The sequence below is a fragment of the Truncatella angustata genome, assembly GCF_020726525.1.
Source record: "Truncatella angustata strain MPI-SDFR-AT-0073 chromosome Unknown BKA67scaffold_6, whole genome shotgun sequence".
NCBI lineage: Eukaryota > Fungi > Ascomycota > Sordariomycetes > Amphisphaeriales > Sporocadaceae > Truncatella > Truncatella angustata.
Window position 1 is genome coordinate 439,611 of NW_025763386.1, and position 102,289 is coordinate 541,899.

General features: G+C 49.9%; 30 protein-coding genes across 30 annotated transcripts; 13 read left to right on the forward strand and 17 right to left on the reverse strand.

Moving 5' to 3' along the window:
* Positions 1–207: 207 nt before the first annotated feature.
* BKA67DRAFT_593448 (gamma-glutamyltranspeptidase) lies at positions 208–1,858 on the forward strand (the record flags this gene model as incomplete). Its single annotated transcript, XM_046104946.1, has 2 exons — positions 208–216; positions 263–1,858. The coding sequence occupies 2 exons, from the start codon at positions 208–210 to the stop codon at positions 1,856–1,858; spliced, it is 1,605 nt and encodes a 534-aa protein (XP_045955847.1).
* A 7,929-nt stretch (positions 1,859–9,787) lies between these two features.
* Positions 9,788–11,506, reverse strand: BKA67DRAFT_625990 (FAD dependent oxidoreductase). Its single transcript, XM_046105544.1, has 2 exons — positions 11,093–11,506; positions 9,788–11,030 (listed from the first exon to the last, which is right to left on the reverse strand). The coding sequence occupies exons 1-2, from the start codon at positions 11,288–11,290 to the stop codon at positions 9,795–9,797; spliced, it is 1,434 nt and encodes a 477-aa protein (XP_045955848.1). The 5' UTR covers positions 11,291–11,506; the 3' UTR covers positions 9,788–9,794.
* Positions 11,507–13,745: 2,239 nt separating this feature from the next.
* On the reverse strand, positions 13,746–14,336 carry BKA67DRAFT_537437 (uncharacterized protein; the record flags this gene model as incomplete). The annotated part of the gene is made up of 2 exons (XM_046100316.1): positions 13,746–14,131; positions 14,204–14,336. 2 exons carry the CDS (start codon positions 14,334–14,336, stop codon positions 13,746–13,748), a joined length of 519 nt encoding a protein of 172 aa, XP_045955849.1.
* A 1,221-nt stretch (positions 14,337–15,557) lies between these two features.
* On the reverse strand, positions 15,558–20,221 carry BKA67DRAFT_521258 (P-type ATPase-like protein; the record flags this gene model as incomplete). The annotated part of the gene is made up of 3 exons (XM_046098259.1): positions 15,558–16,470; positions 16,528–19,697; positions 19,763–20,221. The coding sequence occupies 3 exons, from the start codon at positions 20,219–20,221 to the stop codon at positions 15,558–15,560; spliced, it is 4,542 nt and encodes a 1,513-aa protein (XP_045955850.1).
* Positions 20,222–20,579: 358 nt separating this feature from the next.
* On the forward strand, positions 20,580–21,077 carry BKA67DRAFT_537439 (uncharacterized protein; the record flags this gene model as incomplete). Its single annotated transcript, XM_046100317.1, has 1 exon — positions 20,580–21,077. One exon carries the CDS (start codon positions 20,580–20,582, stop codon positions 21,075–21,077), a length of 498 nt encoding a protein of 165 aa, XP_045955851.1.
* An 11,043-nt stretch (positions 21,078–32,120) lies between these two features.
* Positions 32,121–33,411, reverse strand: BKA67DRAFT_593451 (uncharacterized protein; the record flags this gene model as incomplete). Its single annotated transcript, XM_046104947.1, has 3 exons — positions 32,121–32,538; positions 32,593–33,176; positions 33,238–33,411. 3 exons carry the CDS (start codon positions 33,409–33,411, stop codon positions 32,121–32,123), a joined length of 1,176 nt encoding a protein of 391 aa, XP_045955852.1.
* Positions 33,412–34,016: 605 nt separating this feature from the next.
* Positions 34,017–35,636, forward strand: BKA67DRAFT_571256 (uncharacterized protein). Its single transcript, XM_046103212.1, has 4 exons — positions 34,017–34,207; positions 34,263–35,280; positions 35,349–35,417; positions 35,473–35,636. Exons 1-4 carry the CDS (start codon positions 34,127–34,129, stop codon positions 35,580–35,582), a joined length of 1,278 nt encoding a protein of 425 aa, XP_045955853.1. The 5' UTR covers positions 34,017–34,126; the 3' UTR covers positions 35,583–35,636.
* BKA67DRAFT_571269 (uncharacterized protein) lies at positions 35,625–38,281 on the forward strand. Its single transcript, XM_046103213.1, has 5 exons — positions 35,625–36,143; positions 36,219–36,754; positions 36,812–36,953; positions 37,012–37,301; positions 37,376–38,281. The coding sequence occupies exons 1-5, from the start codon at positions 35,988–35,990 to the stop codon at positions 38,064–38,066; spliced, it is 1,815 nt and encodes a 604-aa protein (XP_045955854.1). The 5' UTR covers positions 35,625–35,987; the 3' UTR covers positions 38,067–38,281.
* A 2,784-nt stretch (positions 38,282–41,065) lies between these two features.
* BKA67DRAFT_521115 (AflN/verA/monooxygenase) lies at positions 41,066–42,829 on the forward strand (the record flags this gene model as incomplete). Its single annotated transcript, XM_046098247.1, has 3 exons — positions 41,066–41,179; positions 41,250–41,743; positions 41,797–42,829. 3 exons carry the CDS (start codon positions 41,066–41,068, stop codon positions 42,827–42,829), a joined length of 1,641 nt encoding a protein of 546 aa, XP_045955855.1.
* Positions 42,830–43,739: 910 nt separating this feature from the next.
* BKA67DRAFT_537444 (uncharacterized protein) lies at positions 43,740–44,229 on the reverse strand (the record flags this gene model as incomplete). Its single annotated transcript, XM_046100318.1, has 2 exons — positions 43,740–43,936; positions 44,019–44,229. 2 exons carry the CDS (start codon positions 44,227–44,229, stop codon positions 43,740–43,742), a joined length of 408 nt encoding a protein of 135 aa, XP_045955856.1.
* A 466-nt stretch (positions 44,230–44,695) lies between these two features.
* On the reverse strand, positions 44,696–45,632 carry BKA67DRAFT_537445 (uncharacterized protein; the record flags this gene model as incomplete). Its single annotated transcript, XM_046100319.1, has 2 exons — positions 44,696–45,454; positions 45,513–45,632. 2 exons carry the CDS (start codon positions 45,630–45,632, stop codon positions 44,696–44,698), a joined length of 879 nt encoding a protein of 292 aa, XP_045955857.1.
* Positions 45,633–47,132: 1,500 nt separating this feature from the next.
* Positions 47,133–48,550, reverse strand: BKA67DRAFT_332053 (putative extracellular exo-polygalacturonase). The gene has a single exon (XM_046096248.1). It carries the CDS (start codon positions 48,432–48,434, stop codon positions 47,217–47,219), a length of 1,218 nt encoding a protein of 405 aa, XP_045955858.1. The 5' UTR covers positions 48,435–48,550; the 3' UTR covers positions 47,133–47,216.
* Positions 48,551–49,491: 941 nt separating this feature from the next.
* Positions 49,492–50,799, forward strand: BKA67DRAFT_660380 (pectin lyase fold/virulence factor; the record flags this gene model as incomplete). Its single annotated transcript, XM_046107613.1, has 6 exons — positions 49,492–49,753; positions 49,809–49,827; positions 49,886–50,113; positions 50,173–50,362; positions 50,445–50,593; positions 50,664–50,799. The coding sequence occupies 6 exons, from the start codon at positions 49,492–49,494 to the stop codon at positions 50,797–50,799; spliced, it is 984 nt and encodes a 327-aa protein (XP_045955859.1).
* A 2,237-nt stretch (positions 50,800–53,036) lies between these two features.
* Positions 53,037–53,607, reverse strand: BKA67DRAFT_660381 (uncharacterized protein; the record flags this gene model as incomplete). Its single annotated transcript, XM_046107614.1, has 2 exons — positions 53,037–53,484; positions 53,537–53,607. The coding sequence occupies 2 exons, from the start codon at positions 53,605–53,607 to the stop codon at positions 53,037–53,039; spliced, it is 519 nt and encodes a 172-aa protein (XP_045955860.1).
* A 1,526-nt stretch (positions 53,608–55,133) lies between these two features.
* On the reverse strand, positions 55,134–56,445 carry BKA67DRAFT_692860 (kinase-like domain-containing protein). The gene has a single exon (XM_046109232.1). The coding sequence runs from the start codon at positions 56,151–56,153 to the stop codon at positions 55,272–55,274; it is 882 nt and encodes a 293-aa protein (XP_045955861.1). The 5' UTR covers positions 56,154–56,445; the 3' UTR covers positions 55,134–55,271.
* On the forward strand, positions 56,411–57,170 carry BKA67DRAFT_537450 (uncharacterized protein; the record flags this gene model as incomplete). Its single annotated transcript, XM_046100320.1, has 2 exons — positions 56,411–56,420; positions 56,758–57,170. The coding sequence occupies 2 exons, from the start codon at positions 56,411–56,413 to the stop codon at positions 57,168–57,170; spliced, it is 423 nt and encodes a 140-aa protein (XP_045955862.1).
* Positions 57,171–58,494: 1,324 nt separating this feature from the next.
* Positions 58,495–59,250, reverse strand: BKA67DRAFT_679818 (uncharacterized protein). Its single transcript, XM_046108885.1, has one exon. The coding sequence runs from the start codon at positions 59,200–59,202 to the stop codon at positions 58,579–58,581; it is 624 nt and encodes a 207-aa protein (XP_045955863.1). The 5' UTR covers positions 59,203–59,250; the 3' UTR covers positions 58,495–58,578.
* Positions 59,251–59,468: 218 nt separating this feature from the next.
* BKA67DRAFT_571282 (uncharacterized protein) lies at positions 59,469–61,129 on the reverse strand. The gene has a single exon (XM_046103214.1). It carries the CDS (start codon positions 61,069–61,071, stop codon positions 59,806–59,808), a length of 1,266 nt encoding a protein of 421 aa, XP_045955864.1. The 5' UTR covers positions 61,072–61,129; the 3' UTR covers positions 59,469–59,805.
* Positions 61,130–62,305: 1,176 nt separating this feature from the next.
* BKA67DRAFT_626008 (uncharacterized protein) lies at positions 62,306–63,751 on the reverse strand (the record flags this gene model as incomplete). Its single annotated transcript, XM_046105545.1, has 3 exons — positions 62,306–62,368; positions 62,432–62,596; positions 62,679–63,751. Coding segments are annotated over 3 exons (1,266 nt in total), but the record flags the coding sequence as incomplete, so codon positions are not given.
* Positions 63,752–65,985: 2,234 nt separating this feature from the next.
* On the forward strand, positions 65,986–67,400 carry BKA67DRAFT_626009 (glycoside hydrolase superfamily; the record flags this gene model as incomplete). The annotated part of the gene is made up of 4 exons (XM_046105546.1): positions 65,986–66,063; positions 66,129–66,526; positions 66,577–66,878; positions 66,934–67,400. The coding sequence occupies 4 exons, from the start codon at positions 65,986–65,988 to the stop codon at positions 67,398–67,400; spliced, it is 1,245 nt and encodes a 414-aa protein (XP_045955866.1).
* Positions 67,401–73,597: 6,197 nt separating this feature from the next.
* Positions 73,598–74,386, forward strand: BKA67DRAFT_537455 (uncharacterized protein; the record flags this gene model as incomplete). The annotated part of the gene is made up of 1 exon (XM_046100321.1): positions 73,598–74,386. One exon carries the CDS (start codon positions 73,598–73,600, stop codon positions 74,384–74,386), a length of 789 nt encoding a protein of 262 aa, XP_045955867.1.
* A 1,121-nt stretch (positions 74,387–75,507) lies between these two features.
* BKA67DRAFT_537456 (RNA polymerase Rpc34) lies at positions 75,508–76,677 on the reverse strand (the record flags this gene model as incomplete). The annotated part of the gene is made up of 1 exon (XM_046100322.1): positions 75,508–76,677. The coding sequence occupies one exon, from the start codon at positions 76,675–76,677 to the stop codon at positions 75,508–75,510; it is 1,170 nt and encodes a 389-aa protein (XP_045955868.1).
* Positions 76,678–77,642: 965 nt separating this feature from the next.
* BKA67DRAFT_571292 (uncharacterized protein) lies at positions 77,643–80,099 on the forward strand. Its single transcript, XM_046103215.1, has 3 exons — positions 77,643–78,048; positions 78,131–79,673; positions 79,732–80,099. The coding sequence occupies exons 1-3, from the start codon at positions 77,978–77,980 to the stop codon at positions 79,882–79,884; spliced, it is 1,767 nt and encodes a 588-aa protein (XP_045955869.1). The 5' UTR covers positions 77,643–77,977; the 3' UTR covers positions 79,885–80,099.
* A 773-nt stretch (positions 80,100–80,872) lies between these two features.
* On the forward strand, positions 80,873–81,491 carry BKA67DRAFT_332182 (uncharacterized protein). The gene has a single exon (XM_046096249.1). It carries the CDS (start codon positions 80,985–80,987, stop codon positions 81,450–81,452), a length of 468 nt encoding a protein of 155 aa, XP_045955870.1. The 5' UTR covers positions 80,873–80,984; the 3' UTR covers positions 81,453–81,491.
* Positions 81,492–82,226: 735 nt separating this feature from the next.
* Positions 82,227–83,509, reverse strand: BKA67DRAFT_537459 (cyclophilin-like domain-containing protein; the record flags this gene model as incomplete). The annotated part of the gene is made up of 5 exons (XM_046100323.1): positions 82,227–82,413; positions 82,483–82,589; positions 82,645–82,814; positions 82,946–83,010; positions 83,343–83,509. The coding sequence occupies 5 exons, from the start codon at positions 83,507–83,509 to the stop codon at positions 82,227–82,229; spliced, it is 696 nt and encodes a 231-aa protein (XP_045955871.1).
* A 2,054-nt stretch (positions 83,510–85,563) lies between these two features.
* On the forward strand, positions 85,564–87,761 carry BKA67DRAFT_332362 (uncharacterized protein). The gene is made up of 3 exons (XM_046096250.1): positions 85,564–86,017; positions 86,089–86,168; positions 86,226–87,761. The coding sequence occupies exons 1-3, from the start codon at positions 85,967–85,969 to the stop codon at positions 87,649–87,651; spliced, it is 1,557 nt and encodes a 518-aa protein (XP_045955872.1). The 5' UTR covers positions 85,564–85,966; the 3' UTR covers positions 87,652–87,761.
* A 1,593-nt stretch (positions 87,762–89,354) lies between these two features.
* On the forward strand, positions 89,355–91,184 carry BKA67DRAFT_679842 (uncharacterized protein; the record flags this gene model as incomplete). Its single annotated transcript, XM_046108886.1, has 3 exons — positions 89,355–89,525; positions 89,580–90,009; positions 90,043–91,184. The coding sequence occupies 3 exons, from the start codon at positions 89,355–89,357 to the stop codon at positions 90,939–90,941; spliced, it is 1,500 nt and encodes a 499-aa protein (XP_045955873.1). The 3' UTR covers positions 90,942–91,184.
* Positions 91,185–91,531: 347 nt separating this feature from the next.
* On the reverse strand, positions 91,532–92,996 carry BKA67DRAFT_332647 (concanavalin A-like lectin/glucanase domain-containing protein). Its single transcript, XM_046096252.1, has one exon. It carries the CDS (start codon positions 92,736–92,738, stop codon positions 91,638–91,640), a length of 1,101 nt encoding a protein of 366 aa, XP_045955874.1. The 5' UTR covers positions 92,739–92,996; the 3' UTR covers positions 91,532–91,637.
* Positions 92,997–93,874: 878 nt separating this feature from the next.
* On the reverse strand, positions 93,875–95,549 carry BKA67DRAFT_637548 (aldehyde reductase). The gene is made up of 3 exons (XM_046105695.1): positions 94,813–95,549; positions 94,275–94,754; positions 93,875–94,200 (listed from the first exon to the last, which is right to left on the reverse strand). The coding sequence occupies exons 1-3, from the start codon at positions 95,063–95,065 to the stop codon at positions 93,881–93,883; spliced, it is 1,053 nt and encodes a 350-aa protein (XP_045955875.1). The 5' UTR covers positions 95,066–95,549; the 3' UTR covers positions 93,875–93,880.
* A 662-nt stretch (positions 95,550–96,211) lies between these two features.
* On the reverse strand, positions 96,212–102,076 carry BKA67DRAFT_692872 (6-methyl salicylic acid synthase; the record flags this gene model as incomplete). Its single annotated transcript, XM_046109233.1, has 3 exons — positions 96,212–100,668; positions 100,823–101,916; positions 101,972–102,076. 3 exons carry the CDS (start codon positions 102,074–102,076, stop codon positions 96,450–96,452), a joined length of 5,418 nt encoding a protein of 1,805 aa, XP_045955876.1. The 3' UTR covers positions 96,212–96,449.
* Positions 102,077–102,289: the final 213 nt, after the last annotated feature.

Consider the following 102,289-nt stretch of genomic DNA (forward strand, 5'->3'; position numbering starts at 1 on the left):
TTCGTTTCAGGATTCTGCTTATATCACCAGCCTGGGCACGTGCATGACATGTATTGGCTTACAAATCAAATCAATATGGGTGAGTAGGAAACCCAAAATATTCGCAGACAACTTCATTATTCACAAATCCTTAGCCCTGCTAAAGTCACTGCCACAAAGTCTTGTGCTGCTTGTGTTGGCCGCATCGGGGCTGCACGCGAACCCGACATGGCATTCGTTAGACAACCAGAATCCCGTGCAGCATTCGCTTACAGACACCAAGGGGGGAGTTGCATGTGAAAGTAAAGCGTGTAGCCAAATCGGCATCAACTTGCTCGCTCACGGAGGAAATGCTGTAGACGCATGGGTTGGTACACAACTATGTGTGGGTGTCATTGGAATGCAGCATTCTGGTCTTGGGGGTGGCGGCTTCAGTCTCATCCGAGACCAATCCGGCAACTATACTGTCATCGACTATCGAGAAGCAGCTCCAGCTGCGGCATTTCAGGACATGTACCTTGGAAATGAAAGAGGAAGCGTTTTTTCCGGTCTCGCAGCTGCTGTGCCTGGTGAACTGCGCGGGCTAGAAATCGCTCATCAGAAGTTCGGTCGCCTACCATGGCGGTCCGTCGTTCATCCAGCAGCCAATGTCGCAAGGCATGGCTTTGAGGTCACGGAAGATCTCGTTCGTTACATGGATTACGCGATCAACTTTGCGAAGTGGAACTTCCTGGTCGAGGACCCGAGTTGGGCTATTGATTTCGCACCGTCTGGCAAGCTGGTCAAGTTTGGGGACGTCATGACTCGGAAACGTTATGCCGATGTTCTTGACGCTGTTGCGGATGGTGGTGCTGAAGTGTTCTACACTGGTCCCATCGCCAATTATACAATTGCAGCCCTTCAAGCAGATAACGGCACCATGACGCTGGAGGACATGGAAAATTACGAGGCAATTGTCCGACAGCCTATCAACATCACGTACCGCGGCTACAAGCTCTTCTCTTCTGGTGCGCCTTCAAGTGGAGCCGTCTGTCTCAGTACACTCAAAACCATGGAGACCTTTCCCACGGATGACACACCCAAATCGAACCTTACTCTTCACCGCTTCGTGGAGTCTATGCGATTTGCTTATGGTGCCCATCAACAGCTTGCTGATCCTAGGTTTGTCCAAGATGTTGATTTGTTGGAGACTGTCATGCTATCTGATTCTGGAGCTGCAGCAACCAGAGCGCACATCTTCGACAATACCACTCAACCAGTTGGACATTATCTGGCACAACCGTACTACACACAGCCGTCCCATGGCACCTCACACATCGTTGCTGTCGATGCCAGCGGGATGGCTGTCTCATCAACTACAACCGTCAACACTCTCTTCGGCAACATCGTCATGGTTCCTGAGACGGGCATCATCCTAAACAATCAGATGAACGATTTCTCAATTCCTGGAAAGTCAAACGAGTTTGGGTATGCACCGGCACCTGTAAACTTCATTCGACCTGGCAAACGGCCTCTCAGCTCTATTACGCCCGTCATTGTTGAACACCCAAACGGCACCCTTTACGTCAGCGTAGGCGCAGCAGGCGGAAGCAGGATTATCAGTTCAACCACGCAGGTCGTCTGGCATATACTTGAACAAGGAATGAACATGACCACCGCCATCAGGGAGCCTCGATTCCACGATCAACTCATGCCAAACCTTCTTGCTGTTGAGTACAGCTTTGACAATGCCTCGACCGCAAGTATGCTTGAGAGGAATCACAATGTCACTTGGGTACGGGAAGGTGTCAGCGCCGTTCAAGGTGTTCTGATCACGAGTGACACTTTCGAAGCTGTCGGTGAGCCGCGTCAGAAGAACAGTGGAGGTTTGGCTCTGTAGATTTTTGAGCACATATAGGATAGTGATTATTTGAGAAAAAGACGGAAAAGTCAACTAGTATCCTGGCCGGCCAGCTTCAATGAAACGTCCCAAGGAGCCGCCCCTCTTCTGTCATCCACAGTCCAGATTCAGGGTCTCAAGGCCCTGCCATTTGGCAGTCGTCGGGATACTTACCCCCTTAAAACTGCCAGTCTCGTCAGCGGCAGCCAAAACACTCGCCGTGACACACTGGTCATAATTTATGAAGATTATTTTGAGATGATGATCCCCTACTCTGGTGTTCTATTGATTCCCCAAGAGGTAATGAGCCAATTTGGTAAGAACCGCCCTGTGTTGGATGGATCTTTGCCTCAGGTCGGAGGGCCGGAATCTGCGCTTTCAGGATTCGGACAGCGTATTTGTGGCCCCAATTGCGGAAGACTATGCGAAACAGATAGGTATCTGGCTGTACCGTCTACGGATCAAAAAGCTCATATTTCAGGAACTGGATGCATCCTTTCAGCTGGTCGGGAACATCTGATTCCGCGCCTTCCATGACCATCGCCATGTTTTGGACAAGTAGCTTGACATTCCCAAAGTTACCCGCCAGTTCTATGGCGACTTGCTCTCTGGATCCACCGACGTTGGCGATGAACGCGCATCTCAGGGAAGCACAATCGTAGACATTGGGAACAGCTCCGATGGCGTATTCCGGAAGATGGTCTATGGCTCTCATCGTGGCTGGAAAGCGCATCGCCCGCGTAAGGTCCGTGCCGGGAACCTCGTAAACCGATATTTCGATTTTGTTGGCAAGACAGAAACCCTTTGGATATCAGCATGGGTTATAGTTTGATCATCAAGCTTCGGATCGTCCGGGTAGACAGAAAATATTATCAACTCTAGGACATGAAACATATTCACAGTCTCGTTGGGCTCATGCTAGAGCTGCGAAGTCGAAGTACTTCTACACTGAATACAAAAGTACATCGACATGAAGTACATCGAAATTAGAAATTCGGCATCGGGAATGCTACTATACAGAACCCTCGGGACATTTTGTACTACTCGGATTGATCAACAAGCAAGGACTGAGTAGGTCTCTACTAAGCCGCAGTAGTTTAAGACTGATCTACGGCAATGTCTGTGCTTCAAATGATACATCTGACTTGATACACGTATCTTACCCTACTCCGTAGCAAGGAGGCATCTAGTTATCCCTACACCTATGCAATCGACCGCATATAGTCTCTTTGCACCTGAGATTTGATTTCTATAGCCTCTAGTGGAGAAATCAACAAGTGAATATTGATCAAAGCAGCCGATCTGCTTGACTAGCACGGTACAACCTAACAACACAATCACGGAGTATGGGGTGGTAGATACAAAGACAGGGCTTATTTTACTTTTTCAACGTCAGTTACTTAAATTATGACCAAATCAAGTAGCGAAATACTCGAGTGAGTTTGCAAATACATAAAAAGTATAAATATATGTATGCCATCAAGTTGGGAAATGATTACCTAAGCTAAACAGATGCTAATAAGCCAAGCCGCCCCGAAATTCAAGGTCCAATTGTATTACAAGTCTATAATCTTTATATGTGAGGAGGCCCACTCACACCCACGACTTTTAGCTCTGTACGGGCGATTAGACTTTCTTCCACACCAATGATAACCCGAAGGAGGTTTATATTTAGCCCTGATTTGCCGTTCGTCCCTCTCTGTCGGAGCAATTGATGAGCTAAGAATTGTCCTCATTATGCTGCGAAGCAACCCGTTCAAGTAAAGCAGTAAGAATGCACATTATTACCGTTTTGGTGGTGGAGCCTCACTCTTTGAACAACTCTGGTAGAGGGATATTAGTAGCCCTCAGAGAAACTATTACGGTATCGCCGGGCTACTGATATACCATCTTAATTCGACGACGACACCTACCAGCCGAGTAATTTGACTCAATGTCTAAGTAACGACGATGATGCTAATGCCCTTCGATGAGCGTTTGGACATCCAACCAATAATCTCTTGTGCCACGTTAATGCGGTGAACAGACGGAAAATCACTGGGCAAGGAACAACAACCGTTCTGGATTGATTTTGATCAAACTAGCATAGAGACTGTGTCAGCCTCATCCCGACAGCTTTTTAGCAGCGCCACTGCCCCGCACGACAAGGGTCCGCTTCCTGATCCCGACGCCCGGACGCGGCCTCCATCTTTGCGGCTGTGTATAAGCCCTCAGCCCTGTCGTGAGTGTCGGTGGCTTGGCAAATCGTCTGCCTGCCTTAGCGCCGGACCAGGCCGGCACACAGCTAACGTATTTAGTGAATACCAACTCACTATCGTTCGTTCTGTCAAATTACTTACTCGCACCTATTTTAACCATACAGTTAAGTCAAATTTGGATATCAACCAGGTGTGGACATTGTTAGTTTGAAGCGTGCCAAACATGCGTTTTCCCTGGACCAGCAAAGTAAGGTGTTTCTTTTCCCAGTCAACCGCAGCACATAGTTACTAGCAGCTGAATTCGAGTTGCTCACAGAAGCCAAAGAGACCGGAACCTCAATCTCCACCTCCAGGTATGGCGAGGGGCCCAAACGGGTTATACGTGAAGCCACCGAATGGCCATATGAAGACTTGGAATAAGGCACGACGTCAGAGGAACGGAGCGCGATTTGGGATATTTGCCTTCGGGGCACGTGAAAGGAGCATAGTCAAGTGATGACAGTTGAAGTACATACAGAGAGAATTTAGAGCGCACCTCAATCTACGGTAGCCTGCCCCGGGCATATCAGATCCCGCCCACAAGCGTTGCGAACATGTCAGAAACCAGTCTGGATTATAAATACAGGGAAATAACTTGGGTAGCACAGATGCCTGTTTGTCCCCGCTACAAGGCATTTACGGATCAGCTTTTGGCTGGTTATCAATATACCCGTCACGTTAGGCTATGATCACTCTGATCAAATCATAATTCATTAAAGGCGAGAATCTAGTGCGAGGAAATGGTGCCGCAGCTAGGTGAGCGATGCCAAAGATGTTACTGAGCATTATGAACATGGGATGCACAAGGTCGATTTGATGCTTAGATCATCAGAAAACGTCCATGTTACATCGCAAAAGTTGCGGAAGAAGCTCATATTTCTTCTAAGGAAATTGGGAGAATTGCCCCTGTAGGTTCTCGCCGGCCCGCTGCACTTGACGAAATGGCTGACAAACTTCCAAGGCAATCAATCATGCTGTACACACCTGGGATGTTGACATCGTTGCAATTCCATTGGCTTCAGGGAGCGTAATTCAGAGGTCTACTCAGCAATCAAATAAATAGCCTGTCGTTGGAAACTGCTGTTCGCTGATGCCGCAAATCATGGAGGCAATGGTCCTAGAACATTCGCAGCGAAAAGAATAAGTTCTATTTACATCAGTGCCTCCGACAGGAGCAAGATAGAGGGACTAGCCCAGCGGCTGCAGGTAATAATGACTGCTTCATGGCTCTCGACATAGTTGCTGCAGAAAGGCAAAGAGGCTCTGAAATCAGGTAAGGATCATCTAGTGCCACCGGTCAGGTAGATGCCTGAGGTGCACGGTCCACGCTTAGGAGAGAGCCTTCGGGGATCCTTCAAAAAAGTTGAGGAACCACGCCACTGAACAACACTCTACTAAGGATCAATGTACACACATTTGATTAGTATCACGATCCTATAGAGTAGTGACGTCCATCATCAGGAACCTTATTTACAACGCTTATTCCTATAGCTTTCGCGATTAGTGTGGTTGATATATGCAGCTCAGCGATCGGTCCAGAAGTTACGCGGAGGCTTGATAGCGGTAACTATATGAGACTCATTGATCGCCTATTTTCAACAAATGATCACGGTTATCATTATATACCAGTCTGGATCCTCTGTGATAGGCGTAAAACACAGTGTCATATCAGAGATCTCATTTGGAACACTCAGCTACTAGAAGAGCGGATATAGGATGAACAGTAAACTCTTGGACATGAACCTCGCAGAAACATAGTTCGAGCAGATTACACTAAGCTTTTGCTGAACATAGAATATAATAAATCTAAACTAATCAGGTGCGTGCGGATGAATATAGGAGCATGTGAGGTTGCAGCACCACCATTTTGAGTGTCTCCCAACTCAAGGTCCGACAAGCAACCCGCGAATACGTATTGCTCAACTAGAATTAGACTTGGCGTTTATTGTTTCCGACTTACAGTAGTCACAAGTATGACCATATATCGTTATATTGGATGTTTCAAAACATCAGCCCGGGCCAAACTTCTCGATATTGCAAGACGGGCACACGCAACTTGGACAATCGGCTCGGGTCTGAAGCAGCTCAAAGGCATAAACCACGCCATACCACAAATTCACCAGAGGCTCTATACAGGAATGTGTCAAAAAGTATTTAGCCCCATCAGATGACAACGGACCATTACCTTGAAGGAGCGACGATGGCAGGGAACAAGGGACTGTAAAAGGTCAACAAATTGGAGGATGTGGAGTTCGTCCATGCCGTAGCGGAAAACGACATCACTGCTGAGGTACTTTAGACCACGGTGGATGAGGAACTGCCTGGCGTTGAATACTCAAAATGGATTCTGCATGACTCTGAGTTGAGAGTATGGTCAATTTCATCTGATCGGAGTAGCCAGCGGATGAGAATTGGGTGCTTCGTTTCCTAGAAGAACGGAGCCTTTGTAATGTATAGTTGACCGAAATGCCAATGGCAACGAATCACGATCATCTTCCGTTTCATGTACTCCTTCCTTATATGGATTAACTTAAAGAGGGATGGATGTGTCATGCCATGGCTGCGGACTTCGGTCATGACAATCAATTCCTCTTGCAATCCATGCCATTTTACAGAACACCAGTGATCTGGTTGAGTTAAACATGACCTTCAATCTCACCACTAAAAGCAGTTACGTTGGTGAGAGTGGTGGTGGTTTGACTAGTCCCTCTTCCTATGTTGGTACTAAAACCAACTACAGAAGTCTGATTTCGGAACGGTCTTGATACCGGGTAAGTAGTCAAATTCTTCAGAACAGAGTTGTCATTTCAGAATGACAGCCGAAATAATCCACGGCAACATCACCTTGACAGTGAAGTGAGAAACGATGATCCACAAATATACAGAAAGAGTCGACTATGACAACTCCTTTGCTTTCTTCGAACACCAACATGGTAGTTTCCTCATCCTAAGAGGACCTCTACCCTGCTTCTCTAGCAGCATTATGACTCACGCGTGGACTTGGGAGCCGAATCGCCGGAGCGGAACTGAACGAGCGCGTGTAAATTACGTATTGGTAAGCCGGGGAACTGAACGAAGCCGGTGAGATTGGGAATTTCTCTAGGGTCTTGGAGCAGTGGGTGAGTTCTTCAACTGGACTTACCTACTTCCGCAAACTGCTCGTCGATATATTGGTACATAATGCAAGTTCTAATTTACAGCAATATCTAGTCAATAAAGAGGTCACTGTAGCAGGGGCATACCCTGAGCATATAGTTCAGGAACTGGAACGCAAATTGAAGCGAATGATATTTTCTTAGTCCATATGGAGTAGCTGATCTTCCTCATGACATGTTGCTGAGTACGCAATTGGTACACTCATATTTCGTAGGCGGAAATAATGACCTCTCATATATCTCTCATGAACTTGTTGCGGACGATCATGCACAATAGTTGCGGACTAGATATTTGCTAGGTGTGTACCACGATGGCGGTCAACATCAAGATTTGGACGCTTTAAGATATTTGTTGATATTCGTATAGAAAAGAATGTTCTAAGTCTGTAAGAGAAAAAATGCGACACCAAATGTAAGCAAGCCAACGAAGAACACTAGGATTTGGTCCAGTTGGGCATCCAGTAGCGGATTATTTGATTGAGCATGATTTGATTCATCCGGTCACTAATTGTCAGACGGTGTTATTGCAAGGGAGTGCTAGGGTGCTAGTATTGACGCGCTGAGCCCTCTCTCTATCACATATGGAGGAATACAGCCCTTATATACCCAGTTGCAGTCCGATACCGGATAAGCTCTGACACTAATCGAAGCACTCTGCATGTTCCTGTGCAACGTTTCTTGGTTTCAATAGTCTCTGATCAAACGATAGACCCTTCTTATATCAACGCCTGACTCTCGGATTTCTAAACACCCGCGATTCATGGTGGTCATTTTCAACCATTATTCGTTGGTATACTCACCTCTATTCTCAACGTTCCTCCAATGCTTCACTCACCGGCAGGGTAATCCGCTAGCAAAACTCCCTCCTACCGGCTATAAATCTGAAGCTAATCTTTTCATCCCATTCCTTTGAGAGGAGTTCCGTTTTCTTGGACTCTAGTGCTTCAGCATGTGCTTGGGCGGCGTTACCGATACTCGTTATGACCATAAGAGAATGGTTGGCGTCGTGTCCGCTGGTGAGATTGATGGAGTAAGATTGAACCTTGTTTTTATCTAAGATCTTTTCCGTCGCTGGCAGTAGCTGCCCCTCATACAGGGTGATGGCTTCAGTCATCGTGAATCGCTCTCCAGTAGGATACGTGCCCGAAAGAAACCTTTCTGAGGTTTCTGAACTGCTATTGACTGTGCGATTTCGCTGAAGTCTTTGAAGTATCTCGGCAACCGTTTGCTTGTCAGGCAAATCGTTCTCAGCGACGCTCAATGCGTATGCTTTCTGGGTTCTCGACCGCCGTTAGGTAAGTGGCAACACCAGGTTTATCCAGTATGGGGCAAGATTTGACCTTATCTGCTCGTGAAATTCTGAGAATGTTGCGAGTAAAGCGGTTTATTGTGATGGCTAGCTGAATGTTAAGGTGATGAAATGCCCAGTCTGATTGCTGTGCTGTAAAGCTCAGAAGTCCTGAAGATTGTTTGTTGTGAAAGGAGTGAGGGAAGTCAACCTCTGGTTCTCGGGTAGATACTTATACTTTTGTGGTTGTTACAAAAGCTTTAATGGATTCTCATTGTTAAGAAATCTTGCTTATTCAACGTCAAGTGTTGTCACATTGATGCCTCAATCGTGCTCGGGCCATGAGTGATTTGGAACATGGATGCACACCAGTCGTTGCTCTACATTTAACGGTTGTGCACACAATTTCATCACTCGTTCAATTAAATCTTCCGACAGCCCAAGAACGACCGAACACCTCATCAGAAGGACAAGACTAGTGTACCGGCCCAACGTTAGTCACGGTCTGGAACCAACATTAGCATGTGGAAAATTGCACTTAACAACCAAGTAGGTATGAAAAAAATTTGCACCCAGCGACGAACGGATTATATGAAAAATGCGACCGAACCCAACAGGCCTGGGTCGTTGGTTGAAAGTGGCCATGGCCGCAACGAGCTACAGGCCGTCCCAGGGATGTTCAGGCATGCTTGGCTATGGCGCCAAATCCCACATATATAGATAGACAAACCCATCCAACAATTCTGGTCCAACAGCTTCAATTATTTCTTTGAATAAACTGTGTCTCTATCTTTATTCTAGGCAGCACCCAGAAAGGGTCAGCAGTGTAAGGGTTCGTGGCTATAGCACGATAGGCATCTAATAACTAGTGACTGTGCGAAAAACTTGCCTGGTTTCTCCTCATTGTCTATCAAATCGAATAGGGCATCAATTGTTGGGGGTTTCCCTCCTACGGCAAAATCGCAAAGTAGCTGCTCACTGAATTCGATTATTCGACGCACGTCTTTCTGCTCTAGTGTTTGTATTCACCGAACCTGCGTAGTAGTCAAGGTAGAATGTCGGATTTTCCTCGTCAGGTAACATTATGATCATAGAAGAAAGGAAGCATCTTTGATTCGTGTTCAAAGATTTAGTTAAATATTCTGTTTTACAATGTCAAAGAGATTTTGATTTCATTGAGGCATTATAGGTCTATAGAAGGAAACAATATTCACTATGTTTTTATCTACATATATTCATATACGAAGACGGCGATACTAGATTTCTTGGATAATTTTGGGAAGGAGCTCCTCGTTAAAGGCCCATAGGATTGTTGAGAAACCCGCACTGAATGCAGCCCCTGTGTAATACGTTGAGCGGTGGCCCTGCAGAGCGTACTGCTGCTGGATAAAGCCAGCACGGAGCTCGTCGGCCGAAACGCGCGAGTGCATCATGCCGTGGTTGGCGAACGCCGGGAAGCTGACGGATCCATTGGACGCGGGAAGAGTACCTGCCGCGATCATAGTATCGATAGTCTCGCCGATGAGAACCTGCATGGATTCTGCCGTGTCCTGTTCTGTGCCGACTGCAGTAAACTGGAAGAGGTCCGCGGTTTCACCCAGATAGTCGATGCGCCCAACCTGCGACGCGGTTGGGTAGACAGTCCAGTTGTCGGGCGCGGCGGCGGGGAGCGTGTTGGAGTAGGACGTACTGAGCTCTAAGGAAGGGTGTTTGAGGATACCGGCAAATACCGTGGCGAAGCCGAACTTGTCTAAGACCTCAGCCTCAGTATCGTCTAGAGCAAAAGGTGCCATGTTTTCCACCGTGGGCTCGATAGCAATGAGGAGGCGCTTGGCATTAATCACAGTCACTATCTGATTGACATTGGCTATATGGACTGATACACCATTCTCGTGTCTCATTGACTTGACAACCGTGCTTGAATAGAGCACGTCGTCACCAAGAAAGGTTGCAATCGCCTCGTAAAGCTCGTGAAGACTGCCGGAAGGTGGGACAACGGCAGCTCCAATACCAAGTAGGGCACGAACCATTGGCACACCGGAGGCTTGCATCACGTACAATGTAGGCACATCCATTGTGTTGCCGAGTCCCATTGCAGTGGCTTCCCAGATACCTGGGACGCCGGCTGAGATGTTGTGCTTGTTTACAAACTGGCTGAAGGGCATGAGCAGGTCCTCTGGAATGGAGTTGGCATCTGGGAAGTTGAAGAAGCCTGGGAGGACCATTTCCTGGTATTTCTCACAAATGTCGAGGAATTTCTGGAACGCGGCATATTTGTCAGTGTCAGCGGGCAAGACATAGCCGTCGACGGGAAGGCCAGTCTTGAAGTCAATGAATTTGCTAGTGAGCGTGGTGAACTGCATGGAGCCGTTGGTGGACACGCCCATGCGTTTCACGAAGTCCATGGTATTCTCATACTCAATCCAGCTCTGCACACCGACGTTGATTGGTTTGCCCGTATCCGGATCATTGTAGACAGCAGTGTGACCACCCTATTTGTGAGTTAGCAATCATCACTCATATACAAGTCCAAGAAACTTAGCGATGAACTTGCAAGCACGCCTTGTTTTTCCACTAACGCGACACTCTTGCCTTGGTCACGCAGCCATACAGCGGCATGCGAGCCCGAGGCGCCGCCGCCAATGATGACCACATCTCGGGAGATGTTTCTGCTGGGCGTGCATGCACACGTGGCTATTGAAACGAGGAGTGAAGCCAAAGTGGCGCTGGAGGAAACTGCGTTGTTAAGCATGGTGACCGTGCGCCGCGATACCACACAAGCCTGTCGAGTGCGGAATGTATGATGGCTAGGCAGGTCGCTGTCACATCATGCAGGTCTCAAGTTGAAGGGAACGAAGAGCGCTTTATAGCGAAGCTCGAGTCGGGCCACGAAGGATATTTGGGGTCAGACGGGGATGCTACCGCAGCATTGCACTGTACGATCGACATATATGTAAGTAATAAACAGATAAACATAGGTGACTGATATTGGCGGGGTACTACGGAATGTCGGCGACGAGTGCCTTTACCGAATATTCATGCAAGGATGCGGAGCAGAGATATGACGAAGCCCTTCGTTGATAGGGTGGTACGATTTGCCTAATCAAAATGTTGCCAATACATAATAAAGCAGTGCCTTTCACTTGGGCGTCACGTGAAATCACCATGTATCATACCATCTGTGAAGATTCATCCAGTCTGAGCCAAGGGCTCCCGGTTGGGAAGCTGACGTCCTATTTAGCAAGGAATACCCACTCACCTGCATTTCCAATTGAGTAAGATCAGGAAGATGATCGCTACCAAAAGTACAGTCAAAGAGTTCATTCCCGCGCTGGCAAGCGGGTCAGGGATTCCAATCAACAGAACATCTAGGAAGTCTTAAGGCAAAGCACGAAACATCTTAAGTCCATAGGTTGAATCCGACGGACCCATATGATCACTGATGAAAGAATTCACAAAGCCGACAATTTAACTTAAGTTAATAATTTGGTACACATAGGGGACTCTTGCAGCCTGTCCAGGTGCGGCCATTTCGTCAATCAAATCCAGCTTGAAGACCTTTGCCCCTCTCCTTCTGCTGGTCTATTTAGCCTTTACGAATAGGAGTGATGCACTTTACGCCGTCCGCTTACTCAGTCAGCTTTCCGAATGCAAGCCCCGTAACAAACTCATACATGGTTATGCAGGCTTCGCATCCGATGGAGATCACTTGGAAAACAGCACGTGCGTTGCGCACGAGATACAGTCGGCAGTTGCTCTGTAGTCCGGAATGGGCCGATCTAGGTTCTGTCGCGCTGGCGAAGCTGATAGTATGATCCGTATGATGTTTGTTGCACTCTGATAGGCCTGGCACTAGCTCAATCTTATTCGACTGTGCGGAGGGATTAGTTACTGGTTTCATGTAAATCTAGTATTCCTATACCTCAAGGGTCCAACCATATTACTCACGCAGGGACAAAACTCCAGACATCATGTATCTCTAGATAACTATGTACACATATTTTTATAAATAGATGTATCGCTTTCTTGGCAAGATCTTGTTAGTAAAATTATTGATTGAACATGCATCATTTTCTTTTAAAAAGAAACACAGTATATTTTCAACTCTCTTGCTCATTCTTACCTTTACTTTAGTCTTTTGCTTGTTCCTATTCGACTTAATGCAACCACTTCCGGCGTGGCGGGTTTCCAGCCGCATTATCCCTTGTTGCCTAGTATTTGTCTCTTTATCAGGGTGGCCAGCAATCTCCCTAAACATCCTCCGACGCTTCGATGAAATCTTATCAGAAATTGCCCCGATCAATTTCACTCCAACAACTTCTCTGTTGTATCAAATACCTTCGCTCGATGAGGAAGAAGAAGATAATCGGGACGGAAAAAAACACGAGAGACGTCCCCGTTATTACGCTTTAAAGGGGGGCACCTAAGTCTTCCGAGCGTAGTGTACTCCGGGGTCTAATAGGGGCGGTGAGGTTGCCTCTAGATTCCGCAAAGACGGCTACATTTAGGTGTTGCCCTAGGGTTCGGGCGAGGTCCCTTGCTACCTTTTTGTGGTCCCCTTTGTTAGGGGCACTAAAGGAGTCGATAAAGCTATCGAGCGATCTAGCGAGTATTTCGATAACTTCTCGCCGGATCTTGGCTTCTCGCTCGGCTTTGGCGAGGTTGTCGTGGATCATGCCCTAGACCGTGGGCTCGGTGTCGGCAGCGCCCTTTCCTGTCATTTTCGGGGGGAGTGGGATACTTTGGATATTAACCATCTTGCGCTAGGTGAGATTAAATATATACAGAGTGTTTATCTCCGTCTGCGCTATGTAGTAGGGGTCGGGGGCCACACTTTACGTTGGTTAGTCAATACCTGGTAGTTGCTCGGCGTTCTTCAGGTAATATTTCGAGCCATACAAATTTTGCCTGACAATCATACGAAATTCTTGCCAAACTTCGAGGAACCCCAGAGTTTGCGTCCTAACACCCGTAACTACATTCTTAAATCACCCCAGAAACATCGGCAGCACAAAATCATGACCCTGGGCTACCAACCTCTAGACTCTAACCGCGCAGAAGTCCGTCTCTTAGCGCTATTGCCAGTGGATGGATGGACAGCCTTGGCCAATATGCCATTGCCGGAAAAGATGGCCGAGATGATTGGGGCCAAGAGATTATGGAAAGGATAGTTCCAGCTAACCAAGGCGGCGACGACGCCCAGAGGCTCATAGATGACTGACTATATTCCGCTTATGCGACAAGAGCAGGTTGGTGGGCCGTCTTGATGGTGCCAGAGCCCTCTTGCCGTGTTCGATTGTCCACTGCAGCTTCTCAGCCGTGACTAGGATCTCGCCCATCTGAGCGTCCACCATGTTCTTGCCCGAGTCCAGACATGCCACCTTACAGATCATCTCCTGGTTGTCTAGCACGTGCTGCAGCATGCTCCGAAGGACAGCCCGTCTCTCGCGGAAGCTCGTAACAGCCCATATCTTCTGTGTCGTGGCGGCCTTCTCGATAGCCCGGTCGACGGCGGGGGGGTCGAGGGGTTGATAAGACCGAGGAATTGTCCTGTTGCTGGGTTGTAGCACTGGATGGCCGAGGTCCCGGACGTCTAGAGAGAAGAGAGCAGGCTATGAGGGCAAAACTCTGGACAATGAGAGAAATTGGCTATGGGTACCCTCACACTCGGCTGCTCTAATATTCTTTCCCTTTCGGGCAGCTTGGGACCAGAAACAGATTACAGTCGTGGCTTGTCGAGGGGACGGTAGGTTCGATACAGTGCAGCAGCCCCGAAGGCAGTCCAGAGGGCCGCCCATACGTAGTGGGCGACTTCAATTGGCCTGGAGCAGGGTCAACATGGACCGGGTCGAGGAGGGTGTCGTTACAGCCATTGTTGGAGGGCCAGTTCGGCTTGGTTAAGCCAGTCCTCCAAGAGTTGCAAGTCCATTCTGCTGGGATTGACACCCAGATCTGCCTCAATATGTTTCAATTGAAGGAATGGCGAGCTACTATAAGCAAGACCCGAGGTCGAAGAGAATCATTTCACTAGAGGCCTGGAGGGGAGCTCTTGGAGTGGAGCGGCAACTGGAGCGGGAGCGGGAGTGGGAGCGGGAGAGCTGTTGAGCATGACAGCTTTGTCCCTCGCCCGGTCTTGGCATTTTTGCGGCGCATGTCAAGGGTCCTCAGCTGCTTTCCTACAAGGGTAATGATTGCCAATGATGGGGGGCATTGGCGTAAATACCCGGTTCGCTACATGACAGGCTTAATAGGGCATTGATAGTCGATGAGAAAAGGGGAATACAGTAGTCATCAGCGGCACGCCTTGTAGATAACGATTTCATCTTCTTCTCCGAGCTGACCGTTATTATATGTATCTGGTATGCTTCGACTAATGTACAGCCCGCAGGTCATGCAAAATCGCCATGCCAAAAAAGCCACAGCTGCCCGCTTTGCCCTCGCCGTCTTCCATTTCCCTCTTTTCTGAACGCCGTTGTGGTGGAAGCCCTAATTCTAAAAACAACAATGCCAACACAGAGACCAATCTCTGCCGAAGCAAACAAAACTGGTCTTGCTGCGAGGCTGCACCGAGACCACCTAGTCTCGCGAGATACTGCATCATGGCCCCCCAACCTCTACTCCCTTCCTCTTCTCGCCCTTCTAAGTCGGTTGGCTGGATGCAGATAAACTTCCAATAAGAAAAGGGGAAATAAAAGCCATAAAATCATGTAGAGTTCCTACTCCGAAACGCCGGCTGATGTGTGACGACTGGCCCTCTCCACTAGGCCCAGAACGCCTGATAAGAAAAAAAAAAAAACAATAACGTGATGAGACATAGGACACAGGCCTATGATAGCCGCTTCTCGCCTCCTCAGGTTCGTAGATCGCTCATGCAGATCGTCAGGTGCATGAAAGATCGGGGATATCAACATAACGACAACAATGAAAGACCCAGGATAGGGGATAGTCCATGTTACAGTGACGGAATGATTAAGGAGAGCTGCGTAATTGTAAATGGTGTCCGTAGTCGCCGCGACCCATCAGTGTCTGCTCTTGTTGGATATAATGGAGTGGCCTCGAAGCCGCCCCTGCATGAAACCTCGACTGCTGTTGGCCGCCGTACGGTTGCGCGAGTTGTTCGCACAGTGCGACGACTCGATCTCGGTGAGTCGTGCCGCTGTAGTAAAGTCGTGGCTAGCTTCGTAGCTCGCCCGCACTCGATCCATCGAGGCCCTAATTCGATCATACGACGGCCTGGCCCTGTCTATCGACGTTCGAACCGACATCTCCACCGACGGCGCATGGTGATGCATGGAGTTGGTTCCGTCGCTGCCGTTCTGTGTCCGCGTATTATGCGTCGCAACTGACGGCGGATAGATCGGTCGCCTGTCTTCGTCCACGCTGGGATATTGCGCGTGCTTGCCCTTCTTGGACGAATCCGATGACCCCGAGGCTGTGCCCTCTAGTCCCTTCTCCTCCGCTTCCTTGGCCGGATGGAGGCGGTCGAATTTTCCTTGCTGTACCTGCTCCCTGATGATGTCGATGTCGTACGGCCAATACACCTTCTGCAGCGCCTTGATCGCATATCGAGGGAATATGCATACGACTGGCGTAATGAGCATGACTGCCCAAAACGATAGCTGCCCGTAGACTTGTGGCGCCGCCTGATAAAAGGCTGCCGCAGACATATTGGATCCGTAGACGGCCGTCCAGAAGAAGATCAACAGATCACTGACGGCGATGACCAGAAGCATCAGCCAGTCCCACCGGTACAAGTTGATGAGGATGTACAGGTTGATGGTAAACACGGCCGGGTGCGCAATATAACAGCCAAGGCGTGTTCGCTCCGCCACATCCAAACCGTTGACGGAAGCAAACGGGCCGCCAGTGAGGGTAAGGTACGGAATAAAGAAGCACATGATGGATTGGTAGAAGCCGTCAACCATGTAGAGCCTGTCCCAATTTTTAGTGCACTGAAATATACCAAATAGTCACGGGCTTGGTGCTTACCAGAACTTTCTTTGAGTCCACTCCAGCCTCTCGATGCCGCGGCGATATAGCTGAGGCACGGCTAGCGAGACAGTGTCCGAGACGTCCTGATCCAAAACGCCCATAAGGACGACCGGGACTGAGGTGAAGAGCAGATTAATGAGGATGATATAGGTGTAGTCGAAGACGTAAGTGACGTCAAAGTTACAGAAGACTTGAAACCAAAAGAGTGTGAACACCCAAATGATGTTCTTATAGAAGAAATTGCTGATGGTTTCGGCCAGTCTTCGATAGGACCATCTACCGTGAACCAGTATCAGTCTCTGGAGGAATCGGAACTGGCCGATGGCGTAGTCGGACGACATGACGGCCTGGCGACCCTCAACTCCCGCGATACCGACACCCACATCTGCCTCCTGGATCATGGCAACGTCATTTGCACCATCTCCCACCGACAGAGTCATGACGTCAAGACCTGTCTTCACCATGGCGCAGATGGCCGCTTTCTGGGCCGGACTGACGCGGCAGCACAGAACCGACTTGCACTGCTTGCAGAGGAGGAGGAATTTCTGCTTCAGCTCGTCATGCAGTGCCCACCTGAGGGTGAAACCGTCGATGACCAAGCCATGCGTCGGGCCTGGTGGCTCGTGATTATGTCGGGCTTCCGCTAGGTCTTGGTCACTCCCTGTGAGGTTGAACACCGCTAGGTGCTTGTCAAGCTCAGCCCGTATCAGGTCAATGAATTCCTCGTCCGGAGTGTTATCGTTCTCATCCTCTTCGACCCGAAGATGAATGAGCTCCATGTCGTTGTTCAGGAGGTTACACGAAAATGCGATGTTGATGGCCGTCTCCACTTTGTCGCCGGTTAACACCCAGAGTTTGATGCCTGCGTCGCCTAGTAGTGCGATGGTATCCGGAACTCCGTCTTGTAGTCGGTCCTCGATGGCTGTTCCACCTAAGAGTGTCAGTTCTTGCTCTATCAAGTCGGCTGCCTGCTCCAGTTTCTCCTCGCGCTCTTCAAGTGCTGTGGCGGCAGCATTGTGTATCTTACGCCAGTCGTAGTATTCTTCTTCGTCCAATACCCGCTCTGCAATGCAGAGGGTCCGGAGACCTTCTCTGGCAAACATTTCGAGATGCTCAGCGGTTCTCTTGCGCAGCTCAGCTTGCTCTCCCCGCCTCAGCCGTGAGTAGATGACGCTGTCTGCACCCTTACAGAAGAGTATAATCTTGCCGTCTGGCATCCTGACAATAGCACTCATACGCTTACGGGACGAATTGAACTCGATTGTGTTCAAGATGGGGTAGTGCTTCTCCTCGCCCATGACGTTCAGATCTACGCCCTCGCTAGTGTTTCCGAGAACTGTGAAGCCCATGTCACGGGCTGTTGCGACGAGTGCGGCCTCGTCCGGTGACTGTGCCTTGAATATCATCCTTGGTACGTCTCCTGGGACCTTGTCAGCGATGACTGTGTGGCAGAGCGCAAGTGCCAGCATAAATCGTTCGGTAGCGTGCTGCTGTTCAGGCCCGTGCTTTCCGGAGAGGTCCTCCACGAAGTCCGGGGCAATAAAGGTCAGGTCTTCATCATGCAGATAAGGGTTGGCGTGAAGCTCCCGAAGATCCTCGAGCACCTTCACTTTAGCCTCGGCGATCTCAGCTCTTGCCAATTCGCTTTCCTTCTCCATATCAATTCCCAGCCGCTTCTGCATTCCAGCCTGGGCGTCGGTGTACGCCTCGCCATAGGGCTGCCCGTTTATAGTGGCTTTCTTGAACTCCATGACATTCTGGGTCAAGGTCCCCGTCTTATCGGAAAAGATGTACTCAATTTGACCCACATCGTCGGATAAATTCCATGACTTCGGTACGCACGGCTGCTCGATCGGATCATACCACATCTCTACATCGCTGTAGATGAAAACGGCCTGAAGAGTTCGCACGATCTCGAGCGAGATATAGAGCGATAATGGAACCAAGTTCTGGAAGAGGATAATGGACGCCCAGAATATGGTGAACCCACTCATGCCTGGTGATCCTCCAATAGACCCGAAGTCGAAATAACGCAGTGATGCATCGTTCTGTCCCCAGGCGACGCCATTAGCGACGGCGGCAATAAGGCACATGATGAACATGACGCCAAAGTTACAGATGACGTTGAAGTTTAGCTCCCTGGAGATGCGAGGCCGCTTACTAGGGGTTATTCCTGCGTTCATCATGGTCTTCGTGTCGTGACCAGTGAATATGACGATGCCGAGAGCCCAATCCGTATTTCTCAGATTGCAGCCTCGTAAGAGGACGTTATCGATCGTGACAGGCTCTGACATCTCATGCGATTGGCCTGCGATCTTCTGATTCCACTTGATGGCGGCATTATACTTGTAGAAGTTAGGTTGTGGTGCTTCACTTTCGATCCGGAACTGTGCTCTTTCACAATCCTTCGCACGCTTGAGAGATCGCCCACAGCGAAGAGCCTGCCGGTACTTCAGGTTGGTCTCCCCATCCAGGTTTTTGGACTCGATGTAGCAGGCGCCTTCGGGATCCGAGCTCGCCAGGATGATAACATCAGCGGGGAACTCGTCATCATTATATATGCGCACAAAGTCACCGACTTGGAGATCTTTCCACGCACTCCGATGGAAGCGTGCTTTGCCTGGGGCTTGAATGTCATAGTTGATCAAGTCTGTCTTGACTGTTCGTATGTTGACCTCGCTGGGCTGGAAGAGAAAGGCCGAGGTTGGCCGCTCCCGGGGGTCCTGGAGCTGAGGCTGCGGCTGAAGCTGGTCCGGCCGAGGATGTGGAGACGGAACTGGCGTCATCTGGATATTTTCACGGGCCGAAACAAACGACATTCTCCCCGTCCTTGTCGTCTCGATCGATGCGCGGGGACCATCATGCCCGATGCCGGTTGGCCCCTTGCCCTTGTTTTTCCTCTTCCACAAGCTCTCGATGGAATGCCAAATGATGTCTAGAAATCTTGAGGTAGCTTTCTTCATCTTTCTCCAACTCGACACGTTGTCTTCCCTCACATTGACGTTATCCCAGCCGCACAGCCGATATACTGGGGAGTTGTTGAGCTGTTTATCCGAGATGGTCCGCCGCCGATCCTCGATAGCGTCTCTGACTGCTGTGACTGCAATGATGAATATCAGAGGAGCAGAGTTGAGGCCGGGATTGTTAACGCCGAACACAGGGAAGAACTAGGCCAAGGCTGTCAGCTTCCCGTTGTTTGTGGGGAGACCCATTCATATCAGAACGAACTTACAGCAATTATAGTGATGAACAAGAAGAAAATATTGGCCACGTTCTGGAATTGGAAGTACAGATTCTTGGGTATAAAGGACAGTGGCGTGTATTTCGCTGTGCGGATCTTGTTTCGCGCGTATGTTTGCGCCGGTTCACCATCCTCGTCCTTCAAGTCGTCAGGGAGCGGCAGGTTGAAATATAGAGTCCTGGGCCCGGGCCCGGAATCCTCCGTCTCCTCTTCTTCGGGGCCGCCATGGTCTTGATTTAGCTGCCGTAGTGACTCGGGGCCTCCAGACGCCTTCTTGTTCTCGTCGGAGTGTCTTTTGTTGTGCGTGCGGCCCAGGAGCGACAGCCGCTTGGCCTTGCCGCTCTTGACCGTCAGCTTGCGCGTTGCCCATCTTGACCGTTTTGTCTTGTTGATAGGCCTGTTTCCGTGGTTGCCGTCGCCCAGGTCGCCCTCGTTTGCAGGCGTTCCCATGGTATGTGAGCTTGCGGGCAGAGCACGGTCAACCCGAGAGGTCCGCCAGATTGACCCTCGCTGGCCGAATCGCTACCTCCGCCCACCCAGTAATTTGTGGTACACACGAGCCAGACTGGACTGGGGTTCGTGTCAATTGGGGTCGGATGAAAGCCGGTGGGTGAGTGCAGGCTTAAAAGGGCAGTCCGCGTCGTCGTGCGCGAGGCGAATAGGTATCGTGGTGGCAGCTGAGAGCGATTTCTCACTTTTCTAGGTAGATGGCAGAGGGGGGGGGGGAGAATAGGGAGGCGGAAGTTTTGGCTGACACTGAATTGTCGGATGGGCCGGGGTTGCCAAATCAGCGAGAGACCGCTACGGCATGGGTCAGCCAGTGAGCCACCAGGGCCACACAGGTAGGATCCCGCGGGAAGCCGCAAAATATGCGCGACTAGCCAGGGGTCACTGGTTCAGCGCATCCTTCTGGCTTGGTAATCAACCTGGAAGCTTCCCATTGGGCGTTAATACGCCGCACTCAGGCCCTGGTCGGTGCAACTCGTTAGCATGGTTAGAGGTTACAGTCTCGTCGACGATGGGACTCCTGCAGGACCGGACAGCGGTCTCTCAGGAGCGCGTCACCTGCCGGTCTGGTCTTCGGTCTAGCCAGGGACGAATGCAAGCACGTAGGCTTCTTTCCTGCCGGTCTGGTCTTCGGTCTAGCCAGGGGCGTATCGTCTCCAGGCTGTGGCCTTTCTCAGGTGGACGATGGAGCGTGAGGATGAAAGGAGAGAAGAGAAGTCAAGTTGAGCTGCCACGAGTAGCTCCTTATAGCTTTCTCGTCTGGGTGGATCCCTTGATCTTGGGTCCGCCAGTTCATTAAGGTTAGTGGGGATCGCTCGTCACCCCACAAGCGCAGTAAGGAGCTCACTACTTATTATGCGGGGCCTCCGTCGTCGGCATAGCCCCTCCGAAACGATTCCACTTGGCGTTCACGATAGTATTCTGCCCACTCTTCGTCCTCCTGCTCCAATTCAAGTCGGTTCCATTCGAGCATATAATCATTATAGTCGTCTTCGTTGTCGAACTCGAACCTGTCGTCAGGACTGATCCAGACCTCCTTCAGCGGAACGACTTTTGTGATTTGGACAGAGGACGGAGTCGGTGCCCTCGGAAAAGGAGACTGGGAGCTGGCAAGCCACCACAGCCACAGCAGCCACAATTGTTTTATCGATCGGATCGAATCCAATAACGGCTTTCAAACATATATTCCACCTTTCGCCTCCCAAAACAACAAAAACATCAACAACAACTCAAGGCGGCTTTCTGGCTGCGTAATGGTCTGCCAAAGGGTGGAATACAGCAACTATTCGCCGTGGACTTTTGCGAGATTCGAGACCTTCAACAAGTGAGAGATTATGGGATACTAGCGCTGTCGCCGTTCAAGCCATCTTTAGTTTATTTCCAAGTATCATCCAGCAAGCACTTTGGTGCCGTCGAATTGCGTGTCACCCCAGCCAGCAATTCTGACCCTTCACTTCGGCTAAAGATCTGCTGCGTATAGGCACTGCCTGAAGATTTGATAGAGGGGTGTCAAAGAATCTGTATTGGATTACCATTGGCAATAACAGTTTGTTAGCATGTAAGGACAGAACACAAATAGCATTTCAGGAGCTCTAGGAATCATGCGGATTCTGGGCAGTTGTGGGAAGGCTTAAGTTATAGAAATTGCAACAATTACAGTGGGAAGAGGTCATCAACTTAAGCCAATTTCAGTGGATTCAAGCCCAGCCATCACAAGCTGCGATCCGAGCAGATTTTGTCACTGCCGTTAACATTGCGCTTAACATGGTATGCCAAACATTGATCATGCCTATACGGATCTTTCTGGACCTCCCTATGCCACGTCTTATGGAAGAAAAAGGAAACAATGAGAATATTGCGTCTATTATAGAGCACGAACAAGCTCAGAATTGGATGATCGCGTTCGTCTTTGGAAGCTGTTGTCTTTTATTACGACGAACTAGGCGATCGACAGGAAGGCGTTGTCTCAACATACGGCGTTCCGAAGCAGAACTAAAACAAAGATCAGGAGCAGCAAGATTGGCATATGTGATGAACTTAGTAGCAAATGACTTCTGTACACCACACAGCGACTCAGTGCCTGGATGTTCTTGCGGTCTTAAAGTATTCGAGTGGCTTCGGAGTAAGAGTTCACTGGTGTCAGCTTAGTTACTATGCGAACTATAAATTGATAGAGGAAGCAACGAGAGGCTTTCGGTATGTCATCGGATGAGTGAGGCTAAGCTTCAGTAGGATTTTAAGCGCTCTGCTTCGGATTATATCACTTCCCGACATTCCCCTAGCCAATACGCCATCGTTCCTAGGCTTGCTATTCTATCAGCCGTATGGTATTTTGGAGCTTACCCGGTTGTATCTCGTTAACGTATGGATGGAGCAGGTACAAAGAGATCTGTCAGGATCTGGGGATTAGCAATCTAGCCAGCTTGAGTCCTGTCTATGGTCTCCAGACGGGCAAGCCACTAAATGAGCTCATCAACCAACTGTCCCAGACCACCTGTCCGAGTCACGGCGAAGAGCATGGCCAGATAGTGTCCCTGGCATGGTTGGAAAATTTCTATTTTCCACTTGTCTCTCTTAGTGTCCAGTCGAGTATCACGGAAGCAGGCCGACTGCGTTTTGTTGGTCGCCGAATAAGACGAATGCAGATTGCCCAAGTTGAAGCTTACGAAATGGAGTGTCCCCCATTGGTCGAAGATCTGGCCTTCAAAATTGCCAATGAAACAGTACGTTGCCTAATGATCTGAAGACCGTCTCACTAACTCGCAAAGAACGGTCACATATCCACCCATTTCAAAGAACGACTAAGATGGGGACCTACTTTGGTTGTCTTGAAACATGGGAGATTACGCGCACGAACAAGAGCATGTACCAGTACTATTGTTCCTTTGATAGTCAGTGACACCTACCAAGATCCCAAGATCACGTTTGATACAGGAGATGAACAACAAATGTTATCCTCAAGCCCTTGGTGGACGACATCAATCATTGAAGGAGATGTTGCTTTCGGGGCCAACGGGTTTACTTTTGTGTTCTTAATGCTCCGGTACTATCAGTGCAAACACTTCTCTTAGCTGGATACAAGAAAACAGGACCATGAGCAAGGGTGGTTCGAGCTAACAACACAAGTATGGCGTGAACTATTCGAAAGGAACTGTCAATAGCTTCATTATGCCCACATCCAAAGTCGTAACCAATCCTCTTCTATTTAGCGTTTCAAATGCCGGTCGTTATGTCTTGGCGACTTTTATTGGTACTGCCACCCTTCCCTCCCTTTCCTCCGAGTGGTCCATCGTCATCTATGTTCCCTGCGCTGCCAGTCGTTTCTGAGCTTGAACAATTAAGCATGATGTAGACGGAATTCATGTCGGCACTATTACATTGATCATTAGCACATAACTCCTAGGGTAAACATCGATTGCAAGCAAGGTAACCATACCTGAATCAGATGCCAAGGTGCAGTAAGATCTGAAATACGTTAAATGATATAAGTAGCTCAAGATGGAATCTATTTCTGAGAAGACAGAATAATGACAAAGCAGTATAGTATTCAGTCACGGATGAGTGCATTGACAGGCTTCTTATGTTAACTGCTTTGCAATAGACTAGGCATGCCCGTCACTAAGAAACAGACCAGGAAGGGCTGACCTCAGAACACATCACACATTCTCATTGCCTACGTAGTTACCTATGAACAGTCCGCACTGTAGCAAATTGCATAAGCATCTCGCGGGATATCATGAATAGGAGTGCTATAATGGTTGCGATAACCTGACGCCCGCTAACTTTGAACGCCATTTACTATCTGACTATAGCTAGGTGACTTGTCCATTCCCTAAATGCCGCCTTATTATAACTAGCAAATTATAGGTTTATATCTGTAATAAGCGCGCCTTTTAATACTATCTAGGATGTTTATTAATAAAAGCTAACTTTACTAAAGTAATTAACTATATTATATTATATAGTTTTAAGTTCTATGCTTATTATAAGAGTATAAGTGCGGATAACACTAAGTTATAAGAGCTAATAACATGAATTGTAACAATTACGGTAAAGTCACCAGGTGATAAGCTCCTTCGGGCAGTAGTTATATTCAAAGACTTATTCTTGAGGAGGGGAGAATAGAATGTCTCCATCGCTAGTTACGAAGCGGGGGTTTTACACTGACTACGCACGGGGGCGTACTCCGTACGCTGCTTAAGCGCTAGGCTAGCACCTAGGCTAGGTCGTTACCAAAATGCCGTGTTAGCATACTTGTTATACTTTATCTTTCCTTCGTCTTTAGTTTTATACCGCCCCTTTAAGTCGTTTATTAAACCTTTAGCCTTAGCTTTATAGTTTTTATAAAATAAATATAAAATATTATCTATATAAAAGAGTATAAAGACCTTTTTATCGGGTGTATAAAATAAACAAGGCTCTTCCGGGGACGATACTAGTTTTATCTAGTAAAGGGAGTTACTAAACTCCTTATTGTTGGAATATGGTTATCCGCGGTCTCGCACGACCATATAGTCTAGCTAGTTACCGGCGTACTGACGGCAAGCCACTACAGCCACACCGTGGCTGTCGGCAGCTTGCAACCGTATAGGCCAAACCCCTATCTGTAGATCGCGTACGATGGGAAGAATCCCTTCTTCCTTTCGTACGATAGCGCTGAATAGATCTATTTGTCGCCCAAACTGTACGGAAAGAAATGAATGGAGAAGCCATTCCACACTGATCAGTGTTCACTTGGCTATGAACGCAGATTGGCAAGAGTGAAGAGACGGCGTTATCTGAGTACGTACGGTAGTACGTAGCGAGACGTCGTGCTAGATCCTATTCGTGTGAAAAGAGTAAAAAGACAACGTTATCTAAGTTCGTACAATAGTACGTAGCGAGACGTTGTATTGGATCCTATTCCCGAATAGAAGACGTGTACCGTTTTTCTTCTTCGTACGAAGGTGCTCAAGTCTGAAAGAGTCCTATCCCTTCCGTACGAACATAGAATTACACGTGTGTGCCATTACACATCGATAATGAGTTTATCACCTCCCGCAGAAAGCGTAGCTACCGGTGCGCACGAACCGGGCGACGAACAACAACTCCGACAAGATGGCCTATCGCACGAACAAATGGCAGAGGGGAGCGATATTACCCTTAATGCTTGGCGAGCCGGGACAGCATTCGAGTTTTGGGACCGTACGATCGATCTCGAACAACCGATTAACGAAAAACACATTAATACGTACATTGGTCAGCTCGTAGCCGAGTATCAGGGCATCTCAACGCTCCGATCACTCATACGAGCATACCAGGAAGATTTTGAAGGATGGACCACGTTCCAGTTCGGGCACGCCGCACGACCTTTCAAGCGTGCCATGATCGAGAGACTTGAAAAAGGAGGATACCATTTCCCAAGCGGCCTTACGCAAGACAAACAGCTCGTACACCCGCTTGGAAACTCCGAGGCTGTCAGAACACCTCGTGTATCACCCCGTACGAGCACCCTTACACCCGGACCAAGTCGTATGAACGAATTGCCTCCGGAACGGATCGAGGATAACCCCGATCAACACCAAAGGACCGAACAGCAGTCGTACGCACCAGATGGCGTACGACAAACAGTCGAGGCCCCCGTAACAGGCAACCGACCGCAAAGGGACAGTAGGGAACGGTCGAACGACACCCAGGAAGTACCCGATCGTACGACTCGCTTCCCATCACGCCCTGCTCATGCATACCAAGAAGAACAGCCACGGTCGTACGACCAGGACTACGGCTATGGCAATGTCCCACCGGGAGTACCATTCACGATGGAAAGTCAGGGATTTCCATTCGCACGAGTAGCAACAGTTGGTCCAGAGAATCCAAACGACCCGTACGCGCTTCCACCACCCAAAAGAATATATAATAGCACGTGTAGCCCATCCCAGATCCAGGCCTTCGCCAAGGTTTGGAGAAAAGAGTTGAACTATACAGGGAAGCCGTACGATATCTTATACGACAAAGCCCGGATGTTTATAGCTGCGTGTAGGAAGATCGGAATCACCGAGGACCAATTCCACGTAGTATGGTCATATATCTTATCGGATCGTGCGTTAGACTTTTATGTCAACCATATCGGTCCCGACAAGATCTGGTATGATATCTATCGTGCGATGGATTTGCATTTCAACCACAGGGTGAACCACAACCAGTACTGGGCAGACTGGAGCTCGTTGACTTTCGTACGGATGCGAAAAGAACATACCGACAAGACCAATTCAGAGGTCCTAGAGATGCTGCTAGACAAGATGCAGTTAACCCAGCGTGCATTAGGAGCTGGATATCAAGGAGAGATCCAACTTCGTACGGCTGTTGAAAGAGCATGTCGAGGCGTTCCAGAGCTAGAACCAGCTCTGATTCAACAAAGGCAGTCGTGCGAAGAGCTATTCTCAGATATAAGAGCAGCCATCACTATAGCGTCGGACCGTGAGCCGACTATATACCTGTCACAACTAGACTCGTATATAACCAGGTATCTTACCGACCGTACGTATACCCGTAACCCGACACAACCGTACGAGCAGAAAAGGTTAGATGCTATCGTACGAAGACCATTCCGGGACAGAAAGTTTGGATCACGACCTCAGGGTCGTACAGACAAGAAATGCTTCGTATATAAGAAGGAAGGATGTTGGTCTACAAACCACACTCCGGAAGAGAGAGCAAGATCTCGTACGAGATACTTGACAACATGCGATGACCAAGACATCGAACCTCTATCTCGGGACGATTTTGCATCGTACGTACAGGACTACGAGGGACAGGACCCTGACCTAGAGGATACGTACGACTCCGAAGAGGAACAGGGACAAAAGGTTGTCCAATACCTCCTATCTGCGTCGTATATCCATCGTGCGACAGGCACAAGTGTATACGACATACCGTACGATCAACCATCCTCCGAAGCATTTGTCCTAGAGAACCAGTATTCACACGAATACCAAGGTGAGCTCTGGGATACTGGAGCATCACAGCTTTCTACAGTCGGCAAATCACAAGCCCTCGCGTGGCTACGTGACAACCCTCGTACGAAGGTTAAATGGGGTCCTTCGTCTAACACATTCAACTTTGGAGGAGGAGAACCCTTACACGCAATTGGTACAATAACCAAAACCAATCCCCTTGGTGAGGTTACGTACTATATCCTAGAGGTAGACACCCCATTCCTGTTATCATTAAACGATGCAGACCGCCTTGGAGCATATTTTGATAACATTACAAACCGCATCGTACGGAAGAACGATGGTATCTCACTTCCGGTCGTACGAAAATGGGGACACCCGTTCTTTAACCTGTCTCGTACGGAGGCATCCATGTTCTTAACAGAACAAGAGCTAAGGCGCCTACACCGTCGATTCGGACACGCGCACGCAGACCGACTCTACCGGTTACTTCGGAAAGCCGGTATCGAGGATGTTAATTACTCCGTACTAGAGGGAATACAAAAGGTGTGCCACCATTGCCAATCGTACGACCAAGCACCCAAAAGATTCAAGTTTACGTTAAAGGACGACCATAACTTTAACTACGAGATCTTTGTAGATATCGTACACTTATCCGACGGGAAGGCCCTCTACGTAATCGACGCTTCGACGTCGTACCAGGCCGCTAAGTTCCTAGAAAAGGAAGACGCACGAAGCGTGTGGGATGCGTTATGCCGATGCTGGATCTTTGTATACCTCGGGCCGCCAGATATTATCTCGCACGACCCGGGTACCAACTTCGCATCCAAGGAGTTTAGGAGCAGCGCACGTATAATGGGCTGTACGTGTAAGGAGGCACCCATCGAGGCTCACTGGGCAATCGGAAAGATTGAACGCGCCCATCCACCCTTACGGAGGTCGTACGACATCCTGAAGAAAGAGCTCGGCCATAGTACCGACAACCGTACGATCCTCCAGATGGCAGTTAAGGCCCTAAACGATACCGCCGGACCAGACGGCATCGTACCAACGCTCTTAGTGTTTGGAGCGTACCCACGGATCAACTATAACTCTCCACCATCAACAGACAACATCGCCCGTGCGAAGGCTATTTCCAAAGCTATGACTGAACTCCGGAAGATTAACGCTCAAGTTAATATTAGTCGTGCGATCAATACTAGGAATGGTCCTAATCCGTACGCCGTAAAAGCACTCCCTCTCCGTAGTAAGGTCCTCGTATGGAGAGAAAAAGAGGGATGGCAAGGCCCGTACGAGATCGAATCGCACGACGGGGAGGATGTAATCCTTAATATGGTGAATGGACCGACCAGGTTCCGGTGTACGCACGTCAAGCCGTACTATGAACCGGAGGTCGAGGAGGAGGAGGATACGGAGGTTGCTCCCATCGTACGAGAACCACCACCTGTACGAAGGAGAGGACGACCACGTAAGAGTGTCGTGACAGATCCGGAGATTGCTCCTATCGTACGAGAATCACCACCCGTACGAAAGAGAGGACGACCACGTAAGAATGCCGTGGCAGATCTGGAGATTGCTCCTATCGTATAAGGACCGTTCCCCGTACGACGGACAGGTCGACCACAAAGGCATGCAGTTATCCATCTAACTCAAAAGGAGAAGGATAATCGTACGCTAGCAATCAAGCTAAGAGAAGATGGTGTTATTACCACTCCTGGAGCACCGTTCGAGGAGTCAGATGCTGTGGAAGTAAATGATCTTACCGTACGAGGTGTATTTGAAATTATCAAATACGACCCGTATCTCCACAAAGGAATACGGATCTTTAAGACTCGCCTCGTACGAGAAATCAAGGGCAAGACAACACGACCGTACGAAAAGAGCAGACTCGTCGTACAAGGGTACGGTGACGATTCTAAGGATCAAATTCTAACCCAGGCACCAACTATCCAACGGGTAAGCCAACGGCTTATCCTTGTACTTGGTCCAACTTTGATCAAGTCGTACGGAATGGTTGGAGAACTACGAGATATCACACAGGCTTATCCACAAGCCCACGACCAGCTCGCACGACACATTCTAGCAGTATTGCCACCAGAGCTACAAGCCAAATACCCGGAGGGTACCGTCTTGTGGATCAAGAAGCCTTTATACGGCCTGGCAGAATCAGGACTATATTGGTTCAAGACGTACCATAGTCACCATACGGAGAATTTGAATATGGACACATCAACGTACGACTCATGTCTATTACTCTCTAAGGACAGCTCGTACGAGTTTGGAATCACAGCCCTTCAAACAGACGACACCCTAAGCTTCGGTACGGAAAGTTTCTCTCGTCGAGAGGAGGAAGAGATGCAAAAGGCAGGTTTCCGTACGAAGCCCAAAACTGCTCTATCGCACGACAACCCTTTAGAGTTTAATGGTAGCCGTATCGAGATGGATGGGGAGGATATTCTATTCCTCCAGAAAGGGCAGACCGAGAACCTACAGATTGTTGACCATCGTGCGGAGGATGCACCCTAGTAATATGTCTCTCAACGCGCACGAGGAGCATATATCTCGTCTGTCTGTCAACCAGAGGCAGCGTACGACCTATCGACTGCTGCCCAAGTAACGGAACCGGAGGATACCGATATCGATTTCCTAAACCAGCGAATCCAATGGCAGATCGACAACCCTCGTAGAGGCCTAAGGTTTATTCCTTTGGATCTAGCTCGTACGAAGTTATATGTGTTTACGGATGGTTCCTTCGCGAACAACCGTGACCTCTCATCCCAGCTTGGGTTTATTGTAGTACTCGCGCAAGAGATACATCGTACGAAACAAGAAATGACCTTAAGAGGGAACATCGTACACTGGACATCGTCCAAATGTAAAAGAGTTACGAGGAGTGTTCTTGCGAGTGAGTTGTACGGCATGGTAAACGGTTTTGATATTAGAATAGCCATTTGTACGACACTTAGAAAGATTACCGACCGCCTAGAACTACCACGGATCCCTATGGTCGTCTGTACAGACTCATTTTCCGTGTACGACTGTCTTGTCAAACTCGGCACGACACAAGAGAAACGGCTTATGATCGACATCATGGCCTTACGGGAGTCGTACGAGATGAGAGAGATTTCGGAGATCCAATGGATTAATGGGAACGATAACCCGGCAGACGCTTGTACGAAAGCAAAGCCTAACGCAGCATTAGAAAAGCTGGTATCGACAAACCAGCTTACCGTACGGATTGGAGGATATGTTAACCGTCATGTACGAGAAGAATGACAATCATGGACACAAGGAGGCACCGTACGGAAGTATGGTCAGAACGCAATCAATTATATCTCGTACGAACTACGAGAACTACCCAGTTCCACCCCGGGTTCCTTCCTTCTAATCGATCAAATGCAACGCTGTGCGTGCGACTTCCAGATGCAGTTGGAACAGGAGCTATGCTGGTATCCTTGGACAAGGATACAACGGTCGAAGACCGGAAAAGAAGCATGGCATGAGTGTGCACACGGCCGATCGGAAGCTGTACCAACGGCAGAGACAAGACTATACATGGTTAGCCAGCCGTACGAGGACAAGAGAAAGCAGAACGTACAGTGCAGTAAAGTACGAATCGCGTCGTACGATCTTGGCAATCGCAAGGGGGATATGGCCCTAGTCGTTGTTCACCGTAATGCGCACATCTGTCATAGGCATCTGGGCGAGGGCGAGCTCCTCATTCTAGAAAAGAGCGTTAGCATACGATCGTGCGATTATAAAAGCAACGTACGTACGTTCTTGCAAAGGGCGAGAATATTCGCACGAGTCTGAGCATCGCTACCATAGTGCACGATAAACGTCTGCTTGCCACCTACGGACCCGATGAACGAGGTACGTAGCAGCGGGTTGGTGTGTAGGGCAACAGGAAGAGTGGCCATAGTGATAGAGTTGAAGAGCATGGAGGGAGAAGAGAGAGACCTAAGGAAGGGCGTACGAAAGGATCCTTTTATATCTTTTTGGGCGTACGTTCTCGACAGCAAAAGATGTGATTCACTCACTCGACGTGATTCACTCACTCGATGTGATTCACTCACTCGAGGTGATTCAGCCACGAGCAAGGAAGGCATGCAAAACAAGCTGTTCATCACAGCAGAAGCGTACGAAAGATCAGACGGCCCGTACGAGCTAATCGTGCGGAAAGACCTGATAGCAGGTACACAGGGGGATATCTGGATTTAACTCCAGGTACATTCCAGGACGCCCCGGAGCCATCCTTTAGTCGTTTGTGACTGTACGGAGATAGCTGGACTTAACCAAGGCCAGTTGCCCCTATTCCTAGGGAAGAACGTTTTTCATTTGTTTTACTATCGTACGAACCGCGAAAGAAAAGATAGCTAGTGTTAGAATATGGTTATCCGCGGTCTCGCACGACCATATAGTCTAGCTAGTTACCGGCGTACTGACGGCAAGCCACTATAGCCACACCGTGGCTGTCGGCAGCTTGCAGCCGTATAGGCCAAACCCCTATCTGTAGATCGCGTACGATGGGAAGAATCCCTTCTTCCTTTCGTACGATAGCGCTGAATAGATCTATTTGTCGCCCAAACTGTACGGAAAGAAATGAATGGAGAAGCCATTCCACACTTATATTATAATAAAAGAGAGTTTCATAACTTATATAATGGTCTTTAGATCTTAAAACATCTCCCGTTTATATTAATAAGGCACAAGGTGGTATTTAGAACGATTGTTACGAATAAATGATACGCAAACAACATTATTTATTTCCATCTATAAATCTAGCAACTGAATATAATATTTCAACGGGGCTGCAAATCTCATTTAATCGCATCATTGACATCCCTTTATTAGGAGCCATACTAGACCGTTTATGTGATAGCGAATACTGTACTCTATTGAGCTGGCGCCTAGGTTCCTTTTGTCTTGTGTGAAAACGGACAGCCAGTTGAGCCACGTGTCTTCATGAAATCAATCGCAGCTGCCATTTCAGCCCTCCCCTTTCCCTCCTGGGGTTTAGGACCAATTGTCCACAAGTTATAACCTTGCGGGTGGTATCGATCACCCATGGATCCGGGAGCTCGTCCACCAAGAGCTCTGAAAAGGATCGCCGCAGGGCCCCACATAGACCAGAATGTGGGTTTCACATACCAAGGCTGTGGGATAACTTGCGGGAAGTTGTAGAATCCGGTTTCGGTGTTGTCATTTTCCACAGCTTTGACAGCGAAGAGCGATGGCCTGGGAAGGCAAAAGTTACGGATAAGTACTTTGCGAATTGCTTGATATGTAAATAAAATGCTCGACAATATGAACCCAGGCGATTCAAGACTGAGGTTCAGGTTAGTTTGTGTTGTGAAAATTATCAGATAGTTTGATACATACTTCAAGCTCTTCCTCATTGTATCATCTAGTTCGAATCCCAATGTCTTTCTCAGAAGCATCGTAATCGCTCGTGGCAGCCGCGCCGTAGCACCATCGACGTATACTCGAACATATTGGTCGTTCGTAGCGGACGGTTCGGCGACACGCTTTTCGTATTCGATAGTCCAACCCCTTAGTTCCGTCGCAAAATGTAATCCATCCTTCCAGCCCTGTTCACTTGATGGCAAAGGTGTGAACGGGATAAGCATATCTTCACCCAAATGTTTATGGAATATTCCAATGGCGCATTTTTCCACTTCTCCAAGTCTTCGCCACTCACTACCGTCAAGGATCCGGAATATTTCGACCACATTATCGCCCAAGGTATGTAATAGGTCTTCGTCGAGGATTTTACCCGCTTGTCGGTATCTTTGGTGGAAGTAATTCATCCTCGCCACTGATTGCTGGTAACGTTCCGAATCTCTCGGTTGTGACTGAACCTCTCGAAGGAGGATCTCAGTATCTACAGCACGTTTGCCCGCATTTCGAGTATTGTTCTGTCCTGTAACAGCAAACAGCTTTGACATAGTGGATATACCGCCAGCCTAATCGGGTTAGCTAGATGATACATGTAAAAGAGTACAATTGCGGGTATGAGTATAATACCTTAAGTAGGGCGATCCGTCGTGCCTTGTTCATAGCTGAAGGAAATTCTAGCTCTTGTAGCTGTTGCATAATGTTGAACGCTTCTTGGGTTGTCATGCTAGATAATGGCCGCTGGCTGAATCCAGACTCAATACTTTGGGCCCGACGATTGCGCAGCGAGCGGACTACGGCCATGTAGATAGCAACTAAGGTGCAGGGCAGCCAGTAGCTTATCCATTGCTGGTGGGCAATGGCCAAATATCGCTGGTAAATCAGGTCCATTGGTGAAAGACTCTCCTCTGGCTTGATATCGCAGGTATATTCAAAAAGAAAAACCCAAAAAGAAATTTGTATACAATCCGAGGGATTTCAGTACTGGCTTATCCGTCTGCCTCGAGAGATTTGAAGCTTGACGAGGTTATGAAAAAAGTCCAGACCTGTATTCATACCAGAACTCGATTGAAATTTATAGAGGAATTACCACCGCCTATGAGAAAAGAATGAACACATGTGAAACCGAGTGCTTATACAAATTGTTGGAAACATCACATATCCCCGAGTTTTGTTGAGTGCATCCATACTACGGACTTTTGTTGAGTTCCGCTCCAGGATCACAGAGCGCAGCGCATGTAGCAATTTTTGACGCATTGGATTCTAAGTACGGCCAATGATGGATGAAGTGGAGCGTCTTGGCGGACCGGATATATGGGTCATGTCGGCTCCAGGATCAATCCGAGGCATAGTGATTACAATATCTTCGGGCGATCAGATCATCATGTGGCCAGTGCAGCCAACTGTCAAACCCATCAAACATCCATCAATCAATCCGATGCACAAGCCATGTGAACCCCATTGAAAAAAAAAATCCATCGCACATATATTTCACTGTGCGAGTATATGATAGTTAGAAATGCAGAGCCGTCCATCAAAAGTTAGGAAGAGCTTTGGCAGGCCAAGGCTAGACGGTCCTGGTGCGGCTACTTTATCCGAGGTCTCTTCCGTGTTCTACCTTGTTTTCCCCAGTCCCTAGACTAATCTGCAAGCAGGATCGTCGGCAGCAGATTCGACGGGCCCAGAGAACTTATAGGCGCAGGAGAGAGGAGACGCTACAAAGCAGCATTTCACGAAGTCTGGAGTGGGAAGAGCATGTCCAGATAATCACGCGGTCACTCCTCGAATTTTATGACGCTGCTTACACTTCCAAGCTCCACGAAACTCATCCAGCGCTTTTTGCACATCTTACAAAATTGCGGAAGATATTGCAGTCGGGATGTGATCCAAGCAGGCATCAGGGCGGTTCCGTTGGTACGGTAGCTACTGCGAAAGGTATACGGGCCGCCTCTACAGAAATTTCGACTGGCTGGGAAGCAAAAAGCAAGAAACCGATGGCCATTACAGCTCTTGGCTATCAAATCACGGAGCCAGCCAGCCGTAGTGTCTTAAACAGCGCCGAAAATAGATCCCCTAACCTCGGAATACTGCCAAAATCGCAAGGGTTTCAGTCACTAGTTTCAACAAAACTGGCAATGGGTCGTAACGTCGCAAGCACTATTCAACCTAGTTACAGCTTCCAAGAGACATCCTTTACTCGAAGACTACATCGATATAGCTTGGAGTATGCATTTCGGCTATTTTGCGATCCGCGCTCGGATCCTGGCACAGTTTACCGGACATTCAGACTAGTGCCATGCGTACAAGACAAGGCGAAGATGTACCCATACTTCAAAAAGCTCGTGAGCTCTGAAAGGGACGAACCTTTGGAGATAGCCGCCCTGCCGTTCTATTGCATAGGAGGTGCTGGCAGGCATTATCCGCTCAGCGACGAACACGGAAATCCCAAATACCCGTTGAACTCACGGCTCCCTAGACGGCTTATTGGATTACCAAATATATCGCTTTATGGCAGTGAAGCCGAGTTGGAATCAAATCGCCATAGGATGCTTGAAACACTCTGTCTTGAGGGCGACTGGCTCGATTGTAGAGACGTGGAAGGATACCTACGATCTAAGGGAGCGATTACGCACAAATCTTACGAGCAGCCCGATAAACACATGGAAATACACGGTATATTGATTCCACAGCACATCCCTCCGGTATGAACAACAGTTAAAATAACATTGAAAACAATGTAGGATCTGCGACGACATATTCAACTCACAACAGGGTTGATTATGCAGTAGATATAGACCTTTTTTTGGAAGGTAAGCTAAAGTATACTCTCAATACCATAGTCACACCATAGCTTACTTCTCATAGGCCTAATTCCTGGGTTTGCTCTTCTGGGCCGGGCTCCAGGCTTTAGACGGTGCATTGTGGAGGATGCTTACCATCGATCGTTGCAAAATCATGTATATCCACTGCCTTAGTATTTGAAATGAATTACTTCTCCTTGGCTATAAATGATTCAAGCTATTTCATCACTAGAAGCAAGCTCTATGCATGACCCGGCTTCACTAATAATGTTTGTTCTGTTAGCCTTCATGGTAATTTACCCCCGTACATTTAGACCCCATCGCCACGTGCATACACCCAATAAACCACGAAGCTATAGCTGCAGGTTGTGCACTGCCTGGTTTTCAGCCCAACCGGGGCCAATCTGGGCGCTTTTGTGATTCTGCCATGCGGATGTGATAGTCGAGAATATTCACATCTTTCCCTTCAACTCGGAATAACCAACTCGGGATGCCGAGCTCAATCAACAACCTACTCTTGGTTCGCGACTTATTCTGGTCAGGATCTGCCAAACAAAATAGTCCAACTCATTGTGCGCAATGTCCAGTTTTACGTACGGCTCGTTCGGGGACATCATAACCACGGCGCAGCTAGCTTGGCAATTGGCGCAGGCGCTTAGCGATAGCCATGGCTCCTCACGAAGGTTGAAAGACCTGGTAAATGAGCTGACCCAACTTTACAGCGCAATTCGAAAGGTATCTACCCATTACCTTGACAGCAGTGAAGCCCCGGAATTAGAAAACACGCTGATCTCCCAATCTTGACCGCAGTTGACCGACTTCTGGCAATCAAGAGCACAAAGCCTTGAGCTAGAGGATCTTGCTGACATCGCCAAGCCCGCCGTTACCGAATGCCGCGATGCGATCGAAACATTCCTTCAAAACCAAATCAAGAGGTATGGAAAGAGCTTGTTGCAGGCACATGGGACTCGGAAGTCCTTCATCGATAAACTAAAACGCATCAAATGGCATACCTTCGAAACACAACGAGTCGAAGAGTTGCGTGAGAAACTGAGGCGCAACAAAGAGACTCTAGATATAGTGCACAACCTGGCTCAAAGTTTGCGCCCGTTTCTCTCCAATGGTTGCAAATTGTTGTTTAGTGTGCTGATACAAGCCGTAAATAGTGCTAGAGAAGAACAGAATGCTGCTCTTGTGCAAAAAAGGTTGGCAGACCTTGCAACCGCGAATACAAAATCACGCATGCTTGTGCATGAGCAACTTAATGAGGTCATGGGAGCCTTAAGAGACCATACGAGAAATGTAGTGCAGATCGACCAAAAGCTTGACATTACTCTGTCCGAATTGTAGCTAAAGTCCTGCCAGTTTGAAGTCATTTCCACCAAGTCGCTGATTCTTTCTAGCCGAGCAGCAAACACGCAGGTGTCGAGCTTAGTACCAAGAATTTATAGTACCCTCAGCCTATACAATCAAGATACGGCTTTCATTGAGGATTCACTGGGGTATAGAATCCCGATTTACCTTGCCACCAATCCATCCTGGACGGTATGCATGCATGCACAAGTCATAAGCATACAAATATACTGACAATACCCGGGTCCAGACTATACGCTCAATCATGCAAGATCAATTCAGGCATCGGCCGGGAACCAATTTAGTATCGGGCAACAAATATGTTTTGCAGGACGCCAGTACTGGCCGAGATTTGCAGCCAGATGTCGAGTTCCACAAAATGGTACGTGCTGGTCAAACGCTGTCTATGACTATGATCTTTCCCGGAAATTGGAGTCAATCAGGCAATTTGGAGGGAAACCTGGAAAACGACAGAGACAACGTTTGTCCTAAATGCCTTCATCCACAGGCCGTGAATAACACTGACATGGACATAACTTGGTAGGTGGTAGACATCCATACCCATCCCGACTGCCATCACATAAACGTGAAGTGAATTTCTGACGTGGCAACAGTGGAAACGCCCAATGTGGATTTATCTATCGAAGGATTCAGGATTTCTCTAACACGAGTGATGATCAATTAGATGTTTGGTTGAAACAGAATGATACTCACGCAATCCAAGACGAGGAACCCCTTCCTCTTGTCACAGACTCCCTTTCAGAGGATGCTCAGAATATCGTTGCTGAGCGCTATGATCTAAACGGACCCGAGGTATTCAAACGCGTTAGGTTCATAACTCGCTGGGAAGATCTCGAGGAGTCGCGCAAAGGGTTTTCTTGTACCGTTGGCGGCATTGGATTCTGGAGAGCCTCTCACGAGGGCTGGTGTGGGATGGCATATCTCCAGGTCCTTGTTCTCGTGATGGTGCAAATAAGAGAGATGAAGTTGATAGCGTCCCGCGAGAACACGCTGCATACGAAGATGAAGATGTGCTTGTACTTTGCGGGCTGTGACAAGCGCAACTCCATACCCGTTTTGGTGGTTTTCGCCGAATCGGCTGTCCAACGGAAACGCGTAAGAAAAGTGCTTGGACGCCTGAGTGCATTCACAGATTCACGCCTGCGGCTTCTCGTCGTCGATCCGGTTGAATTTCTTGCGGACAAGGCCAGGTGGGAGAGAATCAAACTGCGTAAAACAACACTATTATCACACGAGGCTAAAAGGGTAGTACAAGGGATTACGAATCGCCGAAACGCAGGCTAATACTTTTCTAACAAGAAAACAAAGATCAATTTGTTGTTGAGCATGGGATATTTTTAGTGAACTCTTCAAGCATGGCCCCCTTCAAGCTATAGCCATCTTTGATCAGGGTATTATGTTACTGGGTAGCTCCTAACCAGTAGCTTTACCATCAAACCTGTGTGACGTGGTAGCGGCACTAACCCACGGCTGCATCCTAAGCCAAACCATATTCATCCAATAAGTTATTTATGTTAATAACGTAAATTGTATCGGAGTTTTCGCTTGAATTTCAATCGATGGTGACGAACTCGGGGATCGTAACTACAAGTACGATGTATAAATTGTTAATCGTACCGATGGCTCATTGCTAGACATTTTAAGAGGAGCTTCTTTGACCACGTATAATCCTTCTGCGATCACATCGTTACTTGACAAGACGATGTGGCCTCACGCATTTCGTAAGGATTATCAGCAGTGAGATGGGTAGAGCATCAGTTTGAAGCTTTTTAAAGACATGAAAAAATAATATCTTTCAGTAGCATCCCCGCCCACTGTGTCTCCTTGAGACGTCTCCTGATGCATTTAGCTAGAGCCTTTGACTAGCCATCAAGAACAAAAACTCGGCTCCCACGGGATCCAGAACAGACGCATAGTGCGCGAGGAGCAACAGGTCCGGAGGGTAGAAGTAGGGGAGGGTTTAATTATATTCAGTCCAGTGTTTCGATTAATGTCATTTGCCAAACCATCATTGTCGTGAATTTGGCGGTAGAGGCATTGTCATGCATCATTCTTCTCCCTTCCGCGATCGTGTCATGTTGCAAAATCCCATTCTTATGGTTCTACATTCTTCCCTCATGTTTCCTTGATACGATTCTTTAGGTACGAATGGGTTACAAGATGGCCAAGTGCCACAATCACGATACCCAGGGTTTACTTCGAATGTCTCTCAACACCATGACCACACTCAGAGAGTATGTGACAAACGGAACCAGGATTTATACACCGCTAACAAAGTCCCGCAAGTGAAACTTCTGGATTACAGAAGAATTTCAATCATTGGCAGAACACTTGATTCCAAAGCATCAGCCGGGCCAGACAACACCCCAGCTTTCAGCATCCAGGAATTGGGGATCGAACACGAGATCATGCAAGACACGTCCGACCTGATCAGTCTACAGCCGTAGGTGATTTTCAGTAATATGTCGTGGTGCTCTGGGAAATTCATGCGTCGGATAGGTAGGGTAATATCGGGGGGCATAAACCCAGCACCGCATGAACCTGACTCCAACTTTATGATGCATTGGATGCCATTCTCTTGGTAGGGGTGGAAGAAGATGCAGTGTTTAAATCTGGGACTTCTTTCGTAGCATGTGTGGCTGCTGATATCGCGTCTAATGTCATTGCGTTCACCAGCCGCTGATGCGCAGATAATAGCGGACGGGCGTGGGAATGGAGAAGTTCTACAGTCTAATAGCAGCCAAAAATCCCTCGTCATTTTATTATTCCGTAGCTCCCTAAAACCTATAGGGTGAGGGCTGGCAGGACAAGGAAGATGGTTCATATCTGGTGCAGGGTTTGAGAACTCTGAAACCATAGTAGTTTACAGTGTTTGTAGGATGTGGATAAATTGAGTACTATTTCACCTACTCAAATGATAAAAAACATACCACGCGCTACTAGACTAGTGACGGTTCTGGGTGCCTCGCACATCAATTGCTGATATCCTGCCGACTAATAACTCCTACTTCAATGCACGACCAAGGTCGGACTGAACTCTGGACCATCATCAATTTCGTGGTAATAATCGACAAGTTCGACCTCACTAAGCACAGCGATAACTTTCCAGTACCCTTCGCATCCATTGTTATACTGACATCATACTTCTCGTTCTTCACATTAGACCTCGAATGATACCACCCCAGATCCCACGAGTCCAGCGCACACGAAACCCGATCACGGTGTTTGTAGAGCCCTAAAACAAGGCGGCGCGCTGCGTCTTGTTCCCGAACCGACACTAGACTAACCTAGTCTAGACCCAATTTCCAGCACCGCTGATACCAGATCAAATAGCGCGACGTCTAAGGCCCCGAACGTCGACGCCCCCCGCGATTTTCAGCCCTGTAATCATATAAATTGATTCCCGCCGCTTCGTCGCTTTCAGTACGATATAGAAATAGGCAGATTTATACTAGGCGTCGTGTTTTCCACCAAAGGACGAAAGGCGACCGTTCTCAAGCCCGCTTGATTGATAGTGTCTTGTTGGCTTTTACTTTAGCTGCCCCTCTAGGCTACCGTCGATGTCTAGGTTAGCCCGATTAACTTGGCCGTAACTGGTGCTACCAACAATGCGGCGCAAGCGGTCTTTATGGGCAGTCATTGTTGTACACGTAGTTCGTTATTGACTTACAAACCTGGAGTATTTGATTACGAGAAGTACGGCACCGACGTGCCGTCTTAAGATTTCACATAGATTAAGATCAATTCAAGTCAATCAGCTCAAGTACAGTCCAAAGATATGGCATCACGTCAAGGGATGATACCCCATATTGTTCGTTATCAAGAATAGCTTTCCCAGACCGTCAGTCATTAGCGCCGATGTCAATTATGCTTGTTACAACGCAGTGTGGGCCAATTTACTTTAAACTCCTTCACGTTGTGTTTTTCTAAGGGACCTCCTTCAATCCTCTAATCCTTTAATCCTTACCTATTAAGTCTTGTATTCCTTCGGTCACGAACCCCCTCGTTTCTCGGATTCCTTCTCAGTATTCCACTGTAGTCAATCTTTCAAGATCTCTAGAGCAAGTTGTTTGCCCTTATTGATTTATTTGGGGATATCTCTCACGGGATCATTCCAGATCATATCGACTACCTTCACGAGCTTTTCTACACCAACTCAACATCATAATAATATAAGTAATATTCCACGTCATTATCGCGGACTTAGGTGACTCTGTTTGTTTCTAACATGCTATTAGCCATTAGACTGTAACAATAACAATTGATCCTGTGGCTGCGTCGCGATGCATGGTCATGCAACCTTATGGCTGACTGTCGGCATCTCGGCTTTGACTTGGCTTTTCACCAAGATCTACGCTGCTCGACGACCGGTGTGGAGGTTACAACAGGCTGGCCTGGTCAGTACCATATCAATCTGCCTCATTAATAGCAAATATGGCGTTTGTAATATGCTAAACAGCATAACAGCCAATGCCCAAGTTTGGTCTTCTCACTGGCCATCTCCTTACACTAAAGAAGAACCTCGAACTATTTCCTTCAAATGCTGTCGTTCAATATGCCTTTTGGCAGATGTCTAAGCAATTTCCCAGTGGTATCTTCTACGTCAATATGTGGCCATTCAGCGGAACCCTTCTCGTCATTACTACACCATCGGGTGCGACTCAAGCTACGGCTTTGGACTTGAACGTTTGCCCCGAAGTCGTCAGTCCTATAGAGGCTATAACGGGCGGTCCAAGCCTTCTGTCCATGTCCATCGGACCAGAATGGAAGAGATGGCGGAGGGCTTTCAACCCGGGTTTCAGTCCAGGATATATGATGGGCCTGGCGCCAGCGATTGCCGATGAAGTAGCCGTTTTTCGTAAACTCCTGCTGAGCAGATGCTCTTCGGGGACCTCAGATATTTTTCAGCTAGAAGAGCTGACATTGAAAATGACGTTTGATATCATCGCATCTGTCACCTTGTAAGTGCCCGGCACCGGTATACCTAGAAGTTTGTTGATCTCATCCGCCACAGGGACGCTCGGCTACGATACCAAACCCAAGACAACTCATTAGCAACAGCCTTGCGCACACAGATTGATTGGACATCGTTTGGGACTGAGCTGAATCCCTTCAAGCGGTATCTTGCTATACGGCCAATTATCCAATGGGTCAACAATAGGCGTATAGATAACTACATCTCAAAGGAAATCGATCAGAGGTTTGCCGAAAGACTTGAGGAACAAGCACAACAGACAAGCTTGAAACGTTCCAAATCCGTCGTAGCCCTGCTAATGGAGGAGCTTCTCCAAGAGGTCACTGACAAAGACTTGAGCCAAGTCAAGGAGACTGTGAAGAAGACCATGGCACCCCAACTCAGGGCGTTCCTGTTCGCCGGGCTGGAAACCACAAGCAGCACCCTTCTCTACTGCTACTACCTGCTTTCCGCTAACCAGGGTGCTCTGGATCGTGTTATGGCCGAGCACAACGAAATCTTCGGTCATGATGCCGACAAGGCGCACGAAGCGATTTATCAAGACCCTCAGCGTCTTAATCAGCTTCCTTATACCGTGGCTGTGATCAAGGAAGTCCTACGAATCTTCCCTCCCGCCGCCCCTATGCGTCGAGGGCGAGCCGGAGCCGAAATCGTTGATGAAGAGGGCCGCAGGTACCCGACTGAAGGCTGTAACGTGTGGACTTCCACAATGGCTATTCACAACGACCCGCGATGGTGGGAAGATGCTGATGACTTCAAGCCGGAGAGATGGCTTGTCGGGGCCGAGGACCCGCTCTATCCCGTCAAAGGCGCATGGCTACCATTTTATTGGGGCCCGAAAAGCTGTATCGGCCAGACATTGGTCATGCTGGAGCTGAGAATTGCGCTGGTTATGACGCTTAGGGAGCTGACAATTACACCGGCATATGAGGAGTGGGATTCCCTGCACGCCAAGTCGGGAATTAGAATAGCGAGTGGCGATAGGGCATACCAAGCTCAGGACGGCGGAGGGGGCACCAGCCCGCACCCAGCTGATGGTCTCCCAGTAAAAGTGGCATTACGCAACCTGTAAAAGCGTGGCCTTCACTTGGCGGTTGGTCAGATTATAATTTCATTTGGGAGAACTTTGATACAATTCAACGTTATATGGTTGGCTTCAGTTCGTCGGTCCTAACCTTTGGGCTTATCTCAGGTAGTGTTTGTCACTAATAGTTTACTTTAATTGTTGTACTACGCGTATGGAGGAAATCCAGACACGGCCAATAAGAGGTTCATGCTTGGAGGAAGCCACCTTCAAGCATAAGCCGCTTTTGTATTTTCCGCACTATGTAAACCTTTCGTCTATTCTCCTCTCAACAAAGAGGACTCATTAAAACATAAACAACGCCATAGTCACCCCAGATCTTTCCATCCTTTGGGTGGAATTGTTCTAGAGCATAGAGTTGCTCGTTTTGTCAAAGCCTGAATATACTACACAAAGCACATTTGAACTGGCCATAGTACCCTCTATCATTGACTTAAAGTTTCTCATATACCTAACCCTTATTTTTGTCGCCTCTTCTTTTCTTACTTTCATTCCTTCTGTCCAACTAGTACTCACTACAATAATATAGGATAGGAAGAGTGTGTCCTTTCTCTTAAGACTTGATGGAAGGAATTTGGTTACTTATGTTGCCAATAGACCATGTACACAAACCATAGATTGTATTACCTCACGGTTCACCATTAAGCAGAGCCAAAACAAATTTAATCTAGGTAGAAAGGTAGTAGTACAAACACTTTAAAAACACCATATAGAATAAGTATCTTAGCAGTAAGATAGAGTGGTTCTCCTTACTTTCAAACTCAACGAAGGCAAGCATAATCAACGCATTCCAGCTTTAATTCTCCAGATTTCAAGAATTTAAAGTCTCAGTCGTATACCACAGTCCCAGTTTCACAGCTCTGAATTATAGATCCTAGCGAACGGCGACGTCAAGCGCTCACTTATCCCACAACTCTAGATTGAGAATGACCCGAGCTTCTTTTGGATTTCCTGGGCGGCGGTGTATTGTCTTCTCTACGAGATACATACATATTTGTACTTCAATTGATCTTGAACCGAGCGCCTCGACGTGCCTCCTTGCCCAATCGTCGTCAGCAACGACCCCCGCTCTAATCACGGCTGGCTGGTAGCAGTCTGGTTTTTTGGTATTAATTAGATGACGATCGAAAGCATCTTGGAACGTGTTACACGTGAGTGGTTGATCAGCGAGACATACCACGCCACACCCGATACGGATGACACCAAGACAAAGAAGGACAGACCATCTGGTAAATGTTTTGCGTAATTAGTGCTGCCAATCGCCCATCCTTTTCCAACATGGGAGGAATGGAGAGCACATCTAGAGGCATCCACGATGGCCAAGGGTACTCATTCAATCCGTCTCTCTCTCCCCAATATCCGAAGGGTCCGACAACGGGAGTATCCATAGTGATGTTCGGGCTCGATAGCCAGTAGCCGTATCAATCGTAGATACTCTGCTGCAATCAGGTTCTATAACAACAGAACTGGCTAATCCATTACACAGTTCATAGATAAATTATTAGATACTTTGGGCGACCCGCACCATTTACTCACTCAGTAGGGACTGCAACTCAAACAGTGAGGCTCTAATAAATGTATTAGGGAAATCTTATCTATGGCATGAATCTCTTTCCATGTATTTCCCGCATCCATTCATACAACTATCCTTGTATGAATTGGCGCTGCCTGAGAATCACGAATCGTTCCCTCATCTCCAAGTAGCACGCCGCTGGTGAAACAGTTCCTGAATGGGAAGTCTAGGTCCTAGAATCCTCCGCCAAATAGTCCATTCAAGTTTCCCAAACGCCTTGCCAACCAACGAAATAACCATTTCTAAACGTTGCGGTCAACAAAGTCCGCCCTAATCACGCATCAATCTGTTGCGGCCGGTTGCCTCGGTACACCGAGCTGCTCCACTACTTTCAATGGGCCTTGATCCACCCAACGCCCCAGCTCTTCGTGATTAGCAACCGAGACCATTCCGAATAGGCCCAGAGTATTTGAGTAGGCACCTCGAACGTGTGCTTTTCTTCGAGGGATGACCATCATCCAGCTTTTACCCATCATAAGATTGTGGGGAACATGAGCCTCAGTAGCCTCCAACCCCAGGATCTCCTTGGCCTGTCCTATCATCTTTCTGTAAATATCGATGAGCTGCTTCGGACCCAGAGACCGATCGAACCGCCTCAGGACGTATTCGTACGGGATATTGCGGGGAGCCCTGGACGTTGACGGCCATGGTGCAAGACGATCTGATAGGTAAGGGCCGAGCTGCAGGTGCTTATGTAACCTGCTGCATCCTCCGTCCTTTCCGCAGTTGAAGAACACGAAGTAGTTCCAGTTGAGCGCCTCGAGTGCATTCCAAGCTGATTGCATGTCGTCCAAATCTAGATGGTCGTACTGTCTCTTGTACCCGTCCTTCGTCAAGAGAAGCAAATGGGGCCTGTACATGCAGTACTTGTTGAAGGCCAGGATGTGTGTTCTGCTGACGTCGCCGATCTCATAGCCTGAGATATCAATGTCACTCCCAGGAGCATACCCAGGAGGTCTTTTCGCCTTTGTGACGGGCTCATGCTCATTATCCTGAAGATACGGCTTTTTGCTGATAGCCTCTGTGATGGCAAATTCGAACTAAAATAGGTCAACTTATTTTGAGTTCGAATACGGACCAATTTTTCATCCCACTTACCTGGAAGTCGCCATATGTGTATGTGTGGATTTCGGGCTTATCGTCGTAGAATATCAGACCCGCCTTGCAACGGCGGTCGAATTCTGCTAGTACAAACTCCTCGCGAATAGGCAGCGTCATCGCTCACAGTTCCTCGATTTCGCCAGAATGTCCGTAAAAAGAAAGTGCGTTCAAAGAATAGCTGTCTGGTCGTTCAAACGCCTCCGAGATTTCTCGCATAAAGCGTTCGTCTCAGAATTTATCTAACGGAGACAGTCGGTGAAAGACGAGTGGGTCCTGGGCGGTTCAGGCCGCGTTAGCGAGCAGCGGGCACTAGACTAAGCCCCTTGAGAGGACCTGCGTCTTCAGCCTTAAAAAAGGCGAGCGACCAGTCAGGCACATCATGATGGTTCTTTCCGAGGCTCTTGACACTGACTCCTATGGACCGTGACCGCGCGTTTTGATGCGCTCGTGGTTCTATTTGACGCGGTTGTGTTCATTGACAAACAAGACGGACGCGTCTGGTCTAACTTTAGCAAACACGCGTGGCGCTAGTTGTGGGTCGAAACATCAAAGAGCCCTCTCGCCATGTACTACTTCCAGTCAACAGAATGAAGACAAGCGTCAGACGATGGATTCAAGCATTTGTCGACTTGGAATTGATTACAGCCCTGACGTGTCGGTTGTGCTTGTCAGTCCCGTTGCATTTGGGCACTACAGTGGCGTCCACTGCCCTGCCACTCCGGGTACTCAGGTATGCTGGTCCTGTTCTTGCCGTGTCTGACCAGGTCCCGTGCCGGTGCCTCCTTGTTGTGTCAGCTCGATGGCCTATCTAAGGCAATGTTCTTGTCTTTGCTAAGACAAGGTGACAAATCAGTTGAATAAAGACCGCGGATCGCGAAAAGATACGACACAATTCGATTGTCAGCATACGCTTCCTTACAGCAAGTCTTTGAGGCTGTATTGTGTAAGAATAGGGTCCAAGATCTAACGCTGCACCAATCAAAAAAAAAAAAACCCCCCAAATATTTACCAAGCGCACTGACCACATATGGTTCACTGATCTTCAAATGATGAAGGCCAACTAGACTTCACCATGTGTCCGACTGACAGTGTCTGGACGAGCACCAAGTTATGGATGATGATAGCGCCTTCACCGCCTTGTGGTTAGCCCGCTGGGCTAGCTAGAACACTCGGAGGGTTTTATCCGCCGAGACGTTATCGTGATGCTATGTGCAGGTCACATGCATTCCGTGGCTTTCCTCATCCATTTCTAGTTAAAGCGTTCAAGACATGGGATTTTCCATCTATAGGTTCAGTGTCTGTTCCCTCGCTACGCACAATTCAGCCTATCGAAACGTTCTGGGCGTCATGGAATATCGCTAGGGCTTTGGGTCACCTTGGGAAAGCAGATCAAACATGTAACGCCATGCAGTCTGTCGTCCAGCCTGTTAGTTCGCCCCGACCAGCTGAAAGCGGAGAGGCTACCCGGTCAATGGCGACATGCCAGCATGTTCCTGGAGATAAATTTGCAAATATGGTACACCCATTGGCTTAATCGAGGCGACTTTTAGTGCATCTTTTGCTGTCGAACGAGATCTTCTGAATCTTCTGAACTATCACGAAGCGTTGTGAGGAAAGCCTGCGCATCATGCCTGAAATCGCATGTGGTGGTACACGTAGGTAATGGACATGATTAATAAGCTCATGGCTTTGTTCCCTTGACTAACCGCTAGCTCCGCTTGTACAAGTGATACCCAGACTACTCGGTGTGTTCGCGCATAGATATTCCGCTGATCCAGACGGCGGCTTGACAGTCATGCCAGAGAGAGCTACATCGCAAGTGCCACCTGCTGGGCAGTTGATGTTCGCCACTGTCGGCTCATATTTGTCGCTCGTCGTTCCCGAAAAGCCCTTGACCACGATGCCCGTGAGGGTCGCCGTGCTAGGTGTGTCCTCGCAATAGTCCGTGTCTTCACTGTAGCAGGATTGTATTTGGAAGGCGTAGTCGCAGTTATTCACCACGACGTTCTCCCATGTCACGTTCTTGACGACAGCGGTGCCGTGATCAGCACCCGCGGGGTAGAGCTTGATGCCTGCCGCCTTGGTCGAGTCAACCATGGTTGCCCCGTTGACATAGATGTTGGACACGGTGTCGGTGGCGCCGTGCTTGTTTCCGAGACTACCAACGCTCAATCCGTGGCTCCCGGTACACGTCACATCTGTGACGGTGACATAGTTGGCACCAGGCTTGAAGGCGATGCAGTCATCGTCATTGGTGATATCGATGTCGTTCATGGTAATGTATGACCCACTAATATCGAAGCCGTCCGTGTTCTTGGCGGGATTTACACTTTTGGAAGTGGCCGATAGGGTGAGACTGGAGAATTGGATGTTACTCGTTCCGCTTGTGGCCGAGACGAATACATTGGGCGGGTTCTTGATCCTCAAGTTCTGTACCACGACGTTCTTACTGCTTCCGGTGATATACAGTAGTGTCGGACGATCATACGACGAGTCTTCCGCGAAAAGATCGTAGGCATTCTGGCCGTTGCCATCAATCAAACCAGATCCCGTCGACGAGATTATTTTCAGTCCAGTGATGTCGTCGGCCAGAATCTGTGCTGTTTTGCCGTTCCAATAGTCGGTATCTGAAGCAATCTTCAATGTGCCCTCAATTTGGAGTGTGCAACCTGCACAGCCTGTCAAGTCGAGGACTGAATTGACATAGTACGTCGTCGAAGGAGGGATGTAGATTGTGCCTGAGGCGCAGTTGGAAATGGCTGATTGCAATGCGGGCACATCGTCAATCGAGCCACTATTCCCTGCCACGGGAGTGCACGTTGAGGCTCGTTCAATGACTCTGGTAGGTGGTTCTCTAGCTAGGAGCACTGAGGCGCTGGCACTCGCTGCCAAGAATGCGGCAGGCAGAATACGAAACATATTGAGAACTACTAATGAAATCGCAGGAAGATTCCAACCGTAGTTTTGTGCGTCAGCGAGCACCGACCCGCCACGTTCAGTCTATCGACGGCTATTTTTATATGTAAGTACGTCTGACTTGGTTAAGTTCTGGAGTATACTCATGATTAGTGGAATCCAACTCGGCAGACGCTTATTTCCGTAGTTTACGTTTGACTATGTCAGCTCCACACGTCAACTGGTGACATCGGTCCTAGGTCGAGGTTGGGTTCAACTCCGAAAGTGGTAAGTCATCCTCAAATTCTATATTCTTCATTGGTGGATAGTGGGACAGCTCTCCACGACCCAATGCCAAACCGGGCGCGGAGCATCACCCACTAAATACGAGACAATGCGGCATTGTCCGGCTTGAAAATCACTCCCGCTTTCTGCCCGACCCACTGACGCCAGAACCCACAGCTGAATGCCGGCATCTGTACCTTGCAACGTTTGCGTATTGCAGGATTCAAACCCCAGACATCTCCTATGCATCGCAACAACTGACAGTTTTTCCGTGCAGGGGTCGCACTTAGGCTAAAGGCGTTACCAACTATTCGGGACCTCGCCGAAGCACTATCGCGAATTTGTCTTTGCCAAAATCACCGGTCCACGAATCACAGGGCAAAATCATTAGCTAACGTTTATTCACGAGCAGTAGCCCCTGCATATTCCAAACATTGACAACCCCCTTCTGCAGCAATGGCTAACCTGTTCTTTCCGTTGCGAATAGCAAACATTCGTATCACGGCCGTTTTGAAAACCTGGCCATCGAGTCACATGCCAATCCAACTTTGTGAACTGGGATCCGACGGGGGGTGATAGCATCGCTTAGGTCTAGTGAGACTTTTCTCAACTCACTCAATTCCACCATTAGGACATCAGCGGGCAACAGCGATCATGAAGGAGACTGATAGCCCCATGGACGAGTATTAGTAGCCTACATATACATGCCTCAGACGTTTGTCGATGGAGGGAATACGGTGGCTTTAGGGTAAAGTCCAGACAAACACCACGTATCTACAAGCGCGTCCTCATAGCTATGGTATCGTTCAAAGGCCTTCCTTGGCTCTTGGCACTGAGCACCACGGGATGGGCGGTACCAACGCTGGAGAAGCGAGCCTCTCGAACGAGTGCGCCAAGTGGCTGTCTGAGCGTCAAGAGTGGCACCACGACCAGCGGTTGGTACTCAACACTTGGTTCTGCTCTCAGTTCCCTGTCCGGGACCGCCTCAGCGTGCATCTTTATCTATAGTGGTTCCTACAATGAGCAATTGAAGATTGATTATGCGGGCTCCTTGACAAGTAAGTTGAGCCTGAGACTCCATTTACTTTTCATTGCTGATAGAAACGACGACAGTCTATGGATACACCACCGAGTAGGATATACTCTGACCTCAAATGTATTGCACCGGGGATCAGGCTAACTTCCCACAGTACGTCGACTTACAAGTCCAACACCGTGACCATCACAAATACCATTTCCTCATCAGAGGCGGGATCGTTGGATCTGAGCAGCACTATCAACGTTGTCTCAGATAACTTCAGATTGTATAACGTCAACATCGCCAATGGATATGGCAAGGGCGCTCAGGCAGTTGCCTTGACTGCTAATGGTGATCAGCAGGGTTACTACGGCTGCCAATTCGATGGCTATCAAGATACGTAGGTCTCTCATAAATATTTATTCGCCGGGATCAGATTTCTAATCGCTCTATTCGAAGGCTCTATGCCAAGTCGGGGTACCAGTACTATTCCAACTGCTATATTGCTGGTGCGACAGACTACATTTTTGGTGATGCATCAGCCTGGTTTGGCGAGTGCACGATTGCGTCCAAAGCTGGCGGTGCCATTACAGCCAGTTCACGAGAGACTGCAGATGATACGTCCTGGTATGTAATTGATCATAGTACAGTAAGTGAGACCTATTTCCGTCGGTAATTCTCGCACAGCGTAGTCGATGCATTATGACTTGGTCAGACTAACCCCCAAGAAGATCACCTCCGTCTCTGGCGTGAGCCTCTCTGAAAACGTCTATCTTGGTCGGCCGTGGCGCGTGCTCGCCCGGGTGATCTATCAGTACTCCACCTTGACGGGAGTAGTTGCGCCAAAAGGCTGGACAACTCTGGCTGATAATGCGACACCGTGAGTTTTGCATCCCGCTATATCAACCCAGATTAATCCATTGCATCACTGACCCCATTGCGCGGAGCAGTATATTTGAGGAATATCAGAACACTGGAGACGGGTCCGACACATCAGATAGGGTCACGGAAACAACAGCCACTGCGGCAGTCACTAAGAAGCAACTCTGGCCAAATGGCTATAGTTGGATCGACACAAGCTATTAGAGCTCTCCAGTACCATTGTGTAGATAGGTGCTATAGCCAATGACGCATTTATCACAGCGCTCGCTGCCTTTGCTTGATTATCCCTGCTGTGGGATTGGAGAGTTGCTAATTGCACCCGTGAATATCCTACGACGTGCGTTATCGGAAATCATACTAGCCCCAAAGGCTTCGGCGAAGACGCGTAACATTTTAAGCCAGACGCCTCAAGCCCGACAGAAGTTCGGGATTTCTTCTCGCGGTAAGTGCTGTGTGGATGATTGCTGCTGATTGGCCAAACCATCTTCCAAATGATTTTCATCATGAGTGACTTCGCCAAGGCCATAACTGGAGCTACGAGTCCCAATACGAAAGAGCTTGTTGACGCTAGATGGGCGATTGAGGAGTGCGCTGATCTACGTTCAATGGGGGACAGGCGCAGCAGCAGTAACTCTTGGGAACCACGACGCCGGATACCTTGGCTCTGTTGCTTCTCTCTAGTATTTGCAATGGTGCAAGCTGCTGGCTGCTTGGCGCCGTCAGCGCCGCAATTCGACCGGATGTGTCAAGACCCGTAGTCTCGGCGCGGCACTTGCATCTCAAAAAGGTTGTTCTCCCAAGCCGATAGCCCTTCCAACCCTGAACAGATCAGGTACAAGAACACACTGACCAAGTACAACACCTAGTAGCTTGGCATAGCTTGGCAAGAGTTCCACAAGGACAAAAAAACAGCACTAGCGCCATATATTAAGCACATACAGAGCCACTTGTTATAATAAGTTGATAATATAAAAAGTTTATTTAAATTGAATTGTGACGATTACATTGTCTGTTTATATAATTGTTAATAATCTAACAGCCTAGGTTTATCCTAACAAGATATGCTGGCCACGAATGAAAGACTAAAGAGATAAGCATTCCGGATGTTCTAAGCAATAGATAATTCACAAGTTGTCAATCTATGATCACTGCTACACTGCCATATTGCGTAGAAAACGATAATGTTTGCAATCAGTTACAATGCAAACGTGTATCGTGGGCTATACACCCTTCTTCTAGAACAGAGCACTACAGTGGGTCTGTAGTCGGTCGTAACACAAGTGTGGTCATCAAAGCTTGAGTTTCACCTGGCGGTAGGATATATCCTTAGATTGATCACTGGAGTATGGCTGTATATGTAGAGTAGGAGATTCAATCCTTTTAATATCCATTCATTCCTTCACTGATGTCCATGGAACCATAGATCCCTTCGTGGATATGATGGATCTGCTCCAGATCCCTAGATCTTTATTACGTGCCCGTGAGATCTTGATACCTATACATTTTCTAATTGTATAATTGAAGTGGTGTGGCAGAGATTGGCCGTCCTAGGCGTCCATCTCCATATAAGGCATTGCTCCTAGCCTTTGTTCACATTTTTCTATATCTTTTAAATTAAAGTAACCTTTCTTTTTGTCATGACAACTATCGGCGGAAATATCTTTACTTGACCTAGGTCTTTGCGCACTTATAAGAAAGATTGCGTGCATATAAGGCACTATATATCAAACTCTCCCCTCTCAAAATCCGTTGTGCGCACAGTGAATCCCGACTTTAGTTTTGGCAACTTGCCAAAATATAAGGGACTTTAACGAGGAGAGTCTCTAGCGATTTTCGTGTTAGTTAGTAAACTTGTAATAATCAAATTCACGACCGCTTTGTTCCTACTCACGAATGGGCTACCAATTAAAAGTGCATTATCATACTTTAATTTTTCAAACTCTTTCGGTCAGGAAGCCTGATCAAGATAAAATTTCATGAATCATACTCTTCGTTGTCTGCACCAGCATTATCTCCGTAGTCTCATCGAAATAAGATGTTCAAAGGACGGCCAATGGCTCAACACGGCTTCCAACATGATCTTTAGGACAGGTGTAATTGATGCAGCGTTCAAGGAAACGAATCGAGGGCGGCTCCGTGAGCTGTAGAAAGTCATGTTAGCACTCTCGATGAGGAGCACCTAGAAATCTTAGTGCGAAGTCTCTTAAATGCTTATTGTTTACTTCGACGTATATAACGGCATTACAATAGAGAGCAAATGGAGCAGAGAGTATGCCATATCTTTCTCCTTAATATCGTCTGACTGCCCGTCTACGATACCTTTTAAAGACCTTCGCGCTTCTCGTAATATCATTGCTAAGGGATAAAACAGCTGCATCTCAAAGACTTAAAGATTAGAGGTCAACGACTGTTCTCCTACGATATTTCGCGATTATTAGCTTCTAAGCTACGATTTCCTTATTTTCAAGCATATCCCAAGTTGGCTTTGGCTTTATCAAATCCGCAGCAGAATGATAGCGACCACTAGCAGTCTTGTCTCCTACATAGTGTCTTGCAAACGCCTCAATCTTATGCCAATCCAGCTGGGCGGTGCCAAGACACTTTCCATCCCTCGCAATCTCGGCCAGGGCGCCAGCGATCCAAGTGCGACATCTCCAGTTTGGGTCGCCCTGGATGACTGGAAGTTGGCGCAGGAGGGCTATGAGACGTTGCTCATCTTCGATTTTGGCAATGAGAATGCGCGCCAAGAGGCTATTGGTGGTCCGGACATTCTCTAATGGAATCTCTTCGTATGTCCATCCCAGAGGGGAGTTTTTGACGTGGTAACGTGCACCTGGTACTATGGCTTTGCTCTCTGCTTTCGGTCCGATCAAGAAGCCCCAGTGGTATCTATAAAGGTCAACACATATTTGAAGAAGATTTGAACGATTATTTAGCCCACTTGCGTTCCTCGCTATTGACAACGCCGCTAGGATATAAGGCAATGTATAATCGGGGTTTGTTAGAAGGCATGCTTGCTAGTAGAGCAGACTAGAAAATGAATAAAAAGGTAACGCTGATGGTTTCTGCAATGTGAAATATCAGACAGTATGTAATGATATCATAAGATGGACCGCTTAAACAATCGCTCCGCGCCTGTTCTTATACTTTTCCAATATTCAATGGGATGTAAGCAGAAGGGAACACGCGCGCGCCTTGTTGCAAAAGTTGGATCATCTATCACATATCTGCTTCCATTGGCCTAGATGCACCGAAACTAATCATCTACGCCGCATCTTCGCGCTCTTTCTGTGTGCGGCACAGCTTATCATGCCTGTGATGAGATAACACCAGATAAACCACCTCCAAGGCCATTCTACAGCGGGAGGTGGCTAAGGGAATATTTGAAAATAGCTGTTTCACTCTTTCAACAATTCAACTGTAACATATTCTCACTACCTCTTCGAAACATAATTGTTACTCCTCTCGTACAAGCCACGATACGACGTGACGCTGGGCAGGGGCACGGTTTCACTACTAATGCTAATTATAGTGTGATATGCATCACAGCGCTTAAAGTTCTTCGCCTCCTAAAGAAAAACCTTATCCGTATTTACTACTGAACATATGGCATCGACAGGAGACAGCGTGGAATGGGGTATTTGGCCCCCCACAGGAGGGGCTGACTTGACCCTGGCATTTAACTTGCAATTCTGCATAAGAAATATATTGCAGTCAGAGCGTGGCTGCCGTCATAGAGAAATCAATTGCCATCATAATCGAACATTTCTTTAGGTGTAAAACACAGCGCTAGATGTGACTTATCACTTTCGCCATTTATCTAATCGCCAGCATACTATCCCGCAACTCAAAATAGGCAAAACCGTGAGGTTTTAGCAATCCAATGACAGTCGCGCTAACGAGCAATAAGTCGAATTTGCATACCCGGTAGCGTCAGATACAATACAATAGTTTTAATGAGTCTCCTCTCTTGTCGTTAAGGCGGCAGCTTAGTTGTGTGAGACTGGGGTAGCGACAGTGCTTCGATGACTGAGAAGCTCCTTTCACTTCAATAATTCTCATCAAGGTACATAAGCCAATCAGTAGGCCTTCAAGTGCAGTTGGCTGTACCGTCGGCTGAATTGCTTCTAATCGGGATACTACCATACAGGGCTACTCTCCTCGAAGGCAACTGGTCTCTTGGCGGATAACTCAAACCAATCGTCAGTGATTCTCACGCGCCCGTCGCAACCAGACCACTCCACATAGCCAGCTCCACCAGGAACAGAGAATCCGCCGTGTACACGCCAATACCAATGGAATCGTCAACATCCCAACCCAGATGGGAACTTCGCACTCAGCTGTCCATTTCGTTCTGAAACAACGGTACATTGACAACGTACTTTACTAACCTGTCCGATATCCAACCCGTTTTGGCCGGTTTATGGCACCCTTTGTCGGTCGTCTAACCTCCCGATTTCGACCACTATTAAATCGATTTACCAACCTTTGTTCGAGAACCAATAGCCGTTCTTAAGTTTTTCTCTTCGGACAGGCAGCGGCTAGGTGATAAGAAAACGCTTGGTCAGACAATGCATGAATCCGGTGGCATTCCAATATGCACTTTTTACAAGTCCTTCTTCTCCTTTCGGTGTGGGAGAACGAATCTTATGCATTAAGCGCCATTCCATAAGGGTTTATTCACCCCACCATTTGTTGCGAACCTCTTCCATTCTAAATTCCTCAGGGCGTGATCGATCGAGGATCTTGTCAAGCCTGCCTTGCCATTCCGTCCTAGTAACATTGCCGAACCAGGCCGACGTGTATTCCCAATAATGTGGATACCATCCGGAGAACTCCCAATCTATAATTCCAACCACCTTACCACCACGAATAAGAACATTAAAGGGATTTAAATCGCCGTGGGTAAAAATTGGCGGAGGCCACGGCCCATCCTGTCGTCTTATCAGCTCTACGAGGTCATGCCAATCCTGGTCCTTTTCTCGATCTTTGAGGTCTTCGACTTTCAAGTCTCGTCTGAGCCAAAAGTGAAATTCTTGGATTGTCTTGAACGGACCGAAACGTGGATTTCCACGAGATATGCGGGAATCATATAATGAACCCCCAACACAGCTTTCCACACCTGTGCCCGGAGGAGGCGTCAGGGAGCGTAGCTCTTGGAACATGGCTCTTAACTGTGCGAAGACACCCTCAATTGATTCTTCGGACATGCTTTTCCAAGCTTTCGGTAGTTCCTCGCCTTGGATCCTCTCCATAACTATGTACGCCCTGTTTTTGTGCAAAAAGGAGCAATACACCTTTGGAACAGGAATGGCAGTTTTTTCAGCCAGATATCTCATTGTTGCACCTTCCGTTAGGTGGATTCGACGCCCTGTCTTCACAATTTTATGTTTGGAGATTGGGATGCAAAGACCATCTCGCGAATAAAACTTGGCCGTTGTGTGTAATGCTAGTCGTGTCAAGAATCGGCGAACAAACGTGTTGTTTATGGCGAGATGTTCGGTGCCGTCATGCTGAGTTTCTATATTATATTCGGGTGGAACATATAAGGATGTCATCCTCAGATTGTGCAGTAACTTGAAAGAGCGCGGGTTCTCTCGTTTCAGACGTGGAGAGGGGAGGCTGCGTAGGTGTGGTAGAGCAGGACGGTGGACAGCACGGCGCTTTCGGAGTCCAGGAGATGCAGATGACCCGCAGATGAAGTCAATGACACAAAGGGCTCAAGAACGGTATTCAATAGAGGAAGTAGCGTTCTTTAGCAGGACGAGTAGTGCCCTCAACGATACGAGCTAACCTAGTCCTTTCGCCTGTCGAGATGCCGGGACGTATGCGCACCCAATGATCTGTTTATGAGAGTTGTAGCAACAATACGCAGTCAACGGATCCGTACGCAAGGATAATTAAGGGGGTCCAGCGCTAGCGATGCTGCGGCACAGTGCTTATCGCACTAGCCTCTTTTCGCCACAATGCTATCATCGATTAGGCGAATAAACACCATCCTAGCTATGCATACAATGTTAATAGCACGCTGGCCGTCACCGCGTACTATCTTAGTCACGTAGTGCAAGGTTAACACTTATAATCGCCACGACTATACTAAGGTTAGTGCACATCGCCTTAGGCTTACCCACGACTCTGAGCTTAGATAAATTACCCGTCAAGGTAGTCTCCCATCTAGGCTTCCTCGGTATTACGATAGGTTTCGGTCTCCAGACGCCCATCATTTCGCCATAGACAGTCAGGATCCCAAGGACCTTTTCCTAGGGATCGCGACGTTGTACTTTGGTTTTACCATAAGGAACGCCGTCTGGATCGTCGTCTCGGCTGCGCTTTTCCATACCCGATCAATCGAGGAGGCATCGCTCTCTAGTCCGTCGACGAAGGCTACGCTCTTAGAGGTCGTCGGGATCTCTGAGAAACGCAAAATGATTGGGAATAATCGGCTACGGGCCGTACTTCTGGGATATGACGAGGCCGTCACCCAGACGCTGTATCTACCGCTAGGTCTTTGCGCTGCCACCATTGTGGAATCTGTTTTTAGCGAGTGGCAGTCTGTCAAGAAGAAGCACGCATAGGCTATGGGTTTGTCCACACATCTATCCCAGCACCACGGTCATGGCCATTATTTCCCCCAATTTCGTAGGGCAAATTGTGTGGCAGAAGGATCTGGCAAGGAAGTAGTTAAAGGGAGAAAACTGCTTCGGGGCTTTGGTTTTGACGCTTACAACGTTCGTCAAACTTGTGAAGCCTCTGTCAATACAAGGGACACTACTTTTGACCATACGGAGTTGCTGCGCAGCAATGGAGATGCTAAGCGCGAATCTGCTCCAAACAGGAAGAACAGGTCCGGGATGGGGATGAAAATTGGGCCGCCACCTCCACTACCACCATCCACACCGTGTCAATGGTCCCCAAACAGCTCGTTGGGTCTCTTCGTACTCTGGCTGACCGTACCTAAGCTGGAAAGCCAGTGCTTCGACTAGCCGACGTATGACGTTCGGCATTACGGCACGAATGAGCGATCTCATTGTCGTTCACGTGGACAGAGGTCTGCGGCGCCACGACACCAGAGGAGGAGGCGACGTGACTGACGCGGAATCGTCTCTGCGGCGATGGACTCTCGCAGCGTCTCCTTCCAGGGGGCGATGCGCGCCGGCGTGCAGAAGGTGGGCTTACAGGGCGCGAAGCTAGGGGACACGGCGCCACTCGCGGTGGGGACAAACTCTAATCTCTAGCGCCCGCGCGCTTGTCCTAAGGACCTGCGTCAGCGCTGAATCTAGACCAGCTTGACTCCAGCCCAGTGGAGCGTTGCTCATTCGGGGGGATTGGAATCAAGGCGACAAGTGGTAAATTATCGACTGTAGATATCCTGATGAGACAGCAAAACACCAGCCAAGCCTAGAATTCTCGATGAACTCATCGCGCTCCCTGGGGGGTTCCTTCAGATGCTTGCTTTTTCTACGGAAACATGCAAACGCTGGTGCTAGGAATCGGTCCCACTCTACAGGCAACAGTGGGGCGACCTAGTTTTGTGTAGCCTACGGAGTACAGGGAGACTCTAACAGTAAACAAATATATTAAGTATCAATCTTTAGAGAAAGCACTCATCAATCAGGCGCTGGAACGAACATCCTCATGCTCCACACGGTGCAATGTTCAGTTCTTTTGGACCGCCTTACTGGCAACCAGCCTTTAACAGTTTGAGCATTTTAGGGAGTTTCTTCTTAATCACGACGAACTCGCATTAATTTCTGATGACGGCTGTCTAGTTTCACGGCGCATCGACGACAGGCGACAAGTTTAATATATAGCATTCCATTAATGACTGACTCTATACAATCTCTCAATCGTATTCATCTTCCCCCAAAAGAACATTCCAACCAAGGCCAAAATTGCCCCTTCAGGAACTAGACGTGAGAAATCAAATTGCAGAGATTCCACAGACTCAGTAGGCCCAATAGCTCCGGGAGGGCCCATTTGATTTTAATCATGATGCTCCACGCAGTGCTCAAAGTAACCCTGGTCATGCACGCACTTCGTCAAGCAATCCTGCTCCTTGCGCTCCTCCTTTGACAAACACGGGAACACGCACGTCATCTTGGGTGCGGCCCTGACGCAGCTCTTGTTGCAGACCTGCCAGGCGCGGTCGCTGGGGAGGTGCTGAACGAAGTCGGCGGTGCGGTTCGAGTTGGACAAATACTCGTCGTCGAGCACGTCTTCTCTTGGCATCTTGTTGCCGCCGTCGGTCTGGTTGTTCTGGTAGGCCGCATCGTTCTCGTCCTGGTCAACCTCAATGGTAAAGATGTCGACTTCGTTGGCCGCATCGTCGTGCTGGTCGTCTTGCATGATGACATGGGCACAGAAGTACTTGCAAACATCTGGTCTTGAGCCATGTAGCGTCTTGGAGCACATTCCACTGCACTCCATAAGGTCCTCAAAGCGGTCGACAGGCGGGAAGAGACTACGCTCTTCATGATGCGTCATATTGGTAGGATGTGGCAGTAGCAATTGTCCCGCAGTATCGGTAACTGACCGGACGGGAACGGCGGAAACCAGATTGGCGATGGCTAGTAGCGTAGTGCCAGTGATGAGAACGTTCTTGAACATTGTTGCGATTGAGTTGGGTGTGTGTGATGTGAAAGTGTTGTGTTGTGGCTTAGTTTACAACCGAATACAAGTGTTGTGTGGAAGTTGTATCTTGGAAAAGAAGACATTTCACTCGGTGGTGAGGTAAGCTATTTATACAAAAGATGAACAGTGTCGGAGATATGTCTTCAATAATCGCATAGGGAGTGTAAACTTTATCAGATCGGAGAAAGCAGGAATACTGCGAGATTTAGCTGATGTATTACAAATGTGGTTCGACGTATGCTCCGTATGTCTGCGCATATTGCGCAAGTTTGGCGTGCCGCTCATAGCTATATTTCTACCCATCTCCGAAGATAACTCTTTTGTGGAGAGTAAACTTTGAACTGCTCGAACACTTGCGGAACACTACACTAGGAACGGCGTCAAATTGTGAAGGGGACGAGCAGATTCAAGTAAGTCCACACGGTATCCACCCTCTCTTCTCATAATGCTTCCGAAAGACCCTTGTGAAGCTCTTCAGGTAACCGGCTCTACCGCTTCTATTTTGTTCTACAAGAAATGTGTAAAGTTTATATTTCATCAACTTCTCTTCGACCTCGAATTCTGCAACGTCTTGACAGACTACCCCCACGGTGCGACCAACCAGCCGGCGCCCACGTTCTCGCCTAGCAAGCCCTTTTCCTTCACTATCACGGCACGATCCATATCCCAGAAGACAAAACCAGCCCATCTCCATTTTTCAAACTTTTGCTGGGTAGCATGCCAGATTTCAGCCGCGGTACCGTTTGGTGGCGATGGAAGTAAGTCCCTTCCCCATCGATCGCCGATGTGCCCGGCCATCGCCTCCACCCATCCCCACGGCGGATGAGTTGGCGTTTGCGAAGCGAGGTTGCACGGGATCGAAGGCGGCGGGGGACGTCGAGTTTGGTATTCGGACTGAAATTGATGGCTGTTGTGCAGGAACTTGTACGGCGTATATGCCATTTTGCCGTTGGTGACATCGCGCCAGTGTAGTATCCGATCCATGAGATCCGGGTCGTGTGAGGTGGACTCGATGATCTTGCGCCGCAGCGACCACAGCTTTGGGTAGTAGTCCTTATAGTACCGCCCTCTTGGAATAGGGCCGTCCTGCACAGCACCTGCGATAGGCGCGGCCTCGCGCAGCGCCCGCCGCGTGGCATCCCACCACGCTGGAGTCGGGGGCACTCCGGCCTCCGTATTCTCACAGTGGACTAGGGCGCTGCACATGGTATATGCAAAGGTATCGGCCTGCGATATCTGCTCCATCTCCCAAGCTTCAAAGAGAGCCAAGACGCGGGTGACGAGAAATCCCTGGTCGAACGGTGGCAGGCCTGGCGCGCAATACAGATTCAGTATGACTTGGCAACGGATAAAAGCCTGCGCTAGCTGTTGGCGCTCTGTAATGCTCAAACCCCAGCAGCCGGCTTTCGAGCCGAGTTCTCGTTCGAAGTAGGTAAACCTGACACGCGCGTAGAGGTCAACAAAATACTGGACCGTCCGGTTTATCCGCACGAGATGTTCGGCTTCTGCCTCCGAAGCTCCTCTTAACCAATCTTCTTTACTAGACAAGAGGCGCGTTCTCCAGTTCGCCACAGTCTCTTCCACCCTCTTGTTGTAAACGTTACGATCCCCCGAAGAGAACGGCTGCCTCTCCGTGTGTACTAGAATGAGGGCATCTCTTATAGCGGGTCCGAGGTCACCATAGCTGATATTGGCAAGAATCGACGTCTTGGCCAACAGAAAGGTCCGGTACAAGATAGGTGAAGCCCGGATGAGGGCGCTGAGATCCTCGAGCGACGTGACTGCGGATAAAATAAGAATGGTGACATCAGTATGTAGTGATTCGAGCTTGCAGGACGTCATCATATCTTCAGGATTGTGACCAAGAGCAAAGTTTTGGCTTGATAGTTGCACCGTGGCGAGCGTACTGGGACATCAAGCAAGTGGGAGGGGCCTAAGCTATTCATTTATACACGACGCACTCACCCTAAATTCGACGTGACTAAGAAACTCGCCCCGCTCGCTAGAGATTGACCCACTTTAGCACACCCAACGCCCATGACATACGACGAGAGTTAGAGAAAAGGGGAGACGGGCACCTGCTCTAGTGATCTCTGCTGTCGCGAGCCTTTTCCGTACCACAAGCAGCCAGAGTGAATAGATACTGCATCCTGCTCATAAAAAGCACTGATCTCTTAATCAAATGGAGGAATCCACCTGGGCACATTCCAAACTTTCAGAGCATGCTGATTTTTATAGTCGTGTCAGAAGAGCCTATCTCGCATGTATAAACAACGCGAAGAACAATCACTCCTGGATGGCCAGATTACGGATTAGAAATTCTAGGACCACGCCGCTTCACTCGAACCACCAAGTAACCTCCTCACGCCCCGGAACCAAGTCGCCCATAAGGCTCAAGAAACACGGCCTGCGTTCCGTCGATCTCGCCGTGGCCACATGTTCGCACCGGTCTGTAACACCCGCCTCGACCTCTTTGTCCTGGTACCGAATGTGGATCGTCTTGTGACAGATGGGCGCCGTGTTCGGGTTGGCGTAGCTGCCGTACTGGACCTGGTTCCTGTCGCCGATGAGCTGGTTGTTGTAGTTGATCTCGCCACATGCGCCGGGATTGATGCCGAGTCTGCCCTCCTTATCGTATCAGGCCATCCTACCGTCAAAGATGTTGCATGTCTGAGCGGAAGTGTGGTCGGCGAGAGTTGCTACACAGCATGTTGAACAGGGGCTCTGGGGCTTTCAGTCAGCTACGATATAGAGAGCATTATGGGATAGGTTTTGTTCCTTGTGAATGGGAGGAGAGGATGACCGATTGTGATTGTCTGTTGTGGCTGTAATCCCAGAACGTGGGCCTTTTTTCTTTCTTTTTCTGGCTTGGTGGGTGAGGTAGGTGAAATATTCGTATACGCACTAGTGTTTGTTTTCAGAATTTCCTCACATATTTGTTCCCCGCCTTGACCTTGACGCGGGGGTTGGTGAGACCAGATGAATTTTGTGTATGCTATTAATAATTGAATTGACAAATATTACAGTCTCGATAGAGATTTATTCTTGTAGTTTGGTTGGAAACCCCCGCCCCCCCCCCCCCATAGGCATACTTCGAACTGGCACACCGGCCATCTAATTGCACTTTCCATAGCCACGTTGACTAAACAGAGTTAGTATTCTGAGAACAATGATTCTTGCTCCTGCATGAAAGTGGAAGACTCACCATCCTGTGCCGCAGTGCCCAGAGCTCGTTCCACAAAACCCGTTCAAGCTACAGCACTGTCCGTCAAAGCTGCCGCCTGCACATGTCAGTGCAGCCTTTGCTCCACAAGAGCCATCGTTTGTCGGGATGTTCTTCGTCAAGCAACCACTCGAAGAACCCTTTTGGCTGTTGAAGAAATCAGTGACTGTTCTCCGGGAGATATCGACCCCGGCAGGTCGAGGGAAAACATGAAAAGGCCAGAACTCACCATCCTTGACCACAGTGGACACCAGTGCTGCCACAGTTGCCAGTGAGCGAACAACAGTTTCCGAACCCAGAGCCTACACAAGTCTTGCCGTTTTTACTGCCACAAAGCCCGTCTGTCGAAATACTGCCGGACCCGCTGTTGCAAGTTCCAAAGGCTGCATTGCAACCGGCTCCACAATGGTCCACTGATGTACCACAAAAGTTTGTTGAAGAACAACAGTCTCCGAAGGCCGAGCCCTTGCAGGTCTTTCCGTTCTTAGCACAGACACTATCAGTCGATATAGCACCAGCATCGGCATCACATGTGCCGAAAGCTGTTTGGCATCCCGCCTTGCAATGTGTGGTGCTTGAACCGCAGAATCCTTCCAACGAACAACAATCTCCATACGTCGAGCCCTTGCACGTTTTACCATTCTTGCCACATGAACCATCGGTAGATATGTTGCTGGCACTGGTATCACACGTACCGAACGCGGCTTGGCATCCTGCTTTGCAATGAGTATCAGTCGAACCGCAAAACCCGTCTAACGAGCAGCAATCTCCGTAAGTTGAACCTTTACAGGTCTTGCCGTTCTTTCCACACGACCCATCAGTCGAGATGTCGCCGCTGCCATTATCGCAAGTTCCAAATAATGCCTGGCAGCCGGCACCACAGTGGTCGCTGCCCTCACCGCAAAAGCCGCTTGATGAGCAGCAGTCGCCAAATGTTGAACCTGTACAGATTTTCCCGTTCTTGCCGCAGGACCCATCTGTAGAGATGTCGCTTGGAGCAGAGCAGTCGCCAAACGAGGACAGACAACCGGCACCGCAAAAGCCATCCCCACTTCCACAGAAACCACTGGAAGAACAGCAGTCTCCAAAGCTCGAGCCTTTGCAGACTTTGCCATTTTTGCCGCATGAGCCGTCGGTTGTGACATTTGCTGCAGCTGAACAGACGCCAAAGTCGGACTGACAACCAGCGCCGCAGTGTGTATCTGCGGCACCACACCAGCCTGTGGAAGAACAGCATTCTCCAAACGTCGACCCTTCACAGGTCTTACCATTACTACCGCATTGTCCGTCAGTGCTGACGGTGTCGTCTACTGTTCCGCAGGTACCGAATAGACTTTGACAGCCGGTACCGCAGTGGCCGGTCGTGTCGCCGCAGTAGCCACTGGATGAACAACAAGAGCCATAAGTCGCACCTGTGCAGTTGTACTGATTTGTACCGCCACAGGAGCCGTCTGGTGATGGGCTACCAGGTCCTGGTTTAGGTGGTGCGACTGCGTTACAGTTGCCCGCTAGAGGTTGACTTTGATCCAAGCAGACGACGATCAGCTTTGAGACGATGATTGTGGAAGAAACAAATACTCACCAACCCTCGCCACAAAAAGCGCTGGAACGACCACAGAGCCCGTCCTTGGAGCAACAAGCACCCCAGGTGGGAGTACACACCCAACCAGTTGTCCCGCCACAAGTACCATCTTCCGTCTCTACACCTGTCGACCATGCCGGAAGTGAAGATGTTGTTGTTGTCTGGGAAGCTGCTAGTGTTGGCAAAAGCCAGAAGAGTACAGATGCCTTCATCTTTGGTGTGGATCAGGTTGTGCGATTTTCCTGGGGAGTCGGTCATTCATCTCCAGGAGTTTGCCTCCTGATATAGTACCACTAGTTTTGCAGCATCCTTTCCTACGTGGCTGAGAGGCCCTTCACCATCGCTTACAAGAAACGGCTACGGCAACAAGACCCGGCAACCGCAATCTGCCGAAAGCCGTCATGTGGATTGCATTCTGCGAGAATGTAACGTTGCCGAGGTCCGGAGATGCCAAATTATAATGCAGCTGGTTGCTTGGCATTTTACAGTCTATACGAGGTCGTGTGCTTGTCAGCAGTTCCTGGACAGGAGAATCGCGTAATACTATAAGGTTAAACGCATGCTTCGTATAATAGTGGCTTGGATGCGATTGCATCCATGACTTGAGCGAACCCGAGAGGATCGAGTCCCAACCTTAAACAGCAAAGTAATACCATTGGAAAAGTTCTCCACCAATAAGAGTCTTACCAGAGTTCAGCCAGCTCCACAGTATACAGTATAAGATTATCTCCTCCGATTTTTATTTTAGATCCTTTTGCGTGGGAACTCTTGGCTCGGATCCTTCGGGGCCAATTTGAGATTACATCCCAACAACTGCTACCCGGACGATTCTCCGGTTGGTGTAGAAAACCCACAAGCACTAGACTTAAGCATCAGGGTGGGTCATCTCTGCTGCAAAAATTTGCCCAACTGCTTGAGTAGGGTTAGGTTGGTCCGATCATACGGTCCGTCTCGCGTATGTACCTTGCATAAAACTAAAAAAGAAGCTTATTATCCTCCCCGGCTACCCCCAGTTCCCACCGGAAGGAGGCGAAAAATGGGAGCCGCCAATACACGGGTTAGCCGAGAATCCTTGCAAATCACCAAATACGCGAGTTTCACCGACGACCGACGAAATCCAGATTTCACATTTTCGAGACGACTATTGCAGGTCTGGTGGAGTCGAAGGAATATACGGTCAGATCTAGGCACTAGTTTTTGCCCTGCGACAACACGTTCTGAGGCCATGGCGACTAATTACCGTCGCATAACATCTTTGCGGCGAAGAGAATACCCATTACGGTTGTCCTAGATGCCTTTCCGACATATCCTCGAACGTCAGCTTCCGTAGGTGCCCAGTGTACGAATATGTTATAAGAGCAGTAGTTCCCATGATCGCATTTGAGAGGTTACCCAAGGCCACCAGCAAGTAGATCGATAGTCATGCGATCACAAGCGAGAAGTGCCGTCGTTTGGGCCTTCGCCGGTCTCTTCATTCTTTGCCTTCCGTTTCTCCTCTCCAAGAGCCATCTGGGAGACAGACAAAGACTGAGCCCACGTGATATATTCAGACGCGACCAAATCAATGAAGGTAGAATCAATTTGCACTTCCTGTTCCATTACTCCGATCCAAGATCGCTGATTTTCCCACGACTGGTGTAGAACAATTTGATGATCCGGCCATCGATGTGACCAATGGTACGGTTGGGCATGGCTTCAACCTGCAGTCGGCAACACCTTGGTCCGTTTTTGCTTCTTCCCATTCGCCTTACGACTCCCACACTCTAGAAAGACGCGGCGATGGCCCGCTGTATTGTACCAGCGGGCCCTGTATTGATGGCAGGTGAGCTGTGTACCATCTCAAGCGTCAGTTGTATATTGACAATCGAACAGCTGTTGCGGAAAAAGTGGAATTTGTGGATACGGCCCAGATTTCTGTGGCGATGGGTGCACTTCTCAATGCAATGCTACAGCCATGTGCGGACAGTACAGCGAAGACGCCGATATGCCATGTGGTATGAAGCTCTGCTGCTCAGCAACAGGATGGTGTGGTGTGAGTGACAACCTCTTTTCGGTTTCAGTCTACCCTCCTCCATATGAAGCTGACCTTGTCCCCAGACTACAGATGTTTACTGTGCCAATGCCGATCCACTTCATGGCACCTTGCCTTGCCAGTCTGGATACGGCTCCTGTGCCATCACAGGTCCCCCTTCATGTGCCTCTGGAAGCGGCTCCAGTTCGAAGCGCAAAATCGGATATTACCAGTCTTGGAATCAAAGAGATCGAAAATGCAACAAGGTTGCACCCAACCAGCTCAACACGGAGGGATACACTCATTTGTTCTTCTCGTTCGCATCCATGGACCCTACGACCTATCGTATCGCACCTGCGCACCCTGATGATGTTCAAGGTATGAAGGATTTCACGGCACTGTCCAAGGATGGCAAGCTGCAGACTTGGATTGCTGTGGGTGGATTCGACTTCAGCAATCCAGAAGCTGCTTCGCACACTACATGGTTGGTCATTATGCCTTATTTCTATTCTGCCAAGTATTAATTTCGTCCAGGAGCGACATGGTCTCCACGAAAGCAAACAGAGCAGCATTCATTAGCTCGGCTAAGGAGTATATGGACACGTATGGATTCCAAGGAATTGATCTCGACTGGGAATACCCAGGTGCCCCCGAAAGAGGCGGCAAGAAGCTTGCCGATACGAGGAACTTTTCTCTCCTGGTAAAAGAAATGCGCGCAGCGTACGGTACCTCTTACGGTATCAGTGTGACCCTTGCCCCCGACTACTGGTACCTGAGATGGTTTGACGCCAAGGCGATGGAGCCAAACGTTGACTTCTTCGGATTCATGGCTTACGGTAAGAACTTGTTTCCCGTTCTCATGCATATCCGCTGCTGACACACAGATGACAGACCTTCACGGCTCCTGGGATGCGGACGTCAAGACCCTCGGTAGTTTGGTGCGTGGCCAGGCCGACATCCGCGAGATCTCCAAAAACACATTACCTTTATGGTTTGATGGCCTCGACCCTGCCAAGCTCAACTTCGGCCTCGCCATGTACGGCAGAGGTTACACGTTGGCTGATCCCACGTGCAACCAGCTCCTATGTCCGTTCTCCGGTCCCAGCAATCCAGCGCCGTGCACATCTTTTGGTGGAGTTATGTCGCTTGTGGAGATCAAGCAGCTTATCAAGCAGCGTGGAATTGAACCCAAATATCTTGAGGAGTCCATGATGAAGCAGATCACGTGGGATGATCAATGGATGGGTTATGACGACGAAGATACCTTCGCAGCCAAGATGGCATATGCTGACAGTTTATGCTTTGGTGGTACCATGGTCTGGAGTATCGATTTCCAAGAGGTCGGATCGGGCGGGTGAGTGACTCGTTCTTAGATGAGCCCTTCATGCTGTTCTGCATCACTAATATCTGGTGGTTTAGCCCCGACGACGAAGCAGGAGACCAGGGAGAGGTTGTCTATATAGGCACAGAAGTGTACCAACAGCCCACGGCGCAATGCTCGGCCCCCTGCGTTATGGTGCTCCCACCCAGCAAGTTGCCATCCAGCACCACCATTTCACTGCCCAAGTATACTACATCCTTGGAAGTTGGCTCATCAACCATGGTGAATGGCGTGACGAGTTTCGTTATCACCACCACGACCGTAACTCTCACACTAACATCAATTGTCACTGATGAGTTCCCCATGTATAACGTTCCTGTATCTTCGGGCCAGTCTAGCGGTGCTATTGTAGTTGCCGTCCCCAGCGTATCAGTGCCGCCTGCATCCGTTGTCGTGACCAATGGAGATGGGGAGACAAGCACTAGAGTTCTGACTTTGCCTCCCTGGCCGGCTGTCACCCGTGGACCCATTGAAACGGGCGGCGGCGGCAGCAGCGGCGGCGGCGACGACGATGGTTCTCCAGTCACTTTCACGATCCCAGCTGGGTCGCCATATACCAAACCACCTATCTATGCCAATTGTGCGCACAGCACAGTTTATGTTGCAGAAAAGGGCGCAATGATCACTTTGCAAGACTGTGAAGGAGCCACAACACTGGACTGGAATTGTCCAGCCACCAAGACGGTCGAGATCGAGGCGGCCGCCGACGTCAACTTCGTGCTCGGTTGTACAGCCTGGAAAGGTACTGGCTACAGTGCCGTACCATCGGGGACCTCAGGAGGATCCCCAGCTACGACCTCTACCATCTCAGGCTTGCCTGTCTACGCGACCTGGCCTGCCGGCGAGCTTGTCTGGGTGGAAGACGAACCTGAGGACGGTGACAACGACAAGAAGACGACTTGCAAGCTCTGGTTCTTTTTCGTAAGTTGAGTACTTATAGAGACCCAGCGTCCTCGAATCAGCTGTATTAATTGGTTGGCTGACACATTGCCTCTACACAGATTTGTATTTCCTGGGGAGACATCAAGATCGGAGGATGGAAGTGGGATTTCCCTCCTGGAATCCTGCCCCCAGGCCCACCACCCTCTATCAAGTTTCCCCCTTTTGTCTCCATCAAAGGGACTCTGCCAGGACCTTGGCCGCGTATCACGTATGTACTTTGAAGACTGAGAAAAACGGAAAGGGCGATATTCTGACTTGTTGTAGCATTGGAACGAACGGCGTTGCCACTTACCCAACCAACAATCCCACGGATTGCACAAGTTCCAGCGCGGACATATGTATCACCACCACATCCTTCAGTGCCACCGTCGCAGACAGAACCACGAGGACAGCCACATCGGTCGTCTCGACCTGCACTCCCGTGGTGGGCTGCAATGTCGAAGACGACGATTCGACAACGAGCGTAACCACTACTGGCGCCTGCACGGCAAGCACATACCTGGAACGTAGAACTGTGATGCCAGATGTACCTACCGAGGCCACCGCGGTAGCTGAAAGTCCTAACGCACATGGGTTGAAGGCACGCGCCCCCCCATACGACAGACGATGCGCTTACGACGACGTGATTCTATACCCCATGAATCCAACTAATGGCGATGACTCATACACAATCGAGTCAACTTTGGATCAATATAGCAAACACGGCGGCAGAGTCCAAAATGAGCAAGATGAGCCCCTAACAGTCGAGATGGAGGTGGTTTGTGGAGGCGACTTCCTGGCATTCTTTTTCCTGAAGAAGGTGAAAGTATCCACTATACCAGACCTATTGAGAGTTTTGAACCGTGATAGGATGCTGGTAAGTACACTCATACACTTATTTCTTTTTGAATTATCAGGTTTGTTGGCCTCTTGACGGCGATACGTGGTTTGAGCGTCTTCGTGCCGGGTGAAAGAGGTGACGTGTTCTCGTGTCGCTAACGCAAAGCTTGAACTATAGGTCAAGGATGCCTACGGAATCTATACCTATAATGACGAGGGTGAATACAAGGGCACCACTGCTGACGCTTCGGTCGGTGCGGAAAGTGGTTCTGAGGTCAGATCCCTGGAAACTCATCGCGATGGCCTTCAACTTGGTAAGAGAGCGGAACTGAGCAGCCCTTACTGGGAGCTGTCTCAGATGTCTGTACCTCCAGGTGGAAAGTGGAACAGCATCGCAACACTGCCCGATGGGCCGTTTACTGAGAGCTACGACACCAGCTTCGGTGAGGGACAGATAATCTACGTTATCGAGGATGATTGGGAGGACGACCCGGTAAGTATAATGAACTTCGTTCCACATGTAACACCGTGACTAATACCTAATGTACAGGAATTCTCTCTTGACTATACTCCCCCAGGAGGCGCAACTGTGCATAGAAACCCAATACGCCGAATCCCCACATCATGGGACTTTGGCGAGATCCATAGAGGTGCAGCAAAGACAACGCATGGTACAAAAGTGCTCAGCAAAGTATGGGGGGTCAACTTTGGACTTGCCAAGAACGCACAAATTGTCCTACCGGCAAATAATAACGGAGACCCTCGTGAACTGAAGAACAAGATCCAGGACTTGTATCTCGACAGTCTTGTACGCGTTCTCGATGATATCAAGGAGAAATACGCGGGTCAAGAAGGAAAGATCATCATAAACATGTCATTTGGATGGATGGTCGAGGAGATGGAATATATGAACCCGGCACATTACGATACGCTTTGTGAGTATCCAAACCCTCAAAATCTGCGCATCTCCAAAGGCTTTCGAATCGAAACTAATCCTTACATTTTCTCCCTCTTTCAGACCAGCTACTGAAAGAATTTGATGACCTCGGTGTCGTCATGGTTGCGGTGTCTCACAACTACGACTTGAAACCGTTCGGCAGAGGTAGGCTCGATGGATGGCCAAGCCGATTCGGCGATCCCGGAACATCAGCGGGCGAAAGTATACAGAACTTGATAGTTGTTAGCGGCATCGACAAAAACACCAGAGTCTCTCCCATAAATCCATATCAACCGTGGCTCGTCATGGCACCTGGCTGGAATGTCAATGCTGCTGGAGGTATCACCGACGGCGCATCCTTGGGTAAGTCGCAGTTCCCTCTCATGGTGCTGAAAATCAACGATACGCACACAAGATCGAATGCTAACCGTCGTGAACTTGAAATGCAGCCGCTCCTCTCGTCGCCGGTGTGATAGCCTATTGGAGAGGTCTCCCGAACATGAAGCAGCAATGGAAAGACGAGCTCAAGAACCCGGCCAATGTGAAGAAGCTGGTGCTCTTTATGCAGCGCGAAATCCAGTCTCCGGAGATCACAGTTGACAGAGGTGAACAGCCCGCCAACGACAAACCCCAAGTGCCTTTCATTTGGACTGGCCGTGTCAAGGATGGCGATTGCCTGGTTAACCCGAAGCTTAAAGGGTGTCCTGTCTTCACCGAAAGTCTCGCCGACCTTGAACCATTCGGTTCCAATGGTTGTGGTTCAGGGAACACCGGGGCAAGCAAGCGGCAGGAAGGAGGACAGGTTTGTGTAATCACTCCGAATGGCGGCGGCGATGGTGGTCAGAATGGTGGCGGCCAGGGTTCAGGTCAGAATGGTCTCACAATCAGCTACAAGCCAGGTCCTGCCTCACCGACCTGCACCTCCGGATGCGGAACCAAATGTAGCGGTTTCTTCTGTGAGCCTACACCGACTGGCAAGCCGCCGGGCTACTATGATCCACTGGACCCCGACCACCCAAGCACCTTGACAGGCCTGCCCACCCTGCCTCCAAGCGGCCCGACGACAACGAGTTGTGCCTCTGGCGAGGGAAAAACGTCCACCGTGCTATGCGCCGGCGGTAACGGTCATTCAGCTTGTGTCACGAGACAATTCTGCACCAGCATCGCCACAGTACCTATTAGTCTACCCAACCTTCCGACCCTGACAGCAGGGGACCAGCCAATTCCATCCAACTGCGCGGCTACCAGTACTTGGGAGCAGTGTGGAGGCCCCGGCGGTGGCGGTGACAAGACGGCATGTGTGACGCACACCACTTGTGTCAGCACGTCGGCATCTACCACCAAGACGACGCCTACCACCACCGAGAAACCTTCTGTTCCTTCAGCAGACCCTTCACCAAAGGTTCTCCTCATCATGGAGACCATGTACTGGAACTACCCGTGGTATATCTTCACGACAACCCCGGACAAGGGAGTCGACCCATGCGACGCAGACCCGGTCGCTAAGCGTGGTACCGCGAAGAGCATATACCCCGAGTCGCTCGATGCATTCAGCGCGTTCGGCATCGACGGTATCACGTACACGGGCAATGATGACGGGCCCGGTTCCCTGGCTGTTCCGGGACACGGCGAAGTGAAGTGCGCCAAGGACCCAGAATTTGGGAAGGAACATCACTGTGACAACTCACAGCTTTGGTTCCAGAGGCGGATCGAATGTCGTTGGACATAAATAACGATACAAGGATGATTGATCCTGATGTAGTGTAGGATATGACCAAGCGAGCGTCAGCAAGTCTAGTACATAATATTGTTTACAGCACGGGCTTGTAAGCCACTTCTGTCTCTTGGATAAATTCTTTATGCTCTTCTTTCATTCTTTTTGTTGTTGGCTTGTTCTGTGACCTAGATTGCATTTTATAGGGGTAGAACAGATGACTTACTATCTTGTGTGGTTGTTCTATGTTAAGTTTGTGGATGCCTGATCGGGCATAACTGTCTTGTATATAACACTTGCTCAGGCCGGTAGTAAAGATAAACGATCCGCAGCCGACCGTGATTAAGCCGGTCCAGGTGACACAAACAGATGTACAGAAGGAGGTGGACAAAAGCCGAACACGGATTGGTGATTTTGAGGCGGGCTGGGGTGGACGTATGAAGCGACCGAACTCGGCTCCGACTTTAGAACTCATATATCGACACAATAATACAACTCATATCGCATCATGCTTATGACCTAAACTCCATCACCAGCTACGGAACCGCTGACTACCATCAGAACACATACTCAGTCAAATGATGCTGTCCGAGCAGTTCGTCTCGTGGCACAACCATGTCTAGCCCGCGCTTCTCGGTGGTTCCGGGATATACTGATCACAACGGGTTTGGCTGCCGATTTGGGAAACTGATTCTGAAATCAACATCATCTGAGGTCGGTTTCTCCCTTTACAATGCTTGGCGCAGCATCATGTCGTGCATGAATTCCAGGACAGTTCTTCCAAACGACCGCAACCGCTTTGATCACAGCATCCTTTGCGGCCACGTTGTTGGAACTGCGCTGGAATTATAGAATTATAGAATTATCTAACACTTTTACTCATAAAAAATCTATTTAGAGTATTTATTTATCTATCCAAGCCTTTTATATTGCTTGTTTAAGGGGTTTTTAATAACTTCAAGCATCCGTAATCTCACAATTATATCAAACCACATTATTTAATGGTCGCATACGTCGGACATACATGCCTGGCATATATCAAACATATGTCGAACATATGCCGAACATGTGCCGCTACACTAGTGCTTGTTTTTGTCCCTGGGAACTATTGCCAAGCGAAGCCAAGGTACAGACTTTGTACCTGGTCAGCGTGGTTTTGTACCTGGTCAAGCAAATGCTCAGCCGCTTCCATGGCGCCGGGACAAGTGCCTGGCCAAGCCCTAGCATTTGGGGTTTGGAGCGGGCCGCCAAGCCTTACCCCGAACCCCCCATGATCAAGGTAGCTCTGGACACTGGTTGCTTATAGCCTAGTCTAGTCCAGGTGCTTAGCATAGGCAAACAAGATCGTATAGAGCTTCTCCGATCCCAAGTGTCGGACGCAGCTCTATTAGACTTGAGTTTAGTTGCAGATTGGCAGTCAATAGTTTCACCTGCAACGATGCTGGTTTAGTTTACACCAGACTACATGCGGTCTTAACGTGAAATCACTCCCGCCTGAGCGTGGCAGTGTAATCTTTGTGATATACAGCGTGCTCCTGACTCTCTGCGGCCGCATTAGGGTTGGCATACGTTGGCCAAGATTGTGACCTCGTAGTCCCAGTCGGGTTTTTCCTGTCTGTCGTCCGTACTGTTCTTTCCTAGACTAATCTCGTATATAAGGGTGTCATTCCAGTGCCAAATAGTAAGATGTCTTCTTTATATATTATCAAAAACCACCACCGAACCAAACAACAAAAGCTCAACATCGAAACCTCAAGTCATCATGAAGTCCTTCACAGCAATCTCTCTGATTACCGCAATGGCCGCGACGGTCACTGCAGCTCCCGCTCCCATTGACTACACACCTCCTGGTGGCTGGGGCTCGGTCGATTACAGCAAGGTGGACTACAGCAACGTGGATTGGTCAAAGGTAGACTACAGCCACGTCGACTACAGCAAAGTCGACTGGTCCAAAGTCGACTACAGCAAGGTCGACTACAAAAAGGTCGACTGGTCCAAGGTCGACTACAAAAAGGTCGACTGGTCCAAGGTCAACTACGACAACAAGGGCTACGCCCAGTGGGACAGCGCGGCCAAGATCTTCACCTCGTCCTACAGCGTCCAGGCCACGCCGGACCAGGTGGTCAACGGCACCGCCCCGGGCCCGTTCACCCTGACCGGCGGCCTCAAGGGCTCCAGGGGCACGTTCAGCTACGGCATCATCTCCGACGCGAACACCATCTGCTACCACATCGAGATCCACGGGTTCAGGGGCAACTACCAGTCGCCCGCCAAGACGGCGACGCACATCCACCAGGCGGCTAGGGGCGCGAACGGCCCGCCGCGCCTGGCGTTCCCGAACCCCGTCGCCGTCGACGAGCACCAGCCCGAGGGCAAGCGCGTCAGTGTCGGGTGTATCGCCGGCCCGTTCACCACAGGCCTCACGGCCAACGGTGCAGACACGGGCGCTGGCTTCCATGTCGGCCAGATCGAGAAAGACCCCAAGGCGTTCTTTACCGACGTCCACTCGAGTCTCGCTGTGCCCGGTGCCATCCGTGGGCAGTTGGCTTGAGGCAGTGGGATGAAACGGGGATGAAGTTGAAACGGTTCTGGTCATATGGGAAGATTTAATGTGTAATGTAGTCAATTTCAATGGGAATACATCAAGTCAGTGAGAAAAATATGCCCTTGTTTCACCTTTTTCTGAGTGATCAAGACGCGAATGTTTTTGCCTGGTTGTTTGACCCCTGTGCCTGAAACTACAGTCGAAGTGCTACTGGCCGGGCTGATGTATCAAAGAGCAACAATTGCCGCGCTCATAGCCATGATTTCTTTTTCCTCGAAGCTTCGTCCTTTGTACATAGAACACTCGGTACAGCATAGCCTCAGCTTTCCGTGTCGTGTCGCTGTAGAAACCGATTTAGAACAATATTGTCAAGCTTCGCATACATAGAAGGGTTATGTCGGATGAGTGCATGTGGTACACATAGCATGTATACGCTTCCAATAGTCCCGACGATGAACGATTTCGGAGGACCTCATTCTTGTCCAGGCTCTCGACTAGACAGAGTCCGACAGCAAAAACAACGGTTTCTCTACTAACCTTCCGCTCATCTTTGCTCCTCGAGTATGCCACGACTTTCTTATGATCCGGCGAAAACATGTCCTGACACAACGTGGCCGGTATCGTCTTCACCGGAACGTAAAAGCTGATTTGGTCGCAGCAGACGTCAAAAGGTATAGCGTTGCATTGTCCATGCAAGGTAGATGGTCAGAACTTCGCTGCCAACCATGCGGCGGATCTGAGGAGTCTCGTTTTCGATGTTTGTCACCTGCGACTTCAACTTCAACCCCACAAAACAGTGGATATATGGCATGTTCTATTATACCAAACCAAGTCATGTAATTGAGTCGAAATCCTGTCATTCCACTTCAAGCCCGCGCTCTCCTTTCCATAGCAGGGGGTATCTATCCGTCCTTCCTGATGCAAATGTAGTGGAGCCTGAATTTCAATCGCTCCTGATACTTAGTAACGAAGGCCCTACACCAAATCCCCTGAAAACGCCATTGCAATGCTATAAAATACAAAGATGCTGCCTGTTTCCCGTCCGGCCAATTGGACTTGAAAATACACACCATGCGGGATGGCCATCATCGAACGATGCGTAGCCTCTGCTCTCGAGGGGACTTTTGTCATATCAACCACTGGTCGAAATACTCGCATCCTCCTGGCCACACGGGGCCACCCTCCTCGCAAAGTTGGAATACAGGACATCGACCGCAAGGCGCGGTGGTCAAGCCATTGGTACGAGGCTCCAGGTTATCTTCATCCAAAAGCATGGTGTTGGTGGCAACATTAACTTTCATGGGTCTCACAGTGCGGTAGCCGACCTTTCTCCCAATCTTGACTTCCTCGATGCGGTTCTCGTACATGAGAACATCTAGCAGCTGTTGAATGTCGCCTTCCTTCAGGGGTAGACCCTTGGTGAGGTTTGCTGCAGCGATTTGTTTGGTGAGTTCTGACAGAGTTGCATAATTCTTGTAACCTGCGGGCATTGGAATACGGACGGGGTGGCTGGCTGACTTCTTCCGGGACTTTGTGGGGGAGTCGGCGAATGGGTCATGGTCGACAGTCATGTCATCGGCAGGCCGTTTCTTCCCCCGAGCTGCCAAGGCCACGTCGCTCTGGCTGCCGTTGATAACCTTCTTGGGCAGGACGGGACTGGAACTAGCGCTCCGGGTGCCGGCTTCACCCCTCAGACTATGGTAGGTGCCCGCGCGCTTTATGAGGTTGTGGGTGACGGCGAGCAACATTTCAATGAAGGACTCGTCCAAGTCTCCATCTGCGAACCAGGGACCTCCGGTGGCCTTCTCACTGGGCTTGATGCTAGCCTTGATGTAGCACCGGTGAGAGACCTGTTGGACGGAAGTGAAGCTGGTGATGAGCTTCTTCTGGTTCTCTAGCTCCTTCAGGACCTTCTTCAGGGTCTGCTCGCGCATGTTTGTCCTCTTGCGCATGTCCTGCTGCCATATGCCCTCGGCACCGGCGTTGTCGATGAGGGAGTAGATGATGTTCTGGTCCTGCGTCAGGCCATGGTACTTGACGGCCTCATTCTCGGGCCGCAACCTCCATGCTGCACCGTAGGTCGTGTTGATGGTGATGAAGAGGAACTCGTCGGTCAATTCGCGAATGACCGCTGCCAGAGTCCTCAGGTCCTTTGGGGGGATGACATCGAGGTTCTGGAGCTCTTCCTGGGAGAAGACCTTTGCCCAGGCCTTTTCGTCATCTCCTTCGAGCTTTTCGACAGCAGCGCTGTAGAGCTGGTCCTTGAGAATGGACAGCTTCTCAGGGTCAAGCGACATGGTGATCGACGGGCGGCCGAAGCCTTGTCGTGGTGGGGTGAGTCAAGGGTCGATGAGTGCGGAGGATGGCGAGAAACTGTTGGTAGAATGAGAACTGGAAGGGCGGCAGAGCTAGTGTTCGTGCAATGAGACCAATCTGTGTGTAGGCCATGCGCGGAGGTCGTAAAGTAACGGCCGTTGAGCAACCTGCCGCAGGGGAATGCGCTGAGATGAGTCTTTCGGCGAGACTTTTGGCGTTCGCTTTTGCGCTCCAAATTTCTTACTCGGCTCTGGTTAGCTTTTATTGAGACTAGCTCTGAGTCCTTGAGTTCTGGCTCCTCTCTCCCTCTCCAAAAACTTGCAGCTCCCGAGAAGGAGAAAAAGCTGCCCCGCGATTTCAGCTTATCGTCCTTATCGAAAGAGGTGGGTGACGACCAAGCATGTGGCATGTGCATGCAGTAAGGTTGGTTAGTACATAGTTAACTACATACACAGCAGCGATGGAGATGGCGATGGCAATCACCTGTTTCGTCGATTCGTACCAATGTGTTTCCGCGGGCTTGCAGGGCGCAAATAACAATTGCAGGCTCCATGTCGTCCCAGATGATCGAGCCTGCCTAGACTGATAAAGAAGATTCCAGCCATCCGCCCGCCCAGACTGGAAGGCTTTGTTTGGCTAGCCTAGATATAGATATACAGATGCGCAGCCTGGCGGGGCATCAAGGACAATTGGAAACTGCACAGTTGATGGGTATTCTGAGTTGCCCGGGCTGTGGCGTCCGTGAAGCTGCTCTGGATGTGAGATGGCCACTGTGCCTTGCAATGGGCATCACCCGATTAATCTTTCATCTCCAGATACGGATACGTTGATGTATCTATACTTCATCACAGGTCTTTCGAGAGCGTTCAGCTGAATGAGATAGTTGCATGCCATTGGAGCTGGGCCACTTTTAGCGCCGGTTCATTCACAAGTCGAACAGTGATCCTTTTTTTTTCCATCGCAACCAATCAAATACCCTGTTGGCTTTCTTTAGGTCTGTAGAATTGCATCGAAGCTCTGCTCTGCTCTCCGGTCGCTGGTCTCCCATGAAGCCGCCCGCAGAGTCAACAGTCAAAAGCGGGCTTATTTCTAAATCGACGTCAAACTGCTTTGCCTGCCTTGACTACCAATTCTATTTTCATAATCTTCAAGTCTCACAACTAAGAGTTCCGTCTCCTTTCGCACTTTTACGCAAACCGTCCCCTTTTAATTGATTGATACCCCAGCCCGACACAAACCCAATCCTTTTACCTTGTAACTCGACCAAAACATCCCACTAAAATGTCGACTGCGGATGAGCTTAAGGCTCTCGGCAACAAGGCCATCGCCGAGAAGAACTTCGATGAGGCCATGTAAGTAAATCCACCACACGAGACAACCACAGCCCTACACCCCGTATTTCAAACGTACTTACAATCTCCCCTTCCCTTACAGCGACGCTTTCTCCAAGGCCATCGAGATCGATGCATCCAACCACGTCCTCTACAGCAACCGATCTGCAGCCTACGCCTCCAAGAAGGACTGGACCAACGCATTGAAGGATGCCGAGAAGACAACCGAGATCAAGCCCGACTGGCCGAGAGGTTGGGGAAGAAAGGGCGCTGCTCTGCACGGTGCCGGTGACCTGCTGGGAGCTTACGATGCATACGAGGAGGGTCTCAAGCAAGACCCCAACAATGCCGGTCTGAAGAGCTCGCTGGCTTCCGTCAAGTCCGCCATGGACAGAGAAGGTGGCGCTGGCGGCGACCCTATGGGTGGAATGGGCAACATGTTCAAGGATCCCAACCTGCTGCAGAAGCTCATGACCAACCCCAAGACCAGCGGCTACTTCTCCGACCCATCTTTCATTGCCAAGGTTCAGCAACTACAGAAGAACCCCCAGATGACCCCAGACCTGTTCAGCGACCCCAGAATGATGCAGGTTCTTGGTGTCGCCATGGGCGTCGACCTCGACATGAGAGCACCCGGCGACATGCCTGGTGGCGCATCGGGTACCAAGGATGCAGAGGAAGATGTCGAGATGCCCGACGTGAGGCCCGCAAGCTCTAGCCCTGCGCCCAAGAAGGCCCCCGAGCCCGAACCCGAGTCCGAGCCCGAGCCCGAGCACGACGACGACGAGCTGGCCAAGAAGAAGGCCAAGGAGGAGGCTGACAAGGAGAAGGCTTTGGGTACCGAGAACTACAAGAAGCGCAACTTCGACGAGGCTATCAAGCACTACACTGCCGCCTGGGACCTTCACAAGGATATCACCTACTTGAACAACCTGGGTGCCGCATACTACGAGAAGGGTGACTACCAAGCCTGTATCGAGGCCTGCACCAAGGCCATCGACGAGGGCCGTGAGATCTATGCCGACTTCAAGCTGATTGCCAAGTCCTACGCCCGCATCGGTAGCGCCTACGAGAAGCTGGGTGAGATGGACAGTGCCATCGACAACTTCAAGAGATCCCTCACCGAGCACCGTACCCCCGAGGTCAACGCTAAGCTCCGTGCTGCCGAGAAGAAGAAGATTGATGATGCCAGGAATGCCTACATCGACCCCGCCAAGGCCGAGGAGGCTCGTGAGGAGGGTAACAAGAAGTTCAAGGACCAAGATTTCCCTGGTGCTGTCGCCGCATACAGTGAGATGGTCAAGCGTGCCCCCGAGGACCCTCGTGGGTACAGCAACCGCGCTGCTGCCTTCGTGAAGCTCTTCGAATTCCCCAGCGCCCTGCAAGACTGTGATTTGGCCATCAAGAAGGACCCCAAGTTCATCCGTGCCTACATCCGTAAGGCACAAGTCTACTTTGGCATGCGCGAGTACAACAAGTGCTTGGACCAGTGCAACGAGGCGTCGGCTGTCGATAACGAGCACCACAACGGCGCCAATGCTCGTGAGATTCAGCAACAGCAGGAGAAGGCTCTGCAAGCTATGTACTCTGCTCGCGAGAACGAGACCGAGGAGCAGACCAGGGAGCGTCTGCAGAAGGACCCCGAAGTAAGTCGCATATTGCCTCCATTCATAGAAGCATAACTGACCTGTATTTCCACTCTAGATCATGTCCATCATGCAAGATCCTATCATGCAATCTATCCTGCAGCAGGCTCAGTCTGATCCTGCCGCCCTTCAGGAGCACATGAAGAACCCTGGCATTCGGGCTAACATCCAGAAGCTGGTCGCTGCTGGTGTTATCCGCATGGGTCGATAAACAACAACAACAAAAGTGACGAGGAATGACGGCTCAGGAAGGATGCTACATTGGTAAAGGCTATGGAGCGCTGGCATGGTGTACTCTATCTAATTCGGTCATTTTCTTTTTTCGGCGTCGCACAATTGCATGGCTGGAGTAAATAATAATGATTGCACGATTCTTAGATCTACCGATTTCACTATCTTGTGTGTATGTTCCTCACGGGCTACCCTAAATTAAAAGATATAGGAGTATCGCCTCAACGGTTATAAGATATGTGTTCTTTATGTAGAGACCGGCGTAAAAGTAATCACCGGCAGCGTATTGATCGACACGTTTAAATATACCCACCAGTAAAAATCGCTACAAATATGCTATAATCTGCTTTATAAAGCCTTTTCAGTCATTGCCCCCGTGTTATCCCCAGCATGCCCAACTCCCATCATTTGCTTATCACCTGATGAAACATCTTCCGAGGAACTACAAAACCCAAAATTCCTGGAAAATTAATCATTTCCCGGCTCGCTCGTTGGGGTTACACATCAAGAAGCCGTACGCCACCGATTCGTGAGCACACTTCGGATAACGGATACACCCTTGTGCTCGACGGTCTGCACCTTGGGTCGCCCGACCACAAAGATACATATGGGCTAGATAGACCAGATGGGAGGTAAAACATGCTCACTGCGAAGGTTTCTTGTCTTCATCTGCGCCCGGGAAACGCAAAAGCAAACGATGGCCCCGCCGCTCCGGCGTAAATGGCTCGCCTCCCTGCCCCATCTCCGGCGGCGAGAATGCACCATGTGCTCGCGCGGCGCGCAGGAAATCCCACCTGTATCTATCTGCGCGGGTTTGCCGCACCAAACTGAGATTCGTCGGCTCGAGCATAAATAGTGGTGAGTCTTCCACTTCTTCTGATCCGAGCGTGAGAGCCCTGTGCCACATTTTGAAGATCAGATATACGGCAACCCTGTACGCGGTACGTATCCCTCCGCGGTAGATCCTCGTGGCTCCTGAGCAAGAGATGAGGTACTGACCGACCAAGACAGTCAACAGTTTTCCGTAGATTCACACATCACTCTCGAATTTATCATCGCCACCTTCCCATCATCACAGCAATGCAGCTCTCCCACCTCCTCGCCGTGGCGCTGGCCACCACAGGCGGCCTCGGCTTCAACCTCAACAGGACCGCCACGGCAGAGACCAAGCGGGGCGTGATCCCGGTGTCGCACAAGGGGTGCTACGCGACGTCGGTGGACCCGGACGAGACCAAGACGGCGGGGGAGAAGTTCAAGGAGTGGACGGAGGGGGGCAGCAAGGTGGGCCGGGAGAACTTCCACGCCGAGTACGAGAACGGGTCGGCCATGTTCGTGTGCAACTGCGCGCCGGTGGGCATCGCGGTGCCGGCCCACGAGATCGACGACGCGCTGCAGCAGATCCAGGCGCACTGCGGCCGGTCGCGCGGCGGCTGGCTGTGGGCTCACGACTGGAACAAGGGCTTCAACCTCGCCGACGCCGCCCGCGTGACCTACCCCACCTTGATACGGAGCGTCTGCCCCTGCGGCTACGGCATTGGTGACCGTTAAGGCCACTTGGAAACCGGCCAAGGTTTTTGAATTGTTTCCGGCTAGGCGAGAAGACCAGCCAGCGCAGGAGTCTCAAGGTCAGGAGGCGCGGGCCACGAGTTTTGAGGTTAATCCCGGAAGAGGAGGCGCATGTCCACGTCGCTTTGTCCAGAGGATAGCTCCTTGGAATGAGAAAGAAGAATGGAACTTAGAGGCAGATATAATGATAGACACGGAGTCATTTGACACAGAGACAATAACTGTATGATTGTCTCGTCTCAAGGTTGACGTGAGTGAATCATAGAATTGCACGAGTTTTATGCAGTTGAGTACGACATTGTGACCCATACCGCAAAGTGAACTTCTGCCACCATATTTGGAAGATATTACATATGCTTATCAAACGACTGAAGACTAGGATGCCAGGAGCCCTTCACCACGGTTCTACGACCGCATCATTTCCGTGAGCTTTCTTACAAATTTCAGTAGCACTGGGTCAGTAATTCCGCCTGGCGTATGCATCACTTACGCCAAGCAGACACCCTGAAACATGTTCGACTATAGCCTGGACTGCGCCTAAGCTACTAAGAGCCAAGTACATCACAAGCATATAAAGCGACAAAAGCATGGTATGGGTGTTCAGTGAGACTTTTTGGTTCTGTAACTAGCTACAAAGATATCGTTCTGAAATCTCGTATCGCCAGGTCAATCTAAGTATGTGTACTTTCCGAAACCATCGCACATCTTTCCCAAGTGTCATGTTACACGCTGAAGGACTGGGGCATGTCCGACCGCTTAATCGGCACCACAGTCAATGATGGTGGGGCGCTTGCTGTACTTGACAGCACCGCTCTGTGAGCCGACAGCCTCGAGAGCCTTGACAACGTTCAGCGACTCCTGGTCAGCAACCTCGCCGAAGACGACGTGGCGACCGTTCAACCACGAAGTAACGACGGTGGTGACGAAGAACTGGGAGCCGTTGCTAATTAAGTGTTAGATTGGGATCTGTACGTAGTGCGACATCGAACAGCAAGGTGAACATGAGACTCACGTGTTAGGGCCAGCGTTGGCCATGGACAACAAACCGGGCTTGTCGTGCTTGAGCTGGAAGTTCTCATCGGCGAACTTCTCACCGTAGATGGACTTGCCACCAGTGCCCTAGAAATGGTCAGCTATTGACCATGGGGTTTGGTATGTTTTGTCTGGAACGTACGTTGCCACGGGTGAAGTCACCACCCTGGAGCATGAACTCGGGGATGATACGGTGGAAGGAAGAGCCCTTGTAGCCAAAGCCCTTCTCGCCAGTGCAGAGAGCGCGGAAGTTCTCAGCAGTCTTGGGGACGACGTCGCTGTAGAGGTTGAAGTTCATGACAGCGGTCTGGACTGTATGAAAGTGTAAGCCTTTGAACACTGATGACGCCAGAGTAACCAATGATCATGACAAGCCGACGGAGAGCTCGGAAAGGCTGTCAAGGTTTGGGTCGGTGTCGTCTAGGAGAGGTAAGAACGCTTACCCTTGGGCTGACCAGTAGGTCTGCCGTTGGCATCGACGGAGGGACCCTCCCATTCAATCTTAAACCTGATGGAAATTCATGTCAGCAACAGAGCAATAATTTTTTCCTCTCTCTCTTTCTCTTTTCATGTGGTCAAAGCAGCCGGGACTCTGAACTCGTGATTGGATACAGCATGCTCTTGCACAGACAGTATTGTGTAAGGACATGAGGGAGACCGTTGGTAGTAGATTTGCAATGGGGAACGACATGACATGAATTGATCTCGCTCGACCTCCGTCATTGGTAACACGTCAAGAACGACAACGGCGGGGAGCGTTGTGGTGATGGCATGGCGGGAGAAGGGATGTCAAAGGGTACGTAGCTCGTGCTACAAGGGAATGAGGGGACGGTGACTTACCAAGCCTTGCCCATGTTGTTAGATGTTGCTGAGAAATATCTAGAAGTTGGTGAAGAAGTAACAAAAGATGACTTCGTGAAGAGATTGGGTCGGAGAGAAGAAGTTGAGGTTGAGACTCTTGAGCAGAGGCGGGGAGAGAAGTTGAGGAGGGGTCGAAGAGAGCTCATGTTGACAGAACAAAAATCTGGGCGGGGCAATTCAAGGTCAGCTTCAGGTATTCAGCCAATGAGAAAAAGTAAACAAGGCAGCTTCTGCCCCGCCACCAAAGAGTTTTGAGGGGTCTATTGCCGACCCGCATCAAAAAGTTCCAAATCAAAGGCCAATGTCCAAGTCCCAGTTCCGGTCCCAGTCCCAGACTCCCCCCAGGCTCCAGCTCCCGGGTCAATCATCAAACAAGGTGAGCCAAGCCCCGAAATGACAGCATCGAGGTGCGAATCATCGATTGCAAGATATCCCGGTTTGTGCTCTAGCCTGGTATGGCCAGAAGCACCCTTCTATCATGTCATATTCAATTGAGCATGCAGATGAGCCAACCACAGAGCAAGCAAGCAAGAGCTGTCCCACGTTGCTGGCTGCCCTTGGCTGCCAATTCGTCACCCAGCTTCGAATTGCCCCGCCCCTCTCAGGAGCTTGCAGCTGCTTGCTGACGGATCGTGCTCATAACCTAGACCGAAAAGATCCACCTGGCCGGCAATCGTCATCGTCTCCGTGCCTGGACAGGAGCTCTCATAGGTTTCGGCGCCATCTAAACAGGACTCTTGAAGTGGGTTTCGAGAGCCTGTCAATACTGCAAGTGCATTTCTTATTTGCCGTCGCCATTGCCATTGCCATTGCGCTCCAAAGTAAGATCGAGGATCTCCTTCAAGAGCAAGGTTGGATGCGTACAAAGAAACAGGTCTGCACTGAGCGCCTGTCGCATTACATACCAAGCAGGAGCGGGATGAACCGGACCACTCAAGGGAGTAACGCTGCACCTGAAGCATGCAACTGGAAGCTGGCCTGTAAGTTAAGCCCAAAGGAGTGCCAATTGGAGATGCCGAAGCAATGAGGAGCTCTGGAGATTGCTGCTTTGAAGCAACTATGATGCATCATGTACGTGCTTTCACAGTATTTCACTTCCGAGCTATCATCTTCTCTTGCCTCTTCCCCTCGCAGACTCGACATACTTCGGCCAGCTTCGGTCTCAGGGATCGGTGGGATTCCATGCGCGGAATGCAGGAGAGTCTGAAACAACCATGATGGGCAATATTGTCGGTTGCGTCTGGCGGTCAAGGGTGGCGAGGTTCACTATCCCTAGCAAGACCCGAACCACGGCACCGCCTCTTTGCAGGACGCGACCCAACAGACTGCATCTTTATTGAACCCCAACCAGTTCCAGAAAGAGTCAAGAAGGGAGTTCAGTGACTCGAAAGGCACCATAGGCTTGATTGGACTTTGACTGGGGCTGAAATAGGGGGCAGCGAGGACTGAAGAAAGAACCACTTACTGGATGTTTGCTTGAGAAGTAGGACTTATGGGTACAATTACAGTTCTAATACACAACCGGAGACTTGAGACGGTCAAAAAAGGGGTTGATTCTTACAGTACAGATCAAAGTGTTGATGATTGAAGTAATGTACAGAAGCTTTATTGATGAAGCTTTAGAAGGGCTCATGGAGGTCCAGAAATTTTGCTGTACCAAATAGGATAGGCGCCAGCAGCTGGCCTTAGCTTTCATCATGACGGTCCAAATTGTCCGAGAGGACGAGGAATACGCAGTCACCCAGGCACTATGTGAGGCTGCAACTATGAATTCCACCGCAACCTGAAATTGAGGATACCATACCTCTATTCTCGAGACTATCAGCATATGATTACGGACAGCCGGTCAGAAATCAGTGTCAAGTGTTGCAATAGCTGCATCGGCATGAACCGTGCCCATAAACCAGCGCTTGAGACGGAAGCTGCCGCCAAGACGGATGAAACAATTGATAGACAATTGACTTACTTCGTCGACGTCTGACCTCGATGACGACCAACCTTACTTCGCACGGGATGAGGAAAACTTGAGCGTGAATATTCGAAAGCCATGCCTGACTACCTTGAAGTATCTAAGGCACGAATTGCCCAACAATTTGAGTTGATAACAACCAGTGTCGAGTCGGCTGAGTCAGCTTGATCACGTGGCTTTGAGTGTGGTGTTGTGTCTCCAAACCACTGAACAGACTTTGGGTTGCGTTAGGTTAATCTGCTCGGCCTCAAGCACTCAAGCAAAGACAGATCCACCTTTTCAGCTACGGTACTAACTTACAGTACGGATTAGTGACACAAGCGAGCAAGGGGCTGTCGGAGTTGACACTTGGAAACTACAGCGCCAGCGCCATTAGTTGCTGAGGAGAGCGACATAGACCTGACACGGAGCCCAAAGCCCATCAGCTTTCACCAACCTATTCCGCTTGTTTATTTCCTACTCACCACACCAAATCGCTGTGCAGGGCCACTCTGTGACTTCAAGATGAATTTCGATAGCTTGAAAGACCAAGTCTCCAACCTGACCTTGTATGATCTCAAGGCAGGAGTCCGCAAGGTCCAAAATGGTAAGCCACCAGTGCGCAACGAGAACAGCAGGACTATGAGAGACTTACATGTTTCGGTTACCAACAGCTGTCATGAACTACACTGAAATGGAAGCCAAGGTATGAGCCCCCAATCACCGCAGCACGGAAGGGAAGTAACTCAAACGCTAATCACTGCCGTGTCGCAACAGGTGAGGGAGGCTACCAACAACGAACCATGGGGCGCATCCTCGACAATTATGCAAGAGATCGCCAATGCCACCTTCAACTAGTAGGTCCATGTCTTCGCCAACCCGCCCTCGACTCATTCCCACTGACACATTGATAGTCAAACACTCAATGAGATTATGCCCATGATCTACCGGCGGTTCACCGAGAAAGCCGCAGAGGAGTGGCGGCAGATCTACAAGGCTCTACAACTGCTCGAATTCCTCATCAAGCACGGTTCCGAGCGGGTCATAGACGATGCGCGAGGACACATCACCCTTCTCAAGATGCTACGGCAATTCCACTTCATCGACCAGAACGGCAAGGATCAAGGTATCAACGTACGAAACCGCGCCAAGGAGTTGGCTGAACTCTTGGGTGATGTCGAACGAATCCGAGGAGAGCGAAAGAAGGCCAGATCCAACAAGGCCAAATACACAGGTGTCGAGGGAGGCACTGGCGGTTTTTCCAGCAGCAGCAGTGGTCGATATGGCGGCTTCGGCAGCGAGTCTGGCGGCTACGGTGGTGGTGGTAGTGGTGCGTCTTCTTCTGGCTATGGCGCCTACTCTGGCGGCGTTTACGGTGATGGCGGTGGTTTTGGTGGCCAAGAGGCGAGCGACTTTGACCGAGGTGGTAGAGGCGGCGACCAGTTCGAGGCATACGACGAGTACGACGAGGGCACGTCAGGCGCAAGCTCATCTCGCACCAAGAGACCGGAGAGGGCCGAAAGGGCTGGTGTCAAGAAGACTACTCCTTCAGCTCCACCCAAGAAGGCCAAGGAGCCCGAAGTTGATCTCTTCTCCTTTGACGATCCAGCGCCCGCTCCCTCGGCGCCCGTCGCTGCCCCCGCGGCGGCTCCTTCAAATGGTGGAGCCTTTGCTGCACTATCCAATGATGACGATGATGACTTTGACGACTTCCAGTCCGCCGCTCCCGCTACACAATCGTCGGCCCCGTTAAACTCCTTCGGCATTGCACCGCCTATGGTCACTTCGAGCGCTCAGGGTACTGCTCAGTTCGCAGCGCCTCAGCCCGTTTCTGGCCCACAGAATGCCAACATTAGCAGCATGATGTCGGCTATCTCCCCGCCTGCCAGTGCCAATGCGACACCTGCTGCCAACTACTCTGCTTTCAACATTCCAAGTAACAATGTCATGTCGCCTCAGGCACCAAAACCAACTGGATACCAGCCAGCACAACCCAACTATTTCACGTCTGTTCAGCCCTCTCAAGCACCCCAGAAATCCGCTTCGGCTTTCTCAGGGCCATCTTCTACCTCTACCTTTGGTAGCTCGACCTTAAACAAGCCGGCCGGTACACCAGCTGCAAAGCCCGCAGCAGCAGGCGGCGACCCATTTGCCAATCTTTTCGCATCAGCTGGTGGCAGTGGTGCCAAGAAGGCCTCCGTATCCTCTGGGCCCAAGTTGGGTCAGCTAGCCAAGGAAAAGACGAGTCAATCTCTTTGGGGAGCGCCTGCTGCCTCAAGCACACCTAAGCCTACGCAATCTACGACAGGAAGTAGTGGGCTGGATGATCTTCTGGGTTGAGCTAGAGAAGTTCTACACATAACATAACTATATTCAGGGCTTCAGATGAAAGAATCTGGATGCCATTACGTATAATGGCGTGTTACACATCCACTATATATGCAAACACCAGCCACTGAATGCATTTATTAAGATCTGAAGGAGACAGATATGGGTCGCTCGGTCCTATATATGGCGTGTCAGGTACGCAGTCGTTCTCGTGGGCGTCAAGGCGCAGAAAATGAAAGCAATCTGGTTGATGACTATTTTATGGGGGGTTTTTTTTGTCTCCTGTAATTTCTCTAGCAATGCAGTCATCAATATTGACCGCGGTTGTCAAATTTACCAAACATATATATCCCCAAAACGGATGAGCTTATCGTGTTCGATGACGGTACGATGCGGCTCTTTGGGGACAACAAAAAACACTACGTTAGGAATTTGCCCCTTGTTGTTTACCGTCCCAGGATTGCTCGACAATACAGCTCGCGCAACTAGGCCGTCCAACAGCTCGCCGTATCCACACCAGCTCGACTGGGCAGCAGTGCTCGATATACCTGCAAGCTGCCAGGAACACAAACTTTTGGTCCAGGTTCCAGATCCGCGGAACGAGCATTGCCTCCTCCGCTCCCAATTTCGCCTATTGTCTTGACCCGTCCGGTCGTCGATCAAGCGGCCATGAGATGATGCTAAATGCTGCGTGGATAGGGCTGGCCGCGGGTCGCGCTTAATGCCCTGCAGCTCCCAGCATCCGTACTTTGAGGCGAGATGAGGGAATCAAGGTCAATGGCCAACCAGAATTCTCCGATGACCATGTTCATCGCGGTTGTTAAAACGACACTAAGCGACGACGGCTTGATTGGGGAATACGGGCATTGAGAGTACACAGCGTAAGTGGGTCCAGGTACGGGATTATCGTTGGCTGCAGGAGTCCCGCAGCAATAAGCGCATTGCATCTTCAGCGCTTCTATTGGCTCTGCCAGCGGCTGCTGAATACGCCATCTGCTTCAAGTACCGACGTAAAGCAAAGATGAAAATAGCAACCCGACGAAAGAGCTGCACAGACTAGTCAGAGCATCGATCCGATATGTCAACAGACCAGCTTTTGCCGCGGTGTATACGGCTTGCTCTACTGCCAAGGTGAGTATTAGGCCTAGACCATAGCTTGAACGCGAAGCTTCAGCAGATACATAAGATGACCTCAAGTTCCCGAGTTGCTGGATTCTCTCTTCTACTCATCAAACAATCCATAAGCATCAATAACGACTTTTTCTTTAGTCTTTCCTATCTCTTTCCTATTTTTCCTTGTCTCTTTTCTGAAGGTTTCTTACTATAAACGGGTTCTCTGGTCTTCAACATTTTCTTTGGCTGTAACGAATCTCTTATTCCTACCGTCTCCGTCAAATCAGGTTCGCCGACACACCAGCGATTTACTTCATCATCCACGCAGTTGACCTGCTCATTTACGTCTCTGGAGATCACTCGTTTGGGTTCCGGAACGCAGTCCAATCTCTTCCTCACTTCAGTCTCGAGACATTGAAAGCCACACCTTCTCTTGACAGATTATACACGGTCTCAGCACCGCAACCTTCAACATTTCTTCTCCACTCCTTCCAACGGCATCGATTCCTCAGCCGCGGTCGCATTTCCCTTTGCGTACCGCCTACAAATCTAGACCTAGTCTCTCACTTATCACAGACTTGGAAAAGTCCATTCCACTCAAGATGCGTTTCCAAGCTCCTCAATTGGGCGCCCTTGGGGTTACCTTTACTGTATTGCGTGCCGCGCAGTTTGTCTCGCTCCTTACCATCATCGGTCTCGTGGCCAACTTCATGAACGAAATCGTATCTGCCCAGCGCAACGCTCCGGATGTGCTCATTGGCACTCTAGTTGTGGTATGTCTTTCGTCTGATGCCTTCACTCCAGTGGCCTACTTACATATCATGCAGGCGAGCACGGCATCACTCTACATCGCCATCAGTTACATTCTTTACTACGATGGTCTACTCCCGCTGCTCATTGCCGGCGTCTTCGACATGCTTCTCATGGTCGCAGTAATCGTTGTAGCCGCAACAGTCGGCAAACCTCTCTCCAAACTTACCTGCGAAGCTCTCCCGGTGGCCGGGACTTCGACGATCGCCTCCGGCGCGCAGGTGTTCGTCGCCAGCGGCTCCGGGGTAACCTACCGCAGTGTATTAACCAAGGCCGTTGACTATTTCACATACGTCGCCGTCGACCAACCTCACTGCTACGAGATCAAGGCCGTGTGGGGCCTGAGCATCGCTCTCTGCGTGCTCTTCGCTTTCAGCACTTTGATCTGCATCGGCCTCTGGCGCCGCGTCAAGGCCACCAGCGCGGCTCCGGCCAAGGACATTGAAGGTTGAGGGCGCGCGGGGCGCGCACGTGGGGTAGAGGCAGGAAAAGAAAGAGAAGCAGCAGCAGTAGGCGGGCACCAGGAGAAAAAGAGCGTTTCGTTTCAGTTCATCCCCCCGCCTCCGCACCAGATTAGAGATGGCGACGGGGCCATCACTGGGCCCCTGGCCCTCACTCCCCGCAGCCTCGGCACGGGGACCTTGCACATCATCCCCGCTGCTGCTTCCCATCACCCTACCCTCACGCCATCCCCCCTCGCGCCCCACCCTCCGGCGCAGGCGGCGCATGTCCTCAACTTCCGCGGCATCGACGAGGATATCGCCGCGGTCCCGCCCCCGCCCCCCATGATATACGTCGCCCGGCCCGCCTCGAGGGGCAGGTCACTCACAGCGGCCCAGCGCAGGTCCATCGCCATGCCCATGATTCCCGAATCGCCCATATCCAGAACCAATCCCGGGAAGTCGTCCACAAACCTGCCGGCCGAGGAGGACTTCATCCCCATCATGCACAAGCGCATCCCGGAGAAGATCCAGACCCAGAACCTAGAAGTCCCGCTACCCAGGACGCCAAGGGGCGACGACGAAGACGGCAGCGATGACGATGGATACACGCCCATCACGCCCGCGCCGTCCGCGTCCTCGCCCAGGCTCAAGACCAAGTTCCCGTCCCTCCCTAGCCCCCGGGACGCGCTCGGCATCCCCATCTCCAAGATCAAGCTCCTCGCGACGCGCTCACGGAGCAGGAGGCACAACAATAGCAATAGCCCCGCCGACTACTATCCTTCGGACCTGGAGCCCTTGAGCCCGTCCGGTGGTCTGCCGGTTCCGGTCGTCCAGGCCGCCAGGGAGAAGCCCGGGCGCAGGACCGTTTGGGGCGTGCTCGAGGGGTGGTGGGATCTGGGACTGCTGGAGAGGGGGAAGAGTCTGAGGAGGAAGTAATGAATGAAGATGAGAAGTTTTGAAAAATGGCGTGGTTGTTGTAATGAAAAAGATTTTGATGGGGAGAGAGAAGAGTGATGAAACATCTGCAGGTTGGGTTAGGGCGTTTAAATTTGTTTTCCTTTTGAAGGGATAAAAACAGGGACTAGATTGTGTGTGCTTGGGATTAATTTGCTCGAAAATAGGTAATGCTGGTGATATACAAATATTAGATATTCAAATATCTGAGTTGCTGCTTCGGAGCTTATTGTTGCGTGTATTCAGTATTTCGTCTGGTGCGTTGAAGTCGTCGAAGGTCAACCTTTCAGAACACGGCACTACATGGCACCCACGCTGCCGCTCAAATGGTGTCATCCGTGGATATCATGGAAATGGTGTTCGAGATTGGAACCATATGTCCAAGTGCCGTTTGATGACATGCGAGGGGCTACTTGGGATTCGTAGTCGACTGGGCGGAACACCGGCTCGCGGCGGTATTCAGAATACATCTCGTCAAGGAATTTCAACAATAAAAAGCAAGGGTCGATATATTTGACCTCTGTAGCACAGATGTAATCTGGTTATCTCGAGTTCACATGAAGATACGTCGGTGAGGTATACGTCTGTGGTATTTGATGCCCCAAGAACTAATATAAAGAATATGTACAAGAATAGAAGGCATGTTTAGAACGTCTCATCTAGATCCCGACGAGTGATCTACAGATCAATTCTCAAGCTCAAGGTGTTGTCGAACGTAACGGTGCCCCAGTAAGGTTCCATACCGGCGTTACCGACGTTGACATAGGTCGAAGTACTGAAAACGCCCTGCTCGGAGATGGCCGAGAGCCAGTCCTTGATATCACCGGTGAAAGTGCCATCAAACATGTCATCCTCGGGGGCCAGGAGAGAGGAAACGGTGATACCAGTATCAGTGTTCTTTCCCTGGTAAAGCTTCCAGCCGTCCTTGCCAAAGAGTCCGTCGATCGTAGCCACGGCACCGTCGGCCCAGCCAATGGGGACCTGGCCACCCTCATACTGGAGCCAGAGCATGAGCTCCTGGGCCGAGGACGACGTCGAGTCCCCCTTGGTGTCGGAGGTCATGAAGTCGTAGACGACATTGCCTTTATAGGCGGTTGTGTTGCTGATATCCCATGTGTACGTGCTCGGAATGCTCGAGATGCTCTCCAGGGTCGTCTCGAGGTTCTGGGTCAGGCCGATGAACGAGTAGCCCTTGACGACGTTGGTGCTGACCGCCTCGTCAATCTCCCAGATGCTACTCCAGTGAAGCGTCTGGTCGTCGCCGGAGCCTGAGGTGGAGTAGTAACCAGTACAGCAGGATCCGCTAATGTCCTGGTAGTTGTAGTTCATGGAATAGACGATCCAAGGGGTGCCCGAGAGGATCTGGTAGGCGTTGGGAACACCGCAGTATGTTGCGGTGAGGGCCTCAGTAGACTCAGCCACGACTGGAGAGGAAGTTGCAGCAGCAGCAGCAGCAGCAGCAGTAGTGCTGGTCTTGGAAGATGCCACAGGTTTGGTGGTGGCGGCGGACGACACAGCCTTAGCTGTAGTGGTCGGGGCTACGGCAATCTCGCTCGCAGAGGTTGTGGGAACGGCTGTAAACTCGCTGGTGGCGATGCTCGTTGAAGGGATTGCGCCCGTCGAGTCAGCCGTTGATGCAATGACTGCAGCTCCGGACGTGCGACTTGCACTATGTCCTCCGTGGTGTCCTCGAAACTTCTCATGAGAGGCTTGGGGCAAGGCAAAGACCGGAGCCGCAAGGGCCGCAGCCGACAGCAGCGAGAATAGTGATTGCTGCATTGTTAGCGGCACGAAAAATTCAAAGGCCTTAAAAAGAACGACGATAAATAAAACGAGTGAATATCTTGAAAAGAAACGAAGCTCACTGAGCTGTAGTCGTGTAGCAATGAAACATCAAGTTGAGCCGCAAGAACTTGACGGACGAAGCCATGGTGCTGGATCCGATATAAAGAATCATAAATGGCCTAGAACATCAATGCCGCAACAAATGCTACAGTGTAAGGATGGTATGTGGGTTCCGTAAAGCTTGGGTTGCGAGGATCATGAATTGCGTAGGCCGATTGCCGTAAGTTCAGTAAGGGGCATCACTCAAGTCAAAACGAACCAGCAAGGGACCACATCCTTGGTCACTCATTTCCACAAATAGGTCCAGCACGAACTCGAGAAAAGCGATAGTGCTTGTGAAAACAACGTTAATAATACCAAACATTTCAATCTACCCCATATTCACTGTTTATGCGAACCGAGAACCTAGTGTTTCAAAACAATGGGTTGTTGCATTAGTTCATCACAAGTCTCATCTCCCGTAATCAGAGGCGAAATGATTATACCAGTGACGGCAAGCTCCATACATCTCCGGCCTGCTTCCCGTGGAGGGATGTGTGCGATATGATGCGATCTCAAGATGTCTTATGTCACTGAAATAGGAATGTGTGAAGACTTGTTCCCAACACCATTGGCAATTGACGACCTCCTCGATCTGCTGAAAGTTAAACATAGCCCTGAGGTTTAAACTTCCAATTAGTTAGTACTAACCTAGTGCTCATACTCCACCGAAAGTACTCCGTACGTTTGACAGTGGCTCCACTTGGTTGCGGAGTGCGGAAGGCTCTTGTGGCGCTCACGTTCTTGTGGCTGCTCTAGCGGCCCCAAATCCAACGCGCCGTAGGCTACATGTATATTACGGCCAATGGATATATAAACAGGGCAAGAATCGACATTTCGATGAGCAACTAGCCCTCAATTTCCATAATGAAAGAAGAATACAAGCACGTGATGCCGTACTGAGGTCTTCATATGAGAATGCATTATTGCAGGTTAAGTGAACGGTTTTAGCAACGATTGTTACGTTGAGCCAAGAGGTTACCTGGCCTCCCAAAAGACATACCGGTATAGCAGTGCCCGACAACATACATCTGCAATCAGCCTGTGCGAATTATTGAATCCCACACAAGATCCTCCGTATTATTGTGAATGCTCTCCTTCAGACTTGTCCATCCGTCTTTGCCCATATCTAGCAACAATTGTTCTGCTCGCTTGCGCGGGATAATTTCGCTGAGGTCTTTTTCAGCCTGAAAATCGTCCGGGAAGGTACGCTGAGGATACAGCTTGCGCAGAATACTTAGGATGCTGTCACCATTGACCGGCTCGGCGAAGGCGAATATGCGTTCTGATTCGACGCCCGGATGGATGGCAGCTGCGACATGGAGCAGGGCGTCGTCTTGCACATCGACAAAGTACTCTGTTTGATTTTGTCATTGAGTAGCTCAATCCTTATTCTCGGGGAATTGGGTGTCTCCGTTGGTCAGGACTTACGAGCTGGTAAACCGGCTAGAAGCGAGGTATTCCCTTTGAAGAGCTCAGCCACCATACCCGACGTCGAAGGGTGGCCCTGATCGGCAATATCCAAGCTGGCGCCGAAGTTGATGTTCGGCAGCACCGCGTTAAGCACAAAATGTGGCTTTTTCTCCTCTACAAATTTCCAGGCCTCCTTCTCCGACAACATCTTGCTAGCAGCGTAAACTGGATACGCGCGCTCAGGCTCGTAAGGTGGGCCGCGGTACGCAAATTTCACCACCTCGTCGTTCCAGGTCTCAGTCGTCACGGTCATGAAGTTGTTGGGCTTCGGGATCAGGGCCGCGGCCGATGAGGATGTAAGCACGAAGCGCCTCACGCTCGGCTCCTTGGCTGCCGCCGCCAGCGCGTTGACGGTTCCGGCGACCGAGCCAGGGACCACTTCGTGCGGGTTAGGGTTCATTGTATAGTTCGTAGCGGTGTGAACGACGGCCGATACACCTGCACGGCATGTTAACCAGACTGAACATACGTTGGCTAGACATTGATGAAGCACAACCCTTGATCACTTCATCATAAGCACCCTGCAATTCCATGTCTGGCACAACTACCAACTCGAACTTGTCAGGGCCATATTTTTTGTCGAACAGGTTACAGATCCATGCGTTCTTCTGCGCATTGCGCGTAGTGCCGCGAACTTTGTAGCCAAACTTGAGAAACTTATCGGCGATATGGGATGCTATGAAGCCATTTACACCCGTCACGAGAACGATTGAGCCTTTAGAAATTACAGGCTGGTCAATTGGAGACATGATCAAGATAGTTGCTGCGGCCAAATGATTTTCGGATTGTAGTGCGACGCGTGGAAACGTGCGATACGTAGGAGATCATGCTTCCGTGGTCACTATCGCTGCTTTGTATTTGGTCATGGTAGGCGACATGGGGACATGGAAGCCATAGGGCGTCTGCAAATCTCCCTTGCGGGTTGTTCCCCTCTCAGAAGTCCGCAAACTCCTTTCGGTAATCTTAGTCTTGGTTCTACCCGCGCACGATTCAGCAAAAACTAAACCTCCTTCCAGCTGTATGGAATCGCTTGCTATATGATTTTGCGGAGATTCTCAAAGTGGCGTTTGCACATGTAAGAATGATGCACCACCACCCACTACCGGGTACGTCAAATTTTTGACTGCACCCAAACCCTGCAAGATGAAGTCTACCACAAATCCCTCAGCCTTAACGTTATTTACTAGCCGTATTAATTGGTAGATCCAAGACTTGTTGTGCTTTTGATGTTATAATGTATCAATTGTTATACCTTGCCGGACCCCGCATCTACTGGCCCGAATGTGATACCCCCAAGCCAGCTGACGTAATCAATCTTATCTTCGTCTTCATCCAGCTCTTCGTCAACCACTGTTTGGGTTGGACATCCTTCTCCGCTTTCTTTTGCCCGATGGCAGTTTAGTGCACCCCAAAGCTGTTCAATCTCCTGGTTGTTCAATCTCCTGGTTGTTCATAACCATCACTTTTGCTTGGCTATCAGGCGCCTTATATACTTTGATTGATAGAACGTGTATTTCTAGGCTTCGTCTTGCAGATACATCTCTGGCTTGTTGGCCTGTAGTTAGTGTTTTGTCAACGTCAGATTTAGCGCTATTCTGACCTGGAGTATCTGCCTGACCTGGCTAGAGTTCGGGTGCACAATAGCAGTACGACAACAAGATGGCCAGCTACCCTGTACACGCATATACTGACTTAACATAATTAAAAAGTGGTGGCTTTATAGCCGTGGTATAACAACGGATGAAGTTGATCTTGTCAACTAGTGGAGCGTCGGTTAAGGAACCTCTTTTTTCCAGCGCCTTTCCATAGCTACCATCAACCGTGGCGGCTTCGATGTGACGAAAAGCCTAACCATAATTTTTGTCGAACCGGTCTGCAAGCTTGGAAGGAGCTCCATGGCCAATGTCAATTGTCCACAGGGCAAAACGAGATTTACTAACAATTTGGTCAGTACGATCCTTGGAAATCGTCCTTGTAGACGAGGAAAAGTCTCATGGATCTCTTCGGTTACAAAAGGTAATTTGTTTATTGATTCAAGAGCTAGTGGAAGATAAAAGAATGAAAAGAAAAAGTGACGAGGTAAAAACAGTGAAAAAGTCTATGGCTTGAGTTGCAAATATTATTCCGTCGCCTTCAACCCTTGGCCAACTTCTCTGTTAGCCAGCCCACAAGATGATTAGTCGTCGGATGACTCCACGTGAGGGTCGGCGGCACCTTGACCTTGAAAGCGCTCTGGAGCTTTTGTCTCAGTGTGACTGTCAATACACTATCCACACCCAGGTCGGCGATAGCGGCTCGCCCGTCCACTTCGTCCGCACCACCAAGCATCAGTAGATTGCTAATGACCTCCCGGACCTTTCCATCCAGCCAATCCTTTAATTCGGGGCCCCCAGATGGCATGTCGCTTACCGTTTCGCCCGACTGTGCGCCACTATTAGTTCCTGCATTACCGGGCGCCGCAGGTCTCCGGGCGACGATATCCTCAAGGATAGGTACAGGAAGAGGCTCGTCCTGGTCGAATGCCAAGCTGCGAAGCACCACGCCGTGATCCATGTTGAACTTGGCCAAATGTTCCCAGGCGCGGAAGCCTTCCTCGACAGTAATATCAGTGATACCCTTGCTCTGCAGTTCTGCATTGATAAAGTCGGTGCTAGCAGCCATACCGAGACCGCGCCAGCTGGTCCACTGGAAAGCGACAGCATTATCTCCCTGCCGACGGCGGTGCGCTGCTAGAGTGTCTAGGAACGCGTTGCCGCTGGCATAGCTACTCTGACCCGGGAACCCGAATAGCTGCCCGCACGAGCTGAAGAGCACCATCCAATCCAGCGTACCCGGTGGGAATACCTTGTTGAGTGTGAGGGCACCTGATATCTTGGGCTTCAGAACGCGCGAGAAAGCGTCTGTGGTTGTTTCTAAGACAAGTTGGTCTACCAACGTGCCTGCGGCATGTACGACACCCAGTACTGGTGGTAGCGATAGCCCGTTCAAAATTTCTTCAAGTCTCTCGGGTGCATCCACTTGTCCGATGTCTAGCGAGACCGTGTGTATCGTTGCTCCAGCTCTCTCTAGCGCGAGGACCTTCTTGACAACTTCGTCGGCATCGGTAGCTGCCCATTTGCTGCGTGGTGGCAGGCCACGGCGTGATAGTAGCACCACCCTGCGAGCGCCCTTTTCCACCAGCCAATTTGCGACTTCGAGACCTAATGCGCCCAGACCACCAGTGATAAGGTACGTACCTTCAGGCTTGGGAAGAAGTGTACGAATGGCCGCCTGTTCGGGGCTGTAAAGAAGGTCTCGAGACAGTGGCTGTAATCTAGCAACCCTTGGTAGGTCATCTATGACACGAATGACATCTTGGTCATGTATATATCGCATAGCCATACTAGGAAGCGGGGTGTCTTCGTCTACATCAATGAGAGCCCCCCACTGATCTGAATGCTCTGATGCGATGATCCGTGCCAAGCCGTGTAGTGGTGCTTGCGCGAGTGCTGTGGGAGTATCAGCATCGCCGACGCCCACAGTAATCGCGAAGACTTTAACGTTGTGGATCGAGGTTGCCTCACGAACTACATGCTTGGTCAGGCTGAGTAGCTCAGCGAGGAAGACCTCGGACCTAGCTGGCACGTCGACCAACGAGAGAACTGAGCCGGGCCAGTAGACAATGGCTGTGTTCGGGGTAATGGCAGCAGAGGTAATGTCAGATGCTGAAGTGAGTTTTGTGATCCGACTGGATTTTAACTTGAGTTGTAGCCTACTGGATCGTGCAAGAACAGCATTGTCGTCTGATACCAGAATGACGTTGTCCCAGACTGCGGCTTTCTTAGCGAATGGGGCGGCCACCCAGGTGAGTCCATGTACAAGGCTTTCGACGCTACCGCTTGCGCCGGGTGTACCCTCGATCTCCGAGAAGCGCATAGACTGAAATTTGGCGATGACGCGGCCATCATCGTCGCACACACTGACATGCACCGCAGGGGCGCCACGCTCCGAGGCTTCCTCGACATACAGATAGCCTACCTTGGGTGGCGGAACATCGTATTCGCCGTAGAAATATACCTTATCGATCTGGGCTGGCATTCGCAACCTAGGGTTATCAAAGAATATGGTAGAGCCCACTGAAGTGGCGGCATCAAGGATTGCAGCCCAGGAGGACGCATCCCACGGCAAAAGATCACCGGAATTGGTGTTTGGCGCAACATCCACGCGCGCGATCATCTCTTTCAGGTTGCCATAGTGTTCAGTAACAGCCCAAGGGAATCCCATGGCCGAGACCCCAACCTTGTCCAGATAGTTGATGGAAAAGTTAGATGGCAGGGCCTTGCCGATGCGCTTCTTAATTGATTCAACATCAATCTGAGGAGCTTGTTCGCCGCTGCCGAGGCTCCATCGCGCCGTTGTGTGAGTGACCCAAGAATGATCTTCAAATTCAGCATTTTGCTGTAGACGCGAGATGAGCTTGACCGTGTCATCAGCCACTACGACCTGGACGTCGCGCGGAGCACTTACGGCTACGGGCACGCGCAGTGTCACATCGGACAGTGTGGCGGCCTTGGTAGCATGATGGAATGTATTCAAAAGGACCGCAGCTGGCACGATCTCAGTGCCATGGAGTGGATGGCTACCAGGGAACGGCTTGTTGTAATTGTCCAGCGTTGTCGAATAAAGTATTGTGTTGGTACCACCAATGGGGTTGCGCAGACCCAAGAGGGTATGCTTATCTACATCATGCGTGAGGAGGTTGGCCGTGCTGGCAGCAACAGCGCTCTCGACTTTCCTCCAAATTGGCTTATGGACCCAGCTCGTACCCGGGACACGTGTAGACCAACGGTGATCTGGACCCAGCTGCAGACGGAAATCGATAGCGGCGCCTTTGACAAATAAGGAGCCGCAGGCTTGCATAACACAGCTTGCTGCGGACTTGTTGCGGCGTATGGTGGGTATGGTCGCAAACTCCTCATCATCAATACCTAGATCCATGATGGTTTCATTGATTGAATGGGAAACGATCGGATGACTTGACACCTCTAGGAATAGCCTGTAGCCATCTTCGATAGCGGCGCCCACAGCAGAAGTAAGATGGACCGGGCGAACCATATTTGTAACCCAGTAGTCGATATCCCGGACGCCGTCAAATCGTGGATCCATATTTGAAGTCGAGTAGAGTGGAACCTCAGCCGCTTGCGGCTGGATACCGCCCAGCAGCGCATCCCTGAGAGAAGCTGCTAGAGGTTCTAGTGTTTTGTGCGAGTGGAACGCGATGTCCGTAGCCACCTTCATCACCTTGACGCCACTGCTCCTCGCCTTCTCGGCATAGGTAGTAACTGCATCAAGCTCACCACTGACGACACAAGACGAAGGTGAAGATTCGATGGCAGCAACAACTTCACCGTCTTCCCCGAGCTCATCCCTGACCTGCTCAAATGGTAGATTCACCATAAACATTGCCCCTTGGCCTTGTACTTGGGCATATAGCTTGGCTCTTCTTGTCACAATCAGGGCCCCTTCTTCTGGAGTCAGGGCTCCTGCAGCGACCGTAGCAGCAATCTCGCCCACAGAATGTCCAATAACCGCAGATGGATGAAGTCCGCTGTGTTTCAGCACAGCAGATAGCCCGACTTGAATGACGTAAGTGAGCACCTGCACCCGGTCAGACCGGTCAAAGTTCTCTCCGTTCGTCAAGGATTCGATAACAGAGAAGCCAAGTTCTGTTCGGGTAATATCGTCTAGAGGTAGGATGGCTTGGTAGAAGACAGCATTTTTTCCGATAAGCTCCTTGCCCATATCGGTCCACTGGGCACCATGGCCTGAGAAGACCCAGACCACGTCCTTTTTGATGCCGGGACCGAGAACAGCGCTGCTTGAGGACCATTCTTGCTTGAGGCCTTCGGCGAACGCTTTAAGAGCTCCAACAGCCTGCTCATGGCTCTCGACTACAAACGCAGCCCTATAGTCGTGTTGAGCCCGGCGCAGTGCGAGAGTGTTGGCAATAGACACCAAACTCTCCAATTTTCCAACAGGTGTAGCGAGCCATTCAGCCAAGGCCAAAGCTTCTCGGCCAAGTCGCTTCTCCTGGGGCGCTGATAACACAAAGAGGATAGGACCTCGGGGGTGCTTGGAGGCACCAAGGTTGGCCGTATCAAAGTCATGCGCAAACTGTTCAACGACTGCATGTGATACAGTACCACCGTACCCGTAAGAGCAGATAGCCGCTCGACGTGGGTGCCCGCTCGGTTGAGGCCATTCGGCAGCCTCCTGAACTACGGCTGTGCCCGACTTTTCCCAGTCAATCTTGGAGTTCAGCTTTTGCAGATTCGCTTGGGGTGGATATTGCGCCGCCTTGATAGCCATGATACTATGATTATTAAAGTTAGCTATTTCTTCTTGGGGACTGCTGAGCAGATAATTAAAGCTATAGCCAACTGTCTCAGAAGCTTTTGCTAGTATTTGGGGAGTATAGTATCTAGAAGGGGGTCAAATGGATAGTGAGTAATTATAGAAAAACTTACGCCTTGATAAAGCCAACAGCTCCTGCACCGGCCTCGAGATGACCGACGTTGGGCTTGACCGAACCAATTCTGACTGGTTCTTCTTTAGGCCGGCTTTGTCCGTAGACCGCGGAAATGGCACTGACTTCCGTTGGGTCCCCAAGCGGTGTCGAAGTGGCATGAGCCTCGACGTATTGTACTGTTATTGGGTCGATATTTGCCTGCTCAAGGGCTTGGCGTGCCACGAGTTCTTGTGCTTTGGCATTTGGAGCCATAATGCCGTTTGTTTTGCCATCTTGAGCGACAGCTGTTCCTTTGAGAACAGCTACAATATTATCTCCGTCCTTTATAGCGTTTCCCAGGTGTTTCAAAATCACAATAGCAGCGCCTTCGCCGCGTCCATAACCATGAGCACGATCGTCGAACGATAGACATGAGCCATCTGAGGAGATAGCCCCAGCCTTATCAAGAACTCTAGTCAGGCCGGGACCCAGAAGGGCATTAACGCCCCCAGCTATAGCGATGTTGGATTCTCCATTCATGATCGCCTGACGGCCGTGGTGTATGGCCACGAGAGAGCTAGCGCACGCTGCATCCACTGCTGTGCTCGGGCCCATAAGATTGAGGTGATAGGAAATTCGATTTGGTACGCCGCAATATGCTGTACCGATTCCCATCCAAGCATCGACGTTGGGTAAATCTTCGAGCAACAGTTTGCTATAATCATCAGAATTGACACCCATGAACACCGCTGTGTTTGAGCCGGAGAGTGATTTGGGGTCAACCCCAGCTCTCTCAAGGGCCTCCCAGGCGACTTCGAGTGAGATGCGTTGTTGAGGATCCATCTGCTCGGCTTCCTTAGGCGATATACCGAAAAAAGCTGGGTCGAAATTCTCTATAGCATCGAGGAAGTATCCACGTTTGGTTGTATTCTTCAACTCTTTCACATTCCGTGGGTCACGACGTTCGTATGGTTCCCACCTCCAGGATGGAATCTCTGATGACGCATCTCGTTGGGCCATGATAGAATCCCACAACTGGTCCGGGCTATGGGCACCACCAGCAACGCGACACGCCATGCCAATCACCGCCACATCGTTGGCGTTGAAGTCAGTCTGGAGTCAAATAAGCTTGTTATGTCGCTTATTGAGGGGAAACATGATAACGTACAGCATCGCTCAGCTCGCTTGTGGAACTATTGCCGAAGGATGGGGATGCACTCCCCGATAACTTAGTATAGGGGCTAGAAGCTCCCGTGCCGCCGCTAGATATCATCGTGAGCTATGTTGCGGATGGATTATATCATAGGAACAGACATAGATTCACAGAGGCCAAGAGGCCCGCCAGATGATTCAAGATGCAAGATTATATATGAAATCGGCTTTTGATTAATTAAGTTAAACCGGAACTGTTGCACAGAACTGGCATTTCAAACCACTTACTCGGAGGTATTGTTTGTTGAGCCCCGGTCTCCCCGGCTTTCCTTTG

What these genes read in the sequence shown, in the direction of transcription:
- BKA67DRAFT_625990 (XM_046105544.1), bottom strand. Translation starts at nt 11,290, where the DNA reads ATGCTTAACAACGCAGTTTCCTCCAGCGCCACTTTGGCTTCACTCCTC. An exon ending in TGGAAAAACAAGGCGTGCTT is followed by an intron (nt 11,031 to 11,092) that starts GCAAGTTCATCG and finishes ACTCACAAATAG; the next exon opens with GGTGGTCACACTGCTGTCTA.
- BKA67DRAFT_571256 (XM_046103212.1), top strand. Translation starts at nt 34,127, where the DNA reads ATGCAGAGCCGTCCATCAAAAGTTAGGAAGAGCTTTGGCAGGCCAAGG. An exon ending in TAAACACATGGAAATACACG is followed by an intron (nt 35,281 to 35,348) that starts GTATATTGATTC and finishes AAAACAATGTAG; the next exon opens with GATCTGCGACGACATATTCA. An exon ending in TATAGACCTTTTTTTGGAAG is followed by an intron (nt 35,418 to 35,472) that starts GTAAGCTAAAGT and finishes TACTTCTCATAG; the next exon opens with GCCTAATTCCTGGGTTTGCT.
- BKA67DRAFT_571269 (XM_046103213.1), top strand. Translation starts at nt 35,988, where the DNA reads ATGTCCAGTTTTACGTACGGCTCGTTCGGGGACATCATAACCACGGCG. An exon ending in TTTACAGCGCAATTCGAAAG is followed by an intron (nt 36,144 to 36,218) that starts GTATCTACCCAT and finishes TCTTGACCGCAG; the next exon opens with TTGACCGACTTCTGGCAATC. An exon ending in GACATTACTCTGTCCGAATT is followed by an intron (nt 36,755 to 36,811) that starts GTAGCTAAAGTC and finishes GATTCTTTCTAG; the next exon opens with CCGAGCAGCAAACACGCAGG.
- BKA67DRAFT_332053 (XM_046096248.1), bottom strand. Translation starts at nt 48,434, where the DNA reads ATGTTTCGTATTCTGCCTGCCGCATTCTTGGCAGCGAGTGCCAGCGCC.
- BKA67DRAFT_692860 (XM_046109232.1), bottom strand. Translation starts at nt 56,153, where the DNA reads ATGACATCCTTATATGTTCCACCCGAATATAATATAGAAACTCAGCAT.
- BKA67DRAFT_679818 (XM_046108885.1), bottom strand. Translation starts at nt 59,202, where the DNA reads ATGTTCAAGAACGTTCTCATCACTGGCACTACGCTACTAGCCATCGCC.
- BKA67DRAFT_571282 (XM_046103214.1), bottom strand. Translation starts at nt 61,071, where the DNA reads ATGATGACGTCCTGCAAGCTCGAATCACTACATACTGATGTCACCATT.
- BKA67DRAFT_571292 (XM_046103215.1), top strand. Translation starts at nt 77,978, where the DNA reads ATGTCGACTGCGGATGAGCTTAAGGCTCTCGGCAACAAGGCCATCGCC. An exon ending in AAGAACTTCGATGAGGCCAT is followed by an intron (nt 78,049 to 78,130) that starts GTAAGTAAATCC and finishes CTTCCCTTACAG; the next exon opens with CGACGCTTTCTCCAAGGCCA. An exon ending in GTCTGCAGAAGGACCCCGAA is followed by an intron (nt 79,674 to 79,731) that starts GTAAGTCGCATA and finishes TTTCCACTCTAG; the next exon opens with ATCATGTCCATCATGCAAGA.
- BKA67DRAFT_332182 (XM_046096249.1), top strand. Translation starts at nt 80,985, where the DNA reads ATGCAGCTCTCCCACCTCCTCGCCGTGGCGCTGGCCACCACAGGCGGC.
- BKA67DRAFT_332362 (XM_046096250.1), top strand. Translation starts at nt 85,967, where the DNA reads ATGTTTCGGTTACCAACAGCTGTCATGAACTACACTGAAATGGAAGCC. An exon ending in ACACTGAAATGGAAGCCAAG is followed by an intron (nt 86,018 to 86,088) that starts GTATGAGCCCCC and finishes GTGTCGCAACAG; the next exon opens with GTGAGGGAGGCTACCAACAA. An exon ending in GCCAATGCCACCTTCAACTA is followed by an intron (nt 86,169 to 86,225) that starts GTAGGTCCATGT and finishes ACACATTGATAG; the next exon opens with TCAAACACTCAATGAGATTA.
- BKA67DRAFT_332647 (XM_046096252.1), bottom strand. Translation starts at nt 92,738, where the DNA reads ATGCAGCAATCACTATTCTCGCTGCTGTCGGCTGCGGCCCTTGCGGCT.
- BKA67DRAFT_637548 (XM_046105695.1), bottom strand. Translation starts at nt 95,065, where the DNA reads ATGTCTCCAATTGACCAGCCTGTAATTTCTAAAGGCTCAATCGTTCTC. An exon ending in TTATGATGAAGTGATCAAGG is followed by an intron (nt 94,755 to 94,812) that starts GTTGTGCTTCAT and finishes CATGCCGTGCAG; the next exon opens with GTGTATCGGCCGTCGTTCAC. An exon ending in TCTAGCCGGTTTACCAGCTC is followed by an intron (nt 94,201 to 94,274) that starts GTAAGTCCTGAC and finishes AAAATCAAACAG; the next exon opens with AGTACTTTGTCGATGTGCAA.